A 136994-nucleotide genomic window follows, 5' to 3' on the forward strand; every position below is an offset into this window, starting at 1 on the left:
CGATATCAACTGTTACCAACTCTTGTCTTGATCAACGTAGACATGTGTTTCTCGTCAGTCAAATAATGATTAAAAAATTGCAATGTCCAGAGGTCAATTTACCGAAGTTTTGATTATGAATAGTGCATATGATGATAGTAATTAACAAGGACAATAATTGATCAGTCAGGCTCAGCAACCAATTAATTATCACCACATAATTAACGCTGTAAACAACTACTAGTATCAATTAAATATAATAATTCCATGATTATATAATTGAACAATTAGTTGAGCTATGTAATTATCGTTATTGGGCCACACCATGTAGCTTTGTTTGTCATGGAATAATAATAATAATTTCAGAGTGTTGAATGATTATGATTGATATTCTGTTTAAAGACATGCATATGATGATTGAACCTTAACTTTTCTTCTACAAAAGCAAAACTTGTTGGTTCTAATAATTACAAGAGATAAAAGCCGGGCGTAATACAACCCAAAAGAAGGAATACAAGAAAAGAAACTGAACTGAATTACAATGAAACAAATAAACCGTGAATGTTTAGCAGAGTCGAGGAGGCCTCTTCCCTCAAGACGAGATACGCCCCGGTAGTGCTCTTCGGTTTGGCGTTTCGTCCCCAAAGGTAAAACGACTACGTCTCTTTTGATGCAGCACCGCAATCAGTAGAGCTCCGGCGAACTGGATGGAGGAGAGGGCAGAGCTTCGACAGAAAGACAATGCAGAGTGGGAGAGAGCTTATGATGCAGAGAATGCTTGGAATTGTGTGTCCTAATGCAGTGGTATGGCTAGCCTATTTATAGGCCAAGCCATCATGCAGGGTCAACCGAGCCATGAAGGCTCATCATGGCAGATTCGTAACCGACGTCGGTTACGAGCGTGTGGCAGGCGTGTGCCTTTCGTATGTGGAGCGTGTGGATTTCTCACGTGGCAGCCGTGACTGTGCCTCGCTTGACGACGTGTCAAGCCACTTGGATTGCTGACTCGGCGGTGGTCCAAAAAGAATAGTTTGGGCCAAGCCCCAAGCCCAAAGACCACCCAGCGACCAATTGCCAAGTCCAAGATCGGGATCGGGATCGGGGTCGGGCCCGAGGCCGCGAGCGCGAGCACGAGCACGGGTTCGGGCGGGCGGCGGCGGCGGCGCGCGCGTGTGGGCTCTTTCACCCATCTTGGTCCACTATAATTATTAAGTAACATAAAGTCACTTAATTTATACACATTAAAAGATGTGTTAATCCTCCAATGTGGGATAATTAACACTAGTTAATTATTCCCTAAGCTCCAACTCCAAGCTTTAATTAAAAGCTAATTATGCCCAACTTTAATCCACTATTTCTCACTCACCGGAAATCGGATTTGAGAAAGTGAATATACTACATTTATCTACGTAAAATGTAGATCGACGCTATGTCATTTAATTTCACAAAATTAAATGTCTCGTCACATTTATTATTTGGTCAAAATCCATTGACCGGGCATATTTAATACCATGATTTCTACAAAACTACAACCAAATCATTCAATCAAACTTTACCATTTCAATACATGAACCAAATTATGTTATCAACATGTAAAAGTGGGGGCATAAAGCAGAAAAGAAAAAGTTGTTTGAACAAATAATACTTAGTATAAATAAAGTAACAGACGCTATAGTGACTCTGACTGAGACAAATCTTAGAAGTCCAATTTTATTGCAATATTTATGGAATAATGGAATGTAAAGAAAAACTGCACATGATTATGATGAGCTTTATACAGGTAGGTCAATGAGCATTGCTAATTTCAAGTGTATAAAAGAGAAGCTACTTTATAATTTCCCTGCTAGCAATGTCACAAAAAAAGAAGAGACCACCACACCAACCATGCGCCATGCGACCCCTCCATGATTCGCTTAATCGAGAAAAAGCCCCTTTCCAACGTCCAACGCATGGCGATGGCGATGGCGCATAGTAAGACTTTCACATCTGAAGGCAAGGGAGTGCAAGGAAAAAGTTTAAGTTAAATATGGCATCATTTTATTCTATTGCTGAGGTGAAGCTGTATAAATGATTCACCTGATCATCTACAAACTTGATAAGGAAAGCAGCCTCTTTGGAATGCAGCTATCTATTCTACGTTTTCGAATTAACAAGTAGTGGACGCCTAGGGTCGTGAGTAGTGTACTCCCTCACTCGCGCAACCATTTTTCTGCTTCCCCAGTCTCCAACCCTGATAGATACAAACATGCAATCTAATTCATATATGATCACAATAAACCTCAGAGTCAAGTTATTAATACAGAATAGCAAATCAGGTTTGTATAAAAAAAAACTACTATAAGATACAAAACTACCTTGTATCGAAAGATGATGTCACCGGAGTAGGGAGAACATTCATGGATTGCCAAAAATCATCAATGTACCCAGCCCAGGGTATCCAAACTCCACATAGTCATTAGGTGCAAGTGGTAAGATAGGTTGCATTTGTAAAGAGGTAGAGGTATCCTTGATGATGCATTTGGTTGGTTGGCTGCATTTATTAGAAAGACCTAACAGTGGATTAAAAATATACTAGTATGAATCCAGCACAACTTCATGCATTCAATAGGGAGTTTAAAACACGTTAGTAGGCATACCTTTGATGACTGGTTTACAGTAAAAAACTGGAAGGCTTTGGTGAGGCAGGGGAGAGGATTGCCGGTGGGGTGGGAACGCCATCAAGAGTTCAGTCGGTAGAGAGCTAAAGGAATATTGATTCAAGGAAATATACATTTCATTGACTGAATGTAAATGGTGTTGATCACTTGGCATTTAACTACCTCCTGTTAAATCATTATTGATCATCTTCCTTTCTTTTCATGCATACAAGTGTTCATTATTAAGTTTCAAGTTATCTTCTTGTAACAAATATGTTCTGCAGTGTAGCTCAGGTACATATAATATTTTTAAAATTACATGAAATCAAAAGGCAGCAACTAAAATTTTGAACAATCAACAGAACAGGTACGTGTAATAGAAGCTGATTACCAAGGAGGGGAGGAGGGTAAAGGCCATCTCTTCGGATTAGTGATGGTGGGGACTGGGGAGGGAGGCAGCCAGCTGTGGACTCTTCGGATTGTAATTTGCCTAGAACCACCTGAACCGTCACAAAACTCTTACTATTTTGAACCGGAAGCGTGCCGACCGGTTAGGGTTTGGATTTTTTCATAACCGAAACTGACTGTTCCGATACCGGTTACACCTCCATCTAGACCTGCACAAACCAAACCGAACCGGCGGTTAATAACCCGGAACTAGAACTGGCGCGGCGGTTCCGAACCGTCGGACAATTCGGTTCAGGTTCAAGAATTTGAGAAACCGAAATCGGCGGTTCGCCGATTTGAACCGTCGGTTCAACGGTTCAAAGTAGGTCTCAGGCTAGGGTGTAGGTTTTTCAAGTGTAGTGTTGCATAAAAGTGGTAAGAAATCGTCGGTTCCGGCGGTAAACCGGCCAAAATTTCAAATTGCAATTTTTTTAAAAAGATTTTTCCCAATTTTCCTCCTATAAATACCCACTTCCCCATCATTTCTACTCACCTCATTCTTGTGTTGACAATTATTTCTCTTTGCAATCTCTATTTTCTACTCTAATTCTCATACTTCAATTTCAATGTCTTCTTCTTATAATGAAGACATCCATCCCCCTCCTCCACCCGTACCATGTAACAGTAAAAAGTCTAAGTTATCATCAATTATGTTTATATTTGTTAAACATTACAATAAGGTCTCAATAGACAACACAAGTTTTATTGAAAGTTCGTAAACCGTGAACCGCCTGTTCTGAACCGTAACCGGCGGTTTTTGAACCGTGTGTAGGTTTACCTCCATCCAAACAAAATAGACCGCACAAGTTTTATTGAAAGTCCATAAAGTAAGAAAAAAAATAGAGAGAAAAAAATGATTGAAATGTTGTTAGTAGAAAAAGAGATTCACAAGAGAAAAAAAATTAATACTCTTTTCATTTATAAAAATAATCCCATTTGTGGACCGGATATCGATTTTAATGAGAAATTAATAAAGTAAAAGAGAAAGTAGAAAAAAAAGTCTCATTTATCGAAGGTGAAAAATGAAAAAACATACTCCCTCCGTCCCACCACAAATGATCAACTTTTCATTTTGGATTGTCTCACCACAAGTGATCAATTTCTTTTTTAATTAAAAATAAAACTTTAACTCTCTCTTACTTTATTCCCTCTCTCATACTTTTTCTCCTCTCATACTTTATTCTATCTCCTTTAATTCAATATATCATTTTCTTAAATCTCATACCCAAAAGAAATCCATCACTTATAATGAGATGGAAGGAGTAACTGCTACTAGTATTTTTTATGGAGGAGACAAGTATTTACCACCTCCAACTATGCACCAAATCCCATTTTTTATATAAAAAAGTGCTCCAACCATACACCATATCCAAACTTATTTTAGGGTTTTTTAATGAAACAACACCAAAATTGAGTATCTACAAATTTTTTTGAAATATTGCATAATAGTCCTAATTACTAGAGTATTATTTTGAGATAGTTGAACTAGCCGGCCATCTTTTGCCCATAGTGTTAATGAGGTTAGCATTGTACTAGGTAATCTGTTTACACATAATTGAATAACTAAAATACGAATTAGCAAATGAAGATGTTCGATTTCAAGATTACATGACCCGATATGACGCAATAAGAAATAGAATTGTTCATTTGGAACTTCGAAATGCACTAGTTAATCATTTGTGGGAACAATACACAAATTTGAGTCTTGAATTTTAGCTATTTTTTTATGTTACTGTGATATGTTTTATGTAATTGTGATATGTTTTATGTAATTGTGATATCTTTACATGTGTTTCAATTTATATTTGAATTTTATTATAGTACGTATGGTGTATTTTAATTTTAAAAGTAGTGGAATTTTTTTGAATATAAAGTATATTTAATAAGAAAATTTATATATTAATAAGAAAATTTTGTATAATTATTTAATTTATATAAATTATTGATAAAATAATATGGGATTACTATGTAATTTAAATAAGTATGTAGGTATATTTGAAGAAATATAAAAGGTAGTAGGTAAATATTAAAAATTCTTTTGGGTTTGAGTTTGGAGTAAATAATTGAAGTAGAATTACTTTTTGGCAATGTTTTAAAAACCGGACCGGCAAGCGAACCGGCGTCATTACTGGTTCACTGGTTCAACCGGTTCACTGGTCGAACCATTGGTTGAACCGGAATATTGTTTATATATATATATATATATATATTTATTTATTTAGTAGTAAATAATAAAATTTAATCAAATGTTTTATCAATAAATATTAAAGTATTATACATTTAATAGTATTATTATAGAAAACAAGTCTTGTACTAGTATATTAGAATATTTAATGACGTTAAGTTTAAATACAATAATAAATTATAATACACAATATTAAAAACTAGTATTAAACTCTATGTATAATTATAAACTCCTATATTATAAAACATTAGTGATTGTAAAAGTATAATTAAAATATAAGAAATTTATTAAAATTAACAATTTCTTAAAAGAATATATAAAATTAAAATGAATTATCTTAAAAGAATATAAAATTAAAAAGAATATATTTTTAGTGAATGATAGAATTTTATTAATTTTTTATCAACAAATATAATTAAATATATAAATTATACTAGTAGTAAGTTATTGTAAATAAAAAATGTAATATTTATGTATAAAAATAAATAAGTTCATAGTGTTATTTACAAAAAGTAATGCGGCAAAATAATATTATACACAAAGATATATGAATAAACATAAATTAAAAACATATATTTAGTAAATACTCCTAGTATATAATCAAATAGTAGTAAACTTTTAATATAATTAATCACATATTCTTAATATACATATTAAACACGAATTATTAGTTTATATAGATAAATATTTCGTGTTTAACAAATAAAAATAATTTATGTTCATATTACTACCAAGAAGTCCTTGTGGTGTAGTGGTAGAATTGTTGGTAAGTTTACCGGGAGGTCTTGAGTTCGACCCCTATCAAAGCCAATATTTTAGAAAAAAATTTTGAAAAGCATTTGAACCGGTTTCCGGTTCCCGGCCAGACCGGTCCGACCGGCCGGTTTCGACGGTTCATGGCGGTTGAACATGTAACAGGTTTTATAGTGCTAACCGGGCCGGACCACCTACCGGTTCGCGGTTGAACCGGTCGAACCGGCCGGTCCGGTCCGATTTTTAAAACATTGCTTTTTGGTGTAACCCATACTCAAAAATGAGTTTAAATTTGGTGTAAGAGTGTCCACAATAGTAAGGCCGCGGCGGCGCTCTATTGCTGTGGACGAGGGCGGCGCGGCGGGGCGGGAAGGAAAGGTGCGAGCCGCGTTTGCTGTGAGGAAGGGGAGGTGGGGTATGGGCCGCGGCGGTCTATTGCACTGCACCGTGAGTTTTTTTTTTCCGGATTTTTATGACTGAAATTAAAAATACTGATATGCCAGAGAATAAATACTGCTGATATTTTGGTTCAATCTAAACAGCATGAAAAAAAAATCTTAAAATAGAATCAACTTGCCGCCTGCCTTCACAGCAGCAGCAAACAGGTAAGCTGTGATCATCAAATTCTATTTTAGACACTTTTATATGCTAATCCTCACTCCCTCAAATCCCTAAAGTTGAAAACCCCCCCATTCCGCCGTTCTCCATCTACATCAAATAAACATACTCTGTTTCTGAGAATTCGTACCATTTTATAGTGATGAATGTAACGTTACACGCACATACAAATTCACAACTTTATTGCATAAGATATGACCCCATCAAACCTGCAAAACCCGTTGACCCAAAAACCTCTCTTAAACCCTTGGCTGTCTCAAAACCATCAAGCATCCCATTCAAATTCAACCATGAATATCAAGATGAAGAAAAGATAAAACCCCTTCACTTCGGCCAAGAATCCCCTAAAAAATTCGACCTTCCTGTCGTCGTTCACCGCTCAGGGACGATTTTGAGGTACTTTTGGGATGGAAATGAGATGCAATTAGTCTCTGTTGGCGGAGTTAGCCAGTTTTCTATATGGAATTTTTCGAGTTTCGAAGATGGGATGAAGAAAGTGGGCAGAGTTTGTGGGGTTGCGATTAGGAACTTTTTTCTTCCTAGGGAAGTGAATGAGAACTACATGGAGTATGTGAAGTGGAAATTCTTGCATAGAGTTTTCAGCTCTGCTTTGCAAGTTCTTGCTACTCAGGTAGTACTTATTTTTGCATTTCTTCGTTTATTGTATCTTCTGATTAGTGTTGTTTTACAATTTAGCCTCGGCACTAGCTGTTGATTTGAAATTCTTTCATCCTTTGGATTAAATATGAATCATTATTTCAACGTAACAGTTTATTTTTTCTTGTAATTTTAACTTAGAGCGTTTGAATTTATATGTTCCTGGATTAAGTTTGAGACTGATTAATTGTATGCTTGCGATTGTGCATGTGTGAATGTGTATTGGTGTGAAAAATCACTGTTTATATTGACTAAGGAAACTGTGATATCTGAATGGTCTTATTAGGCGATGTTTCGGGCAATTGGTATGGGTTATTCTCGCTCACTGCCATCAGCTGCAGCCCTAAATTGGGTTTTGAAGGATGGCCTTGGGCGGCTTAGTAGGTGCATTTACACTGCTAGCCTTGCTTCAGATTTTGATACTAATCTCAAGGTATATATTCTCACTTGGTAGTCATTGTGTAAATTATTGAAAGCCTTTTTTCTCTATATTGAGTAATCTTACTTATCTTCAATTAATTTTGCTGATTCTGTTGCTTTTGTTTTTGCCTAAAGAGAGTTAGGTTCTCAACTTCTATTCTGTTTAGCCTGAGCATTGGTGTTGAGTTGCTGACTCCTGCCTACCCTGCACACTTTCTTCTTCTTGCAACGATAGCCAATATTGCTAAGCAAATAAGCCTGGCTTGCTACTTATCAACTGGTGTAAGTTATGCGTTGCTGCTTTCATTATAAATTCAATATTGTTGTCAAAATTGGATGTAGCCGTGACTGACTACTCAAGAAGCATTATGATTGCCCCTTGCCTATGAAGTATGAACTTATCCTTTAGTTGGAAAGCATTATAAATTAAAACGAGGCATATATCTTCCTAAACAAGTTGAGTTCTCTATAGTGTTAGTGTCTTCATGTTTATACTTGATGATTATATGCTTCAGTTAATCTAATTCCATAATATCATATGCCAACCATGTTCATCCCACCTAGTTTTCTACATGGTGACACAGTGTATTGTGTTGTCAGACTGCTGTTCACAGAAGCTTTGCCATCTCAGACAATCTTGGTGAAGTTTCTGCAAAGTCCCAGGTAAGCTTTGGTTAATCTGAAAGATATAAAAATATCTTTAATTTATTCACTTAATATGGAGAAATCTGATTCTTGTTTGCACTTCAGATTCAAACAGTCTGCTTTGATAATGTCGGCCTTCTGCTTGCTGCAACCTTCAACATTTTGTTCAGAAACAATCAGAGGTTGGTGCTCGATCCTCATCTTCTGTTACTTTGTTGTATTTTATGAATTAGTACAATTAATGTATTTGTATTTATATTATTGTAAAATTAACTTGATCTGTACAGTATGTGTATGCGTTTATGTACTTTCCTTTCTTTGTTTTGATTGAAAAATCTGACTTGCTTTCTGGTTCTAATCTCCCTACGTTAAAGATTGTTGGCAGCTCTACCATTTGTTGTGTATCCTATCTTCTCCACCATTGACCTTTTTGGGATTTACCAATCGCTGAAACATGTTCATCTGCAAACATTGACCAAGGTTAGTCCTTATATTGATTACTGCATGAATATCTACTTACCAATTTTACTTGATCTGAAGGTTGTTGGAGTTCTCATATTGTATCATTCTTACTTATACATTTTCTGCAATGCTCTCTCCTCTGTATTTTAAGGTGAAAAGGGATATTCTTTATCCATTTATGTAATCTCTTGTCTTTATTGTACTTTCTAAAGCATGTGATATTTCATGAGCTAAGACTGATTTAATTACATGCTGGTTTTTAGTTCTTTACCTTAACCTATTACGTTTTCCATTTGGAAAAAAAGTATGTTGTAGAACATTGCATTCTATAATCTACCTCAACAGAATTAGGGCATGAGACAAAAAACTTTGTGCATTACTTTTTTGTGTTTCTAGAATGTTTAAGAAACCATCCTAACCTTGTCAAATGTTATTTTTGCAAGATTTCTTAGTACATTCTATATTGTAGGATAGGCTTGAGTTGATAATAAACATCTGGATTCAGCATAGATATATCCCTTCGCCAGCTGAAGTGAGTGAAAGGGAAGGCATTAATATCTTATCAAGCAAAGGTACACTTTTCTGCATTAGTTACAATATATGATCTTGCTTTTTTTTTGCTGCCTTCTAAGTGACATTCCGATCAGGCAGGGAGCTGCTGCCTATTAGAGTTGGTTGCTTAAATCCCAAGAGGAAAATACCAAGGCTATCGCTGATGACATTACGATCTTTAAAAGATAAAGATTTCTACTTTGTTTGCCTGGAGAACCACAGCAGAGGATCCAGACTAAAGGATGTGCGTATTTTAGATGGCTCTGGCTCTTATGCTGTCATGTTTATCTCTCGAATTCTGCTACATGCCAATTTTCTTTACTTGACTCTTGTAATGCTAAATTGTGCTCATCTATTTGCAGCATGGAATTCTTCTATCTATGCGGGAAGGGGCTCAAACTACAGATATGATAACAGGATTACTGCAGGTGAACCGTCTTTCTACTAATCAAATTTCTGACAATTTATATCTTGTATAAAAGTGGATATGCAAATTTCCATCAATTAGTTAACATCTTTTTAATGGTGCTATAGGCTTGTTACATTCGGGAGGGTCTCCTAGTGGATATGTCCGAATGGGAAAACGTTTTAGAAACTTGTGATTTGTCAGATTCAGCGTATGAATGGCTTACACTAATGAGAGAGAGCAAGAAACGTGCAGAAGCGGATGTTAGTGATATGGTGGAGAAGATGTTGGGACTGGGATGGGCGTGCAGAAATGTTCTTCTCAGCGCTCGGGAGCAGGCAAGATATAGTTTTCTGGCTGATTGAGATATGTTATTTTCGGTGCTTCTCACACAGTGATAAGGGGAATAGGAAACTTAGTTTATTTTCCCTCCTCACAAATACAAATTCCTATGATTGGATGTGTTGATAAAGATAAATCATACACTTCCTCTCCAGAAATGTTGAACAAACTTTTCACATACCAAAGTAGAATATACCTTTACATCATCGTTTTATATGTCCTCTCATGTCATGTATAATACTAAAATAGTGAAGGTGAAAAAGGTCCCAAATAATCCTGTAGAGAATTTCATGAAGCCTGATTAAACATAGGACGTGCATGATCCTGCTCAGCCGCAGCAATCTTGCAGGTGGAAGCTCCGTAGAGAAAGTCTGCCATCTTGCGGTAGGGCCGAGAGGGCAGGCGCGGTGGGGCTCGTGGCGCCTGCGTCACCTTCCATATCTTGACTGACTTATCACTGCTGCCGCTATACAAGATATAGTTCCTTCCGCCGCCAATGCGCCAGTAGGCTCCCGTCTCGTCTTCTGTATCTTCCTCCTCGGCCGCCAGACACTTGACAGGCCCGCTGTGCCCCGTCAGCACTGACAGGCATACGTGCTCCCCACCGTCCCTCCTCCACACACACACATTGGTGTCCGCCGACCCGCTCAGCACCAACTTCCCCACCGTCGCCAGGCACAGCACCGCCAGCTTGTGGCCCCGCAGCACCCCGCCGTGGCATAAAAAAGTCCCGCACTCCCAGTAGTTCACGAAGCCGTCCGACGACCCGCAGTAGAGGAACCTGCCGGAGGGGTCCACGGTCAGTGCCGTCACGGCGCAGTCCAGATTCAGCAGCGTCTGTGTCAGGAAATGCTTCGTCTTCAGCCCCACCACCTGCCTCCGCCACACCTTAACAGTGCCGTCCGCCGACCCCGTGAACACGAAGCCGTCGCATGCGGTAACGAGGGCGTTCACGGCGTCATCATGCGCCGTGACGGACTCGAGGCATTTGGAGTCGGAGATCCTCCATACCTTGAAGGTCTTATCCCAGGAGGCGGAGTAGAGCAGGGATTTGTCCTCGCTCAGGCTGAGGCATGAGATGGCGTCGGTGTGCGCTTTTCGAACGTGGTTGCTGGGATTGAAGGAGATCTTGATCATCGATCGCAAGGTCGGCATTGTGCCCACGCGCTTGTGGAATGTGGGATCCTTGCGCGATGCCTTCCAGATTCGGATCTTGCCGTCCTGGTGACCGGAGAAGATCCGTTCTCCGGAGATGATGATGGCCTTAACGAGGCCGGAGTTGGATTTGAAGCCGGAGAATTCCTTCTGATTCTTCCAGACCCGGATGCTCTTGCTCTCGGAGCCCGTGTAGAGGAGGTCGCCAGAGGCAGCAAGGGAGTAAATGTGGCCCTCTTTACGGATGAGGGAGCCGAGCAGACGCGTGTGATGATGAGATTCCAAGGAGGGGGCGGGGAGGTAGCGGAAGCTTCTCTGCCCCGCCCCCCGGAAGAGGAAGGGATCCGAATGGAGCCAGCTGGAGAATGTTGCCCTTTTGTGGGGGCTGGAATCTGAGTTGTTCATCATAAGGGCTCTCCCTCTCGGATGTTTGCTGCTTATTGCATTAACATTCGATTCTAGAGAGAGGAAATGGAGGGGATGGCTGCTATCGACCTACAACCACGACCATTAGGATATCTTCTCTTTGCAAATTGTGATCTCTCTCAACCTCCAAATCTCACTATATTCATCCTAAAATAGGCCTGCCTGTTTCTATCGGTTTTATATTGTTTTTCATCTCGTTACTAAAGTTGCAAGAATAACGAATAATGGGTTAAGGGGCAAGATAATTATCAAATTATGTTCAATTTTTGTGCCATTGATATATAAGTGAGTTATTTATAAAACTTTCATGAAAAGCTGTACATTTCAACCGGATTAAATGATGAGAGAAAGCCTTGCTGCCGGCTGATTCTTTGTGCAATATATCAATGGTCGATAGTAAGCCGTCCACAAATAATTACTATAGCCATACATTCTCCGACTAAAATTCAACCTGAACGGCCGAAAACAACATACAAAAGCACGAAATATTTGATGAAACAATTCTGTGATGTGAAGTAACTTACAAAATGTATTCATTTAGAGAAGTTAGTATACGATTCCTCCAAGCATTGGTCGAATACACTGAATCTATTAAGAATCTATTCACCAATATACATTATGAATGGAGCAAGTAATTCATTTATAACAACAAATATAATGTCTACTAAATTTTCTCTCAAGCACAGTTTTCTGTAGCAAAAAAAGCGCTATTGACTAGCCCGATTTGCAGCAACGATCTTCACTTTAGTAAGCCAGACTTTGACAGGAGGCGCAATGCTTGGTTTGAATTGTTCAAAACTGCAGATGATCTTGAAACCTGCATTTTTCTTTTCTTTAAGAATTCCAGTGAGCTTTCTACACATTGCGCAGCTGGTATGTCCTTCAATATAACAGGTTCTAACCTGTCAAAGATAGAGACAAAATATACAAAAAACTGAGGTAGGCATAATCACAAATTTCTGGTTTTTATGCTGAGGTAAGAATGGTGAGCTCATTTGTTACTAACTGTGTGTTGAAGGGGGGCACGGTGAAGAAGTTAGGTTGGGGTCTAAACAATAGCCACATTTTCTATGAAATACATGCTATAGGAGGTATAGGGAGAGAGGTGACAGAGACCAGGAAAAAGTGTCATCACTAACCCAGATTTTCTCGTCTTTCTTCTCTTTGACTTCTTCTCAACTTTCTCATCCTCAGAGTCCGATGAGAAAACTTTTCTGCACACAACATATTTGACTAGGTTAGGATCTTGTGAGATCACAACAACATACGATGGCATATAAAATGCAAGGAAGACTACAACGACTTTATACAAGGTAAGAAGACTTACTTCTCACGCTCTGCAAGAAGTTTGACAATGTTATCTGGTAGCATTCCTTCGTTAACTAGATGCTCTTCCCTTGTTTCATTTTCCATCTCATGTTCGGTGATATCTTTTTTGGGCAATGACCGTGGGGTCAAGTTTTGTGCCCACTGTCTGCGACGTTCTTTCCCTTCACGCACTACCCTGCCAGGGTTCACCTTTTGTTAACAGCACTACTAAAGATCATATAGCATTGCCCCATTTCATAGACATTTAAGTACATTAATTGTTACTCTTATGTAAGCATATGAGCAAGTGCAATCCATACTATACAATTCTCAAAGATTGGGGCATTATTACATAGCTTAAACTTTGAAAAAAATCTATATACTTCGGCTACAAGCAATATCTTCAACAAAACTGGAAGCCAAGAACCAAGCATTAAAAGTTGCTGATGGTACAACAAGCAAGAAACGACGAGGAACACCTAATACTTAAACCATCTGAAATAATCTTATTTAGACAGGGTATGTAAATTTTGAATCTTCTTCGCCAACATTATTCATTCGAAATGGCTATCAAGAACAACAATAACTCACATGTACAACCAGAGAAGACAAAAACATATCGTCAATCAGAGTAGTTAAAACACAAAAAATACATAAATATATGTCAACCTGGGGTAAACCTTGTCGTCCCCAAGTTAAGAGCTCATTCAACTAAATTTCAATTCTCAGTGTCTTCTTAGCAGGGTAAAACTTTGGATAAGATAAAGATAATTAACAAAGTAGAGCCTTTATGTACATCAATCTTGCCTAGAACAAGAGCACAAACAATTTCAGCAAAGACATAGCATTTTATTCCAAAACTCTGTGAGTTTAAGTAAAATTACCTGGCCTTATTTTCCTTTTGCACTTTTCTTATCTCTTCATCTTGTTGCATCCCCTAAAAAATTTAGAAAAATTATAAACGAATATCCCGGTTAAAAAGAAAGATTCATAGCACGAGAATTAATCGAACCTGCTCGGAGGTGAACTCCTCTGGTGCATCGGAGTCGTAATCCGACATAGTTTTGAAGCACGACGGTGATTGAAATTTGAAAGTTTGAGATGGTCACAATTAGGGCTTTAGATTTAGGGGTTTTACAAATGCGGGCAGTCAGTCGCTAGTTATTGGCATTTGGCTTTTATTCCGTTGAAGTCCAATCTTAAAAATAATGCTACTGGGACTTAATGGTATAAAATTTAATCGCATATTGAATTTTGTGTGTGTGTATGTAAACATTTGTTTGGAATATCTATATTGATTTTATTTATATACTTTGCTATCTAGTTATTTTTGTTTTATATTACTGCTCTTTATTAATCTAATCTAATAATACAATTTGTTCTCCAGTTAAACCCAATAAATTTGTTTTCAGATTTAACATGGTTCAATAATTGGGTGCCAAATTATTGAACTAGGTCAGATATTATAAGACTGTTTTTTTGTAAAAAAATGATAATTAACATTAAAATATTTAATATAAACTAATTTTTCTTAATATTAAAATCGAAAACAAGTGATTGTTAGATTGCCATTTGCCTATTAATATTATTAATATTAAGGGATGTTGACGCCTAATATCATGAAACTTTCAAAAAGTTTGATTTTTTCCAAGAACTTTGAAATTGACAAATAATATCACAAATTTTACCCCGAGTTTGTTATCTCCCATCAATGAAAAAATTATGTATATATTAATAGATTGAAGAATAAATTTGGAGGGTATGCTTCAACAAAAACTATTCTCAAAGATTGAAAATCTTGAAACTCTCGAAGTTGTCGAGAAATTACGAAAAAAAATCTGTATCATGATATTATTTGCCGGAGTTTTTTCATTGGTGGGGAATATTGTTGGAATCTTGTTTTAAGATGTCCGGTCTATGAAGTTTGACCAATAATAAATGTGACGAGACATTTAATTTTGGAGAATTAAATGATATAGCGTCGATCTACGTTCCGCGTAGATGACCATAGTATATTCACTTTCTTAAATCCGATTCCCGGTGAGTAAGAAATAGTGGATTAAAGTTGGTCACATTGTAGCTTTTGATAAAACTAGGAGTTGAAAGTGTACTAGTGTTAATTATCCCACGTAGGAGATGAGACACATCTTTAAATGTGTATTTATTAAGTGACTTATTACACTTAGTAATTATCGTGGACTCGCGCCCGTGCCCGTGCCCTTGCCCTTGCCCTTGCCCTTGGTCTTGGTCTTGGTCTTGGTCTTGGATCTTGCCAATTTGTCTTTGGGTGGTCTTTGGGCTTGGTTCTTGGGCTTGTCCCTGGATCCAGACTTAATGTTTTGGACCACCTAAGTTTTGGGCAGCAGCCTGATCAACTTGACATGCTGAGCCTTGCTCAGCAGTTTGATCAACTCGGCCTGCTGCGCTTTGAGCGATGGCTTCAATAGCCTGATCAACTCGACATGATGCGCCTTGAGCGATGGCTTGATCAGCGTCTTGATCAAGTCGAAGTCCACATGTGACGGTTGAACTAGGGCGTGTACAGCGTCTAGATTCAAAGTCGATCACTCTAGCTTTCAAACTCGTAACGGCCGGCGGTTACAGCCCCACCATAATGAGCCATGATGACAGCCATCAAGGTTGAGTTGACCCCTGCAGTGGACCAAACCTATAAATAGGCTAGTCATTCCTTGCATTAGTAATAGAGCACAATCAGAACAACATACTCACAAGCATCATACTCTCTGCATAGTCTTTCTTTCCGAAGCTCTGCCCTCTCCTCCATCCAGTTCGTCGAAGCTCTGTTGATTGCGGTGCTGCTTAACCAGAGACGTAGCCGTTTTATCTTTAGGGACGACAACGCCAAACCGAGAGCATTACCGGGGCGTATCTCGTCTTGCGGAAAGAGGACTTCTCGACTCGGCTAAAGGCTTTTACGGTTTTACAGTATCGATTTCATTATAATGTTCAGTTTTAGTTCTTTCTTCCTTCTTGGGTTGTATTACGCCCGGTATTGTTTATCTCTTGTAATTCCAGCATTATCCCCAACAATCGCAAGACGAGATATACTTGCCGTTGAAGGTTTCGGACCTAAACTGAACTAAAACTTTCGAAACTTTAAATACCTTTGATTGGAGATGTCGACCAATGCCAACACCGTCGCTACCACCGCCGCCGCCGCATCTCCATCCACCATGTCGACCACTGCACCGGTCAACACATCGTCGATTCCGACGGTGATGCCCACTCCTGGGCGCTATCCATCTTATCAACAACCCCTTTGGAGTTTGTTAACCCCCTTGGGTCCACTGGTGGATCCACCTCGAGTGGATCAGTTGGTTCCACTTTTAGTGGTTCCTTCGAATCCTTTAATGGATCAAGTGTTGGTTCCTTCGGATCCTTCGGGTCTCACACGAGTGTTGGGGCCTTCGGGTCTCACACGAATGCTGGGGACTTCGGGTCTCACGCTGGTGCTAGTTCCTTCGGGGCTGGTACGACCATGGCGGGCTCCATGCCCAACATGAATGGTGGGGGCTCTATGCCCAACCACGTTGTTGGAGGATCCGACTTCAAAAGGAGGTACCAAAAGATGTTGTTCTACTTGACAACATTGGGCGTCGCCAACTTCCTCACGGAAAACGAGCTGCCCGCGCCAAGCGATCAAGAGACTAGGTTTGAAGTCATGGCAGACTCTGAAGCTTGGAGAAAAGGAGATTACCTTTGTAAAAATTTCATTCTAAGTGCTTTAGATGATAGTTTGTACAATGTATACTCCGTTGTAACCACATCAAAAGAGATGTGGGAAAGCCTAGAAAGAAAGTACAGCATAGATAATGTTGCAGGTACTGAACAAGTTGTAGCATCCAAATTTATGGACTACAAGATGGTCGACTCTCGACCCATCATGGAGCAAGTTCAAAAGCTCCAAATGATCATCCACGCACTAGTAGCTGAAGGGATGACCTTGCCCGAAAAATTTTTCAGGTGCGCGATCATTGACAAGCTTCCTCCTAGTTGGAAGGACTTCAAGAGCTATCTCAAGCACAAGCGAAAGCAGATGACTCTCGAAGACTTGATCGTGAAATTGCGCATTGAGGCCGATGTGCGCAAAAACGACCAAAAGGCTAAGGGCTTTAGCCCACTTGAAGCCAAGGCCAATCTGTTGGAGCGGGGCGGTCCCTCCAACAAACGTCCTCGCCCAAGTCAAAAGGATAAAGGGAAAGGGAAGCAGCCTGCAAAGAAATTTGAAGGCGAATGCTTCAAATGTGGCAAAACTGGCCACTTTGCCAAAGACTGCCGCGGCAAGAAGAAGAAGCCGGTAGCCCACGTCGTTGAGAAGGAGTTCAAAGACTGGGATGAAAGCGACCTCATTGTTGTGGTCACTGAAGAAGCCAACTTGATTGAAAACAAGGGAGGCTTACATCAACACTGAGCAACTGCTCATGTTTGTGCCGATAGGAGTAAGTTTTCAACTTACAGTCCTATTGATGGGATGAAGATCAACATGGGGAATCAAGCATCCTCCGAAGTCCTTGGCATCGGAAATGTGATCCTCATGATGACGTCTGGCGTCACAATAACGCTGAAGGATGTGCTGCATGTCCCGGACATCCGCAAGAACCTAGTGTCAGGATCAATACTAGTTAATAAGGGGTTTAAACTTGTATTTAAGTCTGATAGGTTTGTATTGTATAGGTTTGGAAAATCCCTCGGAAAATGTTATGTAACCGACGGGCTTTTCAGACTTAGTGTGGCAACTCGCAGTGTTGCAAAGCCATTGGCTAATAATAAAGCATCTACTTCCTCTTACTTGACTGAGTGTTCAAATTTGTGGCATTGTAGATTGAGATATGTAAATTCAAAAGCCATTAAAAGATTAGTGAATTTAGATTTACTAAAGGCTAATGAAGTGGATACCCACGATAAATGTGAAATTTGTCTTGAAGCAAAAATGACTAAGTTGTCGTTTCACTCGGTGGAACGAAGCACAAAACCCCTTGAATTAATTCACACGGACGTATGTAATTTAAAGACGGTGCAAACTAGAGGTGGTAAAAAGTACTTTATCACTAGATGATTGCACAAGGTATTGTTACATTTATCTTTTAAGAAGTAAAGATGAAGCAATAGAAGCGTTCAAAAATTATAAGAACGAAGTTGAGAATCAACTTGGTTGTAAAATCAAAACGATTCGAAGCGATAGAGGAGGCAAATGTGTAGCCCCGTTTGAGGAATTATGCAACGCAAGTGGTATAATCCATCAAACGACTACACCATATTCACCACAATCTAATGGTGTTGCAGAACGCAAGAATCAAACTCTAAAAAAGATGATGAATGGACTGCTTCTGACTTCAGGATTACCACATAACATGTGGGGGGAAACTGTTTTGACAGCCAACTATATCTTGAATAAAATCTCTCTCAAAGGAAAAGATGTTGCTCCTTATGAGTTGTGGAAGGGAAGGAAGCCATTCTACAAATACATCAAAGTGTGGGGGTGTTTGGCAAAGGTGATGGTTCCTCCGCCCAAAGAAGTTACAATCGGACCTAAAACGGTTGATTGCATCTTCATTGGATATGCACTTAATAGTAGTACATATCGATTTGTTGTTCACAAGTCTGAAATATCGACTATTACAGTAGGAACAACAATTGAGTCAAGGAATACTGTATTTCTAGAAAATACATTTCCTTGCAAAGACAAGGAAAAAGTCTTAACCAATTATGAGACAGGAATTGAAGTAGAAGCCACTAGTTCTAAATCAGCGGACGAGGAACCTGAATCGCGCAAGCGTGCAAGGCCCGATCCAAAGGATACAGTACTAAGGCTTGGTAGTAGGGTCAGAACACCAAAAACATTTGGTCCTCACTACATTGCTTTTATGTTAGATGAAGAACCGACATCTATAAAAGTAGCCTTCGATGGCCCAGACGGGTTACATTGGAGAGAAGCTGTTCAAAGTGAAATTGATTCAATTTTACTAAACCACACTTGGGTGTTTGTAGATCTACCTGGAGGTGCGAAACCTCTAGGTTGCAAATGGGTACTTAAAAGGAAATTTAAGGCCGATGGAACAGTGGATAAGTAAAAAGCCCGACTAGTAGCAAAGGGTTTTAAACAAAAGGAATGACATGACTTCTTCGATACCTATTCACCTGTAACAAGGATTACATCTATCCGAGTGCTTCTCGCTATTGATGCATTGCACAATCTTGAGATTCATCAAATGGATGTAAAGACCTCGTTTCTAAATGGTGAACTAGAAGATGAAATTTATATGGAACAACCCGAAGGGTTTGTAGTACCTGGACAAGAGAAAAAGGTATGCAAAATGGTTAAATCCCTCTATGGATTGAAACAAGCGTCATTGCAATGGCAATTGAAGTTTGATAATGTGATGTTATCAAATGGGTTTAAAATCAACGAGTGCGACAAATGTGTCTACATCAAGAGCACTAATAACGGCCACGTTATAGTGTGTCTATACGTTGATGATATGTTAATCTTGGGTAGCAACACTCAAGTAATTAACGACACAAAGGTCATGTTAAAGAGAAACTTTGACATGAAAGACATGGATCTAGCCGATGTAATTCTTGGAATGAAGATTCTAAGAACGTCTGATGGAATCATCTTAACACAATCTCATTATGTTGAGAAGATATTGAATAAATTCAAAGCCTATGATGGCGCGCCGGTTAAGACTTCAATTGAACTCGACGTTCACTTGAGCAAGAACAAAGGCGAGCTCGTTGCACAAGAAGAGTATGCACGGGTCATCGGGTGCATTATGTACTTGACTAATTGCACTTGACCTGACATTACTTGTGCCGTGAACAAGTTGAGTCGTTACACGAGCAATCCAAGCAAAGAGCATTGGAGAGCTCTTGTGTGGGTTTTGAGATATTTAAAACATACTCAAGATCATGGGCTACACTTCTCGAGATACCCCCGGTACTTGAAGGGTACTGTGATGCAAATTGGATATCCGACAATAGAGACTCATTTTCAATAAGTGGATACGTCTTTACTATTGGGGGTGGTGCTGTATCGTGGAAATCAACAAAACAGACATGTATAGCCCGATCAACAATGGAATCGGAGTTCATTACCTTAGATAAGGCTGGTGAGGAAGCCGAGTGGCTTAAGAACTTCCTTGAAGATATTCCATGTTGGTCTAAGCCAGTGCCGCCAGTGTTGATCCACTGCGATAGCCAAGCGGCTATTGGAAGGCAAACAATGGCTTCTATAACGGTAAGTCTCGACATATACGTCGACGACACAATACCGTGAGGCACTTGATCACAACTGGCGTGATTACAATTGACTATGTGAAGTCAATAGATAATCTAGCGGATCCGCTAACCAAAGGGTTAAACCGTGATCAAATGAATACGTTGCTAGAGGGAATGAGTTTGAAATCCACAAACTAAAGAACTATCATAGTGGTAACCCAACCATGATGACTGGATATCCCAAGAACTTGGTTCAAAGGGACAACTAAGCTATGAGAGTTCATGAGAACACTCAACTATATCTATTCCCTAGAGAGCAATAGAGTGTTGGAGAACTTGCCTAGTGGTAAAGGATAAGTCTATGACTTTTAATGGTTCTTAAGGATCTCAAAGAGATGGAGTTCTTAAAGAGACCAAGTATGGCAAGGTACTTGACTAAGAATCACCTATGTAAATGCGAAGTGTGGTCGCTTCATAAAACGCACTTATGAATCTAAAGTGGTATCCAAGACCGCAATGGATACAAAACGTGAGAACGGATGAGGTTGAGGTGTTTTAGCGTTAACACCATTGTCTCGGTGCACGCCGTGGGGGATTAGTTCAAAGCATCGCGCTACTAAGCCGTCTGTGTATCCGATGGTGTCGACTATGGAGGGTTCAAAGCCAACAACTACCTATCCTTATGTTTATATACCTCGTGAGGGTTGAGCTTGTGTCTGCATGCATATGCATTTGGCTATTTCCACTCATGTGGGGGATTGTTGGAATCTTGTTTTAAGATGTCCGGTCAATGAAGTTTGACCAATAATAAATGTGACGAGACATTTAATTATGAAGAATTAAATGATATAGCGTCGATTTACGTTCCGCGTAGATGACCATAGTATATTCACTTTCTTAAATCCGATTCCCGGTGAGTAAGAAATAGTGGATTAAAGTTGGTCACATTGTAGCTTTTGATAAAGCTAGGAGTTGAAAGTGTAGGGAGTAATTAACTAGTGTTAATTATCCCACATAGGAGATGAGACACATCTTTAAATGTGTATTTATTAAGTGACTTATTACACTTAGTAATTATCGTGGACTATGATGGGTGAAAGAGCCCACAAGCGCGCACACGCGCGCCGAGCCGAGCCTGTGCCAGTGCCCATGCCCGCGCCCGCGCCCTTGCCCTTGCCCTTGCCCTTGCCCTTGGTCTTGGACTTGGACTTGGACTTGGATCTTGGCAATTGGTTTTTGGGTGGTCTTTGGGCTTGGTTCTTGGGCTTGTCCCTGGATCCAGACTTAATGTTTTGGACCACCTAAGTTTTGGGCAGCAGCCTGATCAACTTGACATGCTGCGCCTTGATCAGCAGTTTGATCAAATCGGCCTACTGCGCCTTGAGCGATGGCTTCAGTAGCCTGATCAACTCGGCATGCTGCGCCTTGAGCGATGGCTTGATCAGCATCTTGATCAAGTCGAAGTCCACATGTGACGGTTGAACTAGGGCGTGTATAGCGTCTAGATTCAAAGTCGATAACTCCAGCTTTCAAACTCGTAACGGCCGGCGGTTACAGCCCCGCCATAATGAGCCATGATGACAGCCATCAAGGCTGAGTTGACCCCTGCAGTGGACCAAACCTATAAATAGACTAGTCATTCCTTGCATTAGTAATAGAGCACAATCAGAACAACATACTCACAAGCATCATACTCTCTGCATAGTCTTTCTTTCCGAAGCTCTGCCCTCTCCTCCATCCAGTTCGCCGGAGCTCTGTTGATTGCGGTGCTGCTTCCCCAGAGACGTAGCCGTTTTATCTTTGGGGACGACACGCCAAACCGAGAGCACTACCGGGGCGTATCTCGTCTTGTGGAAAGAGGACTCCTCGACTCGGCTAAATGCTTTTACGGTTTTACAGTATCGATTTCATTGTAATTTTCAGTTTTAGTTCTTCCTTCCTTCTTGGGTTGTATTACGCCCGGTATTGTTTATCTCTTGTAATTCCAGCATTATCCCCAACAAATACAAACCCGGGGTAAAGTTCGTGATATTATTTGTTAATTTCAAAGTTCGTGGAAAATCTCAACTTTTTGAAAGTTTCATGATATTAAGTGCCAATATTCCTAATAGTAACTATAATATATTATACTCTAGATTAAATATGGATTAATAATAAACTAGTCCTACAACATACTGTAGTATATTTGTTTCAAATAGTTGTTTTATGCAATTATGACATTATCATATTATCAAGTACTAGTAATAATTAAAATTTAAAATTTAATACAAAAATACTACTACTATTAATCATATTTCGAGATAAATTAATAATTATAATATAATCAATAGTAAGTACTTTATTAAGATAAATGTTAAATACATTAGTTTAACCTAAAAATAATGTATAACAATTACAAAATGCTATCAAATTATTACATTTGTGTTATCTTTATTTCATGTTTTTAGGACTATATATAGTGGTCTTGTGGTTAGACAGAAAGAGGAAATCTTTTGCATTTTAAGAGTGCCAGTTTGTCAAGGCCTTGTTCTCAAGGAGAGTATTTTAGTATTCCACTTTCATACAACGGTTTGGCCAAAACATGCCTAAATTTCCTATCCATGACTTCTAGGATCAACAACTTGATGAACTCTTCTTCCTTCAGTACTTGAATATTGTCCTACAACACGAGCATGAGGCACATTTGCTTCCCCCCGAGCCAGGGCATCAACATTTTCAAGCAGGTATTGTCGTGGGAGGCGGCCTACCACATTCCCTTCTTCATTACCATCTTTGTCCAGAAATGCAAAATGGGGAATACCCTCAACACCGAATTCATCAAGCTCTTGTTCCCACTTTGTATTATCAACGTTCAACATAACAAAATTTACTTTGTCCCTAATAGCAGCAGCCACAAGTTAGAGCAGGAGAGTAACTTTTATAGAAAAATTACCATGAGTTACCGTCCAACTCCATATATGAAATGACATGTTTGAACTATCATACTTGGATGCAGTCATTCACACAAATTAAGAGGTCAGGTATCAATGTAACCAAGGACTGAAAATTCAATAACCTGAGTGAGTTCTTATCTCATGAAAACATAATATTCTGAGGCTGAAAAGACCTATCTCAGAATCACCACATTTATGCCATAATTTTTACCAAATTCAGAAGGTAAAGGACCAACAAACAACACAGGCATCAAAGACATTAAATTTAAACTCAAAGACTAGTACATCAAACAGCAAACATTTTAAATGGTGGCAGATACATATAAACAGTAGTTTAGAAAAACAATCGGATGGTTAAGATACACATACACCACATATATGCATTCATAAACGATTGTGATGAGCCAAAACATAACATGTAGGAGCCTTAAGATACTTACTTAAACTGTTGTTTGACTTTGTAGACATCCGGTGCTAACTCACGACATACTTCACACCAATCTGCATAGAACTCAACAACAGTGGGTTTGCCATTTGCAAGAGCCTGTGCAGAGAAAGGCAAAAGCAAAAGGTGATTGGTTGCAAACTCATGAGTCGAAGCTTCAAGTGCAGCTACTCACTTAAAAGAGTGAATTATTACTAATCCCTGAAGATATTTTGAATACATCTAATCCCATCAGTCATGAACCAAATAGTTAACAATGAAATCTGCCAATACTTCAGCAGTCTCTCAGTTTAGGGTGCTTTTACTTATCATGATTAACATAAGACGCATGATTGAGTATTTGTATCCTCAATACTAGGATTTCTCCAATCCCAACATTTCAATGGGATATGAATCTAACCAAATTAGCTGAAATGAGAGAGATTGCCAAGGCCATATCCCAAAGTTCCAATCCATCTTAGTAGTAAATTACTATGGATTACTACTATTTATCTATCTTAATCCTCACAAGCAAACGCGCTCATAAAATTTAAAGAAGAAACACAATCAATCTCAAGAAGTCATTCAATACATGAGCTAAATGTTGCTAAATCTGAGAAGCAGCGATTATTTGCTAGAGTAGTAGGATAGAAAATAGGAGCAGACCTCTTCATAGGGCAATGCTAAAGCGGATAGATCCTTCAATGATGTGCCGCCAAAGTCCAATCGCGCAGAGGCGAACAATCCCACTGCCCCAAGCACAGAAGCCACCGCAACTCGGCGGTTGAGATCCTTAGTTGGATAGGCCGGCAATCCAGCGCCAGCAGACGAGGTAGTTTCTGTCGCTGCGGCATCAATTGCAGATTCAGGCTTCTCCTGCAAAAAATTGGTTATCTTAGCGAAATAATCGGTGTTGGTCAACTAGCGGGAGACAAAATCAGGCGTACCTCCGTTGGGGAGGGATCGGAATTGTTTTGGCAGAAAATCCTGTGACGGCGGAGATCAGTCTTCTGAAAGGGTGAGGAGAAATTCACGAAGAGCGGCGGGTGGGGATGAGAGAGGAAAGATGAGGAGCGGAATTGGGGAATGGTGGTGGCGCTGGAGGTTGAAGCCATGGCGGATGGGACGGTACGGTGGAGTTTGTGACACAAAATGGTCAAAGGTTGTTGCCGTCTATTTTGTGGTGGTGTGGAACAAGACACGTCTCTTCAAATACTACAAAAGTTTTTTCAAGTTTTATACGGAAAGATTACAATAATCGGCAATAGTATTAAAAACTTTGATCAAATTTTATAATTTTAAATAAATTTTAAAGTTAATTAAAATTAAAAATATCTTACACTTTCAATATTATTTAGACTTTCTCAAAAACGTTTTTACATGTCTTATTGGGTAATTATGGCTTAATGTGATGTTTCTTTTAATTCTTTCCATATCAATATAATATGCAGTTGTTTTGTGCGAAATATGTTTTCTTGAAAGTTCATTTTGTACTCAGTTCTCCTGAAAATATCACGCGTTCTTATATTTGGAGTTTCACTTGGAGTTTTAGAGTAACACATAATATGCATTTCATTCATTTATTTTACTTTTATCTATTAAATTAATGTATTTATAAATTTTGCTATCCAATATTGTAACCTTATTTTGGAAATATGTTTCTTGATATTCACATAGATTATTCATTTGACTTTATCCAGTGAGCTTAACCTATGTTAAAAAGATAACTAAATAAATTATGAGTTCCATATTGATTATTTCATTAGACTCACTTTACCAATTACATATTTCGACAAAGTAATGGAGGGATTATTATGTATTACTACTATAATTATGGCTATTCATGTAACAATTATGGACTAATCACTTTTTTATGGAGTAATAAATTGATATGGCGGTAGTATTTCGAAGGAGACTGTAAGAAAACATACAAAAATCATTTAAAACTCAAATGATAAGACGACTCTGCTGGGGATCGAACCCAGAATCTCTGGTTCCGTAGACCAGCGCCTTATCCATTGGGCCACAGAGTCTTCTGTGGTGCTAAAGTACCAACGAAACATATTTTAATTATGAGTAAAGGTCAATTTTTGTCCTAAACATATTACCGAAATATGAATTTGGTCACAAACATTCACTTTTTGAAAAAATTGGTCCATAACAAATGAAATTCGTGTCGATCCGGTCCTTTTTTAACGACACCGTCAATTTCCGACGGTCAACCGTTAATTAGCGAATTGTTGACCGAATTAGGCTTTTGTGACTACTGTAGCAAATATTTTTTTATTTTTTTTTAAATTGTGAAATATTTTTAAATTCAAGATAAAGATGAAATTAAAACTCAAATTTTTTTAATTTCACCAAAAGAAAATCAACCTTTTTTCAATTTTTCCCTCTCTTTTGTTTCTTCCCTTATTCTTCACCATGAACCCTATTTTTTTTACTTTCTCTGCAACTCAACACAAAATCCGTCGGACCCATTGGATATCGGTCGTTCCAGGTGTTGCAGGGCTTCCGGCGACAATGGCGGCCCATCGACGAAGACGAAGGCGTGAGTTCGGGCTCCTCTGTAGATTCTGACGATGTTGAAATTTGAATTTTTAGTTTTCAATTTTGAATGTACGTCTGTCTCTGATTCTAATCTAAGTCCCTGAATTCCAACAATGTTCTAAAGCATACGAAAGTTATGAAATTGGATTTGAAATATGGATTGCAAATTTAAAAATTTGATTTTAGGGTTCTATTTCGTTAAGGACGAAGCTTGTTCGTCGAAGAAGAAGAAGCATAAAAATACAACAAAATACCCGTCAAACTAGTCTAATATTTTCATTATGAATGTCAAATACGCCCTGAACATTTCACAATTCTAAACATGACAATGACGATTGATGTCAAAAAAACCAGTATTTGTATTCATTACATACATCACAACCATCAAATAAATAGGGTATTCATTACACTTCGATTGCCTTCTTTGTCTCGACTGTGTTTCTTCCTAACTGTTGGCCCTACAAAAATTGTGAGAAGTATTAGGGTATTAGGAGGAGAACTCAAACCGTCGGCTCCGATTGACCTTCACCATCGTTTTCAGGCGGTTTCAGGCTGGACTTCCCTTCCTTGAATACGCCGCTTTCACATCCACAAGTCCGCCGTTGGACCGGTAGTAAGGATTGGGTGACCTCCAGCTCATCACCAACAACGTGCGAGGTCGGAATCGGTAGTGAATCGTTGATTAGTGTTTTTGGTCGGAGTTCATCGAGAGAGAAGAGAGAGAAGTCGATTGAGTTTGATTTTTGGGAGTGGAAAAGTCCGAGTGTTTGTTCATTTTGTTTCTCATTATTAACCAAAAATGAAATAAGAATTTTTTTTATTATCATAATAATTAGGAAATAATTAAGTGGCCAATAATCCCATATTTAGCCTAATCCGGTCAACAATTCGTTAATTAACGGTTGACCGTCGGAAATCGACGGCGCCTTAAAAAAGGACCGGATCGACACGAATTTCATTTGTTATGGACTCATTTTTTCAAAAAGTGAATATTTTGGACCAAATTCGTATTTCGACCATATGTTTAGCACCAAAATTAACCTTTAGTCTTTAATTATTGAAACATTTCTAACCATCTTGACTCCTTTTGATTTATTAATTGCACTATCACATAAGAAAATATATAAACTCCCCCTACTGCATCCCTCAGAAGATTACCCAGAATTGCACTTGGTACTCTTCTGACCTTGAATGCCAAGAAGAATAGCAGTAGTTTATTTCGAAAGATTAATGGGAAAAACGTTGAATAGCTCAAATGTTACTCCATTTGTTTTCTAAATTGAAAATTAAAATAACAAATGGAAAATGGTGAATGAATTGTGGTGGATTTGGGGGCCGACGCTATTGCAGGTGTTGGGGCTAGAATTTAAAATGCTAATAAAAATGGGTCGTGATGGATTTTGAGGACTGATTTTAAAGGACAATACTGTTAATGCCCTTATGGGTTTAGCAATGTGTTTAGGCTACCATAAACCCACTAGGTCGTTAAAATTAAACGTAACAGAAGAATAGATATGAAACCATAAGGTAGATTTCTTTTTTATAGCCGGACATTAAATCTGCAAACCTTAAATCAGAAGCCGAATTACATTATCTTAAGGGAGTCCAGTCCATAAAATGAAACATAGATGCAGCAAAATAGTTGAAGACAACATATAAGCATAGGGCTAAAACTATTCATTCTTCTCATTCGTTCCGGCATTGCTTGAGGTATCTATTGCAGGTTTCTTAGCAGGGCTTGATTCTGCAGTCGAACTCATCACAACTCGCTTGACTCCTCTTCCCACCACGCCTAGATGTGTCACTCCAGCATCGCCACTTGTGTGAGCTGTAGAAACAGCTGGAGAGTCTGCTCCAACAGTGGTGACAGTACCCATCTGTGATGAGCTCATTGCTGGTTCATTCTTCTCAAGAGCCCTAGCTTTTGCAGACATAATCCCACCCAGGATATCTGAGAGGATAGATTTTGGGTTTGAGACAAGCTGTTGAAGGTCTTCAAGCTGCAACCAAATAAATAACAGTTAATACAATGTCTAAGAAACTCTTAGTATGTGGTCCTTTTGGTCGTCTTACCTTCTTTTCTAGTTCCCCACAGAGACCAATCAGTGTTTCAATCTCTGACTTTTTATCAAGAACAGTTGGTCCTGTCTCATTAGTGGTTGATGCTTCTGCTGGTAAGCTCTTTGCTTCATCTGAAAGTCGCTGAACTCTTGACTTGCAAGCTGAAATAGCTTTTTGACAATATGGAATAGCTTCTTCTGGTTTCGAACCAATTTCAAGACACAAGCATATCCTAAAGTTCCTGAATTCCAGTTAAGGAAGATAAATTTTAATTTTCTGGAACATGCTTGGAACAAAAAAAGTACTATATTTACACCTACTAATCAACTTGGAAATATACAATTAAAACAAGGATACAGCTCAGCAATAAGTCGACTATCCGGTTCAACCAAGCGCTCCAACATAGAGAGTGCCTTCAAGTAGTCACTCTGTGAAGTCTCAACATCCTCTGTGGACAAAGAAAAAGGTTCTATAATGAGCAAAGAGAGAACAAATGACCAGTCATAATTGGATAAAATGCTATAGTAACGATTGTTGTGAAAAAATGAGGGAAGAAAGAAAAGGACCTCTTTCTAGAGCTACTTCTGCCAAAGCTGACAATATGTCCACCTTTTCTATTGTGTCGCCTGAGCCCTTCTCAACAATGGCACGAGCAACATCAAGCATCTTCCAAGCCAAATCAAGGTCAGACTCGTCCTCATCACCATCAGGTTGGTCTTCAGCATCACTTTCACTGTCTCCTTCATCTTCAGCTTTCACATCTAATTCCCATCCCAAGAAGTCATCAGCAAATGTACATACAAATAGTAATTAACTACTATAAGTAGCACATGATCAGATATACCCAGAAACAAAATCGTTATTTTGTCCACAGTAATTGAGGAACTAGGGCCTACAAGAACTATGTGAAGTTGCCATTGGTTAACACTTCTAACTAGGTCAATATTTTTTAGTTTTGTGATGTACATAACATATGTCACAAAAAAAGTAAGGTGACATAAATGTTACTCATGTCTTCTAAGCACGAAATGGGATAAATATCAGTAAATCTAAGTACAAGAACCACATTTTCCTCCAAAGCAACATGTAACCATGATAAGAACGTGCTCTGAACATGTATCAAAGCCAAAATACATGAACAAGCTACTACTTAAATGTCTAAAACTGTTACTCATGTTTAGAACGACAAATGTAAATAAATCTTGGTATATCATTTACAAACAAAATCTACTACGCACATATTCAACAGCACAATTAGCTCACTTAAGTTAAACATGTCACATGATCCACATAGATACCGTTGAGAACATCACTGCACATTCAAAAGGAGCACAAACTGTTATTGAAAATCCCTTTGTGACAAATTTGCATTCTCACCTTGCTCCACATTTTTTGCAGGTGAGGTATCTGAAGATTGGCCATTGACGTGAAGTTTTGATGAACTTTCTTTACTGGAATCTTCACGAGAGACACCCTCCTTTTTGGGCACAGAACCCAGGGGATCAGACTCCTCTTGCGCTTTGTACAGCAGAGCACATCCATATTTATAGTAAGCAGCAACACACTCTGGAGCAAGTTCACCAAATTTCGCAACCCTAAAACCAATTTTAAACCACATCCAAATTTCAGGCTACAGAAAAAAAAACAAATCAGGCGAAAATGTCTAAATACTGTGGAATACTTATTATACTCAGTAAGCTAGAAATAAATTAGAGAAGAAGTCGCAGAAAATCAACCATAAAAGACAAACATAAACTCTCATAGAACTAATTAAGAAAATTGAATTCTCAACATAGGAAAATGTGAGGTTCGGCATCCGAATTCCCTCCATGCCTCACTTTGAATACATAAAAGCCAAGTTCCATCTCTAGTGCAAATATACACACATATATGATAAATATCACCTGATTTCTAGGGCACGGCTGTAGCAATCAGTGGCTTCGGCGTAATCGCCATCCTTGGCGGCTTTAGAGCCACGAGCCATCAACTCGTCGGCGAATTCCAAGGTCTGTTTTCGTTCATCGTCGTTAGGGACGGCGGATATTTTAGAAGCATTGTTGTTGTTGCAGGTGGATTCTGCGGGGGCACCACTATCGCTGGATTCAATCACCGCATTGACAGAGTTGGGGTTTTGATCATCAGCGGGTCCTTGCACTCTGGAATCCGCCGCGCCATCTGCCATTTCAAATTAACAAACAAGAAACTGGAAAAACCTCTGGTTCAATTTCAAACGGGATACGTAAAGCAAAACCCTCTGGCGCAAATCGATTTGACAATTGGAAAATAATGAGGAGTTTAAATAAAAAGCTCCCTGGGTGAAACGACATCGTACCCTGTTTGTCAGGGTCTCTTACCGAAAAATAAGTTTTCCTATATACAGAAAAAATATTTAGCAAAATTGATCTGGAAAATTATCCTAAATGGCAGAAAAAATAAATAGCTTACCGAAAAATTGATTTGGAAAAAATAATTAGCAAAAAATGTGGATGCTGAGCATCCACAATGGCGGATGTCCCGGCGGATGTTGGACCGGTGCGCCGGACGTCCGCCATTAGGCAGCATGCATACGGATACGGACGTCCGCTGCTGACACCGGAGTTCCACGGCTTTCCGGAACGTCCGCCATTGCGTTGACACGACGGACGTCTCGACGGACGTCCCGACTTTTTTATTGTTTTATGTGGATGTCCGTCGAGATGTCCTTGGGGATGTCCGTCATTGTGTAGTGAGATGTCCTTATGACGTGACAGTGCAGTGAGATATCCTTATAACGTGGCAGAATGTGTTTTTGGGAAGTCCGTTGGGATGTCTGCCGGGACATCCGTCCCATTATGGATGCCCTAATGTGTTATTATATGTCCCAATTCACCCTAACAGGAGTAATAATTATTTAAAATGTTGATGCTTTATAAACGGTGCACAGATTCACCCCTCCTAAAGTTCTAATGTACTCAAAGTTATTAAAGAAATTTAATATTCATACTTTTTTCAGTTTTATTGAAACCACCTATTTTAGCATTTTCATATAGTTCTTTGAATGTTTTTCCAGTTCTTTGAATGTTTTTCCATAAATCTTGAAAACAAACATTTCTTCTTGGCATTTTGGTTGTAGATGTTGGTTCAGAACTCTCAAGGACTCAATAGAGATGGTCTTTTGTTTATGCTTTGCCCCGTTTTAACGTTTAACTAACGGTGATACGATGTCCACTCAACAAAGATCGTCTTTTGTCTATGTTTTGCCTCATTTTAACTAACGGTGATAAGATGTCCACTAAAATGTTTAGTCAAAATTAATCACCAGTTTTGAGTTTTAGAGAACTGAAAATATTATATCGACAATTAAAAATGTTACATTAATCAAAAGAGGCTAATGCTTCCTTTTCGTTTTCCTTTATATGAAACCACCCGGATGTGTTTGTTTTGTAAAAATTGATTCATTAGAGTGTCCACAACTGGGAGCTCGCGGCAGCCGCTGCGTCCTCGGCAGCGCTGCAGCTCCCTATTGCTGAGGACGAGGACGGCCGGGGCGGTGGGGGTGGACGGGCATGCGCCGAGTTCGCAGCGGTGGGGTGGAGGGAGCGGCGACCGCCGCGGCGGTCTACTGCAGACAGCCGAGAGTGGCGGCACCGCCTCTCAATTTTTTATTTTTTAAAATCTTTATCTATAAATAATCTATTCTCAAATCATATTTTTCATTTCATTCTATTCTATTTATTTTTATTCAATTAAAATATATCAACAATTAATAAAATAATGTGATTTGTGGTTGTGACTGTCCACTATTGAGTTGGACAAGTTTTTGTGGCTATGGAAGTGTTTGTGGTTTTGCCTTGGGCGCCTCCGTGGCTTTTACGCCTTATTGTGGACATCCTTATATGGATTCATATTACCGTTTGGTTTCAATGTTTCAAATCTGTTGGACCCATGTTAAAATCCAAGGTCCACACTATCTATGTAGTCTCTCCAGTTTACCAACATGAAATCTTCAATCGATAACCGCAACATGCATTAGAGTTGAGCCACAAAAGCTTCTACGCTCCCTTCCTTCATCTCAAAGCAAATGTTGAACTTCAAATCTCCAATAGTTCGAAGCCCTTCTCCCTCTGGTGTTGGCCTTGTTGGAGGTAGCAAGCTTTAGTAATTTTAGATTGAAGGTAGTCCGATGTAAATCGATTGCGACAATCCCTAGTTTTGTCTCTATAACATTTGATGCCAATGTCGGTTACGATGGCCCTGATTTAAGCTAAAAACAAAGGTTTGGATCCCCTGATGTACATTCAGCCTCAATAGGAGTGCTATTTCATACATAACATTATTTTATGAAAAAAATTATTAATATTTTAACAATATAATTTATCAATGTATTAGTTGTGTGTATGTAACAACACCCATTGTTTTGGTTTAATGCACAATAGAGGATCCAAAATCTGAAAGCAATCTAACTTGTGATTTCTTATTTTGACATGTGTTGACTTCAAGATATCTTAGAGCATCCTTAACGCCACGGTCCGGACCGCACCTAGGCCCCGCGCGATGGAGGTGACGAATTTGCAGCCCAGGCCGGTCCCGGGGACTCAGTCGCTGCCCAGGGACTCGCCCGGGGTCCGGCCTGGCGGGCGATGGAGCTTCCGATTGGAGGGGGTTCGGGCCGCTCCTGTGCCCCAAGTTCTGAATTATTATGCATTTGGAAGAGGAAGAAGAGGGAGGGGGAGAGGAAGAAGGAGGAGGATGAGGAAGAGGAAGAAGATGGAGAGGGAGAGGGGCGAGATTTTTTTGCACTTTTTTTTAATTTTTTAATTTTTTTGCACTTTTTTTTAATATTCTAATTTTTTTTATATTTTTTAGTTTATAATTTATTATTTTTGTATTAAAAATGAATTTCTTGTGTTATAATTGCTCAACGTTTTCAATTTTACAAGTAATATAGGCTGGAGTTGTGAGTAGTGCAATTTAATAGTTGTGGCCCGGGATGAGGCCTGCAGGGTTAGAGCAGTTGTGGCATGGGACTCAAATTTAGGGGAATAATGACATGGAGGGGACTTGGGGTCTGAATCCGGGCCGGAGTTAAGGATGCTCTTAGAACCACAAGCTACTCAATTTTGTAAATCAATGGGGTGGTTCTCGTCGCCATCATGGAATTTCTCGCAAGTCTTAATATGAATATTTTTGTGTGATAATATCTTGTAATGGAGTTTTACCATCTATTTTGTTCAATTTTTTTTTAAAAACTAAGACATCAATTCGAACAATCTAGTTCTTGTTGGTTTCTGGGATTACAAGAGATAAAAGCCTGGCGTAATACAAACCCAAAGAAGGAATACAAAATGAGAAACTGAATTAAAAATTACAACTGAAATTGAAACAGTAACTGTGAATAAGTTTAGCCGAGTCGATGAGGCATCTTCCCGCAAGACGAGATACGCCCCGGTAGTGCTCTCGGTTTGGCGTGTCGTCCCCAAAGGTAAAACGGCTACGTCTCTGGTGATGCAGCACCGCAATCAACAGAGCTCCGGCGAACTGATGGAGGAGTGGGCAGAGCTTCGACAGAAAGACAATGAAGAGAGAGGGAGAGAGCTTATGCTTGTGTAATGTGTGTCTAATGCAGTGGAATGGCTAGCCTATTTATAGGCCAAGCCACCATGCAGGGTCAACCAAGCCATGAAGGCTCATCATGGCAGATTCGTAACCGCCGACGGTTACGAGCGTGTGGCAGGAGTGTGCCTTTCGCGTGCGGAGCGTGTGCTTTTCTCACGTGGCAGCTCTGACTGTGCCACACTTGACGACGTGTCAAGCCACTTGGATTGCTGACTCTGCGGTAGTATAAAAAGATTAAGTTTGGGCTAGGGACAAGCCCAAGCACCAAGCCCAAAGACCACCCAAAGACCAATTGCCAAAATCCAAGTCCAAGATCGAGATCGAGATCGAGATCGGGATCAGGACCTGGCCTGAGGCCCGCGACCGCGACCGCGACCGCAACCACGACCACGACCACGACAACGACCACGTGCTCGGGCGGGCGGGCAGCGCGCGCGTGTGCGCACGTGTGGCTCTTTCACTCATCTTGGTCCACTATAATTATTAAGTAACATAAAGTCACTTAATTTAAACACATTAAAATATGTGTTACTTCTCCTATGTGGGATAATTAACACTAGTTAATTATTCCCTAAGCTCCAACTCCAAGCTTTAATTAAAAGCTAATTATGCCCAACTTTAATCCACCATTTCTCACTCACCGGAAATCGTATTAGAGAATGTGAATATACTACATTTATCTACGTAAAATGTAGATCGACGCTATATCATTTAATTTCATAAAATTAAATGTCTCGTCACTTTTATTATTTGGTCAAAATCCATTGACCGGGCATATTTAATCCATGATTTTTACAATCCCCCACATGAGTGGAAATAGCCGAATGCATATGCATGCTGACACAAGCTCAACCCTCGAGAGGTATATAAGCATAAGGATAGGTAGTTGTTGGCTTTGAACCCTCCATAGTCGACACCATCGGATACACATGCGGCTTAGTAGCACGATGCTTTGAACTAATCCTCCATAACGTGCACCGAGACAATGGTGTTAACGCTTAAACACCTCAACCTCATCCGTTCTCACGTTTTGGGTCCATTGCGGTCTTGGACATCACTTTGGATTCATAAGTGCGTTTTATGAAGCGACCACACTTCGCACTTACATAGGTGATTCTTAGTCAAGTACCTTGCCATACTTGGTCTCTTTGAGAACTCCATCTCTTTGATATCCTTAAGAACCATTAAAAGTCATAGACTTAGCCTTTACCACTAGGCAAGTTCTCCAACACTCTATTGCTCTCTAGGGAATAAATATAATTGAGTGTTTCTCATGAACTCTCATAGCTTAGTTGTCCCTTTGAACCAAGTTCTTGGGATCTCCAGTCATCATGGTTGGGTTACCACTATGATAATTCTTTAGTTTGTGGATTTCAAACCCATTCCCTCTAGCAACTTATTCATTTGATCACGGTTTAACCCTTTAGTTAGCGGATCCGCTAGATTATCTATTGACTTCACATAGTCAATTGTAATCACCCCTGTTGTGATCAAGTGTCTCACGGTGTTATGTCGTCGACGTATATGTCGAGACTTACCGTTATAGAAACCATTATTTGCCCTTCCAATAGCCGTTTGGCTATCGCAGTGGATCGGCACTGGTGGCACTGGCTTAGACCAATATGGAATATCTTCAAAGAAGTTCTTAAGCCACTCGGCTTCCTCACCAGCCTTATCTAAGGCAATGAACTCCGATTCTATTGTTGATCGGGCTATACATGTCTGTTTTGTGGATTTCCACGATACAACACCTCCCCCAATAGTAAAGACGTATCGACTTGTTGAAAGTGAGTCTCTATTATCGGATATCCAGTTCGCATCACAGTACCCTTCAAGTACCGGGGGGTATCTCGAGAAGTGTAGCCCATGATTTTGAGTATGTTTTAAATATCTCAAAACCCTCACAAGAGCTCTCCAATGCTCTTTGCTTGGATTGCTCGTGTAACGACTCAACTTATTCACGACATAAGCAATGTCAGGTCGAGTGCAATTAGTCAAGTACATAATGCACCCGATGACCCGTGCATACTCTTCTTGTGCAACGGGCTTGCCTTTGTTTTTGCTCAAGTGAACGTCGAGTTCAATTGGAGTTTTAACCGGCGCGCCATCATAGGCTTTGAATTTATTCAATATCTTCTCAACATAATGTGATTGTGTTATGATGATTCCATCAGACGTTCTTACAATCTTCATTCCAAGAATTACATTGGCTAGACCCATGTCTTTCATGTCAAAGTTTCTCTTTAACATAGCCTTTGTATCGTTAATTACTTGAGTGTTGCTCCCCAAGATTAACATATCGTCAACGTATAGACACACTATAACATGGCCGTTATTAGTGTTCTTGATGTAGACACATTTGTCGCACTCGTTGATTTTAAACCCATTTGATAACATCACATTATCAAACTTCATGTGTCATTGCAATGACGCTTGTTTTAATCCATATAAGGACTTTACGAGCTTGCATACCTTTTTCTCTTGTCCAGGTACTACAAACCCTTCGGGTTGTTCCATATATATTTCATCTTCTAGTTCACCATTTAGAAACGCGGTCTTTACATCCATTTGATGAATCTCAAGATTGTGCAATGCAGCAATAGCGAGAAGCACTCGGATAGATGTAATCCTTGTTACAGGTGAATAGATATCGAAGAAGTCATGTCCTTCCTTTTGTTTAAAACCCTTTACTACTAATCGGGCTTTATACTTATCCACTGTTCTATCGGCCTTAAATTTCTTTTTAAGCACCCATTTGCAACCTAGAGGTTTCGCACCTTCAGGTAGATCTACCAACACCCAAGTGTGGTTTAGCAAAATTGAATCTATTTCGCTTTGAACAGCTTCTTTCCAATGCAACCCGTATCGGCCATCGAAGGCTACTTTTATAGATGTTGGTTCTTCATCTAACATAAAAGCAATGTAGTCAGGACCAAATGTTTTTGGTGTTCTGACTCTATTACCACGTCTTAGTACTGTATCCTTTGGATTGAGCCTTGCACGCTTGCGCGATTCAGGTTACTCATCCGCTGATTTAGAACTAGTGGCTTCTTCTTCCACTGGTTTAGAACTAGTGGCTTCTTCAATGCTTGTCTCAGAATTGGTTGAGACTTTTTCCTTGTCTTTGCAAGGAAATGTATTTTCGAGAAATACAGCATTCCTCGACTCAATTGTTGTTCCTACTGTGATAGTCGATATTTCAGACTTGTGAACAACAAATCGATATGCACTACTGTTAAGTGCATATCCAATGAAGATGCAATCAACCGTTTTAGGTCCGATTGTAACTTCTTTGGGCGGAGGAACTATCACCTTTGTCAAACACCCCCACACTTTGAGGTATTTGTAGGATGACTTCCTTCCCTTCCACAACTCATAAGGAGTAACATCTTTTCCTTTGAGAGGGATTTTATTCAAGATATAGTTGGCTGTCAAAACAGCTTCCCCCCACATGTTATGTGGTAATCCTGAAGTCAGAAGCAATGCATTCATCATCTCTTTTAGAGTTCGATTTTTGAGTTCTGCAACACCGTTAGATTGTGGTGAATATGAAACAGTTGTTTGATGAATTATACCACTTGCGTTGCATAACTCCTCAAACTGGGCTACATATTCGCCTCTTCTATCGCTTCGAATCGTTTTGATTTTACAACCAAGTTGATTCTCAACTTCGTTCTTATAATTTTTGAACGCTTCTATTGCTTCATCTTTACTTCTTAAAAGATAAATGTAGCAATACCTTGTGCAATCATCTATGAAAGTGATAAAGTACTTTTTACCACCTCTAGTTTGCACCATCTTTAAATCACATACATCCGTGTGAATTAATTCAAGGGGTTTTGTGCTTCGTTCAACTGAGTGAAACGGCAACTTAGTCATTTTTGCTTCAAGACAAATTTCACATTTATCTTGGGTATCCACTTCATTAGCCTTTAGTAAATCTAAATTCACTAATCTTTTAATGGATTTTGAATTTACATGTCCAAATCTACAATGCCATAAATTTGAAGACTCTGTCAAATAAGAGGAAGTAGATGCTTTATTATTATTAGCCAATGGCTTTGCAACACTGCGAATTGCCACACTAAGCTTGAAAAGCCCATCGGTTACATAACCTTTTCCGAGGAATTTTTCAAACTTATACAAAGCAAACCTATCAGACTCAAATACAAGTTTAAACCCCTTATTAACTAGTATTGATCCTGACACTAGGTTCTTGCGGATGTCCGGGACATGCAGCACATCCTTCAACGTTATTGTGACGCCAAACGTCATCATGAGGATCACATTTCCGATGCCAAAGACTTCGGAGGATGCTTGATTCCCCATGTTGATCTTTCTTCCTTCAACCGCGGTGTAGGAGGCAAACTTGCTCCTATCTGAGCAGACATGAGCAATAGCGCCGGTGTCGATGTACCAGCCACCCTTGTTATCAACAAGGTTAACCTCTTCAGTGATCACAGCAATGAGGTCGTTCTCGTCCCAGTCCTTGAACTCCTTCTCAACGACGTGGGCATGCTGCTTCTTTTTCTTGCTGCGGCAGTCCTTTGCAAAGTGGCCTGGTTTGCCACATTTGTAGCAGTCGCCTTCAAACTTCTTTGAAGGCTGCTTTCCCTTCCCTTTGTCATTTGGACGGTTTGGGCGATGGCGTCTATTGGAGGGACCGCCCCGCTCCAATAGATTGACTTTGGCTTCATTTGGGGTAAAGCCCTTAGCCTTTTGGTCGCTTTTGCGCACATCAGCCTCAATGCGCAACTTCACGATCAAGTCTTCAAGGGTCATCTGCTTTCGCTTGTACTTGAGATAGCTCTTGAAGTCCTTCCAGCTGGGAGGAAGCTTGTCAATGATCGTGCACCTTAGGAATTTATCGGGCAAGGTCATCCCTTCAGCCACTAGTGCGTGGATGATCATTTGGAGCTCTTGGACTTGCTCCATGACAGGTCGAGAATCGACCATCTTGTAGTCCATAAATTTGGAAGCTACAACTTGTTCAGTCCCTGCAGCATTATCTATGCTATACTTCTTTTCTAGGTTTTCCCACATTTGTTTAGATGTGGTTACATTGGAGTATACATTGTAGAGGCTATCATCTAATGCACTTAAAATAAAATTTTTACGTAGATAATCCCATTTTCTCCAAGCTTCATAGTCCGCCATGACTTCGAGCCTAGTCGCTTGGTGCAGGCGGCTCATTTTCCGTGAGGAAGTTGGCGACGCCCAATGTTGTCAAGTAGAACAACATCTTTTGGTACCACTGCTTGAAGCCAGATCCTCCAAACTTTGGTGGTTTCTCGGCAGGTGGCATCATTCTTGGTGCCAAAGGTGCCGCACTTGGTCCATGGAAGGAACCAATTCCGTTGCCCCCGAAGGAGCTAACAAGGCATAGAGCCCCCACCATTCATGTTGGGCATAGAGCCTGCCATGGTCGTACCAGCCCCGAAGGGACTAGCACCCGCATGAGACCCGAAGGCCCAGCATTCGTGTAAGACCCGAAGGCCCCAGTACTCGATCCATTAAAGGATCCGAAGGAACCACTAAAAGTGGAACCAACCGAACCACCAAAGGTGGAACCAGTGGACGCCCCGAAAGGGTTGTCCCAAACCCATGGGACAGTTGAAGAGGCGGCTGGGAAGCCGGGGGTTGGCATCATCGAGGGGATCGATGAAGTGTTGACCGGTTCAGTGGTCGCCATGGTAGAGGAAATGGCGGCGGTGGTGGTGGTAGCAGCGGTGTAATACAAACCCAAAGAAGGAATACAAAAGGAGAAATTGAACTAAAAATTACAACTGAAATTGAAACAGTAACCGTGAATAAGTTTAGTCGAGTCGAGGAGGCCCCAAGATCCAAGTCCAAGTCCAAGTCCAAGTCCAAGTCCAAGTCCAAGTCCAAGTCCAAGTCCAAGTCCAAGTCCGAGTCCGAGATCGGGATCGCGACCGCGACCACAACCACAACCACGGGCACGGGCAGGCGGCGACGGCGGCGCGCGCGTGTAGGCTCTTTCACCCATCTTGGTCCACTATAATTATTAAGTAACATAAAGTCGCTTAATTTAAACACATTAAAATATGTGTTACTTCTCCTATGTGGGATAATTAACACTAGTTAATTATTTCCTAAGCTCCAACTCCAAGCTTTAATTAAAAGCTAATTATGCCCAACTTTAATCCATCATTTCTCACTCACCGGAAATCGGATTTGAGAATGTGAATATACTACATTTATCTACGTAAAATGTAGATCGACGCTATATCATTTAATTTCACAAAATTAAATGTCTCGTCACTTTTATTATTTGGTTAAAATCCATTGACCGGGCATATTTAATCCATGATTTTTACAGTTCTATAGCTTAGAAATTTTGTACTCTCACTACAATTATTTATTTGTTGATGGATGACATAGTAGCTCTACTTCATATGCAACCATTACATATTGTCTATTTTCTTAAGAAGACATAATCGGTTGAGCAGATATTACTCTTTGCAAGATAGAATACCAAGTCAAGAGGTACTAATAATAGACTTGCACATATTTATGCAATTATAGAATAGAATTACAAAGGATAAGGAAAAATATCGACGAATATAGAAAGATACGAAAAAATATCAATTCACCACCACCAATACACCATAATCTCGGCTTATTAGCTCATTTGGTTAGAGCGTCGTGCTAATAACGCAAAAGTTGCATGGGCCATGTATTCAATTTTTAATTTTTGTATTTGTAAATAATTGAAAATATAAAAAAATGTCCACGTCAGGCAGAGGTTGAGTTGGACCAATGAAAGAAGCTGTTATCCTATCTCTTTATCTTTGAAACATCAGAGAACCATACAAAATCAAATTTATTTCAGGGAGTGGCAGTGGCAGTGGCACTTCCTCTCCTCTCTAATCACCACAAAAATCATGGCAACGTCATCTTTACAGGCGGCCGCCACCTTGATGCAACCCGGCAAGGTTGGGCGTAGCAGCCTCCAGCTCCGCCCAGCCCAAGGCGTCAGCAAGGCCTTCGGCATCGAACCCTCTGCCGCCAGATTGACTTGCTCTCTTCAAGACTTTGCTCACAAATGCACCGACGCTGCAAAGATTGCTAGTTTTGCCCTCGCTTCCTCTGCCCTCCTCGTCTCGGTATTTCATTTTCCTCCATCTTAATTATCCATATATTCAATGTTTTATGTTGTGCGTTCTCAAACTGTTTGGCTCTTACTAAAAATATTTTGAACTATTGAAAATATCAATTAAAATCACTAATTAGTGTAATTTATTAAATAGATCTCGATGTTGATTGGATCCAGAATATGAAACTTATGAAAATGGCTAGGCCAGAATATGAATATTGCCTATGGTCGAGATAGTAAGTTCATACATAATTATAAATGTAGATTTAACTTAATTAGACAGTAGGTATTTATGAACATTATCAGAATTCAGAAATATAGAAGTAATAGTATCCCATTGGTTCCAACACCATTGTTGTTGGTAGGGAGCAAGCGCGGAAGGCGTGCCGAAGAGGCTAACCTTCGATGAGATCCAAAGCAAGACCTACCTTGAAGTGAAAGGCACAGGCACGGCCAACCAGTGCCCCACCATCGACGGCGGCGTTGACGCCTTCGCCTTCAAGCCAGGCAAGTACAACGCCAAGAAGTTCTGCCTGGAGCCCACCTCCTTCACCGTCAAGGCGGAGGGCGTGAGCAAGAACTCCCCCGCAGAGTTCCAAAAGACCAAGCTGATGACCCGCCTGACCTACACACTGGACGAGATCGAGGGCCCCTTGGAGGTCTCCCAAGACGGCACCCTCAAGTTCGAGGAGAAGGACGGCATCGACTACGCCGCCGTCACCGTCCAGCTCCCCGGGGGCGAGCGTGTCCCCTTCCTCTTCACCATCAAGAACCTTGTAGCTTCTGGAAAGCCCGAGAGCTTCAGCGGGGAGTTCCTGGTGCCATCGTACCGGGGCTCCTCTTTCCTCGACCCGAAGGGCCGCGGTGGATCCACTGGGTACGACAACGCAGTGGCCCTGCCGGCTGGAGGGCGCGGGGACGAGGAGGAGCTGGAGAAGGAGAACAACAAGAATGTGGCGTCGCTGACGGGGAATATTACGTTGAGCGTGACCAAGAGCAAGCCGGAGACGGGGGAGGTGATCGGAGTGTTTGAGAGCATTCAGCCCTCGGATACGGATTTGGGATCCAAGGCGCCCAAAGATGTGAAGATCCAGGGCGTCTGGTATGCGCAGCTTGAGTAATATTTGTTTGTAACTGAGAAGGGATAACTGAACTCCTTGGTTTGAAGATGGTGTATATTAACATTCTGATTTTCAATTATATGTACAAGTTTTTGATATTTTGAGGCCCTATGTATTTTGCAAACTCTTGCATAGAGCATTTTGTTAATAAGTATCGTACTTCCTCCGTCCCCAAAGAATATGCACTTTAGGTTCGACATGAGTTTTAATACAAAAATGGTAAAGTAAGAGAGATAGAGAGAAAAGGTAATTAAAGTATGGTTAGCGGAGAATGAGTCTCACTTCATTAGAGAGAAAAAAGTTTCCAAAATTAGAAAGTTCATATTCTTGTGGGATGGATTAAAAAGGAAATAGAGCATATTCTTCATTTGGTGAAGATAGAAAATTATAGGTCTTCAACAGAAACAAATAAAATAGGTGTATCTAGCAAACTGTAATTAAACATCTTCATTTGGTGAGAGTAGTTACAGAGATTTCAATCAGCTTCCAAACAGTCCAAAATCAAATACAAATTCTTGTACAGCAAAACTCAGCAGTAAACTTTTTACACTAAAATTCTGGATTACTTTAATTCAGGGGAAATTTGAATCCTAGATTTCACTTAGGGAGTGAATGAATTTGATGAATATTAGATTTAATTGAGATCGAATTTTCTATATTTTTTTTCCATTTCCATATTATAAGACAGATTACATCTATTATCCCTGAAAGTTTCCGTGGAAGGTAACTATTAAAACACAGAGGGTCTAACATAATTTCAATATCTGAAAGGAACGGCATTAATAAATAAATAGGTAGATGCTAAAATATTACTCCATTATTGATTTGGATCCTCAATAGTCAATACATCTGCCAAGAACTGCCGCTACCGACAATCCATAGATCTATAGGCTAAAACATATATATCGGAATCTTAGAATTCTTAACTGGTTAGCTAACTGTATAGTATAAACCAAAATTGAAGAAGAAAAAAGATAAAGAAAGAAAAAAACAAGAAGCAAAATCTGAACATTTGTGAGAATCTGATCAGAAAAAAAGTCAAACAGGAGAAATGGTTCCCGGCGGCGAACAGTTTTGACGGCACAAGGGGCAGGAACAGACGACTGAAAGCCACCTCAAAATGCAGTCATGATGGAAAACATGGCCGCAGGGAATCCGCTTAGCCGCCCCGCCTAAGCACAGCCCCTCCGAGCAAACTGCGCAGTCGCCGCCTCCTTCCACCGTCGGCAGCTGATCAAGGAGGCGGCTCGCCGCCTTGGCCTTCGACTCGTCTTCTACTTCTTCATGGCTATCGATTGGCTCGTCCGCCATCGTCAACGCTGCATCGAGATCGAACATCTCATCAATGGGGATTTGGGATGGCAGCATGTTCATCTAATAAAATTAAATTCAGTTTTGAGATGTCAGCTGTGTTTGATTTCGTGATTGTTATATAGCCAGCAAGTCAACTTTCATAATTCATCACGTTACACCCAAGTGGAGTGGGTCAACACTCAACTTGGAACGAACCTTATCTTTTTGTGATACTATAGTTTTTTAAATATATTGATCAAAAGTTTTAGTTTTTTATGTTTCAGGACCTAGTTTTTACATAATTTATAGTATTAAATTTATTGCTTTGTTTAATCACTTGAATAAGATATTGACAAGGTAATACACATAAACCTAGTTGTAGTTAATTATTGACTTAGTATATACTACTAAATTACTAATATGCGTTCCATATAATGCATAGTACTCCATTCGTTTTATAGTAGTGGAGGTATTTCTTTTCGGAATGGAGATTAAGAAAAATTGTGTGAAATGAGTTAAGTAAATGAAGAATAAAGCAGGAAAGAAAAAAAATAGAGAGATGAAGAGAGAATAAAGTAAGAGATAGTAAAGTAATTGAGAAGAAATGTGTTGATTTTTACTAAAAGGGGAAATGACTCCACTACTGTAGAACATAACAAAATGACAAAATGACTCAACTACTATAGAATGGAGGGAGTATATCATTACATTTTTATTCGAAACAAGTATTCTCCGTTCGTTCAATATTAATAGAGACATTATTTTTTTGCATGGAGTTTAAGAAAGGGATAACTGCCTTAAAAGTCATGAACTTTGCCCGAATTCCGGTTTTTCCCACGAGCCATTTTTTTGGCGTATAAAGTCACGAACTTTACTTTTTGTCTGGTATTTCCCAACCCGACCCGACCCTGTGCTTTCCGGCAATTTAAAATCCTATGTGGCATGCCTGAATTCCGACGTGTCAGGCATCGGAAAAATTCAAAACGACGTCGTTTCTGATAGATAAAACGACGTCGTTTTATACATCATCATTCAAAATTAGGTTATATCACCCAAATCAAACGCTATTCACTCCTCCTCTCTCGCTCGATTCATCCACCCCCAACCATTTTCCATTCTTGGATTCAAGTCGCGATTCATTTTCAGCCCCATTGGAAGCGAAAATCCCGTAACAAGGTAAGACCATTGCTTCATTTTAGGGTTCAATTCGCGATTCATCCTACCGATTTTTCGTTAAAGATGCGATTGATTTCGTTGGGTTTGGGGTCGATTTAGGTTTCCAATTTAGGTTTGCGATTTAGGGTTTAATTTTGAGTATGAGATTTTGTGGTGCCCGAATTGTGCAGTTGGCATCCTGCAATTTAGCGATTTCCCGTGTGCAATTGGCAATGGGTATTTAGGGTTCATGACTGTTAATATGAGTTTTGATTGTTCAAATGCAGGATGTCGAGTTCTTCCCAGCATTCGAGCAGAACGTGGCCGAGGTTTGAGGCAGTGGTCTGTGATCACGGTCTTGAAGCTGATGTGGTGACATCCAATACGAATGCCAATCCCGGACGACGCTTCTATCGTTGCCAAGTCTGGAAGGAGGACGACTGTAAATTCTTTCGTTGGATTGATCCATCATTGTCACCGAATCAAGAGTATTTTTTCAAAAAACTGAAGCTTGATAGGGACAACGTGCAAAGAGCATTGAGAGATAGGGTTGCTAAGCAGGATGCACTCGACGAGAGCGTCCGTTCGAAAACCGTTGAAGTTGAAGCACTCCAAGGTGTTGTCGCACAGTTGCAGCGTCAAAACCGGAACTTGAAGGTTGTCATTTGCATGTTATGTATCGTCTTGTGGATCTTGTTGTAGCTTAGCTAACATAACTTCAGATCTTGTTGTAGCTTAGCTAACATAACTTCTATGTAATGATCTATGCATGTTGAACTCCAATGTAATACACTCCTATGTAGTGAATTTTCCTCTATGAATGCATTGAGTTTTGAGTTCAAAAGCAGCATAGTGTGAGTTATAGTACTCTGCCTCATAGTATGTTTTTGGTGCAACACCACACATGGTTCAGACATATAGGTTTGGTTGAACACAACACACGGTTTAACACATACAATAACATCCAATTCCAAAGTCTCATGCTCCCATACAAATTGATACAGTCATTGTTTGGTGTTCACAAAACACATTGCAAAACCACAATTAAAACAAATTTGTCTTCCAAATACAGTCACTTGACACTTTCAAATACACAAAACATTGTCTTCAAACATTGTTGTTATTGCTTTGCTGCGTTGGGATTGAGCCACGTCCTCCAGTGCGCCCTCCACCACGGCCTCCCCTTCTTCCACCTCTCCCCATAATTGCGGTGGTGCCACTTCCTTCAAGGGATGGTGTCTTGCGAGGCCTCCCCATCTTCGCCTATAAGTATAGCAGTTGCAATGTTAGTAGATAGTAGTAACATATGTTAGCAAAAATGTTGAAGTATAAACTGGAGTTGATTAACCTTTGGCTTCGGTTGCACTACAACTGGCTCATTCTTGCAAGTTCTGGAGTTGTGGCCTTCTTGTAAACACTTCTGGCATGTCATCACATAGATCTTCTTCATTCTGTTGGGTCTGGCAGGATCCTTCTCGAACAGATCTCTCCTTCTAACCTTCTTCGGTCTGCCGGGCATCTTCTTCACAGGAGGAGGCACAACCGGGTACCCCTTAGCCTGAGGCCAGAGCTTCTCTCCATTCAATGCTGGTAACCCATATCCATATGCCTTCATGTACTTCCTCAAGGAGTAGTATTCATGCACATAATCATCAACATTTTGCTTGAGAAAATGAATAGCAGCGCATGCATGAATACATGGGATGCCAGTCAAATCCCATTTCCTACACCCACACATCTTTAAGGAAGGAGTCACTACAAACCTATCTTCAAAATGTCCAACTTCAAATTTCCCCCCAACCGCAGGAATTGTGGTACAGTTTCTACTTTCATATACCATAGCTTCTATTTTCTTCCTGACCTTTTTGCACACAGTTGAATCACTTCCCATAGTCTCCACTTCTACCCACTGCCTTCCCACATTTCCCCACCTACGTATTTCTCGCAAAGCCTCCCATCAGGTATAAATTTACCCCCATGGTAAATCCGCAGCAGAAAGGGTCCACTGAAAGAATCAACACAACCAAACTTGAGGATACTCCAAACAATTTTGAAAAAATCAACACAACCAAACAATTTTATAGTTTTATCCGGCCACATACTCCAAACAATGGTAAACACAAACTTACGGGTTCGGATTCGGCTTGTCTGGGAAGAAACACGGCCACATACTACATGGCGTCACCTCAACGTTCCTGGTCGATTGGTTCATCGTCGTCGCAGCAAACTCAATGTAGGTTTGAAAGCGGCGAAGCGTCGCAGCAAACTCAATGAAAGGTGAGTTGGGGTGGGTGGGGGGATATTAGGTTTCGATTTAAAATTATTAATTTTAAATTTTTTTTGTGTTTTTATTTTTTAATTTTATTACCATATCAGCTTCCATGTCAGCTGCCACGATCCGCCAGGTCAATTAAACGCGACACGTCAGCTCACTCGTTTGCCGGAAAACACACCATGGGAAATCGGCGACAAAAAGTAAAGTTCGTGACTTTATACGCCAAAAAAATGGCTCGTGGGAAAAACCGAAATTCGGTCAAAGTTCATGACTTTTAAGGCAGTTATCCCTTTAAGAAAAGAATTGTTGTTGGTGATCCATTGGGAGTAAGAGACATGAAGAGATAAAGAGAAGGATTATTTTTGTTAAAAATAAAAATAACTCAATTATGTTGAAACTTTTTAAAATAAAAAAATGACTATAATAACATTTTCAATGGAAAATAAAAAATGACTATAATAACATTTTCAATGGAGAGAGTATATAGTTTGTCCATCTAATATTACAGCGAGCTGATTATCATTTGCCGCCATATTCTGCAAGACGGCAATGCAATGTATAACTCAATTTTAAAACAATACACTCCTTATAGGAATCCGCGGTACAACTAAGCAACTCCACCGATAAATATATCCCTAAATCGTGACGGTGTTATGCATACATGGATTTATTTTTAAAAAATGCTTACATGAATTTATAGTCATCCAATAGTGAATTTTTTTATTATCGTTTACTCAAGTACTCTTTCCGTTCCTAAATGATTCATAAAGTTATAAATGACACATGTTTTAATATATAAAGTATAAGAGATATAAAAAAATAAAAGAAAGAGAAGAAATGTAGTGGAATGAGTGTTAATGAATTGTGTGGTTCATGGATTATTATTTGTTTAAAAATTTTTAATATTTAGACTTTGTCTAATTTTGGGGGATGGTCTAAAATGATAAAACTAGTCTATTTTTTGGGGACGGATGGAGTAAATAATACTTCAGTATATTTTTTTATACTCTCACCGTCCCATTCTAATTGAACTATTTTTCTTTTTAGGATGTCTCACTCTAAATGATACTCCCTCCGTCCAGGGCTACTCACACATTTGCTTTTCGGCACGGAGATTAAGGAATGAGTGTATAGCAAAGTCAACAATTGCGGCTGTAGGTGATAATTTTTACTAAAAATGGAAAGAGTGCAAATAACTTGGGACGCCCAGAAAGGAAAATAGTGCAAGTAACACGGGACAGAGGGAGTACATTTTTAAAAATAGAACATCACTCTCTCTACTTTTTTATTCTCTCTTATTTTATTCTTTTCACTTAACTGACAAAACACAGTTACATAAAATCTTGTGTTGAAATAAAAATACTTCACTTAAGAGCATCCACAATGGCGGCGAGCGGACCGGCTAGCCGATTCCCGACGTTGGCCGGTCTGCTCGCCGAACCATTGCAGCCGGCCAGCGCCAAATCGGCGAGCGCACGCCGATTCCCGAGCGCTGGCCGATGCGCTCGCCGATCGGCTGGCCGCCATGCAGGCTCCCGATCGGTGAGCGATCGGCCAGCCGATTTTTTATTTATTTTTTATTTAATTTTCGAAACACTATATATACGTGATTTGCACGTCATTTTCATTCGTACCACTTGTTTTAACGAGTTTTCTCTCTATCTTAATTTTTGTACAAGAGCAACAATGCGAAATGAGTAGCGCGGGTGGTAGTAGTGGTGGTGGTGGTGGGGATGCTGAGGAGTACGAACGGCGAATGAACGAAGAGTTGGAGGCATATACGTCCCGTGAGATAAACCGGTTGATACAAAGGTCCTTACAGCCGGCGGTACCACGACCTCGACCCGTTGTCCACCGCCGAGCAGTGATTGAGAGGGATCACGTAGCTGCACATCAGCGGCTATATGAAGACTACTTCGCACCGGAGCCGCGGTTCAATGCCAACCTTTTCAGGCGGCGTTTTAGGATGAGCATGGCCCTGTTTATGCGTATTGTCGACGCTTTGGAGCGTCGATATATGTGTTTCCGCTTCAGGCACGATGCGGCTGGCAGACCCGGCCACACACCTATTCAAAAGTGCACTGCGGCAATCAGGCAGTTAGCCTACGGAGGAGCGACAGACATGTGGGACGAGTACCTCCACATCGGTGAGACGACTGCCCTTGAATGTATGAAGTATTTCTGTCAGGGCGTGGTTGAAATATTCTGTTAACAGTAGCTTCGAAGCCCTACCCCCGAAGACTGCCAGGAGCTGATGTAGATGCACGAGGAGAAGCATGGGTTCCCGGGTATGTTAGGCAGCATAGATTGTATGCATTGGGAGTGGAAGAACTGCCCCGCTGCCTGGAAAGGGTTCTACACGACCGGCTACAAGGGAAAGAATCCCACGATGATCCTCGAGGCCGTAGCTGATTACCGGTTGTGGATTTGGCATGCATATTTTGGGGTAGCCGGGTCGAACAACGACCTCAACGTCCTCAACTCGTCGCCCCTTTTCAACGAGCAGTGCCACGGCTTCGGTCCGGCCATCAGTTTTTTCGCCAACGGGAACCAGCATGATATGGGCTACTACTTGGAGGATGGGATATACCCTAGGTGGCCTGTCTTTGTGAAGACGATCAGGTGCGCATCAGATGAGAGGAAGACCTACTTTGCGGAACGGCAAGAGTAGGCGCGCAAGGACGTGGAGCGCGCATTTGGTGTGCTCCAGTCTCGATGGGCGGCAATTAGGGGTCCAACGCGTTTGTGGCATGTCGACTGCATTGCTGATATAATGTACGCCTGTATTATCATGCACAACATGATTGTCGAAGATGAAGGTGTACAACTGACTAGTTGGGCCAACGACGATAATGAAGCCGGTCCAAGCCACTGCGTGGCCGCCCCCAACGTACAAAGTGGGGTACCTCACGATGAAGTCGGCCGCCTCCAAGCACATGCCGACATGCGCCAAGTGGAAGCTCATATTCGACTCCAAAAGGATTTAATTGAAGAGTTGTGGGCGCGGAGGACTGCACGACGTTAGTTTTTTTTAATTATGTAATTTTTTTAATGTACCTTTTTTTATTTAAATAAAATTATTGCATTTTCCCGTATCTGTGTCGTAAGTTGAATTCCGTATTTTGTGTGATTGTTATTTTTATAATTTTGTTTATAGTGGCTAGCCTATGGCTAGACTATTGCTTGTCCAGTTGCTTGTCCTGATGATGTGGCAGAAGGAGTTTTTAGTGCTGATGATATGACATGAGGAGTTTGTGGCTAGGCTATGGCTGGGCTATTGCCATTGTGGATGCTCTAAGAGCGGACATATAGTAACAAACTTTAATCAATATTTAGGTTGTATTTGACATAGTCAACGACGTCAAATCACAAGCGACATCACCCTGTAAGATAATTTTCATCACCACTTGCATAGTACAAAAGGTTCCTCTTCCACTAGGTTCCCACTTCCGCATGCAACAATCAATCATCTTCAACTCGTTGTGATATATACATTCATATTGTAAGCAGCGGAAGTGACGCATCTACGTAGAAACAAGAGGTATAATTGTATCCCAAAACTTCTTGTTAATACAATTATACTTAGACAGACAACCAAAATTCAGTTACAACCTAACCTAGTGGTTAGAAACCTAGTATTTCTACATATTTGACCAGGTTCAAATCCTCTCTCCACCATTTCTTTTCCTTTAATTTCTTCCAACACTTTGTATGTACTCAAAGCAATATTTTTTAATTCAATTTGTTTATTTTCTATTTGTTTTTCGTTTATTATTTCATTTTTAAATGACCTTGTATGTATTCAAAGCAATATTTTTCAATTCAATTTGTTTAATTCCTATTTAGTTTTCGTTTATTATTTCATTTTTAATAGATATTCTCTCCATTCACGGCTAACAACTAATCCTCAAATTTTGTATTAATTCAATACACTTTGACATACTCTTGTCAAATTTTATTTTATTTATTTATATTTAATATTTGATATTTGCTTTGTTCTCAATAATTTATACAATTAGCTTTTATATAATATAGTCTTTAACTAACATAGTATTTATGTGCATAATTTAAAAAAGTTAAAGAATTTTTTTTAGAAAAAAATAAAGAGAATATTTTTAAAAATAGAAAAATTGTGAAAACAAAACAAATAGAACCGAAAGGATTAGCTAAAATTTGAAACTTTAAATCGTTATAACTATTTTTTTGCACCCACATATCAAAAATCCTGGATACGCAACTGATTGCAAGGGTAATTATTTGCACATAGTTTTGGGCAATGATTACTATTGCCAACCAGGACAAGAATCGGCCCAATGCAGAAGAATTTGTGCAACAGAAAGAGCAACCACGTTGCCAAAGATATCATCCTGACGAGGAACACTACAAAAATTTATAAAGTAGACAAAAATTGAAACGCAATTACATGCGTTGAAAAAATTTAAAAAATACTAACAACAATTTAAAACACAAAAGAAAACGTCCCTAACTTCATCTTTAGTTTTTTCAGGATGCTTCAATTTCCGTCATCTAATTGTAGTTGGGATACCAACGGTAATGCCATTTTTTTTAAGCATTGGTGTTATATTTAGAAACACAAATTAGCGTCCTTAACTGCATTAAAAAATGTCCTTAACGATTTTTTTGTTGTAGTGGAAGCCAAACGAAATTCCTAGCTTTCATGTTTTTCAGCTAGGAAGCTAAGAAATTTCTAAACTTGTACATGCTCGTTTTGGGGATATCCAAACAATAAAATTTTCCTCGGTAAAAAATCACGAGGCCAACCGTTCAATCCCTACCGTCATGGTGCAAATGCTCGTTTTCTTCTCCTGGAAATAATAATATTGTAACAAAAATCATGGTGCAAATGAAGTGGTGCTATATGTGCTGTTTGGTTGTCATGACTCATTATCATATCATTATCTATTTTGTATTAAGTTGGAGAATATTTTAGTTAGTTAGAGGGGATGACTATGATTCATTATCATATATGATTATCTATCTAGGATGAAGTGAGATTCAATCTCATGAACCAAATATAATACATATTTAATTATGATATATTAATTTTCAAATCAAACAAGTCCTACATGTATATATCTTATTACATTCAACTTAGTTGGGACGAAAGAAGTAATTTCGTAGAGTCTGAATATACAGAAGAGCACTCAGGGTGTGTTTGGGAGCATGGAATTGGAATTTGAGCCTTCAATTCCAAATCCTATGTTTGGCACCACAAAAATGTTTGGATTTGGAATTGAATTGCAATTCTAAATCTTCCAATTCCACAATTTGAATTTCATATCAAAAGTAGAAAATTTGAATTCCAAATAGTCATAAAATTAGATAAATTCACTATATATCCACAACACACACTTCACTACACACATTTCACACACTACACACATTTCACGCGCGTCACACACTAAACACATTTCATGCACGTCACACACAACACACATTTCATGCACTTCACACATTTCACACACTACACATTTCACACATTTCATGCACTTCACACACTACACACATTTCACACACTTCACACACTACACGCAATTCACACACTACACACATTTCACACACTTCACACACTACACGCAATTCACACACTACACACATTTCACACACTTCACACATATCATACATTTCACATACTACACACATTTCACACACTACACACATTTCACAAACTGAAATTTCAAATTCGGTCCAGTTTTTTAGTTTTTTGGTTAGTTTAGTTTAAACTTTTTGAAAATTTTAATTTTTCGATACAGTTCGGTTCGGATCGAAAAAAAATCTAAAACCAAAAAAAAATCTAAAAATTGGATGCTTGAAATATGTGAAATGTTGAAGTGTGAGAAATGTGTGTAGTGCGTGAAGTATGTGAAATGTGTGTAGTGTGTGAAATGCGTGTAGTGTGTGTAGTGAGTGAAATGTGTGTAGTATGTGTAGTGCGTGAAGTGTGTGAAATGTGTGTAGTGTGTGAAATGCGTGTAGTGCGTGTAGTGCGTGTAGTGTGTGTAGTGTGTGAAATGTGTGAAGTGCGTGAAATGTGTGTAGTGTGTGAAATGTGTATAGTGTGTGTGAAATGTGTGTAGTATGTGTATTTTGTGTAATGTAAGTGTGACTGTATTTTGTATATAGTGTGTTTGCATAAATTCTTCAAATTAAATTCCATATCAATTACTTTATTTAATCAAACATAGGATTTGAAATTGAATTAGAATTCAATTCCATAGAATTCCAATTTTGTGTTCCAAACGCAGCCTAAGAATGTTGCCTTTCCTAAGCGAATTTTGGTGAATTGTCATTAAGAATTTAAAAGGCGATAATTGCGATTCTCTATTTTTCACTTTAGGTGTTCACCTATCAATTTTTTATAATTTATTGCTCTCTCGTTTTTTACTTTTAAGTTTAAAATTATGCATTTGGTTTCGTTAATCCAAACCCAAGGATGCATCATTCATATACAATAGTAAACAAATCAGATGCCTCCATTTTTGTAACCTAAAGTAATAAGGAATAATTGGTTTAAAACTTACCCAAGAAGAAGAGAATAAAGTCACAAATTATAGCACCAAATAAAATTATAAATGTCGCCCTCTGCATGCACATTACCATACACAAAATTATTTCAAGAAACAGTGGTTAAATAAAAAGGCTAAAGAAAAGATGAGCTGTTCCATACCAACGAAATCAACAACCGAAAGAAACTTATCTCAGCAAGCATCAAATCCTAGTATTAACGTAAGAGACACTCTTGTGAGAATCCCAGAATGCAAGGTTATTCTGATGAACGAGGGCGAAGCCGGGGAGGTTGCCGCGGGCGACTTCGAGCTCCAGTGGATATCAGACGGCGATGTAGCGCTGGCCGCCGCCGTGAAGGTCGGGGAGAAGCTCCAGTGGCCGCTGACCAAGGACGGGCCGGTAGTGAAGCTCGACGCTCTTAACTACCTCTTCTCGCTGCAGATGAACGACGGCCAGCCTCTCAGCTACGGCGTGGAGTTTGCGCCAGAGACAAGTGGCGGACTCTTGGGTCAGTTGGATGCGTTGCTGATGAAGCATAGCTTGTTCACCGCCGCACAGAAGAAGAAAAATGTTGGCATCGATTGGAAGAAGTTTGCGCCGGCGGTGGATCAGTATAACACTTTGTTGGGCCAGGCTATTGCCATAGGCACCGGCCACGTTATTAGGGGCATCTTCAAGTGCACAGAGGCTTATACTAATAAGGTAACTATTTTATTTTCATATTTTTTATCTAGTAGTATTATTTTTTTCAAAAATGGTTAGACACTGTAGAAAGTTATGGCATGATACCAATGACAAACCTTTAACTTATGATGTAACATTTTCTGAAAGCATCATGCTATTATTGTTGATGAAAACGTACAGGTGCAGGAAATAGGGGAAACAATCCAGATTCCCGGAGTTGGGGAGAATAACGCAGACCAGCCTGAAAAAATCATCAGTGACAGTGGAGTAAACAAAAACAAGGCATCCCTCAACAAAGCCTTGATACAGTATGTAGATATGATTCTCTCACAATAGTCAATGAAAATGAAAATAAATTTTTTTTATTAATACTTTGTGGCAGCGCCAAGAAATTGACAAAGATGACATATGAAATAACCAAGACCATGGTTGATGTGGTCGACGAAGCTGCAGAATCAGTTAGAGAAGCGCGTGTGGCTTCCATTGATGCAGTTAGTAAGCTCATTTCAGTTCAAAGCCTAGCTTTTTAATCTGGATTTCTAGTGTTTAGTTGTACTTATTTGATTATGTTGTGAATCCACAGAAAAGTTACTAGAGGCAACTGAAGCCGCTAATAAGGAAGCAATCAAATTCAGCGCGGGCGCTGTGCAAGACGCTGTCACTCGTAGGTAAGGAAGGCAGTCGAGATCTTCCATTCCTAGCCATCTCATCATGAATTGATAGTGTTTCATCTTCATAATAGGTGCGGAGAGAGAGCTGGGGAGAGGACGGGGCACGTATTTGAAATTGTAGGGAACTGTGCATCTACTCTTTGCAACATATTCAAGATAAGAAAAGCCATAGTCAGTTGTTGGACTGCGATATGTTGTTCAAAGAGCAACAAGAAGATGGACTGATCATTTGTATACTTCATCCCATTTCTATATTTCATTCATGAAGCTATTTATATATTGTTGTATTAACCTTTCATTGAGGATAAAAAAGCACAGGTAAAATATTAGTAAATCATTAAAGACACTTCAGAGATCAGACTAGTTTGAAAGTACTGCAGATAATATGTATCAGTCTATGTTTATATCTATTCCAAGTTCAAACTAGTTTCAGAGATGTAAATGGTACTAATAGATAGGCGTCATACCCATAGTAGTATCATTAATAGTATATCATACTATCAGAATTAATTTTTTTGCATGTTACTACAATTTATAATTCATAAGAGAAAATATTAATTATATATAGTTAAAATATTAAATACTGATCGAGGTTCGACGTAACATTCCAAAAATTAAAAATTCAAGGAATTAAAATTTTGGAAAGTCAAAAATTAAAATTAAAATTCTGAAATTGTTAAAATCAAAATCATACACTCAATTAGTATAACTACATCATATATCAAAATTGAGCAAAGAACTCTAATAAAGAATTTTATGAATAAAAAGTGACAAAAAAATTAAGTTTATCTATACCAAATACAATTTAATTATAAAATAAATTTTTTGGCTACGTATTTTAAAATCTGATTAATTAAATTTTATTAAGATTAGATAACAATTTTTTAATACTTTATATAGCTAATATTTTATTATATTATTTAACTAAAACTTTATAAAAGACTAATTTGATAAGAATCTGTCATTATGCATTTGCTATTACATGATTTTTTTTATTTGGTAGACAAAATATACACTAAATATATAAAGCCAATGAAATTATAATATTTTAAAATTTTAAAGACATGTTCTTAATTAGATGCAGAAAAGGGGAGAGATAAAAAAATGATTTTCCCATCATAAAGATGTGGATTTTATGTTGCCAGTAATAAATTATGCTATGCACATAAATCATGGAGTACTAACTATGTACACAAAAAAAAGACTAATTTTACTATTTTTGGGTATCCATAGACCAATTGTAAATATGAAAAGTTTTAAACAAATATTAACCCTACATATCATTTTAAAGGTGGACCGCATAATCCACTAACACTACTTCCACACTCCATCCATCTCTTACTTTACCAATTGCACATTAAAACTCATGTCATTTACAACTTTATCTATTTTTTTGGACTGAGGTAGTAATTATCATATTATCCTTAGGTTTAGACTGTATTTAATACACAATTTTATGTAAGGTATAATAAAACAGATACATAAAATATAAATTTAATTAAAAATAAAATATAATGTATCTAAACCCCATTATGGTTATATGAAAATATGTCAAAATATTATTTCCCTAATTTTGATTGTGTGTTACTTTAGTTGTGAATTTATCTTGAAAAAATATGCATAAAAAATTTCCACTCCAAGATTTTCTCATTTCTTATACTAGTAGAAAAGAATTTCACAATTTCATATTCCTTTATTTCACTTAACAAAATATAATATTAATAGATTATCAATTATCATGATCCATATTAATATGTCACTATTATTAAATAATTTTGTCATCATCAATATTACTATTATATTAATATAGATATGAGAAATTTCGAAATAAGGGGTTAAATTCGCTGACCTTTCGTAATTAGGGATTCAATTCGCTGACCTTTCGTAATTTGGGATTGAGGCATGCGTATTCTTCAGAATAAGGGATTTGTGATATTTTATCTTATTTATGTTCTTTTTTAATATTATTTCACTCTAACCATTTATCAATTTCCTATATTACCCTTCAAATTTTTACCTAAATTCTACTTCAAGATTTTGAAGATCCAACGTTCAAACTTTTACCTAAGGTTATGTGGTGTGGTGGTAACAATCATATAAAAAATTGCTCTTTCTTGTTTACAATTTTGTCATGATCCTGTTGCTACCTCGACTTCCGATTTACGAAGAATAATTTTAACCAAACACAAATAAAAGTAAAAATAGAATATATGATTCACATGTTGAAAATAACGTAATGCGAATATAATTTAGATTATACTATCCTTTTTACAATATCATAATTACAACATTTTCATTTTCTTCAATAAAATGATTAGTGTTTAATTAGTGTACATAATATAATATGTGTACATAATACTATATTTGTTGCATTTATTAAAAGGGGAATAGTTTAATTAGAGGTTGGGAATTTGGTTTAGAGGTATATAACATAATATGTGTACATAATACTATATTTGTCGCATTTATTAAAAGGGGAATAGTTTAATTAGAGGTTGGGATTTTGAAATTTGAACATTGGATCTTCAAAATTACAAAGAACTAGAATTTAGGTAAAAATTTGAAGGGGTAATTTAGGTAATTGATAAATGGTTAGAGAGAAATAATATTAATAAAGAATATAAATAAGATAAAATATCACAAATCCCTTATTCTGAACAATACGCATGCCTCGATCCCAAATTACGAAAGGCCAGCGAATTGAATCCCTAATTACGAAAGGTCAGCGAATTTAACCCCTTATTCTGAAATCTCTCGATAGATATATATTAATAATATTGTCATGATCTATATTAATATGATACTCTTATATTCTTCTTCGTAGTAAAAGAAGGGATAATGTAAGATGAAAATTTGCGATAGATAAATACTGAAAAGAAATGAGAGTCGCAAATTTCTTGGTCACCGAAACTAACAAGGGAATTTAATCAATAAGCACAGAATAAAGTAACAAATTATAGAATGAATCAATAACAGAAATCCAGTTACAAACATCTCCGCACATTAATATATATTGTCAATTGATCAGTCTTTGAAATCGCAAAGAAAAGATTAACTGCAATGGAATCAAAAACTCAAGTTCAACAACCATCAAACCAAGAAAACAACAGCAGTTTAATTATGAACGTAACACACGATGTTCTTCTGAGAATCCCAGAATGCAAAGTTCATCTCATGGACGAGGGAGAAGCCGTGGAGCTCGGGGCCGGTGACTTCGAGCTCCAACGAATAACCGATGGAAACGTGGCTATCGCCACCGTCGTGAAGGTCGGGGCGGAGCTGCAGTGGCCGCTGACTAAGGACGAGCCGGTGGTGAAGCTGGACGAGAAGCATTACCTCTTCTCGCTGCCCATGAACGACGGAAAGCCTCTCAGCTACGGCGTGGCGTTTTCCAGCGGCGGTCTGGAGGAGTTGGACGCGCTTCTGAGGGAGAATTGCTCGTTCACGGCGTCAAAGAAGAAGAGAGATGGTGATATCGTTTGGAAGGAGTTTGCGCCGGCGGTGGATAATTATAATAGTTTCTTGGCCAAGGCTATTGCTGGTGGCACTGGACACGTTGTTAAGGGTATCTTCAAGTGCAGCAATGCCTATTCTAATAAGGTTACCATCCCTACAATACAAAATACTATGCTCACATATAATTTATATTTCAAATAATCCTATGCTACTCAAATTTTGTATCTATCACAATCCAATATTCATGGATGATGAAAACTTGATGATTCTATTTTGCTTATGAAAACAATGGATGGTTGACAATGACAGGTGCAGATCAAAGGAGGAGAAACAATCCCGATTCGCACATTCGAGGAGAAGAACATAGTAGCAGCCAACCAAATTAATAGCAATGGAGAAAACAAAAAGAAAGGCGCTCTGAATAAAAGCTTGAAACGGTATATATAATGTATCTTCTGTCACAACAGTTGATGAAAATGAAAATTAAAAAAATTTATTGAATATATGTATAACATGGCAGGGCGATGGAACTATCGAAGATGACAGAGAAAATGAGCAAAGGTGTGCTTAATGTAGCTGAGAGTGGTTCCGGTTCAGCGATGACACCAATTCTTCAGTCCCGAGTGGGGAAGGCCTTCTTGTCTACGATGCCAGGAGAGGTTATCTTGGCTTCCCTTGATGCAATTAGTAAGTTCATTCCTAGTTTCTTGTAGTATACTACAAATTCAAATGAGTTTGTGATCGATCATATTGTGAATGCACAGACAAAATAACAGAAGCAGCTGAAGCTGCTGAAAAGCAATCAATGGTAGCAACCTCAGGTGCAGTTAAAACAGCCGTCACTAATAAGTAAGCCAATGCTAGGTAGCTACCTTTGTATGGAATTCCAGATCTTCTATGTATTCTAAACTGTGTTTACGACAAAATAGGTTTGGAGAGAGCGCTGGAGAGGCGACAGAGACCGTGTTAGCAACTGCAGGGAGTTGTGTAGGCACTGCTTGGAATGTATTCAAGATAAGACAAGCCATCAACCCTGCCGGCTCTGTATCGTCAAGAGGAGTGCTCAAGAAAGCTGCTACTAATAAATATATGTAAAAATCATGATAACAGTATGGAGTTGCCAACAATACTTATCAAACACTTGGTAAAAGATATCAATTGGAGATGCTTATACCAAATACGTTCGATCATGAAAACTCGAGTTAGATGTTCTTGCAACACAAATTATCAATCGTTCTAGTCTAAGAAGAAATATAGAAATAAGCTTGCTTAATTGCACATCGGAAACAACTGAAACATGGTTGAATATATGAAAACATGAACTTTCGAGAGTCAATACAAAACATGATTAAGCCCACTCGAATCAATTAATGTACTCCACTTTATCACGGCTCATGCACGGCTGAGTTAAGACAAAACAGGATCAACCTTTAAATTTAGAAATACATGCACGGCTGAGTACGATGGTACTCAATGAAAATATTTCCAAAACACACAAATATAGTTTGAAATTTTTGCCAAACCATCGAGCTAACTAAAATTCTTTACTTAAAAGTTCATTGGATCAAACTAAGATTTTTGTAATTCGTCATATCTGAACATTCTTTGTGTGCCGGGAAGGTGGAAACCTTCCATGATTACCCGTCCGACCTACCTAGGGATGGGTAGGTACGGTATACCTTACCGAAACCACCGTACCATATACCTTACCGTAAATTCGGTATGCAAAAAATTTATACCCTTATCATAATTTTCGGGATACTGAACTTCAATATACCTTATTTTCGGTATGACGAAATTTCATACCAATATTATACCTCATTTTCGGTATACCTTACTTTTGCGGTATGCCTGACTTTCAACATCAATAAAAATAGATAATTTGAGTTTTTAGAATATTATTTATATTTTATAATTTAAAAAATATATTAAATATATTTTATTCATAATTATATTTATATTTCACAATAGATTTTATAAAAATATATAAAATATATTTTATATATAACTATATTTATATTTTACGGTATACCGAATTTCGGTATGCAGCGGTATACCGCGGTATATGAAAATTCATATCGTTACCTTACCGAGAGATTTCCGTAAGGCATCATACCGTACCGAAATTCACGGTATAAAGAAAATTCGGTATTTTCGGTATTTTTTCGGTACGATAAGGCCTGTATTTCAGTATTTCGATATTTTTCCCTAGTCCTAGACCTACCTGCTCGATGACGTACAATCCATGTATACATTAGTTCGAGCATGGATGCTCCCCTTCTTGGTAACCAAGTTTGATTATCATCTTTTGATATCGCCAAACAGATAGGCATCACATAAAACAAACATTTATGACAAGACAATAACTTTATGGCATATTTGGTAGCCTAGATAAGGCCAAGATATATGAGTTATAAGGCTTATTTAGCTGTTTGGTAGATAAGATGAGACCCATGTTATGCAATAAAGCTTATCTCGGCCCACTGAAGCCCGAAGCAAATTAGTTCAAAATGATAGATTATTTAACAAGCCCATATCCATCATCCAGATATGATATGAAATGACTAAAATGCCCCTGCCATTCCCATTGATTTTGATGTGAAAATTGATCAATCTATCTCCAATTCAAGAAATTAGGGCTTTTCTCCCACAATTTTTCCCTCTGAATTGGACGAGATATTTGATCAATATCTCTAGTTCCAGAAATTAGGGCGAGCAAGCATCTTCAATTCCATAAAATATTAGGCGATTTGTGATCTCTAGTTCGGCCATGTCGGAGGATTTGACGTTGTAGCCGAGAACGGCGAAGAGTTCGTCTTCGGCGTCGCAGGGCCACATCTGAGGTGTGGTGGAGGAGCTGCAGATGCCGCTGCTCTAGAAATTCTCAAACTCCCGCTTCATCCTCAGCTCAGCTCTATTTTTTCCGATCGCCGAGAGATTTTTGGAGTCTTAACACAAAACAATTGGTGAAGATTAGAAAGAGGTGCGTCCAAAGCCTTTGTCCTAGTGGCATGGCGCTTAGACATTATTGTATGAGGTGCCGAGTTCGAGCCCTCTTGACATCAATTGTAATTTCCTCCTTGTAATTTCCTCCTTCATATATGAGTTTTTTATTTGTAATTTCCTCCTTTATAGAAATAGAGGACAAACTTGCTTTCATGTTTTCAAGAAATATAAACACCATAACTCATTGAAAATATTTCATAATTTTATCCACACTAGAGTGTAGGACAGAAAAACCCACCTCTATGTTTCCAACTTCTGTAAATAATTTCCACCTTGAAGTTATGTACTTTGCGATCTCCCTTCTCGGTTAATAGTGTTAAGATTGGTATACTGGAAAAACATATTTCGAATAGGGTGCACAAATTGCATTGCTTGTATAAAATAAGTAATTTTATCTAATTATTAACAAGATCTTGGAAATTTTATTTTTCTCTCTCTGTGCACGCACGCGCAATTTTATAACTATTTTGAATTTTAAATATATATCTGGATATGACGTTCGAATTTCAAACTTAAAAGGAATTGAAATTATAGTTCAGTTCTAGACCTAAATATTTTAAGATACTTTATTAAATCTTTTGAAGTGCTAAACATTAAATTTAGAATTAAATGCTTTAATTCTAATTCAACGTGGCACAATTTGAAAATACAGAAAGGAGCCCAATTCCAGTAACGTGTTCACTTATTGGATTTATTTGTAATTGAATAAGAGATCCTAATTTATCCCACTTTTGCCCTCCCGATTATTTTTCTACACTCATTTTCTAAAAATGATAGTAAATAATTAAAGTGGAGAAATGGTAAAGTAAGAGAGAGAATAATGTAGAGAAATAACTATTTATTACTATTATTTTTATAAAACGACTGCAGAAAAGTAAGTGGGACTACTAAAGTAGGATGGAGGGAGTATTATATTTATTTCTTTTAAAATTATTTTAATTGATTTTTGTTAAGAGTATTTTAGTACAACTACATTAAAATAGCTAATATTTCCACTTTTTAAAATTAGGGCTAATATCATGTTTTGCTATATAGAATTGGACAATTGGTTATAAATATAATGACCCGTGAATTCAAAATGTGTGTTTCTTTAGTTGTAAATTTATCTTTAAAAATTTATGCATAAAAAGGTCCCACTCTATTAATTTTTTTCTTTCTTATCGCTCCTCGCTCCTTTCATTAAAAAAGATTTTCCCAATTTCATATTCCTTTACTTCAGTATAACAAAAAATAATTATCATGATCTATATTAATATGATACTATTAAATAATATTGACATGTCTATTAATATGATACTATTAAATAATTTGATACTATTACTAGCATCAAATTAATATATAGATCATGATAATATTTGTTTATATAGATCATAATATTATGATTTATATTAATATAATTAATAATATCATTATCTATATTTATATGATACCACTACCAAAAAAACACGAAATAGTGTCGGAATTAGTGACAGCCGCGGAAATTTCAATAATTAGTGACGGATAAGTGACTGAAAAGCGTCGGTCACTAATTGGTGACAGAATAGCTCCTCACTAATCCGAATTTATCATGGCAGCTAGACATGCCCACCGGTTCCGGTTCCGGTTCCGAACCGGAACCGTGGCCTTTTTCCCGAACCGGAACCGTCGGAATTCGGGTCGCGGTCCGGTTCCGGTTCAAGATATTTCGAACCGGAACCGTCACCGAACCGGCGGTTCCGGACGGTTCGGAACCGGCGGTTAACCGGCCGAACCGTCGGTTCGGGCGCGTTTTTCAAGGCATGTGGATGGGGCAGACCGGCGGCAGCTTTTCAGCTGAAAAACCGGCCGGTTCAGGCGGTTTTTGGGTCGTGAACCGCCGGTTAACCGGCGGTTAACCGTGAACACCGGCGGTTAACCGCCGGTTCAGGGGGTTCCGGATGCGGCGCGAGAAACGAGGCGACATGACGCAGCCTTTGCAGACGGTTTCGTTGACCGAACCGGCGGTTTCGTCCCGGAAACCGGCGGTTTTGCCCGGAAACCGGCGGTTCCGGCGGTTTTCCGCCAAAAACCGCCGGTTTTGCCGATTTTTCAAAATTTTTTTTTTTTTTCAAATTTCAAATTCGAATTCTTCCATTTCCCCTCCCCCCATTTTTATCTATAAATACCCTCCTCTATCCTCATTTACATTCACCCCACTCTTGTGTTAATAAGAGTTTCTCTCTTCAATCTCCCAATTCTCTCTCTTTGTCTCCAATTTCTCATTTGTGCTATTGTGCTTCCATTTAATTACGCAAGTGCTACTCTTATTACGCTTTACGCATTGTTATACACTTATACTTGTTCCCGTAGTTCTATAAGTTGTCTTCCTTTCTCAATTGCTAAAACAAAAAAAAATATTATTCCATATTTCTACATTTCTACATAGCAATATGTCTTCATCCCGAGAAGGTCGTGTTGATAAGGGAAAGGGAAAGGCCAAGAGGCGACGACACTTGTAAATTATATTATATTGTTGTATGTTGTTGTATTGTATACTTATGTATTGTAAATTGTAATGTATCGTTGACTCGTTGTCCGTTACAACTCAAAATCAATAAAATTTATTTCATTTTCTCTATATTCGTCTTATTTGTGCTTGAATTATGCATTGTCTTGTTCCGATTTATTGTATAAAGCCAAATTTCAAAAAAAATTTTTAAAAAAAATAAATAATTGAACCGGCGAAACCGCCGGTTCGAAAACTGGAACCGCCAAAACCGCCGGAAAACCGGCGGTTCCGAACCGGAACCGGAACCGCCGGTTTTCGAACCGGAACCGGAACCGGAACCGTGAAATAGCCTCACGGTTCGGTTCCGGTTCCGCCAACCGCCGGTTCGTGAACCGTGGGCATGTCTATTGGCAGCCAGCTTGATTTCCGTCATTGTAAATTTAGTGATGGATTTTTCCGTCACAAATATTTTTTACTAACAAGCTTTGTATTGACGGATCTGTTGATACTTAGTCCGTCACTAAATCTGTTTAGTGCCCAAATTTCGCTGATTAGTGACTGCGAGGTTTTTGTAGTGTACTATTACAAGATAATATACTATTACAAGATAATAGAATCTGATCTATATTAATATGATGCTATTATTCTTCTTTGCAGTAAAAGAAGGAATAATATAAGATGAAAATTTTGATAATATATAAAGACTGAAGAAATGAGCATTTTTTGAGTAAAATATTTTTTGTTCGCCGAAAGTAACAAGGAATAATTGGCGTCAACTTTCTCAACAAGCACAGAATAAAGTTACAAATCATAGAATAAATCAAGCACGTCAATCTAAACTCAATCGTTTAGTCTTTGAAATCGCAAAGAAAAGATGAACTGCTGCAAGCCAACGAAATCAAAATCTCACAAAAACGCATCACTACCAGAGCCACCACCCACTCAAGTTCAACAACCTTCAAACCAAGAAACATTAATCCCACAAAGCAACAATACTATTAACGTAAGACACGATGTTATTCTGCGAATCCCAGAATGCAGGGTTCATCTCATGGACGAGGGCGAGGCACCTTCGAGCTCCAACGAATAACCGATGGCAACGTGGCGATGAATGACGGCAGTGGCCGCTGACTAAGGACGAGCCGGTGGTGAAGCTGGACGAGAAGCACCACCTCTTCTCGCTGCCCATGAATGACGGCACACCACTCAGCTACGGCGTGGCATTTGCCAGCGGCAGTTTGGAGGAGTTGGACGCGTTCCTGAGGGAGAATTGCTCATTCACGGCGTCAAAGAAGGAGAGATAGTGATATCGATTGGAAGGAGTTTGCACCGGCGGTGCATAGTTATAATATGTTCTTGGCCAAGGCTATAGCTGGTGGCACCGGATACATTGTTAAGGGCATCTTCAAGTGCAGCAATGCCTATACTAATAAGGTGACCTTCAATCCAAGATCCAAGGAAAAAGGGAGATGAAAACTTGATGATTCTATTTTGTTTATGAAAAAAAGGTGCAGAAAGGAGAGGAAACAATCCTGATTCAAGCAGTCGAGGAGTAGAATATAGTAGCACCTAACAAAATTCAGAGCAATGGAGCAAAGAAAAGCAAAGGCACCCTGTATAAGAGCTTGAAACGGTATGTGTCTTTTCCTTTTGCACAATAGTCCATGAAAAGGAAAATTATGTATAACACGGCAGGGCGACGAAACTGTCGAAGATGACACATATATTAAGCAAAAGTGTGCTTAACGTAGTTGAGACTGGTACTGGTGCAGTAATGACGCCAATTGTTGAATCCCGACCGGGGAAGGCCTTCTTGAATATGATGCCGGGAGAGGTGCTCTTGGCTTCCCTTGATGCACTTAGTAAGTTCATTCCTAGTTTCTTGTATCTATTTGCTAATACCAATTCCAATGAGTTTGTGATCATATATTGTTAATGCACAGACAAAATAATAGACGCAGCTGAGGCTGCTGAAAAGCAAACAATGGTAGCAACCACCGGTGCAGTTAAAACAGCCGTTACTAATAGGTAGGCCAATGATAGCTTAGTATGGAAATCCAGATCTTCTATTCTCAACTGTGTTTACGACATAATAGGTATGCAGAGAGCGCTGGAGAGACGACAGAGCACGCCTTAGCAACTGCAGGGCATTGTGTGGGCACTGCTTGGAATGTATTCAAGATAAGGAAAGCCATCAACCCTGCAACCGCTGCAACGTCAAGAGGAGTGCTCAAGAAAGCTGCTACTAAATCTATTATGAAATAAATATATGTAACAACTATGATAACAGTATGGAGTTGCCAACAATATACTAGAGTATTTTAGAATAATTAATCACATCTGTAAGATTCATTGAAGGATTATGTATTGCTGTATTGGGTTTTTAATTCTATACCTGATGTTAAGTCCATCAAGATAAGAGTCTTCCAAAGAGAATCCCACTGCAGATAATTGCTCCAAACCATTTATTGGATACAAATCTGATTATAACCAAAAAAATACAGGAAAAAGTAGTCATTACAAATGCTTCAAAGATCAGAGCCCAAACTGGTTAATGGACTAGTTTGAAAATATTACAGAAATATATGCATCAATTTTCATTATGCTGTTAACTATTCAAAATTTTAACTAGCTTCAGAGATGTACAAGATACTATTAGACAACGGTATGCACCCATGAAGATATACACAAACATAAACACCACGTAAACAAACAGAAAATCATGTATTCAGATACTCACTTTCTGCTGCAATCAGCACGGCTTGAAAGGTCAACTGTGAGTATCTGCCAAGCTAATTGTGTCGATCCAGCAGCTAAGAATATGTAATATGTCCATTCTGCATCAACCATAAAAAAGATTGAAGACCGAGACATGTGAATATGGAGAGTCATTACTACCAGAGAATAAACAATTAACTGCTGGCAAAGAGAATAGAAATAAAACTAGCACACCTAGATTGGCATTATATCCACTCAGAGCAAGGCTACCGATACATGCTGCTCCAAAGCCAGAAATCCATTCTTTTGTTGAATCTGCAAACCTCAAGGCTGTTGATTTGACACCCACTATCATGTCGTCTTCCTTGTCCTGCATGTACAATTGTCACCTACTTCAGTGGCACTAGATCCAAATTTTTCTGTGACTACGAGCTTCTCGTGCCTCAGGATTTAATGCATTTAGAGGAAATAATATTACAAACATCATAATTGTTTGTGAATCTCAATGTAAAAATATTTAACAAGCATTTATTTAGTTCATATAGAGCTCTTCCTGATTTTAGAATACAAGTAATCCAAATAGAGGGTTTTAACATTCACCATAGCGTGTTGTAATACATAAGCTCGTACTTACTGAGACTTTTCTTTTTGTCTTTTTCTTACACGGAGCAAAGGATAGAAATTATGTGTAAGCCAAAGCTAAAATGAAAAAACCAGGCTAACTTTTTCCCCAAAATTTTTGTACGAGCTAAATGCTATCCATATGATATAATTCAAGAAGAAATTATCAACTTCATAAAAGCCCTAATGATATCAAATTTCCTGGATTACAATTACATACAAATCCAATTAGGAATATATCAAGAACCAGTCCACGAGATAGGAATCAAAGATAAGCCTATACCTGATGTGCATAAATTGTATCGTAAACAAGGGTCCAAAATACACCAGAAGCATAAAGAGGGATCACTACAGCCAGATCAAGGCTTCCTCTAACAGCAGCCCAACCAAGTAAAGCACCCCAGTTAAACGTCAATCCTAGATAGGCCTGAGGCTGCACCGACATAGATTCAGCTAAAGATATAGCATTAAATAATCCAACAAAAGTGTTTGTCGAAGTACAGAGGCAGGCACAAGTTCCTTGGTGTTTTCGTGTATGTGTGCTGTGTGTCTCCCATCACCCTACTTTCTCAAGGAAGAAGGATGAATACTATGATGGAAAAAGATAGAGATCAGGATTCATTACCCAATACGTCAGTCTCTTCATCAGAGGATATGAAAATACTAGCAGCAGAGATGAAGCTCCCAGAACACGGCTGTAAAATGTTTTATGAGTCAAGCTATAAACAAGCAACATACACATCCAATCCCATCTTATTTCTTCATGAACAAATAAGCAACAGTCAATTTAGAAAAAAACAACCCTATTATATTTTGTTATTTCCGTCATATATTCCTTCCCAAGTGACGATTCTCTCTTTCTTTACTAAAATTCTCCCTGTACTTAAAAGCTCAATTATCCAACTTACCAACTTATAAACTCTTAAGACATCACATCTTATAAGCACTTGAAACATCTTATAAGATGTCTAAAATAAGCTTAGCCAAAGACCCTCTCAGTATGCAAGGTCACCAATTGAATACTTTAGACATGCAATGCGTTGATGGAGTATGAGGAAAAATCAAATACCTATACTCAGTATATTTTTAAGAGCTTCTAAGATAACTTCGCCACTACAATCTACAGTGCATAGATTAATTCTAAGCTGTTACACAAGCACACCTTTTCAAGGAAATGAACTGCGACAGTCAAAGTGAAGAAAGAATGAGTCAAACCTGAAATTGTTCAGTTGCAAAAGAATTTCCAACCCCAAAAGCAATTGAAAACCAAGAAAACAAAGTCCCTGAAATGGTGACAGTACACCACTTGCAATGGGTCTCGACCTTGTCCTTGCTACCTACACCATATTAAATTATCAAAAACAGAATCAATACAATCAATAGAGGGAAGAAGGATGCATACTAAACATGAAGACAAATCATAATTACAATAACTAAAGATATTAAGATTGGTTCTTTCTACATCTTGAAATACATACAAACAATGATGTGCGGAATTAGAATGATAACTACCTTGGTGTCAATATCTCGATCTAAAAGATCATTAATGGTGCACCCCGCGCCACGCAACAGCAATGCCCCTGTACCAAAAAGCATCATCATCTTAATATCCGGAAGGCTCCCTGGAGCTGCCGCCATCGTAATTGACCTTTAAACCCAAAATATCACCAATAAACTTCCAAATCATAACAATTAACATCTTACATTCTTTGGTCATGCATTGTCTCAGGATGGATAGAAAGTAAAACTGAGAAAAACAGTTATCCTTTTTAAGCAATTACCAAGGGAAATTGACCTGACACCTACTTGGTTCATTGATCGTCTAATTCAAATTCTTGTTCACATCATATGCAATATTTAAACCCAGAAAGACAGTTAAGGTTAGCTCTTCACTTCCCTAAATGTGATAGAAACAGAGTAAATAGACAATACATGACAGCATAGCCATATAAATTGAGAACTTTCAAAAAATAAAGAGATGAACAAACTTACCACATACACGGCCAGGCCAAGAGCCAAGTCCCAATCGGCTTGTCCAGCCGCGCGAGTCGAGCGTAGGGCCGCGCCTTTTCCGGTAAATAAATATCTATCCACGACCGATCACATTCATTACCCTTGGAAAGTTTCGATTCTTCTCGTTTCTCATCGGATGGTAGAGTTGAAAAGCTTGAATACTGAAGAAGGCGGTGATAGGCTCCAATTGACCGGAACGAATTGCTGTCTTTGTAAAACTGATTGATGGAGTGAAAATTTTCGGAGACTTGGAACAGGTGACCCGAGTGGCGGCTTGAGTCGGCCAATAGTAGAGGCGAGTGGATATAAGTGTGGGCGGCGGAGAGAGAAGATTGACGGTGGCGGAGGCTCCGAGCAGTTCTTGAGAGGCGATAAAATGACATTGCTGAGACGACACAGATTTTTCCTCCCAGCTTCAGGCATCAATCATCATAATTTCTTCAAATTTCTCAGAAAATTCCCAACGTCAGTTTAAAAGGGAGACTTTTCCCGACCAGCATCTCAAAATTGACATCTACTGGTAAGTTTTCAAAGAGCCCAAATTTCTTACATGCTAAACGACGAGGAAGACACCGGGAAGAAAGGGAAAGAAGAAGGAGAAGGCGGCGGGTAGTGATTGTAGGTACCGTGTAGAGAGAGAGGAGAGACCGAAGTGTAGGCGGTGACGGCGATAATTTGTTGCCGCCGGAAATTGAAGGAGGAAGCGCAGAGAGATGAGAGAGGCGGGCTGGTTAATGGGCTTATGAGTTATAAGCAAGCCCACTATTTTTGTTGGACTAAATGTTCTGTAAAAATACAATGTTACCCATAATTATGATTTTAAAAAAATGGAATTCTTACTCGTAAAAACGCATCTCAATCCTCTAAAGTAACTCAACAATATAATATTCAGAAAATATTAAATGATCGTATTCACAATGTATATAAGTGATTAAATCGAAGTTTAACTTCAGCAGCAGCGAGACTAACCCAAAATAGTGTTAATAATTCTAACATTTTAGCACACTTGAAAAAGAGGTGGTGTTCTCCGCCGGCGAAGTCTCACTCCTCTTTCAGCGCCGCCGCCGCAGTTTGTTCAATCTAAGGTACATATATCATCTATCTCTGCTTTATCTCTTCCAGAAACGCACAACGCTCGTTAATCATGGTGGAATTACGGGAAATCACAATGAGCTGCTTCAGCTTATCATTAATATCAATGCTCATTCTTCGCCTGTTTCCTATAAATATACCAATTATAATCTTCTTTTGCTCATGTCTTTCTATGCTCGTGGGCAGATAAACTAACAATGGATCTATTATTGCTGACACTGTTTCTTGGATTTGTATCGGGGATGCTCATTCTCATCCCTCGACTTCGTAAATCTGGTTAATTTTCTTTTTCTCTATTTATTTTTTGTCAATTCACACGATTTCGGCTGACTCAATGAATTTGGTGGATGCAGATACTGGAAAAGTGGCGCAGCAAAAGTTTGCTTCTCAGGTATAAGTTCGAATCTGTTGATTTTTTGTTCCAGACAACTAATTCGAATTTGGATTTCTTTAAAGCAAAAACTAATTCCAAAAAGAAAAAAAGTACTCGAGTGTTCACTGATATGTATAATTTGCTAGTTATGAGTTTCATACGGTTTAGAAGGAGAGGAGACAACTTTTCCCTCATGCTGGCTTACATTTTTCAAATTATCCTTGAGTTTTAATAGTCATTAGTTTCAAAATCATAATGATTCCAAATGAAATATTTAGGGTAAATGATGGAGTATAGAGTTTGAGATCAACCATTTCAATTTTGAATGTCTTTTGGTCTAGATTTGCCAGATTATAATGCATGGTTTTATTGAATTACTTGGTTGGTTCACTGTTAATCTTTTTTATCGGAGTCTCTTTCTGATTGTCACATTTAGTTTGTTTAGGCGTCCAAAGAATACACCAAAGCCGATGTTTCATCACACAATAAGAGGACTGACTGTTGGATCATCATAAAAGATAAGGTTTTCTTCAGAACTCAAATCTGATAGATTTCTTGAAGTCCCTCTGTGATCACCACCATATGGACTTTCTCTAAGAGATACCTATTGATATGTTGTGCTCTTAGGTCTATGATGTTACCTCCTATGTAGAGGAGCACCCTGGTGGTGATGCTATCCTTGTACATGCTGGTGATGATTCAACTGAAGGCTTCTTTGGGTATGTCTTCTATTTCATCAATAAGTCGTGACAATAGAATGTGGTGAAGCAATATTTGACCTACTTCTTGAAGATCCTACTCTACCACTGTTTAATCCTCAACTGTTCCACTTCATGTTTCACACCCTCTCTTGTTTTTGCATAGTCTGATGAATGAAAATCTAAGACAATCTGTTTCTTGTTACAGGCCACAACATGCTACACGTGTCTTTGACATGATTGAGGACTTCCACATTGGTAATCTAGTAAAGTAATTATTTGGACATTGGCTCAATTGGTCAGTTTTAAATCATGTAATTTTGGAGCTCAACCGTATTATGTTTTAAACATTGCAGTGCATTCAACTTAATTCCTCGTTTCTTTTTTGTTAATCAAGCTTGTGATCCCTTTTGTTCTTCTAGTTTGATCACTGATTTTATTTCTTCCAGTAGTATCAGACTAGGGAAAATGCAAACTTGTTATAACAGATTTCTTATATCTCGTGTCTTGTCTCATGTCTCAGTGTTGACAAACCCAGTATTATTCGAGAATATGAGTAGCTTGGTTTACAGATTTCTTATATCTCGTGTCTTGTCTCATGTCACAGTGTAGATAAACCCAGTATTATTTGAGAATATGAGTATCTTGGTTTACTCAGCCATACATAGCATGCCTTTTAATTACGACTTACTTGTTGCATACTGCTTGAAGAATTACCGATACATATTACTTTCAAGTAAAAACCAAATGGAAGCACAGTTGCATTACCTAAACTGTGGCAAAGATTTGAGTTTTCTTATTTTTTAGTTCTTCGATGTGAAGTCCTCAAAACAGGCACTGAACTACTGCACTTCTGTAACGACCGGAGGACTCAACTCTGATGATTTTTAACATTCGATCTTCAGGCTACAATTGACATGTATACCTTATTGAGCTTTGACATCGTTCAAAAAAGAAAACTTTTTACACACAGTACTATTAGTACATATTTTACCTCTTTACACACAAATCACAAGTTTCCTTATTTTATGTGTTCAATTCATATATATATATATTTGACCTCTTTACACACAAATCACAAGCTTCCTTATTCTGTGTTCAATTCATGTAGGCTGCTAATAGAGAGACACTGGGGATATTAGTAATGGCAAGATCCATGATATTATTAAAGGGAAAATGGTCAAAAACACTCTTGATGTTTAAAATCCTGATTAATTTTATAAGGTCAATTAGTGCTTAAAAATTCTATAACTAATGGCTGTTACTTGTAAAAAGCAAGATTGCATTTTGGATCACATAAAACATAAACATTTAAGTAAAAAAAAAGCATGTATTTTGGATCACATCATTTTTTTGTATTTTTTGTGGCAATCCTGTACAAATAATCTCACATTTTTTAACTTATGGAAAAACAAATAAGAAAAAAAAAGTAGGTGTAAGAAAAGGTAAAAATAAAATGTCTTTTTAATATTGTAGCAACAACATATTTAACGCCCACATCCATCTTCCATAATACATGCTTTTAATGATGGGATTCTATGTGAGGTTTGAGTGACTCCTCGATTTCTTCCAACAATTGCCTGATGTGAAAGAATTAGGAAACCGCTACCTAATTTTTCAAGATGATATCTTCAATTCAACCCAAACTTCCCCGTATCAATCATATCATGCACATGATATGCTTCTGCTTATGGAAACTCACTACAAATGCAAACCATCAAGAATTCAGCATCTGTTTACTGTGATGCATCCATGCTAATGTAGATTGGTAGCTTGCCAGGGATAAATATCATGAAATGAAAATATATGTCATTATAAAAATAGTGATTCACTAGAATAATGCAGAAAATCAGCAAAACACTTTTGTCACATGAAAACAGCAACAAAATTTTTAAAAATAACATGCTATCATAAAAATAGCCAGGTTAACATATTTTTGGCATGTATCTGGAGAGAAATAGGAATACTGTGTTGGACGATCAGCATACATTTATCTAAGCTCAAACCAGACACAAGCTCAGTTGATTACTAGAACATCTCATTCGATTATGATAAGTTGCTCTCGCATGTATGACTGTTGTAGCAACTTCCTGTTAGGTGATTGAGCAGAACACCAGCTGCAACACTTACATTCAAGCTTTCCACCGCCAAGAAGGAGGTCAATTCTTGAGGACTCTCAGCATTTTCCACATCCTCATCTCCTGTCAGCATCAGATCAACTGGTAAATTTCCAGGAATCCTAATTAAATGAGTGCACGATCTTTCCACCAATGGCCTCAAACCAGTTCCCTCACTTCCTAGAACGAGTATCGTTGGTGCACCAGGAACAACTTCATCCAAAGGAATAGCTCTTTGAGAAACTGCACCTCCAAGAACCCGCCAACCGTTTCCAGCTGAGGATGTCAAGAACTGCATCATATTCTTACAAGATCTAAGTTCCATTAGTTCAAGCGAACCAGCACTGGCTTTGCTCACAACACCACTCAAAGGAGCCGAGTTCTTAGCACACAACACTACTCCAGCAGCTCCAAAAAAGTAAGCAGAGCGGATAATTGCCCCAAGATTCTGAGGGTCAGTCACTTCATCCAATGCCAACCAAAGAGGGCCCTTCTCTCCCTCTGTAGAAACCACGTCCAACTCCTTTATACCAACCATTTCCAAGGGAGATGCATCCAGAACCAAACCCTGATGAGGCCTATTATCGACAACCATGTTGAGATCATGCTTGGACAGCTCGTTTGTGCTTAGTCCGATTCTGTCTGCCATCTTCAAGATTTTCTCAAACCCCTTCTTATCCTTTTTCTTCCTATTATTACTACTTAGGTCCAACCCTTCCTGAACATACAAAGTATAGAATTCTCTCCGACCAGCTGAAAGAGCAGCCAAAACAGGACCAACTCCATACACACCTTCTCCCACTATTCTTGGCATTGTAGACTCCTTAGCTTCTTTCCACGTCTTTCTACCAAAACTTTCTTCTCTGTTCCATCTCCTGGCTTCCGGTCTCTCAAGCGCCGGCCTTGCTTCAACATAGTTAGCATACCTCTTCCTAATGTTATACCACCTAGAATCATTCTCGACCTCAGCCTCCCCCTCCTCCTCTTCATCCTCGTACTTAACATAACCACTACTTCTATTCCTGAATCCATCTCTCCTGCTCTCTAACTGTGGCCTTTCAGCACCTCTAAATTCATTTCTCTTCCTCTCTAACTTTGGCAGTTCGACATTCTCTGCCGTGGAAGCCCCTCCTTTTAAGAACTTCTCAGCCGACTCCTCCCACGAAGACTTAGCCCCCTTGCTTGCCCCATTTTTCACAACCTTTCTACGAGCCCCTCTTTCCTCAGACGCAGCTAACCAAGGAAGGGGATTTTCACTTGTTTCAGCAGCCTTGTTTAAGCTTGAACTCGAAAAACTCCTCCCTCCAGATAGTGAACAGTTGAGGAAACGATTTCTCACACAATTTCTGGGTCCAACAGATAGAAACTTCTCGAGAGGTCTTCTTTTACTCGAGCCAAGAATTAAATGGCTAACACCAAAAACAGAGACGGGCTTTGGAGCTTTAAGCTGACAAAGAAACTGTGTGGGCCGCGAAGAAATCCTAAATGCTAAAGGTAATGCTGCAGGCTTGGACATGGTTACTAGTTTATGGAAGTTATTTAGTACGACAATGGATTAAACCGTAAAATTCAAAATCGATTCGGATAGGAGGAGGTGAAACGGAGAACTGAGAAATCGAAAGCATATAATTTAATGTATAGAGATACCTTAAATCAGAATTTTGACGGTGGGTTTAAGCATCTCTGAATCGTGGAAGGGGTTTATCCTTCTTTCATGTAAGAGGTCTGCCAAAACTGCAAGAACGAGTGAAACGATGTCGTTGGGTGCCTTGATGATTGAAAAATACATTTGTGTTCTCCGATATGATTTATTTCATCAAAACATTATTAACCAGACTCAAGCCCAACGGCCCAACCCATTTATGATGATCCAATCTTGAAACCGAACATATCCTAAAATGATGGAATGGGATGCATGAGAATGACATTGAGATAGAAATAAATGGCTTTTTAGAAATTTGAACACCATTACAGGAACTTTCCGAAATACTACAGAAATAGAAATGAACGATAAATCTTAGGGGATTCATATGCCAGCACAAAAAATTAAAAAATAGTACTATAAAAGAAATGAAATTGCGATTTCATATTTGATGTAATTTCCATCATTGATAGCTACAAATAAAATGGAGGAATGGGATACAATTATTATCTATAAATATTTTATATAACTCCTTCCGTTTCAAGCTATATAATGCATTTCTTTTGTAGATGGAATTTGATAAATTGATGTTCAAGGTTAAATAGAGAAAGAAAAAAGTATGAAAGAAAATAAAATAGGAGAGAGATATAGAGTAGTACTTTAATTTTGCTTAAATTAATTTGTTAGTTATCTGTCATTCCCCGATGCAAATATGTAAAGCTTGATAGTATTATTATTTTTAATTTACATTTTTATAGTAATAGTTTAAGCTAATTCTCCAATATATTAATGAGTTTGCTCAACGAGTCTGGTCAAATAGAATAAAGTGGACGTGTGCAATTTCTTTGGTGAATATTCAAAAGCACTATTTAATCCCCAATTAGAAAATATTTTTTTATTCATGAAGATCTAATTACAATCTCATTAGTGTAAACATAATCACTTGCATGGAGTAAATTTGTGCAACCAGTTCGAGAAAAATACTAATCTGCAATTAAAAAAATAAAATGAAAACAATCGAAAAAATGAGTGAAATAATCTAAAATTGGTAGCAACGGAATTTTCAAAAGTCAGCTGGCTCTGGTCTTCATTTACAGGCAGCTTCCTCTCTGCTTCATACTTTCACATTACAATTTACAACTCTCTTCCACTTTCCTTGAACCAAAATACAGAAAAATAGAGAGAGGACAATCTGAAGCTGTATCATGCTGCATGCTTCATCCATCAACATGATCAATCATGGATTCTCCTTAGTCCTCCTCCTCATCCTATTTCTCAGCCTACCTTACAATGGTATCTCACAAAACAACGATCCTAACCAAGACAAAAACATCCTCCTCGGACTCAAACACCAATGGTCCAATCCCCCCTCCCTCACCCACTGGACACCGTCGTCCGACCACTGCACGTGGCTGGAGATCACATGCACGAGCGGCTCAGTCACGGGACTCGGGGTTTTTTCTTCTTTTGTTCTAGACCACACTTATCATTCCTCAAGTGTACTGGACTTTTTTTTTGTTCCGATTTTGGGAGAGACGCATGACCCTCATGCGTCTCCTTTTAATGAAACGCATGACGGAGATGCGTCTTTCATAGAGACGCATGAGGGACATGCGTCTCCCATTTTTTTTGATTTTTTTTGAACGACGCATGACCGTCATGCGTCTTAGGGAGAGACGCATGAGGGTCATGCGTCTCTAAATATACACTACAATGCTGATGGAGGCATGCATTACTCCATTTGACCGTAAGCATAAATTCATGAATAATAATGCTACTAGCCTACTATTTCCCAATTTCTCACTCTTCCACTTTTTCCATAGACATGCAGACCTTGAGTGTCAAAGTATCCATACAATTTCTCAATCATTACATAATGGCTTACAGTTGTATCGTATGTATTTAGAGACGCATGACCCTCATGCGTCTCTCCCTATCGTTCCAAAAAAATCGAAAAAAATGGGAGACGCATGTCCCTCATGCGTCTCTATAAAAGACGCATCTCCGTCATGCGTTTCATTAAAAGGAGACGCATGAGGGTCATGCGTCTCTCCCAAAATTAGAATTCAAAAAAAGTCTAGAACACTTAAGGAATGACAAGTGTGGTCAAGAACAAAAGAAGAAAAAACCCCGGGACTCGTGATAAAAAACGGAAGCATCACAGAGGCAATCCCGCTGTCGATATGCGACCTCAACAACCTCACCCACATCGATCTCCAACTCAACTACATCCCAGGACATTTCCCCACTGTCCTCTACAACTGCTCCAAGCTTGAATACTTGGACCTCTCTAACAACTATTTCATTGGAACAATACCTGATGACTTGGATCGTCTTTCTCCGCAACTCCACGTGTTGATCTTGTCGGCCAACAACTTCACCGGGGACATCCCTCCAGCCATAGGGAGACTGCTGAACCTCAGGTCTCTTCAGATGACAGCAAACTTGTTCAACGGCTCCTTCCCACCAGATATAGGCGACCTCTCAAATCTGGAGGAGCTGTCTCTGAGCTATAACGCTTTTTCACTGCAATCCATTCCACACAGCTTCGCTAAGCTGAAGACACTGCGGAATCTGTGGATGACCGAAGCCAACCTGATCGGAGAAATCCCTGATGGCATTGGGAATATGTCCGCCTTGGAGTCTTTAGATTTAAATACAAACCACTTGAGCGGTGGCATTCCTGGCAGCCTCTTTCTTCTCAAGAATTTAACTATCATGTTCCTTTACAACAACAGGTTATCTGGACCCCTTCCTCAGAGTGTCGAAGCCCCAAAGTTGAAGATTCTTGATGTTTCCAACAACACTCTTAATGGGACAATCCCATTTGAGTTTTGGAAGTTAACAAGCCTTACCGGGTTGGCTTTGAATTTCAACCAATTGTCCGGCGAGGTACCAGCAAGCATAGCCAGGTTACCACAAATTGTAGATATCAAGCTGTTCACCAACAATCTGTCAGGTGTGTTACCACCGGAGTTTGGGAGGTACTCGAAAATGAAAACATTTGAGGTATCTGAAAACCAATTTGAAGGTGAAGTGCCTAAATATCTGTGTGAAAATAAGGTCCTTAGAGGGGTGGTTCTCTTTGATAACAAACTGACAGGCGGGTTGCCAGATTCTCTTGGTGATTGCAGCAGTCTGGAGGTAGTGCGAGTTCATGACAACAAGCTCTCTGGTAGAATCCCTGATGGTTTATGGACGTCACAGAATCTAACTGAGCTGATGATAGGCAACAACTTGTTTTCTGGTGAGCTACCACAAAAACTAGCTCTAAAGTTGGATTGCTCGAGCTGATGAACAACCATTTTTCGGGTTCAATTCCAGCAAGCATATCTTCTTGGGAGAATTTGAGCGTGATGAGGGCAAGTAACAATTTATTAAGCAGTGCGATACCACAAGCATTGACTGCTCTTGCATCTCTCACAGTTCTTTTGCTAGACGGTAATCAACTTTCTGGTGCCCTGCCACCAAATATAGTCTCATGGAAATCTCTCACAACGCTGGATCTCAGTAGAAATCAACTCTCTGGAGAAATTCCTGCAACAATGGGCGCTGTTGCCTAATCTCAACTCCTTGGACTTGTCAGAAAATGCTTTTTCAGGCCAAATTCCCCCTGAATTTGTCTCTTCAAGGGTATCTTTTCTCAATGTCTCCTCAAATAAGCTGTCGGGAAGAATCCCAAGATCGTTTGAAAATGGAGCTTTTCAAGGCAGCTTTCTGAACAACTCAGGACTCTCTTCCAATATCGTATCATTGGGTCTCAGCACTTGCAGTGCTGAAACTAGGAAATCCAACAAGTTCCCTTCTGGACTCATTGCTGCAGTCTCTAGCACCGCTGCTGTGGCCTTCCTAGCAGTCTCTCTTTACACAATGTATGTCTGCAGAAGTTACAGAAAGCGAAAGCAGGTTTCAAGCTCAACTTGGAAGCTCACTTCATTCCAAAGGCTAAATTTCACAGAAGCAATCATATTGTCAAGCTTGAGAGACGAGAATCAAATTGGAAGTGGAGGATCTGGGAAAGTATTCCGTGTCCCCATAAGTCGCTCAGGAGAATATGTGGCTGTTAAGAGGATCTGGGACAATGTCAAGTTAGATGAGAAACAATTCCTAGCTGAAATTCGGATACTGGGAACTATTCGGCACTCTAACATAGTGAAACTACTTTGCTGCATTTCAAGCGAGACCTCAAAGCTTCTCGTCTACGAGTATATGGAGAACCACAGTCTCGATAGATGGCTTCATAGCAGAAACAGATCACACAACATCTCTGGCCATGTTGTCCTGGACTGGCCCAAGAGGCTGCAGATTGCAATTGGAGCTGCTCACGGGCTCACCTATATGCATCATCACTGCTCACCGCCAATTATCCATCGAGATGTGAAATCAAGCAACATCCTGTTAGATTCTAAATTCAATGCAAAGATTGCAGATTTTGGTCTAGCAAGAAACTTGATCAAGCACGGAGAACCTAATACCATGTCGGTAGTAGCTGGCTCCTTTGGATATATGGCTCCAGGTAAGTATTATATTAGTATGATTTTCTGAATATCATTTGATTCCCTGGACTTATTAACCACATATTTCAGAATATGCTCAAACAAGAAGAGTGAGTGAGAAGATCGATGTGTACAGTTTTGGTGTGATCCTTCTTGAATTGATAACTGGAAAAGAGGGTCATTACGGAGACGAGAGTTCGTCCCTTGCTGAGTGGGCATGGCGTCACATTCACAAGGCAAAGAAATACTTGACATTGTGGATGAGGATCTAAAGGATCCGCTCTACTTGGAAGACATAAACACTATACTGAAGCTTGGATTGATCTGTACCAGCACATTCCCTTCCAGCAGACCTGCAATGAAGGACGTTCTGCAAATCTTACTTCGATGCCAGCCCATCAGTGACAAGACAAATGGTAACGAATATGATGTTGCTCCTCTCCTCCAAAGTTCTGACCTAGATACCTGCTTTCAATCTGATCAAAGTGTTTTCACTTCCGTATGATGATGAGTTATATGAAACCTACATTTATACATCTTTACTAGTAATCTTCATATGAATTAGCAGGAGGTATGCTGGATATTCAGATGTAGTAAAGAAAGAAATAGGAATAGAACACTAGATATGATGTCATTGTACCAAGAGTGCAAGTTTTCACCCTTACCTATTTTTATTTTGGTTGTCACAGTTACCTATTAATTAGAACTATATAGATTAATTAAGTGTTTCAGTATTGCACGCCTGTATGTTATATATCATCTGATTAACTGAAACACAAAAGTCAGATTTGTGTAATATATTGTCATGTTAAAATTTTCTGCACAGACTTCCTATGGCAGAATAGTATTGAATAAGGCCAACTAGTATTCAAGCTAATATTCAAGATATCTAGTTAGCAGATTCTACAACATAAGATACTGTATAGAATACTACAATATACAGATAAAAAACTTGATTTGGGCGTACTTCCACTCTAGGAGGAGTTTTACTAGGATACAACCAGAAGTCTCATCCATCAAGCTCTGCACAAGTTGGAATCACAGGAACAAGATAATACTTTTAAAGTTTCCAGTGCAACCATCTTGCTGCGCCTGGGAAACTGCATAATTCCTTGCGTGTTGAATCCTTAGACGGACATTGCCATTTTGAGCCTCGTGAACCTGATACATTCATCTGCTATAAAATATAGCCAAAACTACAATTGCCACAAGTTTTGTGAGTGACAAACAAATCATAACCAGAACAAAACACAACATACCATGGATTTCCTCAATGTATTCAATTCAGCATCTCCATTTTGGGTTAATGGGAGACCAGGACTACACAGAGTCATGATGATCTGATATCACACACATAACACACTGGTAACTAATCAATAATCAAGAAAAACATCTTAATGCGTTTGCCTAAACTAGAGATATTTCACGGTGGCTGAAAAGCTAATAGTTGGAATTGCACAAGAATTTTCTACAACTCGCTGTTGCTTTTGCAGTCCAAATACTTCCATAATGGATGGAACGGGATTAATTACCTGGAAGAAATTGGGGGGGTCGGTTTTCTTCCGCTTCGACGAGGCTTAAATTTCATCATATTTTCGGATTCTGGTCCTCGGCAGTATTTAATCGTTAGTTGAATATAGTTCCTACATGATGAAATCATACTTAAATGGTACAATTCCCCTGTCCCTTTGGTTCATACTAAAAGTGTCTAGTTATTTAGGCTCAAACCCAGCCTAGAATCGGCATGCTCATTCACCGATCGCTTAACTGGTAGCTTGCATCTATAAAACTCAGAGTTTGTGCAAAAAAGTATCTCCGATATAATGATCTTATAAAACTAAAACTGAAAACCATGTAAATGGGCTTGATTGATCCATTTATGGTGAAATAATCATTAAAACTGTAACTCAAAACATCATCACCCAAAATCATTCAGATAAATATTTCAGACTTACAGAATCATGATACAGTCCAATGGTGGTCCAAAGGGGAAATTTCTTTAATAAATATGGGCACCCTTGTCTTCCAGGTTTTTTTTTTGCATTTGACTGCAATTGTATGAATGTGTCCTCTCTATTCATGTTTAGGCAGACATATCTTTTCATCAAAGAACTATGAATGTTAAGTCCTACAGTCAAGAATGTTGTATTCGAAAGCTACGACTCACAGAATAGATTCTCAGCATCAGAGTCAAGGTTTGCTGCTCTCAAGATCTGCAAAATCAAAAGAATAGTTTCATCAAGACCAGGTAGTCATAGTTGTCAGCCACAAGACAAACTTTAAGACATCATCTTCCAGTATTAATAGTCTGATCCTGGCTATCAGTATCCAGCAAAATAGCACTGGGCCACTTCCAGTATTAATTAAACCTTCCTTAATTTGGAAGACAAACTGCCACTCCACCTTCTTTGACACCTTCATCTCAACCACCTTCCATTCTCACTCCACCACAACTCATATCTCTCATTCTTCTATAATTCATCATTCAACAAACTTCCCCTCGTTTCTCATGCACCACTCTCCCAAATACTCTACAAATCTCCAATTTTGATCCAAAGCTACCAACTTCATCTAATTGAAACCACCCTCAATCTCCACAAGGGTTCCATTTCCATAAAATCAATTGGAAATGATATCTGAATCCATGCCGATCCTCACTCCGAAACCTAACGAATCAGCTGCAAACGAAGAAGACGAACATCCCGACGCAGCTCTTCTACCACTCTCCACCTCAGACTCTTGCCCCTCAACTCCAAACGCTAAACCGGCCTCCATTACCCTCACCATCATCCTCCTCTTCCTCTCCACCTGGATTGCTCTCGCCGCCGCCGCCGCCTTCGCATTCCTCTTCTTCCACTCCGCCTCTAATCCGCCCCGGGAGGTGGCCAGGCCGCTCGCAAAGCTCAAGACCCCAGTCGTTTTACTGATTTCAATGGATGGATTCAGATTCGGATACCAATTCAAGACCGAAACGCCCCACATCCGTAGATTGATCGAGAACGGAACTGAAGCTGACCTAGGTTTGATTCCTGTGTTCCCAACCCTTACTTTCCCAAACCATTACTCAATTGTCACAGGATTATACCCTGCTTATCACGGAATTGTCAACAATTTCTTCATCGATCCCGCCACCGGCGACTTCTTCACGATGTCCAGCCACGAGCCAAAGTGGTGGCTTGGTGAGCCTCTGTGGGAGACTTTGGCAAATCGCGGCTTGAAAGCATCAACCTATTTTTGGCCTGGCTCGGAGGTAGTCAAAGGCTCATGGAACTGTTCTAATGAATACTGCATGATTTATAATAGCTCTGTGCCATATGAAGATAGAGTTGATACTGTTTTAAGATACTTTGATTTGAACAGTAGTGAAATTCCTTCGTTTATGACATTGTATTTCGAGGATCCCGACCATCAGGGCCATAAGGTCGGCTCCGATGATCCGAAGATCACAGAGGCGATTTCTAGGGTTGACAGCATGATTGGGAGGTTGATTAGTGGTTTAGAAAAGAGGGGTTTTTTTGATGATGTGAATATCATTTTGGTTGGTGATCATGGGATGGTTGGGACATGTGATAAGAAGCTGATATATCTAGATGATCTTGGGATACCCAAGGATTGGATTCAGTCGTATAGCCCTTTGCTTGCCATCCGTCCGCCATCTGACCATTCGCCTAAGGAAGTTGTGGCGAAGATGAATGAGGCTTTGAAGTCGGGGAGTGTTGGGAATGGTGAGTATTTGAGGGTTTATCTCAAGGAGGATCTGCCTAGGAGACTGCATTATGCAGATAGTGATCGTATCCCTCCAGTTATAGGGTTGGTTGATGAAGGGTTTAAGGTGGAGCAGACGAGGTTGAAGAGGCAAGAATGTGGAGGATCGCATGGATATGACAATGCAATCTTCTCCATGAGGAGTGTTTTCATTTGTCATGGACCTCGTTTTGGTAGGGGGAGGAAGGTCCCCTCGTTTGAGAATGTTCAGATATACAATTTGGTTACAAGCATTTTGAACATTTATGGAGCTCCAAATAATGGAACAGTGTCATTTCCCTCGAGTGTTCTTCTGCCTATCCATTGAGATCATTAGTCATCTCTTGTGTTCAATGAAGTAGATTGGCTGTATCCTGGTGCCAGAGTGGCAAATCATGCCATGCCAGTGATGAGTAGTGTTCGTTATGGGGAGATAGAATGGAGTTTTTCCAAGAGAGAGATACGGGTTGGGTTAGGTTAGGTTAGTTTTTTTTGTTTGCAGAGCTGGACGCGTGAAGCTTATGAAATACTACCAAGGTGGCTATTATGCGTAATGTGCTGTACCTGTAGAAGATATTCAAAAAAATTTGGTGGCATTGTATCAATAATTCGCATTGTATCAATAATTCTCGAGTTTAACTTGAGATTTGTTGTTCGATCTAGATGCTTGACTCATGTCGTGCCACATTGTCACTTGACGGCCCTCAGCCACGCCAGCACTTTTAAAGTATAGTTTTTCTTGCTGAGGCGATGCAGCAATTTGAAATGATACGAAGCTCTACAACAACTGTCGACGATCGTGCTTTGCTTCAAAAGCAGTTTGGATTACTGAATCTTGATCTTGATTTTCTGATCGATTCCATAGGTTTGATACTAATTCTTACAAGTGATGATGTCTTTTACAGATACATTCATCTACTTGATCAAAATTGAATAGAAAATGTTACGATGTTTATAATGTCTGAAAACTGAGGAGTTTGTTATGTATACAAAAGTAGTTGCTGTATATCATGCAGAAAGCTTTACTGCTTTTGGTTGTATAGCCTCCCTATAATTCTAGAATATAGATAGCGCATTATCCCTATATACTTGTATTCTTTTATGTATATAGTAGTACATTATTTCAAGTCGATACTAAACCTTTTTCAGACTTATAGTATTTGATTTTGGATGCAAACATTGACTTATGGTGAAGTAAGAGTTGATGCTGCTGCTATAATGAGACTGAGGTGTTTTTGCATCCCACTTTTAAAATAGTCTTCATAACGAAAAACAAATCAAACACAAATAACAATTTAACTGACTACAACAAGTCCGTATAGCAATTCTAAACTTGGAAACGAATTTAGGGCACCCGCAACGCGTGCCGCCGGCGTTCCGCGTGCCGTTCCGCCGGAACGGTTTCGCCGCGGAACGCGTTGCGGCGCACCATTCCGCTCCCATTCCGTTCCCATTCCGTTCCGCGTGCCGACGGCACGGAACGCGGCACGGCTTGTGCTGCCACGCGCTGGGGCGACGTGGCGCTCCCCGCTTCGTGCGTGCTTCCCACTCGCCGGCCCGCGAGTGGGACACGTCAGCGATATGGCGCAATAATTAATTTTTTTTTAAAATATATTTTTAAAATTTTTTTTTTAACGGTCATATTACCGTTTTTTTAACTTTTTTTATTTTTATTTTTATTTTCGTATTCTATAAATACACCTAATTTATTACATTTCACACACAACTACACATCTACTCTTCCTAAACCAACATCAATTCCTCTCCAATTTTCTATTTCAATCTCCTTCACAAAATGTCCGGCGACGGGAATTACGGTGGTGGCGGCTCCGGTGGGTGGGATCTCAACGCGTTCGGCGATTGGGAGACCATGTACAACACACTTGGTGGTTCCGGGTCGTCGACGTCGGGCACCCAGGGGTCGGCGACGCCGGGTGGGTACCAACCACCCACTTTCGATGTGGATGCCTAAGCTCGACCACCCGGCTCGCGGCTTTCTCAGGGTTTGTCCCAGATTCGGGAGGATATCCCCGTTGAACCCACCCAGGGAGGAAGCCGAGGCGGTGGAAGCTCTAGGGCTGCGTCTGAGGCACCCGAGGAGGAGGAGGAGGAACTGGAGGATCTGGGCCGGCATCCGTACAGCAACGAAGAAACTAAGGCGGTGTACACCGCCTGACTCACCGTCTCGTACGATCCCATCGTCGGGAACCAACAAGCCGCCAAGTGCTTCTGGGAAAAGGTCCGTGATGTCTACCACCAGACTAAGCCGAAAGGGGCCCGGAAGCGCAAATATACAATGCTCCGTGCTCACTTTGGCCGAGTCGACGCACAGGTCAAAAAATTTTGCGGCATCTACTCGGCCGAAGCGGCGAACTACCAAAGCGGAGCTTCGGGCGCCGACATTCTGAGGGCGGCTTTGCGCGTCTTCTACCAGGACACCGGTCTACAGTTCAAATATGTTGATATTTGGCAGCTCGTCAAGGACGAGGAAAGGTGGGCCGGCGGTGTCCGCTCGAGCTCGGGCTCAACCTCAAAGCGCACGAAGCACACGGCGAGCGGCAACTACTCGTCTGGTGACACCGGTGAGGCCAGCGAGGGTGAACCGCAGGTGTTTGGGGGTACGGGGGATCCAACGCCCGACGAATACGGGGGATCCAGCCGTGGGCGCCGTCGGCCGCAAGGGACGAAGGCGGCGAAGGCGGCTAGAGCGAGGAAGGGCCGAGGCGAATCAAGCCAGTCGGCCTCGGGATCGGGCTCGCGGGGAGGCTCGGACACACTTATGGTGGCGTACATGACCGCCACAATGGCGGACACTTCCCGCTCCTCGTACGCCCAATTCACGGCCTAGTGGAACGGAATTGTGTATATGGCAGCACAACTTGGCCTTCCGACTCCCCCTCAACCTCGACCGCCTCCGGAGGATGATTCGCCGACGGAGTAGTTTTTTTATTTTCCCACGTTTAATTGTGTGTTTTTTATTTTGTGTTTTTTATTTTTTTAGGATTTTAATTGTGTGCTTTTTTTATTTTTTTTAAGTTTAAGTTGAATTTTTTTTAATGTTGTGTGTTTTTTAATAAAGTGTGTTTGTTTTTATTAAAGTGTGTTTATTTAAATTGAATTGGGTTGGAAATAAAAAAAAATGAAATTGAATGAATAGTAATTTAAGGAACGGTTAAGGAACGGTTAAGGAACGAAGGGTTGCAGGTTCCGTTCCTTAGTTAAGGAATGGAGTAAAAAAGTACAGTGGGGCCCTCAAATAGTGGTTTAAGGAATGGTATAGGAACGGTATAGGAACAGCGTTGTGGATGGCCTTAGAACCAAGTGTTAGGAACTTCGAAATGAACTAAAATAATAAAGTAAATATTACTACTCCTTTCATCCCATTACACGTGAGACATTTTTTTTGAGCACATGTTTTTAGGAGTGAAATAAAGTAGAAAGAAAAAGTATGTTGTTTTTGGACAATGGGTTTGGATCCCCTGCTGTACTCAAAACCATGACAAAATATGATGTTCCACGCCATATTATATTCCATCCGTCTCAATAAATATGAAACATTTGGTTTTTGGCACGAGATTTTATGCAGTATTGTTTTGTGAGTTAATTAAGAAAAAGTAAAGTAAGAGAGATGAAAAAGTAGAGATAGTTTTGTTTCCATTTTAGGAAACGTTTCATTTTTAATGGAACAACCAAAAAAGGAAAACGTTTCATTTCTAATGGGACAGAGGGAGTATATATTAATTTCTTATTTTATTTGAATAATGTGATGTGTGGAACATCATACACACCTTGCTGTGCTTTGCAAAGCAGATGATCCAAATCCAACCGACAACTTCTCAATAAAATGGTTGCCGTTTTGAAATTTGATTTCTTTTTTTTTCTTTTTACTTTAAAAGTTACTCCCTCTCTTCCTTATTAATAGAGACATTTCTTTTTGCCACAGAGTTTAAGAATAGTGTGTTAAATGGATGGTAAAAAAGTAAAAGAGAATAAAGTAAAAGAGATTAATAGAGAATACAGTAAAAGGGAGAATTATTTTCTGCCAAAAATAGAAATGATTCAATTAACTTGAAACTTCTCGAAATAGAAAAATGACTCTATTAATATGGAACGGAGGGAGTAATATTTTTTGCTTCATTTGAATCCATAAATTACCCTTTGTTGTGATTTTTGTTCACTTTATGCTCACTAGAATCTCTCTTTTAAATAGACTAAATTCTATACTTTCATCCTTCATTTATGTTAAATTTTGATTTAACAAAACTTTTAAAAAATTATTTGATTTTGTGAATAAAAATGAGAAAATGAGTTAGTGGAATGTTGACCACAATCGTATATACTCCCTTCGGACCCCATTTAATATCTTATATTTTCTTATTTTGACGATCCAATAAATGTCTTATCTCGCTTTTACTATTTTTAGTAAGTGTGACTCATATTCAACTAACTTATTTGACTCACAATTATTTTAAACTAATACTCTATATAAAAGTGTACTTCATATTCTACAAACTTTTTAACTCACTTTCCTTCATAAAATCAAATAATTTCTTTAAACCCTGCACTGGTCAAATATGAGACATTTAATGGAGATCGAATGGAGTATTGGTTTAAATAAAAAAAAGTAAATGAGAATTTAGATTGTGGACATCCCAAAATGGCAAAATGATACATTTTATTTACGGATGAATGGAGTATATTTCACTTTCAATTTATATATGGGGTACTGGCGCCTAATATCACGAAACTTTCCAAAGTTTGTTTTTTCCACACGAACTTTAAACTTGATATATAATATCATGAACTTAAATAATTGTTGCATTATTATCACCGGCAACAAAATCCGACTACATTTCACTTACCATCACCACATGTCGGATATGGTTATCACTGATATAGTTATGTGATTACAAAGTCCCTAGACAAGGGCGGACGCAGAAATAAATAACGATAAGGGCTGATATTTCTAAATTTTGTTTTAAGGTATATTTTTGGGTATTTTAGAATATTTATCGGGTTTTTACATAATAATTTGTGTTAAACTTGGATAAATTTGGAAAATTTACAAAAGACAAAAGGTTAGAAAATTAATTTATTAAGGGCTTTAGCCCCACCCTTATTATACATGTGTCCGCCCCTGTCCCTAGAATGCAGATATGATTACCTATCTCATTTTAATGTAATCGGATTTTGTCGACGATGATAAAAATGTACCAACTATATAAGTTCGTGATATTTTATGTCAAGTTAAAAGTTTGTGTGACAACATAAACTTTTAAAAAGTTTCGTGATATTAGGCGCCAAATGCCAATACACCTTTATATATGTACTTGCTGGGTGTTATTCTTGCAATTAGCATAAGGCTCTAATGTGTTGCTATTAGGGCTGGAGAAAAATACCGAAATACTGAAATACTAGCCTTATCTTATCGAAAAAATATCGAAAATATCAAATTTTTGGTATACCGTGATTTTCGGTAACCGTATGAATTTTCATATACTGCGGTATATTGTTGCATACCGAAATTCGGTATACACCGTAAATTAAGGTATACTCCCTCCGTCCCAGTTTAAGAGTCCCATTTAAAATTTACTATATTTGGACATAGAATTTAACCTTATTGTTGATGAAATTTACATTCAAATGTCATTACTTTCATAAAAATAAAACAAAACAAAATCTCTTAAACATACAAAAAGTCAAAAGGGTCTCACTTTCCACTACCTCACTTCAATTATTACACACTCCAACAACCACTACCTCACTTTAATTATTACACACTCCAACAGTTTTTTAAAACCCGTGCCCTAACTAAATTGCACTCCTAAACTGGGACGGAGGGAGTATATCGTAATATATAAATATAATTATATATAAAATATATTTTATATATTTTAAAATTATAAAATCTATTGTGAAATATAAATATGAATAAAAATATATTTAATATATTTTTAGAATTATAAAATATAAATAATATATAAAAACTCAAATTATCTATTTTCATTGATGTTGTATGTCAGGTATACCACAAAAGTACGGAATACCAAAAATAAGTATGATATCGGTATGGAATTTCGCCATACCGAAAACAAGGTATGCCGATAATTTTGGTAAAGTAAGGTATGATATTTTCATATACCGACTTTACGATAAGGTATACGGTATGGTGGTTTCGGTAAGGTATACCGTACCTACCCACCTCTGGATGCTATAATGTTGTTGACCAAAATATCTCTTCTTAATAGACTAAATCCTATTTATTCAATGTGTTGCTATAATGGTGTCGATTTTTCAAATCTTTATTATCACATGTCATTTTTAATTACAATTGGCAATCTTTAATAATCTAAAATATTATTAAAAAACTTAAATTTTATATAATCTCTTGATTTAAAATATTTTTCACAACCCATATATCAAAGTGGCAATAAATTTTATGAAGTTATAACGAAAGCATAATTGCATATGCGGTGACTTTTGTTACAAACAAAATAATAGTTCTAGCGACGTATTTCTCTTTCTGAATATGCATCTGTCTGTGTACAAGGGATATTTTATACAGAAAATTTTGGATTTCAAAATATAGATAAGTATATTTGTATATCCAATATAACAATTTTACACTTAGAGTCTTTGACGTTTAAGTTTTTGGATGCAGTTAACATCGGAATTATACAATTTTTATCATCCCGAATTTACCCATCGATGGGATTTTTACTTAGTAGCAATATTTGATTGGTGGAAAAAGACCTAAACAAGAAGAGGCACACTGTGGCCCATACATATGCAGTATGCACTGTGCATACACCATTTAAATCTAATTATGATCAATATATTTATGAACACAGTTTGCTTTTTTTCCAGATAAGCGCAAACAGCTCATCTTCTTCTGGCCAGATTCAGAAAAAAAATCTTCCAAATTCAGCAACTAACTTTAGCCATCTAAAAGAATTTTTCTCTTAACACTAAACCATAATTACAACTATACAAGAAATGGAACATAAATAACAAACAATCAGCCCTAAAATATCATCTGCACTTGTGTCTATTATATATAAATATGTACAACAAATTAGAGGTGAAAAAGGCTCCTCCTCACTTCCACACCTTTATAGCTCCATCTCTACTGCTTGATATCAGAAGTCTCTGGTTCAATCTCACAGACGCCAGAGAGAGTACCGAGTCATGGTGACACCCAGCAGAATCAGTAGCCGCAGCAGCAAGAATTGCTTTTCCAGTCAACCTCGTTGCTAGAGGTCGTCTTTTTGCTTCCTGCTCAAAACAACGACTAAATATTAAGCTTCACACAGATATCAGGCAGATAACACAGTTACACATTTATCATCAGCAACCACTTTCAGAGTTAGACAAATTTTAGTACTCCATAAAAGGCATGAATTTCTCATGAGTATGAGAATGCATAATCTTCCTACAATCATTCTGTCAATGTTTACGTACAACAAATGGGAGCCATCAAAATCATAATAACCAACGAAAACTTGAATTTCTAAATTCTGAATTCGGTAAGTACATGATGAAAGATTGTGGCTGTGAAAATTGTAATACTATTGAGTTTAAAATGGACAAAAGCAAGACACAAAATCTCTGAATAATTTCCTTTGTAAACTTCCTCCGTAAAAAGGGAATAAAAAATCATGGTGTTCACCACTACCAAAAAAACAGCAGATTTTAAGTTGCATCACATAGTAACATCGACCTATTTTATGTAGCACCAAGGATTACTAAAAGATCTAAAGAAGAAACGAGCAGAATATATCATAGAGGTTATAGATGAACAAAAGTTTCTAGCATGTCATTCCACACAGATCCTACCCAGTTTCTGTGATAACATGCACAAAGATAGCTATACCAGGGAGTGTTGATCTTAAAAATAAAGCAACAGGAGAAACTTGGAGGTGTGATACATACATTTGTGCCTGTGTGCATGCGTGATTGGAAACATACATGAGATCAGGATAACTCATTTGGTAAACCAAGGCATCGTGTTAACTCATTCCATTACCTAAGCATGACTATTAGTTGAAAATGACGCAAGAGAAAGGTCTGTAACAGGCCTGTTTGATTCGTATGGAGTAAATGTTCTTGTCAAAGTAGAAATAGAGGCTAAAAGGAATCACAAATTCACAATCGTATTGTACTTAAGTGCTCCTCCAAACAGGATTTCTGAACGCAAAGGAAGATATGCTAAGAAAAATAAATTTTAAAATAATTATGTGACTGTATAATCTTATTGCTTATTTTTCTCATAAGTCAGAACTCCAGGCAAGTAGTACTTCTAAACACTACTCCCTCACTCCCGCTATAAATGGATTTTATACTTATTGGGTTGTCCCACTATAAGTGACCTAGTCCAGAAAAGAAAACTTTTTACACAAAAAGTTAGTCAGCACCTACTACCTCATGCACGAAACACAACTTTCTTATCCTATGTGCCCAATTTGTATAGGCCACTAATTGCGGGACTGAGGGAGTATATCCTAACACATCACAAGCAGCAAAGTAAGGAGCAAGTCTATCAATCTGAAATACCTGCACAACTTGCACTCCAAAACTAGATTTTGTCTCATAGAAATCATCATTTCCAATGCCTTTAATAGATGGTCCACATACACAATACGTGCGTTCAGGGCTGAAAATAGAAGTGTGAATATCAATAAATGGAAATTTTTTAACAAAAACCTGAACCTCTCAAAATTAAGCAATATTGAGTACCTGAAATGGTCCCAACGACGAATTTTCAAATCAGTTCCACCAGTCAATAAATCTCCACCAGGTAACGGGAGCAATGCACGGATACCAGGAACACGAATTGAGGGCTCATTCAGTTCATCAACCCTGTACTTTGAGTTTGTACTTCGCCTTATCTCTGATTTAGAGTTAGTCTTCGAAGATGGTCTGGCCAAGGCCCAAGGTGACTCAGAATTCTCAGCATCAGATTCAAGGTTTGCTGCTCTCAAAATCTGCAACATCAAAAGAATAATTTCATCAAGACCAGGCAGTCATAGTTGTCAGCCACAAGACAAACTTTAGGACATCATCTTCCAGTATTAATAGTTTAATCCTCGCTATCAGTATCCTGTAAAATAGCAGTAACTAAGCTTTCACACTGGATGCTTTTCTTAATTGTTTAAAATAACTGGATCAATTAAATTATACAGTTTCAGTTCAAAATTATTAATAAGATTTATCATTTTCTAAAGCTAGAACCCATGATTTAGTATTTGGCTTACATTTGCTCAAAATCAAGGCCATCAAACTAAAGAAATCCACTAATCACTCGAGAGAAAGATCAGATGATACAGTAGTCACTTGACTCACTTATTTCGAAACTTAATATAGTACTTAATACTGAACATAACGGAAAGCTACATTGGAGAAAAGATTAGAATCTAGTATACCTGGTGACAGCTTCCATTTTCAGCATTCCAAAGAGAGACCTCATTACACCCAGCTGCAACATAAACAAGTGGCCTTGTCGCAACAGATAAGGGGGTACCGGAAGGAGGAACAAAAAGACACATCTTTTCAATGGGGCATGGAAGAGAATATTGCCATGAGTTAACAGGTATGCAGAATCTAAGATCCCACAAAGTAAGCACACCCCTTGATGATCCAGATACAAACCAATTACCGCAAGGGTCTGCCACAAGAGAAGATATATAACCCTCCTCTGGAGAAACTTTGGTATTCCAACTGTTTGAATTTGTTCTTGTGTCCCATAGATGGACCCCACAGTTCTGAGTGCTGTATAGAATCATTTGGCTAGTATTACCATCAGCAGAATAATTCAAAAGGCTAAGTATAGCACCTTCTCCAAAACCAGTTTTCTTGACATCAGTTATGCCAGAATAATTTTCAACCACATTTCCAAGCCCTCTGGAGATGTGATCAACAGAAAACATATGCATCATCCCATCACTTGCCCCAACAACAATTTGAGTAGTACCTTGAAGCACCGCAACACACATTGCACGACTTCCACCTAGAGAATAGGTTAGTCTAGACCGAAATGAGATGTCCTTCTCCAGTTTCTTGCAATCCCATATCTTTACAGTAGAATCTTCAGAAGCACTCACAAAAAATTGCTGGTCCATTGAAATGGAAATATCATTGACGGCAGATCTGTGCTCTTGCAAGTGAGCAACTAACACCCCGCGAGGTCTCCATCCTGAATCAGGAATAGTTGATGACCATGCTAACGATGTCGATTCTGTTGCCTCAACCGAGTTATCCCCAATGGTGAGAGAACCCCCTTTTATTCTGTCAGGAACTCCTGTTTCATGAAATTTGCTACCCACAAAAGCTGTTTCATCAGTTTCCCTGTCATCTACTTCATGTACAACCCTTCTCAATTGTGCAGGACCATTACCAACATACACTGATCCTGAAACAAGCTTAGGAGGAGGTATTGTACTTGCTAAACTAAACGATTTATTTACTGGATCCATCCAAGGCAGAGAAGAAGTACTGAAACCTAAGGAATTATATGGTAATGAAGTATCAGAAACAGCTGGAGCAGTGGTTGATGTCCGCCTGTGATCAAACTTAAACTGGTATAGAGGTACGCTTTCTGCTGATTTTTCAATGAAGCTGTTCATACAGCTCATTTGGGGAGACATAAATCCAGAGAGCTGAGATTTTTCTGAGGCACCACGATCATGGGCTTCTTCTTGGCTCAAAGAGTTTTGCATTAAATTTCCCATAGCTTTAAACCTGCCTTCATTATCATCTAACTTAGAGGAATCAAACTGTTCGGCAGATGTACTAGTAAAGCTATGATGTCCAAAGTCATTTTGTCTGTCAGACATACATTTAATAGGATCCAGCTCCTTGGCAGTTCTCTGAAGTAAGTCTATGGCTTCAGATTTTCTAGACTGTGATGATGCATTGTACCAAATCTTTCTCTGTCTCTCCAGCATGTCTGAACTTCTGGCATTTTCTAAAACCTGATGGTATACCTCTCTTGAGACAGGCGGCTTCAGACACCCAAGAAGAGCTTTTACCGAGGCTAAAGATGCTGGTTGTCTGCGCAAGAAAGGGCGTATAACTGGGACCAGAAATACATAAGAATCTACTGCACCAAGGTTCTCACTACTAGCCGCAATAAACGTAACAGCTGCTCTCCTGACCCACTTACTTGGATAACATAGCAAAGGGAACGCACGCTCAATCATCTCAAGCAGTATCCTCTTCCTCAAGAAACCACTTCTACAAAGAATGGCCAGGCAATCCAATGCATTGACGATCACGGATTCCGTAGTATCAATAAGCGCTTGCTCAATATAAGGTAAAAGGTATTCCTCTACACTTCGTTGGCCCACAAAGAAACAGACATATATTATTTGCCCATAAAATACAGTTCTCAGCTGTTCATCGCGATCATTCAGAAAAGCAGGGAGGATAGGTAGCAAAAAATCATTACTCTGCTTCTGGCCAAAAAACCAACAAAGATTGCCTATATCCTGCAGGAGTGCTCTCCTTATGTTTGGTGTTTGCTTTGGACCCATCACAAGTTCTTGAATGACCTCTGCAATAGATTTCCGTAACTGTCCAAGCTGGGCGTCATTATTAAGCCTCTGAGGCTCTCCATAAAAGTCTGAGGCTGGCAGTGATGTTTTTCGTGATGAATTCTCATTAAGAACCCCTGCCTCGGTCAGGCTTATTGAGTGAATCAAGAACCCATAAGCAGTCAGTGCCAGTTTAGATATATTGCTGCCATAGCAAATCCTCACACTTTCCTCAGGATCATCAGGAAGCATGGAAAGCATAGGAAGAATATACTCCGGAAAGATTTTGGCATCACTTGGAGGAAAATCCCTGACTAACGGAAGAATGTCACACAAAGTCTCCAGTGCTGCACAACGGACAATGGCAGCTGGATCTGAAAGCACAGCTATAACATAAGGAAGGATACGCTGCAGTCGATCTTCATCGTCAATATACAAAGAACAAGACTTCAGCAGTAAAACAGCAGCCCTCCTTATAAAAGGGACCTTGACATTGCGAATGCAAGAACATAGAAGTGAAGCAATCAAAACCATACCCTCACAGCTTAATATATCCTGAGGTAGAGGCAGAAAAGGCATTCCAAAAGAATCTGATTGATTATTAAAATCTGATATCAACGAGCTCAAATCAGTCATTGTGATCTTTTTCAGGAAAGGATGGTGACTCCGCTGGAATTTATTGGAGATACTTTGAATAACCTCACCAGGAGATTGTAAACCGCTGTGCTTCTGATTTTGAGAGTCTATGGTCTTCACACTACTATCTTGCATTGTCTCCATGCTCAAATTCCCATTGTTAAGTTTCACATTTCTTAGCAAGGTACTCATGTTATCCAGGAGATCAAATCGATCACAAGTAATGCCCTTCTTGGTCTCTTTTCTTTCATTCGAAGATTTATCTGCCCCAGTGGAACCTTGTTTTACATGTTCTGGCAAGTGGCTTGTATCATTATTAGACGTTTCTGTTTCAGATACCACATCCTCAACTGCCCTGTTGCCAAGCATCTGTCTAAGAATTTCTTGGAAAGAGGTCTCGCATGCTAGAACCTGCAGCACCGATTACCTTGACTGAAACAAAACGACTATGCAAGTATAAAAACGAAAAGATCAATATGATTTCCTTACCCTTGCATCACAACTCAGAGGATTTAATAAGGAATAGAACTTATGGAGAAACGGTGAGAAGAAACATGGAAACACAACACCCGCGTAGTTCTGCAGGTAGCTCTCAGCAGAGCACCTTGACTCTGGGTCTAGTTGAATCATATGAAGAATCATCTTACGGATTCCTGAATCTGGAATCTTCATTCATGCAATAACACAGAAATCACTCAGCAGAGTACATTTACAGGAAACCAAAAGAGAAGTTAAATTCTAATGATTCAGTGAGCTCAATTATAGATGAGACATTATATGCATACAAGGAAGTTCAATAGCAATCAGATAGAGAAGGAACAAACCAATTTGAAAAAAAAAACAAAGTTCTTTAAAAGGATACACCCACAGCATAAGGAGGTACCTTTTCAAGATGCTGGGTAGGATCATATTGTCCTCTTCGATACGCAAGGAGTTGGGAAAGTTCAAACAAGGGTTGGCCTTCGAGAAAAAGCTCAGCAATTACGCACCTGAAACACAGTTGTATGTTTCAAATCTTGGATGCTAAACACCTTAAAGCTCCATGAATATGCAGATATCAGGGTTATGCATGACAACTGACAGGGTAACACAAAATTACTAAAGATGTTAGCATCAGTAAGTTTTAAACCTTACCAATTAATCCTATAACTAAAATATGGTTATTCGATGGGACAAAGAAAATAAGTGGGTATAAATTAAATGAATAAGTTAGTGTCTGTTCACTACAATATACTTCTGTTCATGATGGTCTGTAATTTTATGATATCCTAATTGCAATTTCTCTGCAGTTGAGATGCACTACTTTATTTGATAAGACAATAACGCATATACATCTGCCAAAAGAACAGCTGCTGAAAATTAAGTATAATTCCTTACGACACTGTTATGAAATGGCAGAACATTACATATATATTCATGAGATGATAAGCAAACTAGTATAGCAATAACCAATTTGCCAATTTTGGTGAACATTTCCCAACATGTGTTTGACACAGGTAGTCCTACTAACAAAAGAAACAAAATTGAATTATAAAATGCCACCACCACTGTCCTCAAACTGAATTTGACAAACAGAGGAAGATTATTAGCAGTCTGTCCATGGGCAATTTTTAAGAAGAAAAAGGAAAAGAAAAGGTTGGGGGTTGTTATCCGTCCTTAATACACTGTCAGATATAAGCTCATGTACGTGGTTGATTTATCACATAACAGAGGTTTACACGAGTTTTATCATAGCAATAATGCATTTATGGGCACAATACTTACCCTACAGAAAAGATATCCATTGATGGCTTCAAATTTGCATCTTGGGAGACTTGCGTCTCCCCACCATGCTCATAGAACCTCTGAAAAATACCCACATTAATTATTGATAGGAGATGTCCAATTCATGGATTGTAATTACTTAGTTATACAACGATGTCCACAGCCTGACTAGTGTCTATTATAAAAGTTTCCAGAATCACAACTAAACAACGATGTGATCTTATATCTATAGGATGGCAAGCTGAGATATGATAGATACAACAAGGTCGGAGTGTATCCAACTGTATCCTTATTATATGTAAATCTAAAGGTTAATTCATATGAACAAATCCTTGGTCCTTGCTAATTACCTGCCCGTTCAATTAACATTAGTTCTTGGTGTCTCCTCACTAACAAGATGGGTGCTAAAGAGACCATAGGAGAACGTAATATCCCTGCCTAGCAAAACAATCCATATTGCATTTTACACATTTCCTGATCTAAATGTTATCATATACCTAGACATACTAATAGCTCCTGGTATTAAAGAGTGTATACAAATTTTGATTGCACCTTCAAAGTTAAATAATGATTAGAAATGAGAAATGGGAAAGAAAAAAAATAAGAGAATACATAATTTCACACACCTCAGGTGCAACATAACAGCGTCTTCTTCCCCCGGTATCGAAGAAGAATGAAAAATCAGAGGGATCGTCATAAGGGATATATGTAGGCTTAAATGATGCAAAATCAGCAAGGTAGAGCCAGTTCCAGGAAGTGACCAACACATTCTCACACTTAATATCGCCTGCAATACATTATGATATGCTAAAGATGAAGCAGATACATTCCAGGTACATAAAAATAAGTTAAGTGTTTATCTAACCATGGCACACTCCATGCTCGTGACTCTGTTTCACGGCATAAAGCAACTGCAACAATAGTAAGTGAAAATTAATATCCTACTTTCTAAGGTATGGTTCCACTAATGCATCATCATAATTTAACCGACAGAGGGAGACAGGAACCTGAAAAGCCAACCACTTCTTTTCGACAAGACTAAGGAATGGTCGAGTACTCAACCGATCATGAAGATTGTTAAAGAAGTATTGCCTCAACAAATAAGCAGCTTTATCTGTTTCAAGCCAAAACTGCAAAAAATGAATTCAATAAGAAAGAAATTTATGAAACAGTTTAAAAAATGAGACACTGACTGCAGGAATCAGATTCAAATGAACTAAGACTACAGACCCTCATTTATCCATCAGCACCGAGCAGAAGGCAAATTTATCGATTAAAAGCCAGAATGAGAGATATGATTTACTTATTCACCTATAGTTTATCTTGGGTCACATGGTGTTATCTCCCACTACTGGCTACGAACTAATCTCTATAGATTGACAATTAAATAGGAAATTCAGCACAATTTTAAGGTCTGGTTCTGAAATAATTTACTGCCTACATATTTCACCTAACTGAATTCACAAAATCACCAACAACTGAACATGAACAAGAAATACCTATGAAGCCATCAAATATAAGTAACACGTTAGGCGTGAAAGAATCGGATAAGTGGAGCGCGAAAAAGGGGAAACTAACCTGGAAGGGCCAGACATGGGGGTGATCGAGCTTGGAGAATATATCTCTAATGCGAACGAGATGGCGCTCATAGTCTCGCAAATCAATTGAGTCGCCGCGCTTGAAGTAGACCTTGACGAGCACCAAACCCTCATCGTGCTTGCAGAGTATGGACTTGAGAAAGCGGTCCCTGCCGAGGACTTCCTTGAGCACCAAGTTGTACGAAGACGGCAAATCATGCAGATAGTATTCCGTGGCCGAGGCCTGCGTCGTCCGCGCGATCTTGTTCCCCATCCAATTTGATCGAGGTTCCCGATTGTATCACTTGGTAATTTGATTGGTTTAGGGAGAATTAGAGTGCGTGTAGGTAGGGGTTTAGAAGTTGTGGATGTGGATTAATGGAGGAATTGCCATGGTGGTTGTGATGGGGGAGTAGGATTTGGAGCTGTGGCAAAATCTGGTTTTCCGTTCAAGATTCAAAGAGGGCTTTCTTTGTGATCAATACCTATTTCTCAAATGTTATGACCACACCACCAATTTTCACTTTTAAAATCACTCTTTATCACAAATCAGAGTGGGCAATAGGAGGAGTATTTTGCAAGACTTGATTAATGGTTGTAACATTTATTATATATTTCATGAATCATAGACTAAAAACTCTGATTGGAATTATTTTGATAAGCTCTATATTCATAGTATATTATTCACGTCCCAATAATTTAAAATTTAAAATTTAAAATTTAAAATTAAACACGAACACCTGAAAATCACAATCCCCGTTCCTTATTTATTAGCTGAAAATGGATATTAGTATTCCCTAAAGTCTTCACTTAGGCCAAATTATTGCAATTTTCAATAACTTTAAAATTGTTATTACACGTTTTAAATTTTATTTGTTAGTAATTCCTAACCTAACCAAAAAAGATATCACGGTGAAAAACTTATTGAGTGAACTACAAAAACTAGTTCTAGAAAATGGATTTACATCTCTTTAGTAGGACTACTAAATATTTATAAAATCACATTTTCAGTTAAAAAGTTTTATAAATTTCAAATTCAGACCCGATTTTTAATATTCTATCCTTCAGCCCTTGAGGGGAGTATTTGTCCATTTAAATTGATTTGAGGAGTGAGTTGGAGTACCAAACTTGTGATTTTTTAATTTTTGTGTACTTCAGTTATAAAATTTTTAGGATAAAAAATCTTCACGGTGTTATTAAATCATTGTATGATAACACTACAAAGATTTAAATAATTTATTTTGAGACAATATATAAAGATTCAAAAAATACAAATTTGGTGCTCTAACTCAAGCTAAATGGACAAATACACCCTCGAGGGCCGAAGGGTAGCATAGTAAAATGGGGACTAAATTTGGGACTTATGGTATTTTTTTAGCTGAAAATGTGATTTTGTAAATGTTAGGTACTATGGATGTCAATCGGGCTAGCCCACCGGGTTTCGGGCCAACCCTATTCGGGTTGCGGGTCAATCGGGTGCAGGCTAATCGTGTTGTGATTTTTCTGGGTTATAAAAGTTCAACCCTAACCCTAAAAGCTCGGGTTTCAGGCTAGCTCATCGGGTTAATCGGGTTGCTACCGATAAAATTAACATGCGATCAATCCAATAAATAATGGTGAAAATTAGTTATATTTATAAAATGTAAAATATTTAATTATGATAAATTTGAGATATATGCTTAAACTCAAACATAAATATGATCAAATACTAATATTTGAGATTTATGCAAAATAAAACATAAATTTTAAAGCATGTTTAGAAATTTAAATATATATTTTAGTGAATTTGAAGTTTCTAATTCATTTATCTATTATTAATTAATAAAAACTTAATATATAATTTATATATTTAATATATAAAATGGAAAGTTATTTTTTCAGTAATCTATATTATAAAATAATCAATGAAGTGTCGAATTAGAGTCAAACAAATAAAACAATAGAAATTTTATCGGGTTTCCGGGCCAGCCCATCGGGTTTTCGGGTCTGGCCCTAACGGGTTGTGGGTTAATCGGGTACGGGCTAGTCGGGCTGGAAATTTTCAGCCCTAGCCCTATAAATTTGGCGGGCTATTCGGGCCAGCCCACGGGCTGCGGGCTAAACTGACATCCCTATTAGGTACTAAAAAAGGTGCAAACCCTATTTTCTGGATACTAGTTTTGTAGTTCACTCAACTTATTATATGTGTACAACCGTGAAATATTTATGATTTTTAGACCACTTTTTAAGTTCGTGGCAAGTAGTAGGATAAAAAAACTAAGTAGAGAAACTATGTTGATTTAGTTGTGCCAAATAAGATAAATAAAAATGCACGTAAGTTAGTCCAATATGGTGATTGGCCTGCTATGAGAAATAACAAACAAAACTTAAAGTTTATAATATTGAGACCAGTTTCAAAATTTGTAGAAAATACCAAAACTTGGCTAAAGTTTATTTTAGTAATTTTTAAAGACTAAAATCCCTAAAAAAACTGAACATTTGGGTTGAAGACAACGAAGTAGATAGGACCCTATTTTGGGCCAGACTGGCAAACTGAATAATAGGCATAGATAATTTATTTTGAAACCCAATGCACCAGTTCGGCTTATGGGCTTCGGCCTACCTCACGAAAAAACAAGTAAGCACTAAATGGAATCAAACTGATCTAGATGAAATTTTAAATCCAGCTGATTTTCAGCAGCCTTTGATAGTTTATCCTTAGCTTATTTTTTGGATAGTTTTCGTTTTTGTTAGATGGGATTGGATGACTGGAAACATTGTCTATCATATATTATACACGTAGGGGGTGTTTGGTAGCTAAGATAAGCCCTTGATAGATGAGTTATCTTGATTTATCTTGATTTATATGAGTGTTTGGTAGGTAAGATAAATTATCTATATAAGACTTCGGCCCATCTTGGCCCGAAATAAATTAGTTCATTGTCTCATCTATGTTATCAGGCCCAAAGAGGTGTGATAATTTATCACGCCCATATCCATCACCCAGATAAAATATAAAATTACTAAAATACCCTCCTCTTTCATATCTTGTATCCGATTCTGTAGCCCTAATTTATGAAAAATCCCCAATTATAAAATCCCCAATTCTTCTAGCCCTAATTTCCGGGAAAGCTCTCTCCGACGGCGCCGCCGATCAACTCACTTCGACGGATTAGAACGTCAGCTGGCCGACGTGCCACCTAGTAGACTGTGATTTCCTTCCTCGACTGTGACGGAATGCTTGATATGTTGATGTGATCTGGGAGAGTTCAATCAATTTTGAGTAAGTCATATTCGATTGTTATTCCTTGTTTAGGAGGTGGAAATTGCTTTTATTAGGTAGGAATGAGGAAATTTGAAGGGAGCATGTGCTTTTGTTTATTGCCAAAATTAAAACTTTGGAGATAGATACATGTATTATTTTGCGTCGTGAATTTAGATCATTGATTTTTGTAGGGAAGTTTCCTGTGTGTGCGATTGTGTGGAGTGGTTTCTGTGTGCTTAAATAAAATTGCCCACAATGTGTTTGATGAAATGTTAATGATTTATACTTGAATGAATTCCACCGTGAAGGTGTTTTTGAAAAAAAAAATTTGATTTATACTTGAAAACAGTAGATTTAATTTTGCAAAGACCTTCAGGTTCACTTTCCCCTTTGATAAATGGATTTTGAAATAGGGCTTAGCTACTCCCACTTCTGAATAATCTGTAATAATCGTGCTCAAGTTATGTTTGTACATGATTGGCATAAACTGAGTTAAAGAAGAATGCATGTATTGTTCAAATGCATAATTTCAAATTTCAGCTGAACAAATAATTGAACTTGACATCAAAATAATTTTGATATCTCGTAGCATGGATGTGAGTACTTATTTATCTTGTCTTACTTTCTTTTATATGGATTTGATATAGCTTTATTTTCACAAATAGGATAGATGCCGGGTGACGTTGATGCCCACTCTCCTACTTACCTAATTATAGAGGCGATAATCGAACTATATCGGCTGATTCATATGTTTTCTAATCAAACTACTTGGAATCAGAAGCGCGATGAAATTGCACAAGCAATGTGGCTAAATGTGAGACAAACATCATATAATATTCGCATAATTTTATTAGATATTTTCTGGGAAACTACATTAATCCACACAATTACTCTCTCCCTCTCTTTTTGTCAGTATAATGAAGGAGGGATGTGAAGACTACCACAAGAAAGGCCAAAGTACCAGAGCTTGGTTTCTATTTTATAGTTGAAATGTCATGGTTGTAGGTTTCTAGTACCATAGCTTGACTCTTTTGTGTTTTATATTTGGCAAGTGAGAATTTAGTTATGTCTTACTTTGATGCATTACTACTACATTTGTCCTTGTTGACTATCGATTTTTTTTAGTATAATCAAGTGTTTTGTTCAAGTGTTATGGATTTGAATCCCTACATAATTCAATGTCTGTTTCTTGTCACTTGGTGGGGTTCTAACTTTTTATAGGAATTTTTATAGCCAAAATCAACACTGTCAAGGTAGAAAGAAAAAAAAAAAGACAATCTTGATTTTGCTCAGTACATCACATATTCAGAAAGCAAAATTGAGGCTTTGGACAGAATGGGTAGACCAAGATAGGTTTTAGGCTTAGCATTTGCTAGTGCATCTGTAAAATACATCAATCAACAGGTGAAGGAAAAAGATAGATTCACAAAGAAAAGCAAAAGAAACATAAACCTTGGGCATTAATTTCCTGAGAAACACTTTGGTACACTTTCTGCAGTACACAACCTAAGCTCATTTAGTCAATAGTCAAAGCTAAAGTCTGCCTATTAAGCAATGATTACAAATCAAGTTCATTTATTCTGAAAAACATCGAGAATGTAGGTAATGTAGTCGAGGCGTTCAGATTCAGGCAAGGCAATGACAACATCAAGATGCTCCTGTTTCTCAAGTAGGATGCGAATTGCCTCAAATTTATCTCTTTGGGCTAGACCTGGTATGCCTCCCAAAATCTTGACAATATTTGTTCATTTGTTGCTTAGGTCAATCTCGTACCCTATCCTTGATGACACACTCTTCAAACTTTCAGTTGTGTCAGCGTGCATCTTACTAAGCAGCTGAAAGGTAGGATTTGTCGAATCATCTCCCTTTCTTTTCCGATCACTCCGCTTTAAACCATTTGTTCCATTCTCCTGGAAAACTGAAACAGTATCATCCTCCTCCCCCGTGATATCATCCTTGTCCACGTTGATACTATGCTCTCCAGAAGTATTTGTGTTTCCCATGGCCTCCTGTGCATCTAACTCATTCACTGCTTTTTTTAGGCCCTCAGCACTATCTCCATTGGCCCTGTCTTTTCCAAAAATTATATTCCATTCGTCGAAGTATGGCCATGTCTTATTCCTCATAGACTTTTCATTAGTATCAACCTGAAAATGAAGACGAGTAATTTTGTTATTGCAAGTGCATAGGAGTAAAATTTTCAGTAGCAACTAATTCTAAGACTAGGATGATACACCATCAGTTTTTTGCATCTATGAACAACAAATCAACAAGTGTATTACTCCCTATACAGTTAGAGGCATCAATAAATCAAGAAAAAATGGTGTTTTAATGTCTGTAACAATGATAGGAAGGGTGATTTATCAATCAGAAATGCAGACTCGATGAGATTTAGGGTGTCAGTAAAAATCATCAGAATCTAATGCTTCATGTTATGAAAATTACCTTCATAACATGTTCCCACTGGTCATTGCTGAGGTCTATTAAAAAGTCTCCTCTCGCGTTAAATCCAGCACCGCTCAAGCTCAACATATTTACCAATGAGGAGTAGTTTTTCTTCCACGTTGTCAACTTCGAATTAATATGAGGTTTTTCCCTGATGTCTGTACCTGGGAACTCACGCTGCATGGCTATCTCAAGCATCTTTCCATACCCCCCTTTAAATCCGTTGTCCGTCTTCCATCCAATTGCGACAAGTTCCTTCAGCGAAGATAGAAATATTTCTTCTTCCCGGACAGACCAAGCGCGCCTTCCCTTTTCGATTTTAACAGGTTTCAAAAGAGCATGATCAACACTACCTGTGATTGATTTAGAAAGGAATGCAATTATCAGAAACAATAATGTATAATTTTATATTGACATTAGTATTGATTTCATAAATGTTATTCATTTCATAAATGTTATACCAGAATTTAAGTTGGAGAAGGAAGAAGACCCCCTTGCATCACCCATGGCTTTCACTCACCCTATAACAGAAAATAAAAAATAAAAAATAACAGAGTTAGGTATATTATGAATGCAATTAATTTTTAACAGCATCCCCAAATACACTGTTTTATGCCAAACTAACAACAAACAACAAATTGTCTCGATTCTCTTAATCAATAATGTTACACTGTATTTCAACAACAAATGCCACAAGAATATGCTAATGTTAGTCCATCACAGTTCACGGACACAAGTCTATATACAAGGCTTCTAACATACAATAGGTTCAACTCCACACTTATAAATTTGGTGAAATTAATAGTCAGAATGGGCTGACTCTGCGGGCTAATCGCAACATGAACTCGGGTACAAGCCGCCTCTTTAGAGGTGCTGTGGTACCCACAACTCAGATTTTAAACCCAGATCGGCATCAATTTGGAACATAAATTCTCCTATTACAATGAATTCAACAAAGTTTCCTTGTATACATAATTCATCTATCCTAATTAGATCTAAGTCACAGCTGCATAATAATTGATCCAATCTATCCAAGTAAAATATAAATCATCCGTAATTTTTTTTCATATAATCATACAAGGTCAAAGAAAACAATTACATGACTTAGAGCTAAATCAACCAAAATGAAGCCTCAAAAGTGAAAAGCCGAAATGGTTGGTGTTAGTCTTCACGTGGAGAAACCAGATCAGAATCATAAGCATTGATTTGAAAGCCTAATTGGATGGGACTAGAAAATTAGCAGCTGCAGCTCCAACCAGAAAAGAGGAAAATATCAAAATTAACCAGAAAATGGGAAAATATCAAAATTGTCAAATTCAAACCTAATAAATTGGTAAAAACAGAAAATCTAAGCTCTGGCAACACACAGTGACTAATAACATTGCAGTTCCTACGACTTTTCCCAACCAATTTTTCCGAAACCAAAAGTAATTCAAAAAAGTAATCGACGGAAGCTACCTCAAGAGATGCAGAGGAATGAGCGGAGAAGAGATGTTGCAACAAGAGAAATGGGTGGAGAAGAGGCGCTGCTGGATTGGAAAGAGGCGCTGGATTGGAGAGAAGCTGGATTGGAGAAGCCCTACTCTTTTGGGTTTAAGAGAAAATGGGGAAGAAATGAACGATGATATGTGTGCTGGGGACAAATTAAGGATAAGATTAATTTAATTAGGTTAAATTAGTCATTTTATGTATTTATCCTAATTTTTGTCATTGTTTCCAAACGAGAATACTTGATAAATTATCTTAGATTTAATCTTAATTCTTATCTTAAAGCCCATCATAATTAATTATCTTATGATAACTTAACATGCCTACCAAACACCCCAGTAGTATGATTTATTTACTCCGATGCAGTTTTTTTTGCAATACTGTTAATGGCTGCCTATTTAATTAATTTGCAGTTCTTTTCTCAATTAAATTGCGCCGAATATATTATTGATTTAGATAGGGGCATTGTCAATTAAGGCAGTAAATTGGAGTGGAAAAACATTAAATATGCAGCCATGTCATAACTTTGTGGAGACAGCGCCAAGATTGTGACTTTAAATTGAAAAATGCAAAGGTGGTGGTGACTCGGATTTTGGATTTGGATTTGGATTTGGATTTGCTCAAAAACCAACCTTATCCTCTTTTCCTTTTCCTGAACAATGGAAAAGGTAAATAATTCAAACCCTATGAAAATGACTGATCTCTTTCTCCTAGCAAATACCCATTCAAGTATTCAACTACAGCCACATATATCATATATTATCCCTCTCCCCAAAAATAATCATTAAAAATTGCAGCAAGCTTAATTATATCCTCTTAAATCAGACAACCCCAAGGCGTATTGCTTGCTGCTAGGACTCAAACACACACCTTATTTTCATGTCAATTTTGATTTCAATGGAATTGGAAAAGGAAAAGGAAAAGGAAAAGTGTAGGCAAGTTAGGTGGGAAGATATGAAGAAAGATGAGAAGTGTGAATCCATGGAGTCTTGTTCCTCCTTGAGTGAGTCAGCAGAAGAAGAGGATGATGCAACAACATCTTCATCTTCTTCTTCTTCTTCTTCTTCATCTTCCTCTTCACTCTTTGAATTCACTGACCTCATGGCTCAACTCCCCATCAAGTAAGTAGGTTATATATTAATTATAATCATGCAATTAAGAAAGTCAATAGTAATAATAAAATGATGATGCATTATAATTTGTTCAGGAGGGGTCTGTCCAAGTTCTATAATGGAAGATCAGAGAGTTTTGGGTGGTTGAGGAGTGTGGAGAGTGTAGAAGATCTAAAGAAGAAGGAGAGGCAGCATAGTAAAAGAATCAAAGTGTGCAAGAGCTATGGAAATCGCCACATCCTTAGCCCAAACCCTACCATTGCCAAGAGATCATCATCGCCCAACACTATAAATGCGATCCCTCTAATTTAATTTCGATTGAAATATGCAGATATGTTCAACTTTATAAATTTTGTGATCTACATTTTGTCCTTATTTGTTGACATTGTTGTGGAAATCAATATACAAATTTAGCCAGGTGACTAATAGTTTTCTTGAGCTTCAGTTTTCAATTCACACCTGGCATGGGCAGCCCGCAGCCGGCCAACCTCTTTTTTTACCAATTTTTATTTTACTCTAATTTAAACAAATATTAATCATAATTTAATAATTTATTAGTAAATTCAATTAAAATTGGTACTCCATCTATCTCACTTTACTTGAGTCGTATTTTTTATCGTCCCAGTGTAGCTGAATAATTTTATTTTTTTTGCAAAAAACAACATATTTCATCTCACTTATTTTATTTTGTCTGTTACTTTATTGTCTATTCATCTTTCTATTTTCTATTTCATACTTTATTTTATTTCCACTTCATTTACCTAACACAATTTTATTAAATCCATGTCCAAAAGAAATGCCTCTAAATGGACAAGGGAGTATTTGTCATAATTATGAAATTTGTAAAGTAATTTTATCTACTCCGATCCATCCGTCCCTTATGTAGTATCTCATTTTGACTCGGCACAAATTTTAAGATAGTTGTAGAGAAAAATGAGTGAAAAGAATTAGTAGATTGTGAGTCTTTATCTTCATATATATTACTATTACTAGTTTTATAATAAATGTAAGTAAAGTGAGATTTGAGAATGTGAGATCCAAATATAGTGAAAAATAAAGTAAGACAATTATTAAGAGATATTCCAAAATGAAAAAATGGGACACGGGAAACTATATGGAGTATTAGTTTGTTATGGATACAATTAAAATTAGTTATATATGTTTTGTTGTTTTTTAAATGACGGAATCAATATTTACAAAATACTAGTATATTTCTTTACTACCATCATACAACTAAATCTAAATTTTATGTACTACTATAATACGCTTACTATTCTGTGCTAGATACTGAAAAAAAGTTATTAGGTGTTAGGACAATAATAATAACAATAATAATAATTAAAAAGCAAAAACATTAACAAGTAAAAGTTGAACTATGGTCGACAAAATTAATAATAGTCTTCCCTCTATCCAACTCAAGATGTCCACCTTTCTTTTTTAGTTTGTCAAACTCAAGAGGTCCACTTTCTATATTTAGAATAAATTATTCTCTCTTTTCTCTTCATTAAAATATTCAACTATTTTTTTTTATTTACTCAACCTAACAACTCGTCATAAAATCTCATGTCACGTAATAATGTGAACATCTTAAGTGAGACGGATGGAGTACTATTTTATGCTCCTGGTGGATGATACCATGCCCTTCCTGTTAAAAGAAGAGTATTTGGGCCCAAAAGTCTGTAAATCCTTAGAGCCTTTAAGTGAAAAAAATATGTAAAGTCTTGTATAATTTGTTCTTTTCAAGTCTATTCTACTCTAGTCTTGTTTCTGAAATGTAACATTAATATAAATTAACAAATAACAGTTCCGAATAAGAATAAATCTTCTCCAAAGTGTCACTCAACTATAATCTTTTTCTGAGTGGGAATTGGGTTTTTATTTATTGGGCTCCTGTTACTGAGTTGGGTTTGAGATTTCTTTTACATAAATTTAATTTTTCTTGTGTATTGTAGTAGTACTACTACTACCAATTATCAATATAAAAAATGAATAGTATGAAAGGCTCACTTTTTGTTCAAAACGAGTCTTGTCAGATACTACATCCGCCTTTAAAAACAACAACTTTTGAAATAATAAGAATAATACTACTCCCTCCGTCTTACAATTATTGTCACTCTTTTCCATTTCAGTCCGTTCCACAATAATTGTCACACTTTATTTTTACCATAAATGGTAAGTAAGTCTCACATTCTACTAATTCACTTCAGTCACATTTTATTATAAAAGCAATATAAAAAATAGATCCTACATTCCACTAACTTTTTCAACAAATAACTTTTCTTTACATTTCTTAAAACTCGTACCCACAATAAGACTGACAATTATTGTGGGACGGAGAGAGTATTATTTTAATTATTTTTATTCTTTAAGTTCAAAGAAATTAAGTTAATCATGTAAATCAAATTCACATGGTTATTATGTCAATCCAAAATAATATGGCGTCATTAATAACAAATCCGTATCGTGTACAAAAATCTGTGTTTAAGTTTGAAGATAGCGAGTCCAGATCAGGTTCGTGTTTAGAATGAGAAAGTTTGCTTAACAAATTGAATACTAACAATTTAAGGGTTAGGCCATATTAATTTGGTTTTTATCAAGTTAATCTAAAAATGACTCAACGACCCTATTCACAATCTCACCAGATTTACAACCCAGAAATCACTAATAATTAAATTCAAAAGATATTCAGCAATCAGCACAACCCCTTAATTTGCAATTTTAAAATTACTAACTAAAAAAGAAAAATCATCAATTTTTTTCAGTCGAAGCTACAAATTTCAATGAGAATTCACGACTACTTCGAAGAAATTTTCCAAAGATAGACATCCCAAATTTCAATAAGAATTCATTGCAAATTTTGTAAAAAAAAGTTAGTTTTTTCCCAGTTTTTTTTATAAATACAATCAATCCGGTACAATATCATTTTAAAATTAATAATGTATTACTAACGGTCCTACGATATTGACAATTAGACGAATTGGTTCAGCGCTTGCAATAAAATGGCATATGTGACAATCAAAAAATGAATATATGAAAGCCAACTCTGTATTTGCAAAAACGTTTATAAAATTGAACATCCATTGGAAGAAGAAGAACCAACCAAAAATACATAATTTACTCGCATGGAATCATAGCAGTTTTCATAACCAGAGAATTCAAAGACAAGCCCTGTTTAAATTTAGGCAGAGATGCCATCTATCATTTCTGAAACACCAAACTCATTTCAGTCACAACCAACAACACCCACAACTTCGAAATACCGTGTACAAGATGAAGACAACGCTGCGCTGAAAAACATTTAGAAAGCAGCAGACAAGTTTCAAGGTCAATACAGGTTCTTCAAGGTTAACAGTTAAGTAAAAAGATAACAATGCCAGAGGAGAACTACTTACCATAACAATTAGAGACCCTGTTCAATAAGATAGTCACCAATCTTCTCAACAACCATGTTGCACTGCCCCGGAGTCATCGGCTCATCATATATCCCAATGATCAAGGCCAAAGTGGTCTTTTTGATGGTGGCACCACCAGATCCCTAAACAAACACAAACAATATCCATTCAAAGAATGAATGCAATATATCACTACAGCCTGTCACAACATAACATTTCAATCGTGGGAGATCTACTTTCAAAATGGGACACCCCACCCCTCCAAAGCAGGAAAGAAAAATAAGTAACCCTAATTAGCTGGCAATGTAATAGGATCTCATCATCAGGGCAGAAGTGTAAAGCCATTAGACATGCTACCCACAACTTCTAGACTCTTGAAATGCGTTAGATAATTTCTTGACTAACAAATTTGAAGATTAGAATAAGAGATTAGATGACAATACCTTCTTCCCTCGGATAACAGCATTAGGTTCGCCTTGAATCACCATGTATTTAGTTCCCCCAATGTACAATCCAGTAGGAGCCAGTGAACCGGGATTTTCAAAGTCGTTCATGATAGCTGTTACCTCCTCGGGCTTGAACTGCACGAGCATTCAATTATTCAAATTACGCAAAAGAAATTAGAATCAGTCACTAACCAATTTATCATGCAGATAACAGATAGCAAGAATGCAAGAAACAAGTTTAATGCATCCAAAACTGCTCGGATGGAACAGTTAATATGTTCTTCTTCAAACTGTTTCTACAAGTTAGTGTCCTTTAACAGAATTTGCTTATATATCAGTCAAAAACTAGTATCAAGTTCTCTCAATGGAAAACGGATCTAAATATTCCCGATCAACATCACTTTATCAATGAAATGGTGCTCAAACAATAAGGAAAATAACACCAATTGAATCAGGTCTGAGAACTATCCAAATAAAAACCACGATACAAACGATAATGAACAACCCTACCAAGAACTTTAAATTGAAGGGAAACAAAGCTACTATTGAACAGACAGCAAAATATCAGATCAAACTATATAACAGAAATCAAAACAATCATAAACAACTGAACGCATCGCCACAAGTCAGATCAAGAAGTAAAAATTGACACATCAAAGTAAACAAATCAATTGTCCATCAGATCCGGAAATTCGACTAAATCAAATGATTAAAAAAACTGCAAAGTTACCCTAATATTAAATCAAGTATAACCAAGGGAAAATTTCGAAACAATCAATATTGAAGTTGCGGATCTCCGCCGTCAGAAGCAGCTAAACAGTTCAAAAACAAGATATAACACGAATCGATTCTACAGATCCGAAAATTGAAGCAATAAAAGGAGCATAAGTGAGAAAAAGATGGCAGACCTGTGGGAAGTTGGAGCTCTGGGCCCAGACGCTGCCATCGTGGCCGACGATGGCGGAGGAAGTGAGGTGGCAGCCGTCAACCTCGGCCATCAAGTGGTCGTCTATGTATGATTGCCACGACATGGTTGCGATGAAGAAGCGAAGATGGAAGCAGAGTAAATGTGGTGTGTGTAGAAAGAGAGAAGGGAGAAAATGTTAGCGTGAAACCAACGAAAAGAGGAATGGTGCGGTGGACTTTCCTGCAATCATCACTTTTTATGCTTGAGGTCTGTGCAAAATCTCTTCATCTGTAATGACCGTTTTGCCCCACAATTCTTTTTTAGTCATCTGATCTTTATTTTACATATATTTTGATTGTAAAATTATTTTAGTCCCCGATAACTCACTTTACTTTTTGGTTCCCGATAACTCACTTTACTTTTTGATTTATCCCAACTAATATGACTCATTATTAAAAGTGAAAACACAGTTCTCTCTACTTTATTCTCTCTTACTTTACTCACTCCATTTTATACATAAAATAAAGTTGCATAAGAGCATCTCCAGTGGTTCTGGACATGCAATAGCCCTCTCATAGTCTTGCCACTGCCACACCATCAGCACTAAAATCCTCATGCCACATCATCTGGACATGCAACTGGACAAGCAACTGGACATGCAATAGCCCTCCCATAGCTTATCCACATCACTAATAACACTTATATAATTTAATTTACAATCGTAGCAACATACGAAATTTAATTTACGAGACAAATACAAGAAAATTGAATAATACTATTAAAATTTAAAAAAGTACAATAATTTAAAAAAAACTACATTAATTTTTAAAAAATACAAAAATTAAAAAAGTACAATAAAAAAATTACATAAAAAATCACTCATCGCCGCCGTCCTCACCTCCGTCGTCGCCCAGCCCTCGTCGTCGCCGCCGCCGCCTCCGTCGCCACCAACGCCGCGGCTACTCCCGGCCAGTATCCCTCTGCAACCCCTCCAATTCTTCACGCATGCTCCGGAGCAATACGCGAAGATAAGCCTTCTCCTCGGGGTCCACCGCCGTCCGGAAGTCGGCTAACGTCTTCACCATTTGAGCGCACGTTTGTTGACGCGCGAAGAATTTGAGCTCCTCGGTGGACCTGCCGAGAGGGGATGCCGACTGGACCTCCTGGGAACTCGGGGTGCCCCCCTCGCATCCCCGTTGCGCCCGCCTTTGACCAACCGGGCGAGGTCGGTGACCGAACGGACGAGGGGTCGGGACCTCCTGGGCCGTCTTGGGGAGGTCGTAGGAACCACCGCTGCTGCCGTTATAATCACCGGTATAGTTCAGTTTCTGCTTCTTCAGCCAGCCAGCGTCGACACCTGCCCGGAATTTCTCCGACTCGTTGAGCACAAGGTAGCAGTTCTAGTAGGTGAACTCATAGTACTTTCCAGGATCCGGGTAGGCTCTCTCCGCAATCCTCCTGCAGGCTTCCTCTGTTTGGCCACTGGTCCGCATGCAGAGGGCGTTGGCGTACAAACCCGAAAATCGAGAGACGACAGACCTGATTCGGTCCCAGCACTTCCGGCACTCCTCCCCGGTGCGCGGTCTCCCTTCAGGGCAAAATGCCCTGTAGGCTGCGGCTATCTTGGCCCACAAGTTGACGATCCTCTGGTTGTTCAAAACGAGAGGATCATCGCAGACACTCACCCACGCCTTGGCCACCGCAACATTCCCCGCGTCCGTCCACTTCCTCACCCGGCTGCGACGACTCGCCGACCTTCTTGGCCTTGCCCTTCTTCTTAGGGGCGCTCCAACCCCGCCCTACTCCCCGGCTTTGAATGGGAGTTTCCGGAACCTCGTTAATATCAAAACCCAACTCCTCTAAGGAGAAGGTCTCATACTGCGTGTACTGTGCATCCGCTGGGGTCAATGTGTGCGAAGAACCGGTGGAAAAATCAAAAGTCGGCCGATAGACGTTCCCCCCCCCCCGGGCGTCCCCTGCGGCGGTGGCATCATCTGCTGCGCCGGTGGCTGCATCCCGGGTGCCCACCCCGGCATCATCTGCATAGGGGGTTGCATCGGCGGTACCCCCTGCCAAGCCGGCACACTTCCCCCGGCGGCCATCGGTGGCATCATCTGCTGCCACGGGTACATGTTGTAGTACCCGGTCATCGGAGGCCAACCACCTCCCACGGGAGTCGGGGGAGTCTGAGACCCTCCCCCGGGAGTCGGGGGAGTCTAAGACCCGGTCGTCACTGGAGTACCTTCGTAGTTGTTCTCCATTTCTCGTTGTTGATCTTGTACAAAAATTAAGATAGAGAGAGTAGTCGTTAAAACAAGTGGTGCGAATGAAAATGATGTCCAAAGCGCGTATATATAGTGTTTCGAAAAATTAAAAAAAAATAAAAATCTGACGCCGGCCTGACACCGATCCGGGGCCTACAATGGCGCTGTGAGGATCAGCGTCAGCCCAAGAATCGGCGTGGGCACGCCGATTTTGACGCCGATTTCGCAGACGCCGCTAGCAATGGTTCGGCGTCAGCACCGGCGTCCGTGAAAAATCGGCGTGCCGGTGATGCCGCCGCCATTGGAGATGCTCTAAATTCTTGTTATGACAAGAAAGAGTCATCTTTCTTGGGATGAAGAGAGTATTTTTTTTTTATTTCTTATCTCTCCAACTTGAAATCGGTCTTTTTTTATATTTTAGATAGCAATCGAAACAATGTTGTTTTATTCAAAATTATATCATTTTATTGCTACATCATATTCTATTTTACCACATCAACTTTGCTTTTTGAGTAAATTAATTTCAAGTAAATTCACTAATCTGTACAATTTTACGTATAAAAAACCATCACTTTCCCATTAAATTACATGCTAGGGTCCAGTTCGGGTTCATTTTGTCCGGGGAGGTTTATTTGATGTTGTAGATGTCTCTTTACGACTTTACCCATCTCGCCATCTCAGATGACGGTCGTGTGCTAAGAGCATCTCCAATGGTGGCTAGCGGACCGGCTAGCCGATTCCCGGCGCTAGCTGTTCGCTCGCCGAACCATTGGGGTCGGCTAGTGCCAAATCGGTGAAAAAATCGGCGAGCGGATGCCGATTCTCAGGCGCTCGCCGATGCGCTAGCCGATCGGCTGGTCGCCATTGTAGGCGGGCGATCGGCGAGCGATCGGCCAGCACTTTTTTTTTCTTTTCGAAACACTATATATACGCGATTTGCACGTCATTTTCATTCGCACTGCTTGTTTTAACGAGTTTTCTCTCTTACTTAATTTTTGTACAAGAGCAATAAAGCAAAATGGAGAACAACAACGAGGGGTTTCTAGTGACGAGTGGGTCTCAAACTCCCACGGTACCCGTGGGAGGTGGATGAGGTCCGATGGCCGGGTACTACAACATGTACCCTTGGCAGCAGATGATGCCCGAGATGGCAGCTGTGGGTAGTATGTAGGGATGGCAGGGGATGCAGGGCGGGCAGGGGGTACCGGGGATGCAACCAGGGATGCAGATGATGCCGGGGTGGGCAGCCGGGATGCAGATGATGTCGGGGTTGCAGCCCGGGATGCAGGGGACGCCGGGGAGGGGGGGGGCAATGTCTATCGCCCCCAGTTTTGATTTTTTTGACTGCTTCTTCGTACACATCGACCCCAGTGTGAGACTTTCTCCTTAGAGGAGTTGGGGATAGATCTCGAGGATGCGGACACTCCCGTTCAAACGGGGGGAGTAGGGCGGGGTCGGGGCGCACCAAAGAAGAAGAAGGGCAAGGGGAAGGGCAAAAGGTGGTCGGCGAGTCATCGCAGCCGGCTGATGACGACAGCCCGGCACGGAGGAAGTGGACGGATGCGAAGAACGTCGCGCAGTCCAAGGCTTGAGTGAGTGTTTGCGATGATCCCCTCCATTCGAACAATCAGAGGATCGTCAACTTGTGGGCTAAAATATCAGCAGCCTACAAAGCATTTTGCCCGGAGGGGAGGCCACACAGCGGGGAGGAGTGCCGGAAGGGGTGGGACCGAATCAGGGCTGCGGTCTCCCGATTTTCGGGCTTGTACACCAACGCCCTCCGCATGCAGACCAGTGGCCAAACTGACGAGGACTGCAGGAGGATAGCGGAGAAAGCCTTCCCCGTGCCCGGGCTTTATAAGGAGTTCACCTACTAGAACTGCTATGAGGTCCTGATGGACTACGAGAAGTTTCGGGCAGGTGTCGATGCTGGCCGGCCGAAGAAGCAGCTACTGAACTATGTCGGTGATTACAGCGGCAGCAGCGGCGGTTCCCACGACCTCCCCGAGGATGTTCAGGAGTTCCCGTCCCCTCCATCGTTTACTCGCCGCACTTGCCCGGTTGGGCAAAGGCATGCGCAACGGGTAGCGAGGGGGGTCGGCCAGGGGTCCCAGGAGGTCCAGTCGGCATCCCCCTGTTGGCTCGTCGCCAACCGAGCTCGCCTTCTTCGCGCGTCAACAAACGCGGGCTTAGATGCACAAGATTTTAGCTGAATAGAGGGCGGCAACTGACCCCGTGGAAAAGAGGTTTCTTCACTCAAAGCTCTAGAGTATGCGGGTCGATTTGGATGCCACTGCGGCACGGTTGGGGGGCTCAGATGCCGCAGAGGTGGGGTCCCGGATAGCGGCGGCGACGACGACGGCGACGGCCACGAGGAGTGAGGCGTAGGCGGTGGCTCGTGTGTGGAAGAGGGGTTTTTTTTAATTAATGTATTTTTTTATATTAATGTAATTTTTTTTGTAATTAATGTACTTTTTTAAATTTTACTATTAATATTGAATTTTTCCGTATCTGTGTCGTAAATTTAATTCCGTATTTTGTGTGATTGTTAATTAATTGTTTTTTATAATTTTGTTTATTGTGGCTAGCCGATTGCTTGTCCAGTTGCTTGTCCTGATGATATGGTAGGAGAAGTTTTTAGTGCTGATGATGTGGCAGGAGGAGTTGAGGCTAGCCTATGGCTAGCCTATTACCATTGTGGATGCTCTAAGGCTATCCGCAACGCATCCCTTAGCCGTCTCTTATCTCGTCCCGGAGAGACGAGACGGATAAAAAACGGCGTTGCAGCCTTCCGTCTTCATCCCGTCTCGGAGAGACGCCCGTCTCGGAGGGATTGCTCGCGAGACGTCTCATCACGCGCGTTGGCGACATGGCGAGTCCGGTTCGTTCGTGACGCCCACTCGCCGGCCCGCGAGTGGGCGTCGTTTTTATCCGATAAAAATGTTTTTTTTTGTTTTTTTTAAAAATTCAGGAAAAATTCAAAAATAAAAAAAATCCCAAAAAATATACTAGCCGTTTATAGGTGTTTTTTTGCAAATTTTTAATTTTTTAAAAGCCTCCAACCACCTCCTGCCAAACATTGAGGTACTTGAACGGTTTGTAGTGTTGGGATTAGTAGGTCACCAACACGGCACTGATGATGTCGACCTCACTTCTGCCGCTCCCCGCCGACCGCTCTTCCTGGAAGTAATACCCCTAGAACTTTTGGATTTCTTCGTTGGCTCTGTATATGGCATTGCGCACCATACTCTCGTTGCACTCGATTGTTCCAGCCGGCCGGTTTTGATTGTACCGGCGACAGATGCGCCACCAAAAATGGTCCCCGGATTGGTTCGTGTCAATCTCTGGATCTTCGGAGATAGACAAAAACGCTTTGAATAATTGATCCATCTCCCCCGGAGTGTACGCGGTGCGGACACCACGAGTAGGAACAGGAGGAGTTTGAGAGCCGCCGCTCCCTCCCGCTCTAGGTACGGGTGGTTCGTGTGCCCACCCGTATTTTCCCTCGGTGGCATCTTGGTCGTCCATCGGGTAAGGCCGATAGCCACCCGGAGCTTGCGAACTTTGGGTTTGAGGAGGGGCCGAAAATTCCGTTTCCGGACTAGGAAATGGTTGCGAGCCGAACCATTCGTGGTTCCAACCGCGGGAGTCGGAGGGCTGATCGCCGGATTCGGACATTTTTTTGTTGTAAGAGTGAAAGAAAGATTGAGAATTGTAAGAATGGAAATGAGAGAATTTAGATGAGAATTGTGTAGTGTGGTGTGAAATTTTTTGTGTGGAAGTGAGGGTATTTATAGATGAAAATGTGAATTTTTGGAGAAAAAAATTGAAAAATAAATTAAAAGAGGGGAAACACTGATATAATTTTTTGGGAAGTGGGAAAATATTTTTTTTATTTTTAATCGAATTTTTCAATTAAAATACGATTTTTTTTAAAAAAAAAAGAAAACTGCCAACGGTATTGCCGTTGGCCAATCAGAGGAGGACACGTCAGCTGCTCGCTAGCACGGACGTGCTCGATGCATCGAGCAGCGGTGTGTCAGCGGCGGACTGCAAGTGCCGTGCTGTTGGCACGGACGAACGGACACCGTCCTTCAAGCGCTGCGGATGCTCTTATGGTCAAATATCTCACCACCACTGCTGTTGTAGGTCTCCGAGACATTAAGTGAATACCAGAATCTTTTTCTCCACAGACGTAGATCATTATTGAGCAAACTACATAAATTTTGTATATATACAAATTGCTCTTTGATAAATCAAGGGTATCCATTGATTCGCATCAATCCAAAACTACCATACTTGCGAACTAAAATCTGAAACTATTATTTAAAATATGTTAAACCGCATATATTATGAACTTTAAATTAGTTGATTCGCATAAATATCAATATGAAAATCAAATTGTATCGTTTTGTTTATTTCTAATTTTCAATTGATAAATTGCAACAAAAGTTGGTATAAGTTTCAAGTACTCCTCCATCCGACATTAATTTTCATAAATTTATTCTACTCAAGTTTTAAGAAATGTAAAGAAAACAAGTTTTAAAAAATATAAAAAAAATGAGTGGAAAAATCTAATAGAATGTGAGTCATACTGATGTGAATCTAGATGTCCTAAAGAAGAATAAAAAAACCGAATTTGAGGAAAAATCCTTCCACGAAGAAGGAGAGGATGATGTGAATCCCGGTGTTAACAACCATAGAATACAACAATATCAAGGGCCATGAGTTGATTGGGGTTCGAGAAGTGGTAGACACATCACAAGAAACCAAGTGTAACTAAAGTCTGATTCAAACAGTAATATGTCTATTAAAGATGACATACAAACTGGACTCGTTTATCCAATCAGAAACACCATGTCGGGCGTTTTTGTCGAGAATCGTGTTTTTTGTCCAGAAAGTTCGTGCGGGCGGCCATCGGGCATCTAACAAAACGCCCGGTTGGGCGATTTACCCGAAAGGGCTCCTTTTTTATACCAAAGCTTGTTTTATTTTGCTCTTTTTAGATTTCTAGTATAAATACCCATGTTAGGGGTTTTCCATGGTAGCTTTGAAATCATTTGTAAACAAACAAAGTCTCAACATTGAGCATCCTTCTTCATCATTAAAGATTTATCAAAATCCCTTGTGGTCGCACTTAATCTATTGTCGGGCATAGATTAAATGTTAAGGTATGCAATTCTAGTTATTGTGTTGTTAGTTTTGTGGAGCCATTAGATTCTTACTTTGGTGAAAGTTGCATTGGGTTGTCTTCATTGTTTTGTAGAAGGTCCATAGGTTCTAAGCATCTATCTAAATCATAACATCTTCATCTTCTTGTCCAGAGCCTTTGTCCTACCTGCAAGGAGCTTAGACATTATTGTATGAGGTGTCGAGTTCAAGCCCTCACATCAGTTGTAATTTCCTCCTATCTATAGTATAGGAGTTCATTTGTAATTTCCTCCCTTATATAGGAGTTAATTTTTTTTAAAACATCTTCATCTTTTTTCTTTTCCACCATTTTCAATGTTTTATTTCTTGTTTGGTTTGTTTGTTTGTTAAAATATTTGCAAGAGCAAGTTCGGGACAATCATATGTGTCTTGAATCCCGAAGATTTATATACTGCTAATTTTATACTAATAGAATATGAGTCGAATGAATTAGTAAAATATTGAATCGATTACCAAAAGTATTATAAAGTAAATGGGATAAGTATTAACGAACGGACCGCAAAAAACTACTCCCTTCGTCCCACTTAAGATGACACGTTTTCCTTATTATTTGTCCCAAATAAGAGCATCCACAATGGCGCCGGTCCCGGCGGACGTCTGGTCAGCGTGCCGGAGTTCCGTGCAGGACGTCCGCCATTGAGCAGCGGTGACGCGGATGTCCGCTGCAGACACCGCAGTTCCTCGGCATTCCCGAGACGTCCCCCGCGATGTCCTTGCGGACGTCCGCCATTGCGTTGACCCCACGAATGTCCTTGTGGACGTCCCAATTATTTTATATTTTTTTCAAAAATTCTATAAATACGGCTCGTTGAACTTCATTTCATTCGCACCACTTGTATTAACGAGTATCTCTCCCTCTCTCTACGTTTCTTTTATATATCCAGAATGACTGGTAGTGGTAGTGGTAGTGGTAGTGGTAGTGGTAGTGACCATGACGAGGTAGAGCGAGTCCGTGCATTTGCCGACATGCGCAGAAAAACAAGCCCATATTCGACTCCAGAACGATATAATTGAAGAAGTATGGAAGCGGATGGGTCGTCGTTGATGGAATTTGTATTTATTGAAGTGTATTTTTTTAAGTTTTTTTTGTTGAAATGTACCTTTCTTTTTTTTATTTAATGAAATTTTTATTCCGTAATCGTGGCGAAATTTTAATTCCGTAAATTGTTTAATTTGGTGAATTTGTGAATTTTTATTATTGTGGGAAGTCGGTCGGGATGTCCGACATTGTGCATTGGGAAGTCCTTATGACGTGACAGTGCAGTGGGAAATCCTTATGATGTGGCAGGAGGTGTTTTTGGGATGTCCGCCGGGACATCCGCACCACTGTGGATGCTCTAAGATAACATATTTCATTTTTTGGAAATTTTCTCTCTCCAATGAATACACACAACTACTTTTTCCGTCCCACAAGAATATACATTTTGGTTGGACATAGATTTTAATGCACAATTGGTAAAATAAGAGAGAAGTAGAGAAAAAGTAATTAAAGTATTGCTATTGAAGAATATGTTCCACCTCATTAGAGAGAAAATAGTTTCTAAATTTATGTTGTGTATATTCTTGTGGAATGTACTAAAAATGAAAGAGTGCATATTCTTATGGGATGGAGGGAATATTGCATTAACAAATATTGGATTTTACTTAAACAATTATTATAACCCACTTTTTCGGTTATTTCAAACGCATTAACAAACTTCCACATTCAAAAAAGACATAAACAAAATCTAAACCAATTAATTTCGCAATTAGTTTTACGAAATAATTAAATTGTACTATATACATGAAAAATACTAAATAACTTTTGTTGGTTTGACGAAATCAATTCGACGTGCATAACAAAATGTCATCGCTTTACGCATTGATAATTGATTAATTAGCTTTTAAAGCTGGAAAAAAATCTCATAATAAAATAACGTGTAACATTGTAGTATTAGTAAGGCATGAACGTCTATCAATTTTAAAATCTTATTGCGTCAATATTTTATCCAAAAATAGTTTTTAATAATCCATGTTTTAATAGGCCCAAAGATTGGAAGGTATAAATCCAAAATTTGACCCATTTAACTATGCAAATGATTAAATTATTGTAAAAAACTATTATTTAAATTACAAAATTAGTAAATGTAAAATGATGTTTGCAACTTTTTGGTACCTGAAATAGGAAAACATATATTTTAGATATCGTAATAGGAAAATACACATTAGGTGTCTTAATTGTTTAGATAAAAGACTGATACGTCCTTAATGGCTCTAAGGGCAAAATGGTAAAAGTGGCACCTAAATGTAATTATCTGCCGTCCAAGTGTCATGTGATTTTTATTACGTTGGGTATCACAAAAGTGTGAACCCTATTTTTTATGTACCCATTATATGGTTCACTCTTGCTTAATTTCACTATTTGAGACATCACGAAAAGAGCAGTATTCAAGCATCCATTATATGGTTCACTCTTGCTTAATTTCACTATTTGAGACATCACGAAAAGAGCAGTATTCAAGCATCTACTGATATCTGATTGAGACATTATCTCAATCATATAAGTGAAAATTTGTAGTAACTTTTAGAGCAACATATCATTTCATACTTCCTTTGTCCTATAAAAATAAAGACACTTTCATTTTTCATCCATAAAAATTGTCTATTTTCATTTATGAAAAATTATCCCTAACACATTATCTATATACATTAGTTTATTGACTAATTATTGTGGGACGGAGGGAGTACTACAACTTATACCACTATGGCCCATCAGAGCATCCATAATGGCGGCGAGCGGTCCGGCTAGCCGATCTCCGGCGCTCACCGGTTCGCTCGCCGCCAATGCAGGCTCCGAACCGACGAGCGATCGGCGAGCGATTTTTTTTAATTTTTTATTTTTTTTTAAATTAATGTATTTTTTTAATGTACTTTTTAAATTTTAATAATATTATTGAATTTTTCCGTATCTGTGTCGTAAATTTAATTTTGTATTTTGTGTGATTGTCAATTATTTGTTTTATATAATTAGGAGTAATGTGGCTAGGCTATTGCTGGGCTATTTGCTTGTCCTGATGATGTGGCAGGAGGATTTTTAGTGCTGATGATGTGGCAGAAGGAGTTTGTGGCTGGGCGATGGCTGGGCGAAAGCCATTGTGGATGCTCTCATCACCACAAATAATAATGTGGGTCTCACTATCCACTAACCCTATTTTAATTATCAATCTTCTTCCCTCTCTTACTTTATCAATTATTGATATGAATAAAATTATAGACATTTATTTCATTATCATAACATACTTTTTAAGGTGAAAAAGGGCTCATTTTGATATATTGTAGGACAAAAAATCAAGCTCTAAGAGAGAGAGGAGAAAGGAAAAAGGTCCAAATCTTATCAGTAATCAGCTCTTCAAGATTAATTTAAAATGCTTCTACAAGTCCACCGTTGCATTCACCTTTGAAAGAGTTTCGCATGGATACCTCGCACGCCTCAATCAGAGCCCGATAGAAGAAGTTACGAATGTTTTACGAAGACTGCGCAATGTAGTGAAAAATGCGCGACCGGGCGTTTAAACGCTTGACCTGTGTCGAGGGTCAGAGAAAACGCCCGACCTAAGTTGCAGATCGTCCGACGGGGCAAATGTTACAAGGCCTCTGTTTTCGAGCCCTAACTAATTAAATAGATAGGGCACGAATTCCAAAGCATCTTTTGGCGGCTGGAGGTGATTTTTAGAAAGAGAAAGAGGATTCAAGTCCATTTTTGGGAGGAAGAAGAAGCTTGAGGCCAATTCTTCCCTAATCTTACCTAGAGATGCCCACGGTTCGAAAACCGGCGGTTCCGGTTCGGAACCGCCGGTTCCGGTTTTGGCGGAAGCGGAACCGGAACCGGACCGTGAGGCTATTTCACGGTTCCGGTTCCGGTTCGAAAACCGGGCGGTTCCGGTTCCGGTTCGGAACCGCCGGTTTTCCGGTGGTTTTGGCGGTTCCGGTTTTTGAACCGGCGGTTTCGCCGGTTCAATTATTATTATTATTATTTTTTTTAAATTTGAAATTTGGCTTTATACAACAAATCGGAACAAGACAATGCATAATTCAAGCACAAATAAGACGAATAAGGAGAAAATGAAATAAATTTTATTGATTTTGAGTTGTAACGGACAACGATACATTACAATTTACAATACATAAGTATACAATACAACAACATACAACAATGTAATATAATTTACAAGTGTCGTCGGGCGTCGGCTCGTCGCCTCGTCGGACTCGGAAGGTAAATTTAAAAAAAAATGAAATGGGGGGGAAAAAGGAAAAATTGAAAAGGGCTTGAGATCAACTTAAACTTTCAAAGTTAAACTTTTCAAATTTAAGTTGAGTTGCCTACGTATCCACAATTTTATTGAGGAATCAAAGCCCACGTAGTTCTCTTACCTTGGGATCAACCCTTTTTTCTTGCAAAATGTTGCCCATTTTCTAAGCAAACACATATCAACACGCTGTATACACATTGCTGCATTTCTAATAGGGGCAATTTGATCTTCCAAAGCAATCAATGCATCTCGAACACACATAGTCAGAATATTATTCAAGCATCTAGCATGGAAAAAATTAGTACTAATAGATAGTTTGTTCTGATTTTTTCCATGCTAGATGCTTGAATAATGTTCTGACTATGTGTGTTCGAGATGCATTGATTGCTTTGGAAGATCAAATTGCCCCTATTAGAAATGCAGCAATGTGTATATAGCGTGCTGATATGTGTTTGCTTAGAAAATGGGCAACATTTTGCAAGAAAAAAAGGTTGATTCCAAGGTAAGATTTCATAGATCATTCAGGATGCGGCTAAGTTGTACTTGAAGATCATTAAAATATATTCCGCATTTGATATTTATCAAATGGGGAATATATTTTAATGATCTTCAAGTACAACATAGCCGCATCCTGAATGATCTATGAAATAGGGGGGAAAAAAAAATTGAAAAGGGCTTGAGCTCAACTTAAACTTTCGAAGTTAAACTTTTCAAATTTAAGTTGAGGTGCCTACGTATCCACAATTTTATTGAGGAATCAAAGCCCACGTAGTTCTCTTACCTTGCTTACCTTTTTGGTCGGCAGTGCTCGCCGTTCACCGCCCCCGTCGACTCATTGCTAATGTTGAGTGCTATCGCTTCTGACCTCGTCATCGCCATCGGAAGAAAATTCTTCACCATCACTCTCTACACGGAAGTCGAAATCCGGCTCTTGTGCTCTCATGTCCGCCTTTGCCCAATCGTCAAGTAACATAGTGGCTTCCATGTTCTTGGCGGAGAGATTGCTCCTTTTGTCGTCTAGGACACAACCGCCGACACTAAAAGCTTGTTCAACGGCGACGGTGGAAGCGGGAACGACGAATATCTCCTTAGCCATGATGGAGAGTATCGGAAACTCTTTGTCATGTGTTCCCCACCAATTAAGGACGTCAATTTGTTGAGTAGGAGGACCTGCATCTTGAAAAATAGAGCGCGATTCCAAATATATATCTAATTCACTAGTCGCTCTAGTCCTATTGGTTGTAGTACCGTATAGATCTTGCAATTGTGATACTACGTCGGGATCGATCATGACATTGGAAAAATCCCCTCCACCAAAATCAAATGTAGAAGGACTAGGAGGAGCACGTACCTGGTGAGCGGTGTTATACCGCATTTCATATTCCGCGTAGAGAGAACGAAGTGCACTATCTAACCTATGTTTGATTTCATCAACATCCGGAATACTTAGTTCGAAGCATTCTCCTCTTGTCAAGCCCATTTCGCGGAGTTGAGAAAAATCCAAAGCGTGCAAACAACCAGAGTATCGGAAAATCCACGCCGACTCCTTGGTGGTGGTGGGGGTGGCATTTCTTGAACCTCTTCTACCTCCTCCCCCTCCTCCTCGTCGTCATCATCATCATCGTCTTCATCAACATTCACGGGGGTTGGACTTTGTTGGGAATAGGCACCGCGACCGGGAGCACCACTACCGGTACCAACATAAGCATCGCCTTGGTATTGAGAGCGAGAGAGAGCAATAGCATGTGCCACATCTTGCTCTTCTCGAGCCTACAAAATAATATTTGTATTGTAAATACAAAATAAAATTATGAACAATAATGAAATGTAATTCAAAATTAATGAAATTAGTAGATAATAAATATTAACCTGCCACTCATCCATGTTCATTTGAGAAATTTCATCAATAACGGATCTCCGAGATGGCCTCTTGGCCTTTCACTTTCCCTTATCAACACGACCTTCTTGGGATGAAGACATATTGGAATGGTATGTAGAAATGTAGAAATATGGAATAATATATTTTTTTTGTTTTAGTAATTGAGAAAGAAAGACAACTTATAGAACTACGGGAACAAGTATAACTGTATAAGTGTATAACAATGCGTAATAAGAGTAGCAATTGCGTAATTAAATGGAAGCACAATAGCACAAATGAGAAATTGGAGACAAAGAGAGAGAATTGAGAGATTGAAGAGAGAAACTCTTATTAACACAAGAGTGGGGTGAATGTAAATGAGGATAGAGGGGGGTATTTATAGAAAAAAATGAGGGGGAAAATGGAAGAATTCGAATTTGAAATTTAAAAAAAAAAAAATTTGAATTTTCACAAAATCGGCGGTTTTGGCGGAAAACCGCCGGAACCGGCGGAACCGCCGGTTTCCGGGCCAAAACCGCCGGTTTCCGAAATAAAACCGCCGGTTCGGTCAACGAACCGTCTGCAAAAGCTGCTCCATTGTCGCCTCGTGCTCCGCGCCGCCTCGAAAGCCACTAAACCGGCGGTTAACCGCCGGTTTTTCCGGTTAACCGCCGGTTAACCGCCGAAAAACCGGCGGTTTCGACCGGTTTTGAAGATCACCACCGGCCCCCATCCCCCTGCCTCGATTTAAGCGCCGGAACCGGCGGTTCCACGGTTAACCGCCGGTTCCGAACCGTCCCGAACCGCCGGTTCGGTGACGGTTCCGGTTCGAAATATCTTGAACCTGAACCGGACCGCGAACCGAATTGCGACGGTTCCGGTTCGGGAATATTGCGCCGGTTCCGGTTCCGGTTCCGGAACCGCCGGTTCCGGTTCGGCGGTTAACCGCCGGAACCGGAACCGGTGGGCATGTCTAATCTTACCCATATGGTTGCATTTACTTGTTTTCTTGTATTGTTGCCCACTATGAGTGGCTAGATTTTAGGAATTACTCCTAGTTAGTTAGGGAAGCTTGTAAATATGAATCTATGATTGTGTTTTGATTGATTTCTGTATTTTGGTTCTTGTCTATGTGTTTATTTCTACCCGTGTTGGGTTTTGCTAGTAAATTTAATCCGGTAAAGGTCTTAACTTCAATGTCTCTTTAACTTGGAGTAGGGAGCTAACATAGGTAAGAAACCCTAGGCTAAAACTGATGAGGGGATAGTTTGGGGTGGACCTTATGTGTTGAACGTTCGTAGAAGCCAATCCCGAGCTTACTACGTGACTGTAGGAGTGAGGGGTTGGTGAGTAGAGACTAAGAGACGTGATCAACATATCCTAGGTGTAAAATTCCATGATTAGTGAACAGCTGCGTGAGTGCGTAAAATCAACACGATCCTAATAAATATTGGAAAGTAATTAGACTTTAGAATTCATGTGAACAAGCAACCCAAAACAAGCTAGGAGTAGTCTTCCCTCTTTATCGTGATTCCCTTGTATTTTTCCTTCTCGTTTCGTCCTTAACTCGCCTCTTGATCAAAAACCCAAAATTAAACTATTTTATTGCTTTTTAGTTAGGTTTACTAGTTTTAGCATTTAATCTCCTCCATGTGGGTTCGTCACCTTTTATACTGCATTGCACGTCTGTATACTTGCAAATGTAGTATTTTTAGGAATTTATTATTAGTTTTGTGTACTTAAATTGCACCCTAGAAATCACAACAATTATACACTAATTCTCATACCGTTCCAAATGTCTACTTTTATAGGATGAAAGAACTATAAAATATCAATGCTGCAATAGAAATTAAAAAAATATATATGATGAAAAACAATGAAATTAATGTTTCGATGAACTTATACTAACCCCTACTTTCTACACTTGTCCATCTCAATAAAAATAACTCACTTTCGATCTTATGCATGTCCGAACAAAAATGACCAATTTTCAAAATCAAAAAAATATAATACTAGTATCTATTTCTTTTTACTATATTTATGCATAAAATAACACCGCATAAAATTAACATGTCCATAAGTCGCCCAATAACTAAATCATCTTCCTTAAAAGAAAGTGAGTGCTAAAATTGATTCGAATACAAATAATAAACGTAAAAAGATTTTTATCAAAGGAATAATAAATATAATAATTAGTTATAACTAAATATTTCAAACGAGTACTTACAAATATATGCTAAATTAACAATTATAAAGGGGTATTGCAAATTGTAAAAATAAACATTTTTCCCGTTTTTTAATAAATACAATCTCGTACAATATCATTTTCAAACGATTGTATTATAATAGTCCTACAATATTGACAATTAGACGAATCGCTTCAGCGCTTGCAATAATATGAAATACATGTGAAATCAAGAAAGAATACTATGATAGCCAACTCTGTATTTGCAAAGACGATTATAAAAATTGAACATCCATTGGAAGAACTAACCAACCAAAAATAAATAATTTACTCACATGGAAACATAGCAGTTTTCATAACCAGAAAATTGAAATACAAACCCCTTTTTAAATTTAGGTAGAGATGCCATCTCCAATTCAGAAACACCAAAATCATTTCTGTCACACCCAACAACACCCACAACTTCAGAATACCGTGTACAAGATGACGACAACGCTGCGCTGAAAAGCATTTCAAAAGCAGTAAACAAGTTTCAAGGTTAATGGAAGTTCATCAAAGTTAACAGTCAAGTGAAAAGATAAGAATGCCCGAGGAAAACTACTTACCGTGACAATTAGAGACCCTGTTCAATAAGATAGTCACCTATCTTCTCAACAACCATGTTGCACTGCCCCGGAGCCATCGGCTCGTCATATATACCAATGATCAAGGCCAAATTGGTCTTTTTGATGGTAGCACCACCAGATCCCTAAACAAACACAAGCAATATCCATTCAAAGAATGAATGCAACATATCACTACAGGCTGTCACAACATAACATTTCAATCGTGGGAGATCTACTTTCAAAATGGGACACCACCCTTCCCAAGAAGGAAAGAAAAATATGAACCCTAATTAGCTGGCAAAGTAAAAGAATCTCATCATCAGGCCAGTGTAAAGGCCATTAGAGCATCTGTAACCCTTGGGGCCGGGCCGCAAATTGCGAGTCCCGGCCCGTCCCATGCATTACACGGAAGGGCGGCACGGCTCAGGCCCGTCCCGGTGACGCGTGACCGGCCTGGGGAGCGTCCCGAGTCCCGGCCCGGGACGGGGTTGCACGGAGACGGGCCGCAAGTCCCGCGTCCCGGCCCAGCGTTGCACGGTGACGGGCAGGGCCGCAACCAAATTTTTTTTTATATTTTAAATTCGAAATTTTTTTCTATAAATACTACACCATTTTCATACACATTCAACTTCACATTCAACTTCAAATCTCTTCCTAGAATTCGAAAAAATGCCTCCTCGTCAAAGAATATTCGAAGATCAATTGACCCGAGTGTTAGGAGAGGCGGTACCGGCAATCCAAGAAGAAATGAACAACGAAGTTGAACGCTTCCAAGAAGAAATGAACAACGAACAAGATAACGTCACTTTGTGGAGCGACGATCCGCTCGCCAGCACCGGGAGTAACTACGTTGTCACCGAGCCGCCCGTGCAGGGCCTTCCTCACGACATCCGCAATGTCATGGCTCGTTCAGCTGCGATGCGCCAAGAGGAACAACACACTCGCCTCCAAGCCGATCTAATCGAAGAAATTTGGACTCGCAACAACGTTTTCCAGCATTGACGTTATGTTTTCATGTATTTTATTTTCAGTTTGAAAATTTATATGTTGTAATTTTGCAGTATTCGATGAAATTAAATTTTCCGTGTTATAAATTTACAGCGTTTTTTATTTTACTTTCAAAATAGGTTGGAGTTGTGAATAGTGTCATTTATTAGTTGCGGTCCGGGCAGCAACCTGCAGGGTTACAGCAGTTGGGGCCTGGGCCGCAACTGTAGAGGAATGATGACGTGGAGGGGACTTGGGGCCGGAAATGGGGACGGGGTTACTGATGCCCTTAGACATGCTACCCACAACTTGAAGACTGATAGATCATAGATACATTATTGATTAACAGAGTTGAAGATTAGAATAAGTGAGTAAATCACAATACCTTCTTCCCTCGGATAACCGCATTAGGCTCGCCTTGAATCACCATGTATTTAGTTCCCCCAATGTACAATCCAGTAGGAGCCAGTGAACCAGGATTATCAAAGTCATTCATGATAGCTGTTACCTCCTCAGGCTTGAACTACACGAGCATTCAATTTTTCAAATTAAGCAAAAGGAAATCAGTATTAGTCACTCACTAATTTATCATGCAGATAACAGGCAGCAAAAATGCAGGAAACAATTTTAATGCATCCAAAATGTTCGGATAGAACGTTAATATGTTCTCCTTCAAACTGTTTCATCGAGTATTCTTTAACAGAATTTATGATATACTATATGAGTAAAAACTATAATCAAATTCTCTCAATGGAAAACGATCAACAGATTCACGATCAACATCACTTTTTCAATGAAACGGTGATTAAACAAGGAATATAAACCCAAGCACTTTAACATAAACAGACAACTGAGCAGAGAGCAAAATTGTCAAACAGTCTCCGACAACTACTCTAATTACCATCAATACAATCATCAACAACTGAACGCATCGCCGCTAATCAGATCAAGAAGTAAAATGTCAAATCAAATTAAACAAAGCGATTTTCCAGCAGATCCGCAAATTCAACTAAATCAAATGATTAAAAAGAACTGCAAATTTACCCTAATACTAAATCAAAGCATAACCAAATCGACACAATCAGCATTAAAGTAACGGATCTCCACCGTCACAAGCAGCTAAACAGTTCAAAATCAAGAGAAAATACGAATCGATACTTCAGATCTTAAAATTGAAGCAATAAAAGGAGTAGAAAATAGTTAGCCGGAGTGAGAAAAGGACGGCAGACCTGAGGGAAGTTGGAGCTCTGGGCCCAGACGCTGCCGTCGTGACCGACGATGGCGGAGGAAGTGAGGTGGCAGCCGTCAACATCGGCCATCAAGTGGTCGTCTATGTATGATTGCCACGACATGGTTGCGATGGAGAAGCGAAGATAGAAACAGAGTAATGTGGTGTGTGTAGAAAGAGAATGATAGCGTGAAACCAACGGAAATGGGGAATGGTGCGGTGGACTTTCCTCCCCTCCAATCATCACATTTTATGCTTGAGGTCTGCGCAAAATCTCGTCATGCCATCCATGCCATCATAACGCTTTTGCTATACCGTTCCTTAAATTATTATTTACGGGCCTCACTGTACGTTTTTACTCCATTCCTTAACTAAGGAACGGAACCTGCAACCATCCGTTCTTTATCCGTTTCTTAACCGTTCCTTAAATTACTATTCATTCAATTTCATTTTTTATTTTTATTAAAAATTACAACTTAAAAATCTAGAAAATAAAAAACACACAATTAAAATCCTAAAAAATTAAACGTTGCATAATTTAAAATACAAATTTAAAGAAAATAAAAAAAACTACTTCGCCGGCGAATCATCCCCCGAATGCGATCGAGATGGAGGGGGAGTCGGAAGGCCAAGTTGTGCTGCCATATGCACAATTCCGTTCCACTAGGCCGCGTATTGGGAGGGCGAGAAGCGGGAAGTGTCCGCCATTGTGGCGGTCATGTACACCGCCATAAGGGTGTTCGAGCCTCCCCCGAGCCCGCCTGGCTTGATTCACCTCAGCCCTTCCTCGCTCTACCCGCCTTCGTCCCTTGCGGCCGACGGCGCCCACGGCTGGATCCCCCGTCATCGCCGGCCGTACCCGCAAACTCCTGCGGTGCGCCCTCTTGTCCGCCGCTGCCCTCACCGGTGTCACCAGACGAGTATTGGCCACTCACCGTGTGCTTCGTGCACTTTGAGGTTGAGCCCGAGCTGCAGCGGACACCGCCGGCCCACCTTTCCTCTTCCTTGACTATCTGCCAAATATCAACATATTTGAATTGTTTACCGGTCTCCTAGTTGTAGACGCGCAAAGCCGCCCTCAGAATGTCGGCTCCCGAAGCTCCGCTTTGGTAGTGCGCTGCTTCGGTCGAGTAGATGCCGCAGAATTTTTTGACCTGTTTGTCGATCGGCCAAAGTGAGAGCGGAGCATCTTATATGTGCGCTTCCGGGACCCTTTCGCCTTAATCTGGTGGTAGATCTCGGTGACCTTTTCCCAGAAGCACTTGTTGGGTTGTTGATTCCCGACGATGGGATCGTACGAGACAGTGATCCAGGCGTTGTACACCGCCATCGTTTCGTTGTTGCTGTACGGATGCCGACCTAGATCCTCATCTTCCTCCTCCTCCTCATCGCCCGCCTCCGACTCCGCCTTGGAGCTTCGCCCGCCTCGGCCTACTCCCAGAGTGTGTTCAACGGGGAAATCCTCCCGAATCTGGGATAATCCCTGCGAATACCGCGGGGCGGAGGGACGAGCGTATGCATCCACGTCAAAAGTGGGTGGTTGGTACCCACCCGGCGTCGCCGAACCCGCCGTGCCCGGCGTCGACGAACCGAAACCACCTAGTGTGTTGTACATGATCTCCCAATCGTTAAACGTGTTGAGATCCCACCCGCTGGAGCCGCCACCGCCGAAGTTGCCGTCGCCAGACATTTTTTGATGAGATGTTAGATGAAAATTGGAGAGGAAATGAAGTTGATTTAGGAAGAATGGATGTGTAGTTGTGTGTGAAATGATGATGAATTAAGAGTATTTATAGAGTAAAAAAATAAAAAAAATTAAAAAAAAGAAAAAAACGGATACAAATAAACGGTAATATTACCGTTTTAAAATTTTTTTATTTTTATTTTTAAAAATCGATTTTTTTTAAAAAAAAATTATTGCGTCAGCACGTGACGACGCCCACTCGCGGGCCGGCGAGTGGGCGTCACGCACGACGCAGGGCGCGCCACGTCGCCGAAGCGCGTTGCGTGACAGCCGCGACGACGGGTTACGGGATGGCACGGCGACGGGCTGGGGATGGAAAGCATCGCTGCAACGCATTCCGCGGCGGTTTCGTCCCTCCGGAACGAAACGCGGGCCGGTGACGGAACGCGTTGTGGATGCTCTCATCCGTAATGACCGTTTTGCCGCTCAATTCTTTTTTGGTAATGTGAATTGTGACCTCTATTTTAGTAGTTGTACATATTTTGATTCTGATTTGAGCCCAATCCAAGCCCGGACTCGTCCCGGTGGGACGAGCCAGCGACTAGATGTAATCAAATGCAAAACCCCCAATTATGATTTGGACCGTTAGAAAATGTCAACAAATGACAAAATATCATTAACAGACAATGTCAACACAGTGTTAACGGTTGATACTTTGTTGACATTTTTTGTTGTTATTTTGTCATTTGATGACATTTTCTAACGGTCCAAATCATATTTTAAAGTTTATACAATATTTAGAGTTTGCATTTTATCACTATCCTCTCTTATTGTACTCTCTTCTCTTTAATCTTAAACATGTCAATTTCTTAATTCTCCTAAAAAAATGCATCAACTATGTTGAAACAAAGAGAGTAATAAGTAGGAAGGAAATGGAGGACATTGAATCAATTGTAAAATGTGAGAAACACAAGTTGATTAGCCCAAAATTAGTTATGGTTATTGATAGATTATATCTATATGATATCCCATAAAAATTAAGTAATAGAGCTTGGTCTAACTCTAACCCTAAATATAGAAATGATATTGATAGTGGGTGGTTAATTCCTTGAGATAAAGACGGAGGATAATAAAGAAATAGGAGGCGAGACGCGCGAGTGTCCATTCAGTGGTTTGAGTTGAAAAACATGTCATATTATATATAAGGAGCAGAGAAAACAAGATACATAGACATTGATATTAGAGCATTGAATATGTCGTGGCAAACTTACGTGGATGAGCACTTGATGTGCGATATCGAAGGGCAAGCTGGGCTGAAACTGACTGCCGCGGCCATCCTTGGCCACGACGGCGCTGTGTGGGCCCAGAGCGCCACCTTTCCTCAGGTAATTATGTGTATGGGTAGATGACACAGTGACAGATCCATGATTTTTGATTTGAGGTAATTATGTGTATGGGTAGATGACACAGTGACAGATCTATGATTTTTGATTTGAGGTACGATAAAGTGTAACAACAATACGTAACTTCAAAATCCGCGTGATCGATTCTCTTCTCTTCTCTTCTCTTTATTCCATTTTAAAAATAAAATCTTTGTTTTTAATTTTTGCTTAAGAAACTTTATCGTATAGCATAAAAAATGATTATTGAAAATTTTATTTTAATTTTTAAAGAATGTGTTATTTTTATTAAAACTCATCTTTTAATTTATTCGAGAAAAAATTTCAATGACTATTATAAACAAAAAAAAGACATGCATCCTAACATTTTTTTATAGAATTTATTTCTCATATTTATATCAAAAATATATTTTTTTTTATGTATTTATAAACTATGATTTGAAATCTATATCAAGAAAAAACACAAATTTAAGGAAACAAAGCCATTCGTGGCAGAAGGGAATCGAACCCACGTTTCTTGCCCTAGAATTTTGTGGGTTACTCCTTAATAGATCCGCCAGTGGTAGATGAGATGATTTTATTGTTACTGAATTGTTTGATAAAATGCAATGCAGATGAAGCCAGAAGAGATCAAAGGGATATTGGACGATTTTGAGGAGCCAGGGACTCTGGCCCCGACCGGTTTGTTCTTTGGGGGAGCGAAGTATATGGTGATTCAAGGAGAGCCGGGCGCGGTGATCCGTGGGAAGAAGGGGTCTGGAGGCATAACTATTAAGAAGTCGGGGCAAGCAATGGTGTTCGGGGTGTACGAGGAACCGGTCACGCCAGGTCAATGCAACATGGTTGTGGAGAGGCTGGCCGATTACCTTATCGATCAGGGCATGTAGATGTGTCATTGCTCATAAAGGTCTCACTTCACCTTTCCAGGCCCACTTTCATACTAGAATTTTCTTCCTTTTTTCCTCCTTTTCAATCCTTACATTTAATATTCCAATTCTTCTTTTTTCCAAGTTGTTACCTACTCAGAGCGGTCCAATAATTAATATCAATAACGTACACCAAATAGTGCCTTGGAGTTTCCATCTGTAGTAGCTTGTTGCTGAATATTTATTTTTGGTAGCATGATAGGTTGGAAGGAATCAAATTGAGAGAAGAAAGAAGAACATAGATGATCAGCACAAATTAAACATTTATTGATGGATACACAATTATTGGTACCTTTTTGTTGTTGGTAAATGAAACAAAATTAGTGTAAACAAATAATCGAAATCACTATCTAAGTTTATGATTTACTACTTCTATCACCAATTGATTTTAGGATCTATAAATTTTTATTACGGTATCAGATCAACTAACAATCTATAATTAATTGTCAGTTCGTCATTATAACACCTAAAGTTGATCTAGTTCAATTTCCAAAAAAAAACTATTAATACAAGAAAAAACAATCAAAATCTAGAAGTGGTTCCTTCACATAGGCAAATAAGTGGCGATAGAAGATTATAGTGGCTTCTGAATATGAGCAAAAACTAGTATTTAGATTGGCTCCTCGACACGAGTTAAAATTGTCTGAATTAGCTCATCAACACAAATCAAAACAATTTGATTTAGCTTGTTGACATGAGTCAAAACTGTCAATGATGAAATGAAAACTTCTTAATATACTTCAATAAATACGAAGAACTCCTGAATACAAGTATAAACTATATATAAAATAAAAAATTATTACAAATTAAATACTTCTATAAAAATTCCTAGTGCTCAACTTAATGGTGAGTGTCGGAAAGTTAATCAAATCAAGTGCAACATTGGAGAAGAATCGATCAAAGTGTACTTGAAATAGGTCCAATAAATGTTTGTACAATAATAGATAACGTCTCTTTGTATAATTTTGGTGCGCTTATAGTAAGATGTCCAACAATTAGAAGAAGATAACCAAGCTAATATAATGTGGTCGTTAATTAATTATAGCATTTGTATCATTAAACTTTCCGCATCCTAATTTCTTTCAAGTTGGAAAGTGAATCAAATCAAGAGCAAGGTGGGATGGGAAATCAATTCAACAAAGTTTACTATAAATAGATTAAATGATTATTTGATTTATGTACAGTGTACGCAAATAATTTCAACATTTTAATATAATTTTATTAAAATTTGATTTGATTAAATGATGAATTAATATTATGTAATTAATTAAAAATTGATTCATAATATATTATACAAATAAATAAGGTTAAATTTATACTACTCCAATTACATTATTAAATTTATTTCAAACATAATTTATGCAATCCAATATTAATTTAGTCCTAAGTAATGATCATCTTAAGATTCATGAGTAATCACTTACTCAATCACACTATTATGTTATATCTAAGAGAAGGCCACAGAGATATATGATATATATAAAGATGAATGCGATCATGCGTGCCAGAGTAAAGTATTAATGTTCATTTTAGAAGCTGCAAATACTGATAGTATTAAACGCATAGGATAAAAAAATTAGCCAATTTCTATCTTTTTTAGGTTCATAATCGAGGATGGAGTTCTTTATTAAAAAAATATATCTACTTCAACTTGATTATTATATACCAACAAAGCAGCAACAAATGAAGCCATGATCTGTCTTTCAATACTAACTACCGAACATTTACCTTATCTTTGCGCAAGTTCAATAAATTATACACCGCCTAACTATATAAACATTAAAAAATATTTCTATTTCAAGAAAAAAAATACTACTACTCCTAAGCAAATTTGATGCGCCGTCATATCCAATGATCCTGGACGTGGAGGAGTCTTTGAAAACATAATTATAATATTATAGAAAATAATAGGATTTGATAAAAAAAAATCCAGCTGCAAATACATGTACCAGACCATAATCATAATGCTAAATCGCCAACTTTACGTGATAATCAATATGCTTCAATGATTTTTATTATACTCCTATAATCTTTCTCGGATAAGATTGGATAATAAAATTCAATTGAAGCATATTGATTTGTCATATTAACGTCCCGCGACTAATTTATTATCACTGAATCCACTTATTATAAAATTTTAAAAATTAATCCATTATTAATAGTTACTTATAAAAAAAGTAAAACCTAAGAACTAAGAAACAATCAACATAGTTTAATTTAATAATAGATGGGGTAAGATCAATTGAAACATAATAAAAATACATAGAAAAATACAAGAAACAAATAATTATAAAAATATTTAAGGAACATAAGGGAAACTGATAAACTTATTGTTTTGTACTACCTCCGTCACTCAAAAGTATGCACTCTTTCTTTTTCAGTCCGTCCTACAAGAATGTAAACTTTCTATTTTTGCAAACTATTTTCTTTCTATTGAGGTGAGACTCATTCTCCACTAACAATACTTTAATTATTTTTTTTCTTTCTATCTTCCTCTTAATTTATCAATTGTTCATTAAAATTTGTGTCCAACAAATAATGCATACTTTTGTGGAGGGAGAAATATTTTATTAGTAGATTGACATGTTTATTGTCGAGTCTCATATCTTGAATTTTATTTTTGCGTCAATCACCAATTGGTTATTTCACTTAAAAAAAAAGTTGGATTACCGACGGTGGGCAATCCCTCGGTAATTACCGATGAAAAACAGTATTACTGACGGAATGCCCTTAGT

At 38.8% G+C, this 136994-nt stretch overlaps 21 protein-coding genes, 1 long non-coding RNA gene, 1 other non-coding gene and 2 pseudogenes across 30 annotated transcripts; 11 read left to right on the forward strand and 14 right to left on the reverse strand.

The window, feature by feature from the left end:
- Positions 1 to 1675: 1675 nt before the first annotated feature.
- LOC121803416 lies at positions 1676 to 3184 on the reverse strand. Of its 3 annotated transcripts, none has more exons than XR_006050998.1 (4): positions 2616 to 3184; positions 2334 to 2509; positions 2056 to 2209; positions 1676 to 1965 (listed from the first exon to the last, which is right to left on the reverse strand). It is a non-coding gene; the product is annotated as an uncharacterized LOC121803416 (long non-coding RNA). The 3 variants fall into 3 exon arrangements; XR_006050999.1 differs by having other exon boundaries at positions 2334 to 2528; XR_006050997.1 differs by having other exon boundaries at positions 2334 to 3184.
- A 3367-nt stretch (positions 3185 to 6551) lies between these two features.
- Positions 6552 to 10585, forward strand: LOC121802229 (protein root UVB sensitive 4-like). 2 transcript variants are annotated; one of them, XM_042201850.1, is made up of 11 exons: positions 6552 to 7249; positions 7562 to 7708; positions 7831 to 7977; positions 8296 to 8358; positions 8446 to 8522; positions 8715 to 8820; positions 9272 to 9374; positions 9450 to 9598; positions 9717 to 9782; positions 9889 to 10098; positions 10452 to 10585. In XM_042201850.1, the coding sequence occupies exons 1-11, from the start codon at positions 6761 to 6763 to the stop codon at positions 10464 to 10466; spliced, it is 1572 nt and encodes a 523-aa protein (XP_042057784.1). In that variant the 5' UTR covers positions 6552 to 6760; the 3' UTR covers positions 10467 to 10585. The 2 variants fall into 2 exon arrangements, with proteins under 2 accessions (XP_042057784.1, XP_042057783.1); XM_042201849.1 differs by lacking the exon at positions 10452 to 10585 and having other exon boundaries at positions 9889 to 10316.
- LOC121802230 (protein JINGUBANG-like) lies at positions 10391 to 11946 on the reverse strand. The gene has a single exon (XM_042201851.1). The coding sequence runs from the start codon at positions 11663 to 11665 to the stop codon at positions 10391 to 10393; it is 1275 nt and encodes a 424-aa protein (XP_042057785.1). The 5' UTR covers positions 11666 to 11946.
- A 248-nt stretch (positions 11947 to 12194) lies between these two features.
- LOC121802404 (ATP-dependent RNA helicase DBP4-like) lies at positions 12195 to 14169 on the reverse strand. Its single transcript, XM_042202075.1, has 5 exons — positions 14004 to 14169; positions 13876 to 13928; positions 13011 to 13187; positions 12823 to 12897; positions 12195 to 12585 (listed from the first exon to the last, which is right to left on the reverse strand). Exons 1-5 carry the CDS (start codon positions 14049 to 14051, stop codon positions 12423 to 12425), a joined length of 516 nt encoding a protein of 171 aa, XP_042058009.1. The 5' UTR covers positions 14052 to 14169; the 3' UTR covers positions 12195 to 12422.
- An 8531-nt stretch (positions 14170 to 22700) lies between these two features.
- LOC121805805 (thioredoxin-like protein HCF164, chloroplastic) lies at positions 22701 to 24797 on the reverse strand. Its single transcript, XM_042205812.1, has 4 exons — positions 24535 to 24797; positions 24254 to 24463; positions 23604 to 23707; positions 22701 to 23107 (listed from the first exon to the last, which is right to left on the reverse strand). Exons 1-4 carry the CDS (start codon positions 24700 to 24702, stop codon positions 22825 to 22827), a joined length of 765 nt encoding a protein of 254 aa, XP_042061746.1. The 5' UTR covers positions 24703 to 24797; the 3' UTR covers positions 22701 to 22824.
- A 750-nt stretch (positions 24798 to 25547) lies between these two features.
- TRNAR-ACG lies at positions 25548 to 25620 on the reverse strand. The gene has a single exon. It is a non-coding gene; the product is annotated as a tRNA-Arg (tRNA).
- A 2032-nt stretch (positions 25621 to 27652) lies between these two features.
- Positions 27653 to 30452, reverse strand: LOC121805337 (NASP-related protein sim3-like). The gene is made up of 6 exons (XM_042205145.1): positions 30103 to 30452; positions 29576 to 29793; positions 28765 to 28959; positions 28556 to 28646; positions 28211 to 28439; positions 27653 to 28137 (listed from the first exon to the last, which is right to left on the reverse strand). The coding sequence occupies exons 1-6, from the start codon at positions 30378 to 30380 to the stop codon at positions 27811 to 27813; spliced, it is 1338 nt and encodes a 445-aa protein (XP_042061079.1). The 5' UTR covers positions 30381 to 30452; the 3' UTR covers positions 27653 to 27810.
- A 10188-nt stretch (positions 30453 to 40640) lies between these two features.
- LOC121805963 (oxygen-evolving enhancer protein 1, chloroplastic) lies at positions 40641 to 42129 on the forward strand. The gene is made up of 2 exons (XM_042206018.1): positions 40641 to 40920; positions 41276 to 42129. Exons 1-2 carry the CDS (start codon positions 40699 to 40701, stop codon positions 42029 to 42031), a joined length of 978 nt encoding a protein of 325 aa, XP_042061952.1. The 5' UTR covers positions 40641 to 40698; the 3' UTR covers positions 42032 to 42129.
- A 940-nt stretch (positions 42130 to 43069) lies between these two features.
- LOC121803854 (E3 ubiquitin-protein ligase CIP8-like) lies at positions 43070 to 43399 on the reverse strand. Its single transcript, XM_042203442.1, has one exon. It carries the CDS (start codon positions 43397 to 43399, stop codon positions 43070 to 43072), a length of 330 nt encoding a protein of 109 aa, XP_042059376.1.
- Positions 43400 to 44390: 991 nt separating this feature from the next.
- Positions 44391 to 45323, forward strand: LOC121803464 (uncharacterized protein At4g04775-like). The gene is made up of 2 exons (XM_042203127.1): positions 44391 to 44500; positions 44767 to 45323. Exon 2 carries the CDS (start codon positions 44768 to 44770, stop codon positions 45179 to 45181), a length of 414 nt encoding a protein of 137 aa, XP_042059061.1. The 5' UTR covers positions 44391 to 44500; position 44767; the 3' UTR covers positions 45182 to 45323.
- An 8080-nt stretch (positions 45324 to 53403) lies between these two features.
- LOC121803321 (senescence/dehydration-associated protein At4g35985, chloroplastic-like) lies at positions 53404 to 55079 on the forward strand. 2 transcript variants are annotated; one of them, XR_006050960.1, is made up of 5 exons: positions 53404 to 53984; positions 54147 to 54274; positions 54349 to 54457; positions 54550 to 54634; positions 54709 to 54841. XR_006050960.1 is itself a non-coding variant. In XM_042203003.1 (5 exons), the coding sequence occupies exons 1-5, from the start codon at positions 53427 to 53429 to the stop codon at positions 54860 to 54862; spliced, it is 1038 nt and encodes a 345-aa protein (XP_042058937.1). In that variant the 5' UTR covers positions 53404 to 53426; the 3' UTR covers positions 54863 to 55079. The 2 variants fall into 2 exon arrangements, 1 of the variants encoding a protein (XP_042058937.1); XM_042203003.1 differs by having other exon boundaries at positions 54349 to 54461; positions 54709 to 55079.
- A 2618-nt stretch (positions 55080 to 57697) lies between these two features.
- LOC121803855 (senescence/dehydration-associated protein At4g35985, chloroplastic-like) lies at positions 57698 to 59188 on the forward strand. The gene is made up of 5 exons (XM_042203443.1): positions 57698 to 58237; positions 58403 to 58530; positions 58614 to 58780; positions 58858 to 58942; positions 59023 to 59188. The coding sequence occupies exons 1-5, from the start codon at positions 57698 to 57700 to the stop codon at positions 59186 to 59188; spliced, it is 1086 nt and encodes a 361-aa protein (XP_042059377.1).
- Positions 59189 to 64681: 5493 nt separating this feature from the next.
- LOC121803856 lies at positions 64682 to 65947 on the forward strand (annotated as a pseudogene).
- LOC121802168 (4-hydroxybenzoate polyprenyltransferase, mitochondrial-like) lies at positions 65626 to 69675 on the reverse strand. Of its 2 annotated transcripts, none has more exons than XM_042201756.1 (9): positions 68898 to 69675; positions 68418 to 68553; positions 68121 to 68242; positions 67531 to 67600; positions 67189 to 67338; positions 66519 to 66654; positions 66307 to 66403; positions 65962 to 66046; positions 65626 to 65766 (listed from the first exon to the last, which is right to left on the reverse strand). In XM_042201756.1, the coding sequence occupies exons 1-8, from the start codon at positions 69299 to 69301 to the stop codon at positions 65977 to 65979; spliced, it is 1185 nt and encodes a 394-aa protein (XP_042057690.1). In that variant the 5' UTR covers positions 69302 to 69675; the 3' UTR covers positions 65626 to 65766; positions 65962 to 65976. The 2 variants fall into 2 exon arrangements, with proteins under 2 accessions (XP_042057690.1, XP_042057691.1); XM_042201757.1 differs by having other exon boundaries at positions 65635 to 65775.
- Positions 69676 to 69853: 178 nt separating this feature from the next.
- Positions 69854 to 71577, forward strand: LOC121802835 (cytochrome B5-like protein). The gene is made up of 6 exons (XM_042202536.1): positions 69854 to 70003; positions 70197 to 70286; positions 70364 to 70401; positions 70829 to 70906; positions 71011 to 71102; positions 71290 to 71577. Exons 2-6 carry the CDS (start codon positions 70208 to 70210, stop codon positions 71354 to 71356), a joined length of 354 nt encoding a protein of 117 aa, XP_042058470.1. The 5' UTR covers positions 69854 to 70003; positions 70197 to 70207; the 3' UTR covers positions 71357 to 71577.
- Positions 71578 to 72969: 1392 nt separating this feature from the next.
- LOC121804859 (uncharacterized tRNA/rRNA methyltransferase slr0955-like) lies at positions 72970 to 74981 on the reverse strand. Its single transcript, XM_042204558.1, has one exon. It carries the CDS (start codon positions 74712 to 74714, stop codon positions 73128 to 73130), a length of 1587 nt encoding a protein of 528 aa, XP_042060492.1. The 5' UTR covers positions 74715 to 74981; the 3' UTR covers positions 72970 to 73127.
- An 817-nt stretch (positions 74982 to 75798) lies between these two features.
- LOC121804741 lies at positions 75799 to 80012 on the forward strand (annotated as a pseudogene).
- A 124-nt stretch (positions 80013 to 80136) lies between these two features.
- On the reverse strand, positions 80137 to 81441 carry LOC121804740. Its single transcript, XM_042204384.1, has 3 exons — positions 81292 to 81441; positions 80596 to 80676; positions 80137 to 80497 (listed from the first exon to the last, which is right to left on the reverse strand). The coding sequence occupies exons 1-3, from the start codon at positions 81439 to 81441 to the stop codon at positions 80375 to 80377; spliced, it is 354 nt and encodes a 117-aa protein (XP_042060318.1). The 3' UTR covers positions 80137 to 80374.
- Positions 80869 to 84164, forward strand: LOC121804739 (venom phosphodiesterase-like). Its single transcript, XM_042204383.1, has one exon. It carries the CDS (start codon positions 81966 to 81968, stop codon positions 83406 to 83408), a length of 1443 nt encoding a protein of 480 aa, XP_042060317.1. The 5' UTR covers positions 80869 to 81965; the 3' UTR covers positions 83409 to 84164.
- Positions 84165 to 90024: 5860 nt separating this feature from the next.
- Positions 90025 to 99102, reverse strand: LOC121804742 (serine/threonine-protein kinase VPS15). 2 transcript variants are annotated; one of them, XM_042204385.1, is made up of 11 exons: positions 98590 to 99102; positions 98019 to 98141; positions 97877 to 97922; positions 97638 to 97798; positions 97012 to 97091; positions 96131 to 96236; positions 95737 to 95913; positions 92503 to 95658; positions 91817 to 92064; positions 91634 to 91733; positions 90025 to 90355 (listed from the first exon to the last, which is right to left on the reverse strand). In XM_042204385.1, the coding sequence occupies exons 1-11, from the start codon at positions 98860 to 98862 to the stop codon at positions 90179 to 90181; spliced, it is 4647 nt and encodes a 1548-aa protein (XP_042060319.1). In that variant the 5' UTR covers positions 98863 to 99102; the 3' UTR covers positions 90025 to 90178. The 2 variants fall into 2 exon arrangements, with proteins under 2 accessions (XP_042060319.1, XP_042060320.1); XM_042204386.1 differs by lacking the exon at positions 97012 to 97091 and having other exon boundaries at positions 98019 to 98125; positions 98590 to 98721.
- Positions 99103 to 103284: 4182 nt separating this feature from the next.
- Positions 103285 to 105856, reverse strand: LOC121803382. The gene is made up of 4 exons (XM_042203054.1): positions 105736 to 105856; positions 104739 to 104798; positions 104278 to 104630; positions 103285 to 103979 (listed from the first exon to the last, which is right to left on the reverse strand). The coding sequence occupies exons 2-4, from the start codon at positions 104782 to 104784 to the stop codon at positions 103578 to 103580; spliced, it is 801 nt and encodes a 266-aa protein (XP_042058988.1). The 5' UTR covers positions 104785 to 104798; positions 105736 to 105856; the 3' UTR covers positions 103285 to 103577.
- A 559-nt stretch (positions 105857 to 106415) lies between these two features.
- Positions 106416 to 107303, forward strand: LOC121803252 (putative uncharacterized protein DDB_G0282499). The gene is made up of 2 exons (XM_042202932.1): positions 106416 to 106886; positions 106973 to 107303. Exons 1-2 carry the CDS (start codon positions 106645 to 106647, stop codon positions 107187 to 107189), a joined length of 459 nt encoding a protein of 152 aa, XP_042058866.1. The 5' UTR covers positions 106416 to 106644; the 3' UTR covers positions 107190 to 107303.
- Positions 107304 to 109900: 2597 nt separating this feature from the next.
- On the reverse strand, positions 109901 to 111858 carry LOC121805071 (profilin). Its single transcript, XM_042204823.1, has 4 exons — positions 111624 to 111858; positions 110713 to 110850; positions 110270 to 110412; positions 109901 to 110164 (listed from the first exon to the last, which is right to left on the reverse strand). Exons 1-3 carry the CDS (start codon positions 111744 to 111746, stop codon positions 110278 to 110280), a joined length of 396 nt encoding a protein of 131 aa, XP_042060757.1. The 5' UTR covers positions 111747 to 111858; the 3' UTR covers positions 109901 to 110164; positions 110270 to 110277.
- A 15876-nt stretch (positions 111859 to 127734) lies between these two features.
- Positions 127735 to 130505, reverse strand: LOC121805103 (profilin-like). Of its 2 annotated transcripts, none has more exons than XM_042204892.1 (4): positions 130251 to 130505; positions 129407 to 129544; positions 128035 to 128177; positions 127735 to 127924 (listed from the first exon to the last, which is right to left on the reverse strand). In XM_042204892.1, exons 1-3 carry the CDS (start codon positions 130491 to 130493, stop codon positions 128043 to 128045), a joined length of 516 nt encoding a protein of 171 aa, XP_042060826.1. In that variant the 5' UTR covers positions 130494 to 130505; the 3' UTR covers positions 127735 to 127924; positions 128035 to 128042. The 2 variants fall into 2 exon arrangements, with proteins under 2 accessions (XP_042060826.1, XP_042060825.1); XM_042204891.1 differs by having other exon boundaries at positions 127735 to 127929; positions 130251 to 130500.
- A 2681-nt stretch (positions 130506 to 133186) lies between these two features.
- On the forward strand, positions 133187 to 134593 carry LOC121803399 (profilin-3-like). Its single transcript, XM_042203068.1, has 2 exons — positions 133187 to 133318; positions 133948 to 134593. Exons 1-2 carry the CDS (start codon positions 133187 to 133189, stop codon positions 134218 to 134220), a joined length of 405 nt encoding a protein of 134 aa, XP_042059002.1. The 3' UTR covers positions 134221 to 134593.
- Positions 134594 to 136994: the final 2401 nt, after the last annotated feature.

Source organism: Salvia splendens, chromosome 5, assembly GCF_004379255.2.
Source record: "Salvia splendens isolate huo1 chromosome 5, SspV2, whole genome shotgun sequence".
Lineage (NCBI taxonomy): Eukaryota > Viridiplantae > Streptophyta > Magnoliopsida > Lamiales > Lamiaceae > Salvia > Salvia splendens.

What these genes read in the sequence shown, in the direction of transcription:
- LOC121802229 (XM_042201849.1), top strand. Translation starts at nt 6,761, where the DNA reads ATGAATGTAACGTTACACGCACATACAAATTCACAACTTTATTGCATA. An exon ending in TGCAAGTTCTTGCTACTCAG is followed by an intron (nt 7,250 to 7,561) that starts GTAGTACTTATT and finishes TGGTCTTATTAG; the next exon opens with GCGATGTTTCGGGCAATTGG. An exon ending in TAATATCTTATCAAGCAAAG is followed by an intron (nt 9,375 to 9,449) that starts GTACACTTTTCT and finishes CATTCCGATCAG; the next exon opens with GCAGGGAGCTGCTGCCTATT.
- LOC121802230 (XM_042201851.1), bottom strand. Translation starts at nt 11,665, where the DNA reads ATGATGAACAACTCAGATTCCAGCCCCCACAAAAGGGCAACATTCTCC.
- LOC121802404 (XM_042202075.1), bottom strand. Translation starts at nt 14,051, where the DNA reads ATGTCGGATTACGACTCCGATGCACCAGAGGAGTTCACCTCCGAGCAG. An exon ending in AGGAGTTCACCTCCGAGCAG is followed by an intron (nt 13,929 to 14,003) that starts GTTCGATTAATT and finishes TAAATTTTTTAG; the next exon opens with GGGATGCAACAAGATGAAGA. An exon ending in AGAAAGACGAGAAAATCTGG is followed by an intron (nt 12,586 to 12,822) that starts GTTAGTGATGAC and finishes TATCTTTGACAG; the next exon opens with GTTAGAACCTGTTATATTGA.
- LOC121805805 (XM_042205812.1), bottom strand. Translation starts at nt 24,702, where the DNA reads ATGGCTTCAACCTCCAGCGCCACCACCATTCCCCAATTCCGCTCCTCA. An exon ending in CCGATCCCTCCCCAACGGAG is followed by an intron (nt 24,464 to 24,534) that starts GTACGCCTGATT and finishes AATTTTTTGCAG; the next exon opens with GAGAAGCCTGAATCTGCAAT. An exon ending in TAGCATTGCCCTATGAAGAG is followed by an intron (nt 23,708 to 24,253) that starts GTCTGCTCCTAT and finishes TTCTCTGCACAG; the next exon opens with GCTCTTGCAAATGGCAAACC.
- LOC121805337 (XM_042205145.1), bottom strand. Translation starts at nt 30,380, where the DNA reads ATGGCAGATGGCGCGGCGGATTCCAGAGTGCAAGGACCCGCTGATGAT. An exon ending in AGCCGTGCCCTAGAAATCAG is followed by an intron (nt 29,794 to 30,102) that starts GTGATATTTATC and finishes AATTGGTTTTAG; the next exon opens with GGTTGCGAAATTTGGTGAAC. An exon ending in AGAAGTAGCTCTAGAAAGAG is followed by an intron (nt 28,647 to 28,764) that starts GTCCTTTTCTTT and finishes CTTTGTCCACAG; the next exon opens with AGGATGTTGAGACTTCACAG.
- LOC121805963 (XM_042206018.1), top strand. Translation starts at nt 40,699, where the DNA reads ATGGCAACGTCATCTTTACAGGCGGCCGCCACCTTGATGCAACCCGGC. An exon ending in CCTCTGCCCTCCTCGTCTCG is followed by an intron (nt 40,921 to 41,275) that starts GTATTTCATTTT and finishes TGTTGTTGGTAG; the next exon opens with GGAGCAAGCGCGGAAGGCGT.
- LOC121803854 (XM_042203442.1), bottom strand. Translation starts at nt 43,399, where the DNA reads ATGCTGCCATCCCAAATCCCCATTGATGAGATGTTCGATCTCGATGCA.
- LOC121803464 (XM_042203127.1), top strand. Translation starts at nt 44,768, where the DNA reads ATGTCGAGTTCTTCCCAGCATTCGAGCAGAACGTGGCCGAGGTTTGAG.
- LOC121803321 (XM_042203003.1), top strand. Translation starts at nt 53,427, where the DNA reads ATGAGCTGTTCCATACCAACGAAATCAACAACCGAAAGAAACTTATCT. An exon ending in CAGAGGCTTATACTAATAAG is followed by an intron (nt 53,985 to 54,146) that starts GTAACTATTTTA and finishes GAAAACGTACAG; the next exon opens with GTGCAGGAAATAGGGGAAAC. An exon ending in GGCTTCCATTGATGCAGTTA is followed by an intron (nt 54,462 to 54,549) that starts GTAAGCTCATTT and finishes GTGAATCCACAG; the next exon opens with AAAAGTTACTAGAGGCAACT.
- LOC121803855 (XM_042203443.1), top strand. Translation starts at nt 57,698, where the DNA reads ATGGAATCAAAAACTCAAGTTCAACAACCATCAAACCAAGAAAACAAC. An exon ending in GCAATGCCTATTCTAATAAG is followed by an intron (nt 58,238 to 58,402) that starts GTTACCATCCCT and finishes TGACAATGACAG; the next exon opens with GTGCAGATCAAAGGAGGAGA. An exon ending in AAAACAGCCGTCACTAATAA is followed by an intron (nt 58,943 to 59,022) that starts GTAAGCCAATGC and finishes ACGACAAAATAG; the next exon opens with GTTTGGAGAGAGCGCTGGAG.
- LOC121802168 (XM_042201756.1), bottom strand. Translation starts at nt 69,301, where the DNA reads ATGTCATTTTATCGCCTCTCAAGAACTGCTCGGAGCCTCCGCCACCGT. An exon ending in TGGATATAATGCCAATCTAG is followed by an intron (nt 66,404 to 66,518) that starts GTGTGCTAGTTT and finishes TGGTTGATGCAG; the next exon opens with AATGGACATATTACATATTC. An exon ending in CGTGCTGATTGCAGCAGAAA is followed by an intron (nt 66,047 to 66,306) that starts GTGAGTATCTGA and finishes GGTTATAATCAG; the next exon opens with ATTTGTATCCAATAAATGGT.
- LOC121802835 (XM_042202536.1), top strand. Translation starts at nt 70,208, where the DNA reads ATGGATCTATTATTGCTGACACTGTTTCTTGGATTTGTATCGGGGATG. An exon ending in CCCTCGACTTCGTAAATCTG is followed by an intron (nt 70,287 to 70,363) that starts GTTAATTTTCTT and finishes TGGTGGATGCAG; the next exon opens with ATACTGGAAAAGTGGCGCAG. An exon ending in GGATCATCATAAAAGATAAG is followed by an intron (nt 70,907 to 71,010) that starts GTTTTCTTCAGA and finishes TTGTGCTCTTAG; the next exon opens with GTCTATGATGTTACCTCCTA.
- LOC121804859 (XM_042204558.1), bottom strand. Translation starts at nt 74,714, where the DNA reads ATGTCCAAGCCTGCAGCATTACCTTTAGCATTTAGGATTTCTTCGCGG.
- LOC121804740 (XM_042204384.1), bottom strand. Translation starts at nt 81,441, where the DNA reads ATGAAAAGATATGTCTGCCTAAACATGAATAGAGAGGACACATTCATA. An exon ending in TTGGACTGTATCATGATTCT is followed by an intron (nt 80,677 to 81,291) that starts GTAAGTCTGAAA and finishes GTGTGATATCAG; the next exon opens with ATCATCATGACTCTGTGTAG. An exon ending in ATACATTGAGGAAATCCATG is followed by an intron (nt 80,498 to 80,595) that starts GTATGTTGTGTT and finishes TGAATGTATCAG; the next exon opens with GTTCACGAGGCTCAAAATGG.
- LOC121804739 (XM_042204383.1), top strand. Translation starts at nt 81,966, where the DNA reads ATGATATCTGAATCCATGCCGATCCTCACTCCGAAACCTAACGAATCA.
- LOC121804742 (XM_042204385.1), bottom strand. Translation starts at nt 98,862, where the DNA reads ATGGGGAACAAGATCGCGCGGACGACGCAGGCCTCGGCCACGGAATAC. An exon ending in ATGGATATCTTTTCTGTAGG is followed by an intron (nt 96,237 to 97,011) that starts GTAAGTATTGTG and finishes ACTGTGTTTCAG; the next exon opens with GTGCGTAATTGCTGAGCTTT. An exon ending in CGTCGTTGGGACCATTTCAG is followed by an intron (nt 91,734 to 91,816) that starts GTACTCAATATT and finishes TTCTATTTTCAG; the next exon opens with CCCTGAACGCACGTATTGTG.
- LOC121803382 (XM_042203054.1), bottom strand. Translation starts at nt 104,784, where the DNA reads ATGGGTGATGCAAGGGGGTCTTCTTCCTTCTCCAACTTAAATTCTG. An exon ending in CTTCTCCAACTTAAATTCTG is followed by an intron (nt 104,631 to 104,738) that starts GTATAACATTTA and finishes AATCAATCACAG; the next exon opens with GTAGTGTTGATCATGCTCTT. An exon ending in AGTGGGAACATGTTATGAAG is followed by an intron (nt 103,980 to 104,277) that starts GTAATTTTCATA and finishes CTTCATTTTCAG; the next exon opens with GTTGATACTAATGAAAAGTC.
- LOC121803252 (XM_042202932.1), top strand. Translation starts at nt 106,645, where the DNA reads ATGTCAATTTTGATTTCAATGGAATTGGAAAAGGAAAAGGAAAAGGAA. An exon ending in ATGGCTCAACTCCCCATCAA is followed by an intron (nt 106,887 to 106,972) that starts GTAAGTAGGTTA and finishes TAATTTGTTCAG; the next exon opens with GAGGGGTCTGTCCAAGTTCT.
- LOC121805071 (XM_042204823.1), bottom strand. Translation starts at nt 111,746, where the DNA reads ATGTCGTGGCAATCATACATAGACGACCACTTGATGGCCGAGGTTGAC. An exon ending in AGAGCTCCAACTTCCCACAG is followed by an intron (nt 110,851 to 111,623) that starts GTCTGCCATCTT and finishes ATGCTCGTGCAG; the next exon opens with TTCAAGCCCGAGGAGGTAAC. An exon ending in CTGTTATCCGAGGGAAGAAG is followed by an intron (nt 110,413 to 110,712) that starts GTATTGTCATCT and finishes GTGTTTGTTTAG; the next exon opens with GGATCTGGTGGTGCCACCAT.
- LOC121805103 (XM_042204892.1), bottom strand. Translation starts at nt 130,493, where the DNA reads ATGATTGGAGGGGAGGAAAGTCCACCGCACCATTCCCCATTTCCGTTG. An exon ending in AGAGCTCCAACTTCCCTCAG is followed by an intron (nt 129,545 to 130,250) that starts GTCTGCCGTCCT and finishes ATGCTCGTGTAG; the next exon opens with TTCAAGCCTGAGGAGGTAAC. An exon ending in CGGTTATCCGAGGGAAGAAG is followed by an intron (nt 128,178 to 129,406) that starts GTATTGTGATTT and finishes GTGTTTGTTTAG; the next exon opens with GGATCTGGTGGTGCTACCAT.
- LOC121803399 (XM_042203068.1), top strand. Translation starts at nt 133,187, where the DNA reads ATGTCGTGGCAAACTTACGTGGATGAGCACTTGATGTGCGATATCGAA. An exon ending in AGAGCGCCACCTTTCCTCAG is followed by an intron (nt 133,319 to 133,947) that starts GTAATTATGTGT and finishes AATGCAATGCAG; the next exon opens with ATGAAGCCAGAAGAGATCAA.